We start from the raw sequence: 119827 nt of genomic DNA on the forward strand, positions 1-119827 counted from the left end.
TTCTGGCTCTGTGCCCACGCCTTATCTCTGCAGAAGAAAATAATATGTTGTTTCATATTCAGGCTTTTACCATAGCTATCTTAGCTAGAATTTAATCATACTCATAAATTGTATTTGCTATTGAGTTACATGAAAAGTAATATTTTTCTTTTCTTTTTTTTTAAATATATATTTTATTGATTTTTTACAGAGAGGAAGGGAGAGAGATAGAGAGTTAGAAACATCGATCAGCTGCCTCCTGCACATCTCCTACTGGGGATATGCCCGCAACCCAGGTACATGCCCTTGACCGGAATCGAACCCGGGACCTTTCAGTCCGCAGGCCGACGCTCTATCCACTGAGCCAAACCGGTTTCGGCGTAATATTTTTCTTTTAGGTAAACAGATGACTTAAAGATGATTTCATCACAATTATGTGTGCATTTTTAAATGAATGGAAAAATTATCAAAATAAAATGCCCTCAGAACAATGTCCTGTATATTTTATTCTAAATACTGATTAGCTAGTATGTAGTGATGGTATGAATGTTAAAAACAATAATAATAATAGGAGGAAAACATGCCACTGTTACTTAGATCTTTACCATGTGTTCAGACCATTTTCCTTCATGGAAATTTTTATGGAATGCCTGACTTTGTGGACAATTCCTGGACACGGTGAATTGTCTGTAATTGACAGGGAGCCCATCAGCAGGACACCTAATTACTTCCTCAGGTAGGTCGCTCAGGCATGAAACAGGACCCTGGGGACAGGCTCACCTCCTTCACCTGAAATTCCCTTAAACATTTACAAATATCAGTCAAGTGTGAGCCAAGTCCTGGCCCTGCCAATGTCAAGGCACTTTGGTCCCTTGGGCAAAAATTGCCAACCTTAATGGGTTCCAGCTGTCTCATGGTTGAATGCCTGCTCCGCCAGCCTGCAGGCTGCCCTGGCATTTCAAAGGGCTCCTAGCAGGCTCTGTCACCCATGCAGAAGGCAAAGCTGGCCTTTGAACACGTGGCCCTGCCAGGTTGACATGCACTACCCCCAGGAGAAAGCAACCGCTTCCTTATGGCTGCCTGGCTGGGCAGAGGGCTGGAGCTCAGATTACCTGCATCACTCAGGAGGCCGGAAAGCAACCCAGGATCAGCTTGAGCAGGGTGCGGATTTCAGCCACCCAAGCAGCCAGGGGAGTACCCCAGGCAGCGTGGAGTTTTTCTTCTGCAAATCTCGGTAGTTTTGGGGACTTTTGCATTCTAACATATTATGAGGTGGGAATCCTGTGGACATTTGGACTTCACAGAGAAATGATCTGCATTTGATATTCCCTGCACATAAATAGATGTGTGTGTTTCTAAGGCAAGAATATGATTTTTTCATGCAAATTATGTCCAGTTAATCACCAGGATTTCTTTGTTGTGATAATAGGGAGACAGGTTCTCTGCACATAGTACATCAGGTGAACTAGCAGACTTCACTCCCTTCAGACTTAGAGAAATGGCTGAGTTTATTAGAAAGCTGAGATAGACATTCTTATGTCAGAAAAAAATATTTGTTCCAATTTACTAAATCATTGTAAGTTTCTAAATGAAAAACATGTATGTTTACAAGTTTCAATAAAATGATCCCAAGGTAAAAAATTCGAAGTTAAGCCGTCTGTTCTATAGGTCTCAAAATGTCAGTCACGGGCCATATACTGCCTGTAAAATGTTTGCTTTGGTCTGCATGATGCTTTCAGAAATAAACTCCGCTTTAAGAAAATGGAGTCAACATCTAGAAATCAGAAGCTAGTACTTTTTTTTTTAATGGGGACATCAGAGGTGTGTAGTGTTTAAGCCAGAAGCGCTGGCAAGACTGACCAGACCCTTCCCAGGAAGGAAGCGAATAACTGAATTGCTAGGTTCAGTCAATGAGGCATGTGAGCTAAACTGAAAATAGACAGATTAATGGAGAAAAGCCACACAAATTGCATTGACGTTGTTTTTTTTATGTGCACAGGATCTTTTACAGAAAAGAAGGGAGAACCCAAAGAAGCAGTTAGACTTGGGGGCTTATGTACCATTTCAACAAAGGACAAAAAAAATGTGATGTGATTAGACAAAGAAAAGGGGGTTTGGGGTACTAGGGCCAATGAATTATGGGAAAGTGAGTAGGAAATACAAGGGGGTCACTAGGGGAAGTGAAGGTTACCTCAGTAAGGTTTGCATATCACACTCATGTGCAGGCTCCGATTTTCAGTGACGAGGGCCGCGCGCCTCGAGGCGCTCTAGTACAGGAGAGGAGGGGATTTATGGCTGCTTTTAGTCAGAAAGGAGGACAGCAGAGAGTTCTTGCACCTACTATTTCTCCATTGCCTTCTGCTCAAAATAATCAACATGCCAAATTGCATAGTTTGGGGTGTCATATCCTGACCCCCCTTGCACAGCAAAGAAACTTTTATAACTTTGACCCGTGCTTTGCACAGATTACATTCTCTGACTACCATGCAATGAGGTGAAAAGTCAGTAACAAAATAGCCCCAAATAGCTCATACTTTTAGAAATTAAATTATATATATATATATATAATAAGTCATGGATCACAGTGTTGTGGCAAATGGCCCAAGAGAACGCCAGCCGGCACCCAGAGGAATCAGGAAAGTTACCTTTACTACACAGCGCTGCTAGTCCAGGGGATTTTGATCCAAAGCCTGAGCTGACAATGTGGGGAGGTTTTGATATATATATCTTCTTGCGGAGGGCCCCTCGGGGTAGGCTTTGCAGCTCCGCCCAAGTCCATTAGGACGGGGAAGTAAGATTACTGTTTAACTAGACACTGAACTAGGCTATAAGCCCCTGAAGTTGTCCCCCTATTTTCCTTCTCAACAGAAGAAATCATAATGGAAATCAGAACACACTCAGAAATAACAGTAATAACAGACCTTATATCAACACTCAGGGCATACCCAGTCCGTCGTTCCAGTTTCATCAGTTATGCCAATTAAAAGATTGGGTTTCTTTTCTTTTGACACTTTGAGTCTTTTGCTTAAAACATAATAGCCACTTTGTATACTACTCTCTTTAGGGACAGTTCATAAAAAATTGATCACTTTTCAGTGACATACTTTGTATTCAGAGTCAATTATTGTTTCCTGAGGAAATGTTTATGAGGAAACTTTTGTTTATTTATTAAAGGACCTTTTTTTTTTTAAAAAAGTAGCAACCACCAGTTAGTTTAGAGGATAGATCACAAATATGGGAGTAAAAGGTATAATATCTTAGTTTTGTGGTTATTTTTGACATGGACAGACTCTCATCTGGATTCCCCACACTCTGTCTCACTTCTGATGGGAAGCTCCTAGAATTTGCTTCTAACTGTGTTGTCTCTTTGAACAAAGCCTGGCATCCCCAGCCTCCTCCTTAAACGTGGCTCTGCAGAATTATCTTCTGCCCCTGTCACCCCACGAGCGAGGAGTCTCTAGCAATAAATTATTTCTGTTAATAAATCACCATGAGTTGAATAAAAAACGCAACCAACTAAATGCATGAATGTTTTTTTTTTTAAAAAATGGAGAAAATCCCAATGTTTTCATCCTGGTTCTATCCTCTTTCTTCTCGAGTTCATGTTCCTGAAACAACTCATAATGCCTTTCACTGAGAGAAAATAAAAATATGGTTTCTATGTTGTGCGACCATCTGCAAAACCCTCTTGTACTGGCTGTGAAGTGATGCTCTTATATTTCGTGGTTCTCCCCACGGAGGATGGTTCCCAAATGCCTAGAACACATCCTACAGGTGCTTGATATTTTTATAGGCACATGTTTTAGATTCCTTTCTTCTAAATTTTCCCAGTTTTGCTTATTTGTCTCCCTGGTTGACCTGTCATGAACGGCCTGAGAAAAAGTAAATACTTAACACAGGAATTAGAAGAGCTATTTGGAAGATCGGCTGGTCTTGATTGGGCTTCTCACTGAATGCTCCCATGCATGGGCACTGAGAATTCCCATTCATAGCAAAGCCCATTAGCTCTTTTTATGCGGATGGAAAACTGCTGTAGATTAAGAAGGCAATCAACCATGAGAACCACAGTGCTGGAAAAGCTATTTTTTTAAAAAGCACTAGGTTTTGTTTTATAAAACCAGAAGAATGAGATCCTAGTTGTTTTTGCAAGCCTCGAACAACTTATTTCGCCTCACTTGGTCTTTGTTCCCTCATTTGTAAAACGGGGAGGAGACAGGAGGAAAGTATGTTAATCTACCTCTAAGCTCACAGGGAGAGTAAAAAACTCTAGGATTGTGAGAATCCTACCACTACACAAGCACTTTGGAACAATAATTACAATAACAGCAGCTGCCGTGGCATAACACTGTGTCCAGGGAATTCTGCTGAGTGGCCTTCATGCAGCCCCGGGCGATGGGCCCTTGACAGCTAGGTGACACTCCTTTAACTGCATCGCACCATCAGTTTTGTGGCAACAGGCTTTATTTTAATTTTTAGTTTTCTGTTAATAAATCTCCATGAATTGAATTAAAAACCAAACCAACCAACTAAAAGCATGAATGTTTTAGCTTTAAGTGGAGAAAATCCCAATGTTTCCACCCACATCCACCCCCTTGTACCTTCTTGTGATCTTGGAGCTTCTCCCTCAGGACTTCTGGGTCACATTTTTCACAGTGGACTTTCTCAAGATGCTTCTGTCGAAAGTGATACTTCGGAGCCCCGGGACTGAGAAATCACTCCTGCAGCTTCACAGTTGAAGGTTTTAAGAGCCCACATCCTTTCCCAACAAAGTATTGGATTTAGAGCCTATTGATGACTAAAACCAGAAGAGAAGCTAGTCCCTCAGTTAACTAGAATAAAGAAGATGCTACTTCTGGATGTGAACTTGTGTTCCGTCGCACGAATGTTGGCTATGAAACTTATCCCTCACTACCATCCAATAGGACATCGTGACAGTATCTGTTTACTAGTGGATCAGCTGCTTCTAACCTGAGTTTATAAACATCAGGGTTTTAAAACCAATAAAAACAAGTGCTAAATTGTGTGTGTAGGTATGTATGTACGCAAATTTTTCTAAAAAGGGTTTCACTAGACCACCAACTTGCACCATACACAAAAATAAACTCAAAATGGATAAAGGACTTAAACATAAGACAGGAAACCATAAAAATATTAGAGGAATCTACAGGCAGCAAAATCTCAGACATATGCTGAAGCAATATCTTTGCCGATACAACTCCTAGGGCAATGGAAACTAAAGAGAAAATAAACAAATGGGACTACATCAAAATGAAAAGCTTCTGCACAGCAAAGGAAACCATCAACAAAACAACAAGAAGACCCACTGCTTGGGAGAACATATTTGCCAATGTTATCACTGATAAGGGTTTAATCTCCAACATTTACAGGGAACTCATAGACCTGAACAAAAGGAGGAGAAACAATCCAATCAAAAAATAGGCAACGGACCTAAATAGACACTTTTCAAAAGAGGACATTCAGAAAGCCAAGAGGCATATGAAAACATGCTCAAAGTCACTAATTATATGAGAGATGCAAATCAAAACGACAATGCGGTATCACTTCACACCTGTCAGAATGGCTATCATCAACAAATCAACAAACAAGTGTTGGAAAGGATGTGGAGAAAAAGGAACCCTTCTGCACTGCTGGTGGGAATGCAGACTGGTGCAGCCACTGTGGAGAACAGTATGGAGCTTCCTCAAAAAACTAAAAATGGAACTCCCATTTGACCCAGTGATCCCACTTCTAGGAATATATCCCAAGAAACCAGAAACACCAATCAGAAAGGATATATGCACCCCTATGTTCATAGCAGCACAATTCACCATAGCTAAGATCTGCAAACAGCCTAAGTGCCCATCAGCAGATGAATGGATTAGAAAACTGTGGTACATCTACACAATGGAATACTACACTGCGGTAAAAAAGAAGGAACTCTTGCCTTTTACAACAGCTTGGATGGAACTGGAGAGCATTATGCTAAGTGAAATAAGCCAGTCAGAGAAAGATAAATACCACATGCTCTCACTCATTTGTGGAATATAATGAACAACATAAACTGATGAACAAAAGCAGATCCAGAGACAGAGAAGCATCGATCAGACCACCAAACCTCAAAGGGCAGGTAGGGGAGGGTGGGGGTAAGGTGAAGAGATCAACAAAAGTACTTGTATGCATGCATATAAGCCTAACCAATGGACACAGACACCAGGGGTTGAGGGCACGAGTTGGGGGGTAGGGGGCAATGGGGGGGGATAAGGACACATATGTAATACCTTAATTAATAAAGAAAAATAAAATAAAATAAATAAATAAAATAAAAAGAGTTTCAAATGGGTCTGTGACCTAAGAGATGTTCATCTCTGCTGATCTAGATATTACCTTTATTCAGGGACTCTCTTAGAGTCGTTGTTTCTTCCATTTTTATCACTCAATAAATTTTCCATTTTTGAGAGAATCATGAGTGATGATTTACACATAGCTTTTGAATTACTCTCTTGATATTTTTTAAAGTAAAGTGGTTAAGACACACAAAAAAGCATACGTTTGTACCAAGAAACTCAGCCTGAAAGATGGTGACTCTAATCTCCAGCTGGCTGCTTCTGAAACTGTTTTATTTTTCTTGCTGCCAGGCAACTCTATTTGCATTTGTAATAACTTGTCTGAAGCTAAGAGCTCCTTCCTCAGAGGTAAAAATTGTGGGATTTGTAGCCGCTAGTTTCTTAGCAAGTGATCAGATCCAATTTTCTAACGGCAGTCACTCGCCCATTATTTTGCAGTTACTGTAGCAAATGACCACAAACTTCAGTGGTTTAAACACATACAATTTATCTTACAGTTCTATGGTCCAGAAGTCTGAGATGGGTTTCGCCAGTTATTCACAGCCTGGGCAAGGCTTCACCCCTCTCTGTAGGCTCCATAAAGTTCACTTCCTTCATTTTTGCAGCCTTTAGGGGGACCCACATTCATTGGCTGGTGGCCCCCCTCCTTTATTTCCAAAACCAGCAAAAACAAGTGGAGTCCTGCTCACCTGGCATCACTTTGATCTCCTCTTCTGTCTCCTTCCTCTTTTAAGGACCCTTTCGATGCTATTGGGCCCAGCTATAAAACCCAAAATAATCTCCTAATTTTAAGATCAACTAATCAACAACCTTAATGCTATCTGCAAACTTCCAGCACAGTGTTGCATACAAATAGTGAGCATAGACATATTTGTCTTGTTCCTGGTCTTAGGAGGAAATCTTCCAATATTCACCACTAGGGGTGATGATATTAGCTATGGGTTTCTCATGCATGTCCTTTAGCAGATTGAGGACGTTCTCTTCCATTCCTTCTTTGTTGTGTGTTTTATCATAAAAGTGTATTGTTTTTTTATCAGATACTTTCCTGCATCTGCTATGATCATGTTGCTTTTATTTTGTATTCCACGATGTATCCTTGATATGATGTGTTACATTAACTGATTTTTTAAATATTAAACCAACCTTGCATTCCTGGTATAAATTCCACTTGGTCATGATGGATAAGCATTTATATATGTTGTTGGATTGAGTTTGCTAGTCTCTAGTTGAAGATTTTTGCACCAACATTTATAAGATATTGGTTTGTAGTTTCCATTTCTTGTGATGTCTTCTGCCTCTACTATTTTCTAGGTACAGAAATTATTTCCTATCAGTAGTAGGCAAGGGGATAAAAGTGATATACATGTAGCTGAGGAACTGGGCAGCTCCATACATTTGAGATGTTAGAAGCTTTGATCCACCTGCTTCTCTCCACTTCATCTTCAGCCACTGGCTGGCCTGCATGAGGCAAGGGAGAGGCTCCACTGCTCCAGATGTTTCTCACTCTCCCACGAGGGTCTTCCCAAGCAGACCATTAGTGTGCATGGAGCATCAATAAGCTGAGTATTCTAAATCATGAAGCACCTGTCTCAAAATAGCATCACCTTGAACCAACACTTGTGAAGACTGGAGCTGCAAATATCACAGAGAGGTTTGCCAGACTGCCTTTTCCCACAGAAGTCCAGTGCCCAATACTATCAAATACTCACCCCTCTTACTAAATTTGTCTGGTCTGAATGCCCCTTTGATCTTTTTCTGACAACCATCTGCAGAGCTTGCCTGGTAAGGAGTGAAAGGACATTTTCCTGGAGCAGCTGCCGGCTGAGAAGGCTGAGCTGCAGTTCTCTTCTGTGCACTTGGGGTAATGTCTCTTGAGACCACATTTCCTGGTGAACCAACAGTCATGACGTCAGCCTCAGTCTGGGGTGAACAGGCTTGTGGGCTCATTCAGGAAGGTAAACATGCAACACGCATGAGGACTAGCATTCATCCTGCCTACCCCACACGGACCCTGCTCACTGATCCTACAGGAGATTCTTGCCTGCAGGGACTTGGCACTACTTTTCCTCTCCTGGGATGAGAGGGCCTCCAACCAAGCCCATGTACTGCCTCCTTCTGGCTGCCCTGGGAAAGTACCACCTTCCAGAGTTCCTGCTCCAGCAAGTCTTCCTCAGGGACAACTAAACTTCCTTGGTGGTCATTGAAGATTTCGAGGCTGCCTAAATCGACAACTTTACAGGAAGTAAATTAACATCTTGCTTCTTATCATTCGCTTAGAAAGTAATACCTGTGTGGTTACTCGGTGAGGATCAAAGCCTTCTATTCCCAATCAGTGACACAAGCATTAAATGTGGGCACTTAAGCAGCATCTGTTGCAAGGCCCCCATTCCTCACATTGCACTGCACATCCAAATGAGCCAACAAAGAACTGTGGCTGGGGAATGAATGCCCAACCCCAGCCCACTCAAGGCAGTTGCTATCATGAAGTGGCTGCAGCACTACCAGCCTCGTAGCTTACAACCTCCCACTGTGACACCCTTTACTTCTGTTCCTCATAAACCAAATGCCCCCAATGATCTACCACCCACCACGCAGGCAGTGTTTATAAAACCCAGGTGGCATTCTCCCAGCTGCAGCCAGCTGCTCACATTACAGTCAAACTTCATGGACCCACCTAGCACAGGGCCTGGGGAATAATAGAGGATTGCAAATATTTATTGAATGAATGACCCATGAAAAACATCTTAAAAGTATGGCCTAGCTTCCTTCTCCTACTGGTTCAATTTATGGCTGTTTTTCTCTCACCCAAAGCCAGGATGTGCTCAGATGCTATAAGCCAATTTTCATATTAGGTTAGAAAAACATAGTCAGGAGGAAATTGGTTATCAACCTAAAGAGGCACATAGTTTCCTTTTATGAAAACAATGTGTTTCTTTGAAATGAACAGTTGATAAGCTGCCTGGAGTGAGGGGTGAGACTCCAAGGAAGATGTCCACATAGCAAAAGGCCACAGATTGGTCCTAAACCATGGGGCCAGCTGCTAACTACAGGCCATTGGTCTCACTGAGTTCCTGGTGCACCTGGCCATGTGCATCTGGATGTAGGAGACATTTCAAGTTCAGGGGAATATCTAGGAGCAAGAATGAGCAGTCAGCAAGGCGTGTGCGTGCACACTTTGGATAAAATAGGTAGGTGAACAGATCCCCCAGAAATGGTGAGATAAAAGAAAAGGCTCTGGAGAAGGGGAATATTAAGTGAAGATGAAGCTTGTTGTAGCATGTGAGAGTAACTTCCCTCTCGCACTCCCCTCTCTGAGTTTCAATGACTTTTCTGTTGAAAAGCAGGAAAGGACAGCAGTCTGCACCCATGGTCTAGGACAGCGATTTTCAATCAGTGTGCCTCAGCTCACCGCTGTGCCACAAGAATTTTAAAAACATGCCATCCATACCTGCCTATTTAATCAGGGGCACTGACCTCTTTTCCCTCAGATTGTCAAATAAAAAAATAAAACAATAGCCAACACAACAATAGCCCATCTGGTGTTAATAGTTTCTCCCTATTTTTTGTCAGATCGGCAAAAAGTATGCTTTTTGGTGTGCCGCAGAATTTTAGTAATCAGTTTATGTGTGCCATGAAATGAGAAGGTTGAAATCTCTGGTCTAGATTCTATGGCCTACCTGAGGACAGAGGGCCCATCTCAGGCTGACTTCAACCACTTTAGAAAAATGGTTCATTTCACCTTCTACCTGTAGTTGTTGGATATTTATGTTCCTTCCATCCAGTTCTTCACCCATTACAGCACATTACTCACCAATAACCCACCTCCCTCTTTCCTGAAGTCCCCTTTGGGGTGAGAGAAGTCTGTCTAAATCTCCCTGACATGAGTTATCTTCCATCTGAGACAGGCACTTCAACACAACCTACTCAGTCTACTAGTGAGCATACAGGAAAGACCACTCTTTTGGGATTACAATATCTAGATGATTCACACCATCAAGTTTAAAAGTTAAATGTTGGGACAGTTTAATTTAGCTTTACAGTCCACATTAAAATAATGAAACACTTTCAATAGTGCATTCTAATCCTCGTGTCTCCAAGGAAACGTCTCCTGCAGGTAACTGCACATCATTAGGCTCAAAGGTAATACACACAAATTGTTTCTACTACAAACACATACACAAACTTAACATGTGACATTATGGAGGTCTGAGGTAAGGCACAACCTCTGGTGCCCTTGCTTTCTCTGTAAAATGAGGGAGTTGGACTAGGTCATTTGCAGGGTTCCTTCTAGCACTCACAGAGAGCCTACATTTGGCCAATTTCTCAGTGTCATAGGTCTAGGCAAGGTCATAAGTCTAGCTAGAAGTGAGACTTGGACATGTGTGATTCTTTTGCATATTTCAGGCAAATAATTGGAAAGGAAAGGAGTATTTACCAAGCACCTGTGAAGTACCAGGTCTTTCTCATAGACCTAATTCCTCATGTTTTTACTGCAAGGTGTATAGTATTACCCCCTGCTGCAGATTAGTCAGGTCCAGGGCTTTTCCCTGATGACAACCAATATCCTTTTACGTTCAACTTAAGATAGTGAGTGTTCCCTGGTTTCACTGGCTTAAGAAGTTATGTCTTAGATTTATTTAGGAACTTACAATAATTATTACTGCATCAATTGGCTACTCAAGTGACATGAGTATTTCCAAGAATCACATCAGCTACAGAGTAAATAATTGCCCTAGATGGAGTTCATCTGTTACTGAGCCCCTGCTCCATGCATCCACTGAATGTTTTAATCCCCACTCCCCACCCCAGGGGACATCTGGCTATGTCTGGAGACATTTTTAGTTGTCACACTGGGGGCTGCGGGTTGCTATTTGCATTAGAGGCCAGGGATGCTGCTAATCATCACACAAGGCACAGGAGCCCAAAATGTCACAGTGTGAGAAACCTTGAGTCAACGTGCGGTAAGGATACTGGGGTACTGGAAAGGTAGAAAACAAGTTATGAAAGACAATAAAATATGGTCGTTGTCCTGGTAGAGCTCATAATCTGAGACAATACCTCCTTTATATACAGGGGTGGGCAAAAGTAGGTTAAATTATCAGGCATCATTACCTAAAAGATAAATCATAATTGAGGATACGAAATAACAATAAGAAGACAAATAAGACAAATAAGTAATACAATAATAAATAATACAAGAATAAACTATTTTTCACATACTCACAATTGTGAACCTACGTTTGCCCACCCCTGTAAGTTTTTTTCATCCAAATAGTCCACACAATATTTATATTTAAATACTTTTATTTTCATTTCACACAAAAAGCAACAGTGTTTGCAGTACACATGCCTTTCAGTCAGTGCTGGTCATATGCAAAACAAGTTATCAGAAGTATAAAGAAAAATAAGCTTTTTCCCTTTACAAGTAATACAACACAATTTGCATATATAATGTTTTTTATATATATATATACACACACACACATAATATTTTCAAAAACTTCCACAAAAGACAGATTATGATATAAATTTAGAATTCCACCCACAAGCTCAGATTCTAGGAATTGGAGATCTCCATAGGTGGTTTAATACAAAAATGTAATACCTTTACAAGTTTCCAAGTAATTACTTTTCAAAGTGTTTGAAAGAGACTATTCTTTACAGCGACATGGAACACTTGGCTTGAGTCAAGACAGCTGTAAGACTAAGTTTTGTCTTAATGTGAGTTTTGTTGATTAATGCAAATGCTCCAATTATTTTGGAATTCTTATTTTACACACACGCACGCACACACTGGTGTATTATTGTACTAATGGTTTATATAGTTCAACTTCTGGAGCATTTCAGTCAGCTAAGCCATGACCTTTACTTTCTTTGAAGTTTTTTTAAATTAAAAGCTGTTCAGAAATATCACTAACTACCATGACTAACTCTAAAAAGGTGCCCCTTCTTCTTTATTTATGATCAAAGTTAAATGTGTAATGAATAAGCTCTTATTTTTTTTCTACAACAGCAGGTATAAGTAACAGCAAAGTGTAGGCTAATTTTCAACACTAGAGCCTGAGAGTTTGATGTGATAAATAAAATCTCTGAAATTTTCTAGGAGTCCTAATACTCAATGTTTCTAAAAATGTAATAGCAATATGGCAACTCTTCAGCATTATATTCATTATAAATTGCACAATAAACCAATGATGCTGAGAAGCGTGAAGGGAGGAAGCAAGGGAGGAAGAAAGGGAGGAAGAGAGGGACAGAGGGTGGATTTTACACATGTGTTTTCTTTGATACAGACAAATGTGGAGTCATATTTACTTTGTGGTGGATGAAGAGTCGATGTGATATATGCTTGAGAATGGTGAAAGCAAACATACAGGTCTGAATGTATGAAATATATGCAAAAGCATACAGCTAATGAGGCAACACTGGCTTACATTTTTCAGTGCACTTGAAGAGAACATCTAATGGTATATAGGCACTGAAGAAAAAAGGAAGGAAGAACAGGAATGATCCAGCTAGTGGAGAACTGAGGAGGAAGGTGTCGCCACACAGAAGAGCTCTGGGTAGGAAAGGACCAACTTGCCCTTCCACATACATGTGGGTGCTGAAAGATAGAAGGGCTTGTCCCACAAATTATTTTTAGGTTAGTTTTTGGGCCGATTTTTTCATTCACCAGAACCATGGCAATAACTCAAAAGTTTCATTCCAAAAACCAAAATAATTTTTACTGGGTACACAAGAAAATGCTATTGATGGACTGCAACAGACTTCTGTAGATGAATAGGATTCCAGACTTAAAAGAAGCTACTCTCAAGGCACTTTTATTGGCTGACCAGTCACTGAAAGATTAACCAGCAATAAACTTTAAACATACTTTCACTTAGTACTGTCCTCTTGCCTTTCTGGGATTTGCAATGTTCAGGTCCCTTCCCACCATTTCATTCAGTTTGAATGAAAGTAGGAAAAGCGGAAACTGATTAGCCATGTCCAAGTGTCTTCTCCCGTCTTATTGGCTACATGCCCATTGCCATTAGTGACATCACCACAATGCAATGCCTTCAAGTCAGAGGCAGGGACTTGGTGAAACTTTATTTTTGTTAGGTATACTCAGAGCTCTTCAAGGGACTAAGTAGTAAAGGAAAATTATTAGGAAAAAAGCAAATTCTGTATATCTGTGTATATTTACATCTTTAAAGGCATACATGCTGGAAAATAAAACAAACTAACCACAAAACAAAATTATACTAGCTACAGCTAACTGAGGAAATCTGTGGGAAAGGAGGAAATAATGTGTCCATTTATGAAACTCAATTTTCATTAGGCCCCTACATAGCCATGCAAAGGACTAAATACAAATGAAATAACAAAGAAATAAAAACATATTTACATGTATTAAAAATATTCCCCTGCTGAAAATATAAATCTCTCCAAAAGAAACAAATCAGTAAACAACACACAACTATTCTAGTCACTATTGCCTACACAGGCAATAAGGGGTCGGGGAGGGGAGATCTGTCATACACTGATCCTCAGTTTTCATTTGTACCTATACGTTCATGCAAAGGACTAGGTACAAAATCAGTAATATGTACATATATATATTAATGTTCATACCCCACCCTTTCCCCCAACCCTACCCACCCAAATAATCCCTCCCCTTAAAAACCAAACCCAAATTATAAAACTATTGCCTGTGCCGGCAGTGAGGGAAGGGGAGTAGAGGAGATTTATCATAGGTTTGGACCTCCATGTTTCATTATGTACCTAAAGTCCCAGGAAAGGACTGAGTACTAAATGAAATAATACACAAATGTAGCAAATACTTATATACATTAAAAATGCACACACACACACACACACACACACACCACCCCCCTATCCCTCCAAAAAAGCATCCAAACATCTATTCTTCTACCATTGCCCACCAGGCAATGATGGAAGAGGTATAGGGAAAATATTTCATAGAATCAACCTAAACTTTCATTAAGTACCTTAACAGTCATGCAAAGAACTCGATTCAAAATGAAGTGAACAAAGAGGCAAAACATTTATATGCAATTAAAAATTTACATATCTTGCCCAAGAAGCCAGTTCCCTGTTAAAATCTCAAACAATAAGCAAAAAAACAAACAAAAACAAAACCCAAACCCTACAGTATTCTCATGAACACAGGCTGTAGGGTAAGGGAGAAAAGATTTACTACACCTCTGGATCTGGGCCTCTGCATTACATTTGATATCTACAAGCCCAAACAGAAAACTGGGTTTGGGGAGAAAGAACAAAAAACCCAGCAAACATTTACACACACACACACACACACACACACACACACACACACACACACACAGCCAACCCAGAAATCCCCTATAACCCTGCGGGGGGGAAAAAGCAAACCCCCAAACCTCTGAACTATACCACTAGTCATTGCCTCGACAGGCAATAAGGGAAGGGGAGAAGAGGAGATTTTTTTTCATAGAATGAACCTTAATTTTCACCATGTACCTAAGTTGTTCTTGGAAAAGTCTAGGTACAAAATGAAATAACAAAAAAGAGCAAAAACATTTATATACATTTTTAAAAGTACATATTACCACCATCCCAGGGGAAGGAGTGGTAGAGTAAAAAAATAATCTAGGCTACTCTAAAACTATTGCCCACAGAGGCAATAAGGAAAGGGGAAAAGAGGAGATTTTCATACATCCGGACCTCCATGTCTCATTCGGTACCTACACGTCCAAGTAAGGGACGGGGTACAGAATGCACTAACACAACACAGTAACAAACACTATATATACAGTTGTTAAAAGGATATATCCAGCCCTTAGTCCCTTCCCACCCCCCAAAACTTCAAAAAAACACAAACTACTTTAAAACTGTTGCCTACAGAGATAAAAAGGGAAAGGGAGAATAGGAGATTGCTATACATCCAGAACTCCATGGTTCATTAGGAACCTACATGTCCAAGTGAAGGATTGGTGCCCAATGAAAACGATAATAAGAAAGTACAAAGCATTTATCCCAATAACCACAAAAGAACCCTGAAACTAACCAAGTACTAATGGCCATTGCCCACTCGGGCAATATGAAAAGGGGAGAAGAGGGACTCATACATCTGGATCGCCATGGGTTATTAGGTACTTTCCAGTCTGGGCAACCAATGAAATAATACAACACAGTAGTAAAAACAGGTATATACAGTAAGTACACATTCCTGCCCATCTTTCCCTGCCCCCCCCCCCAACCCACTCCAACAACTACACTACTAGCCATTGCCCACATAGGCAATAAGGGAAGGGGACCAGAGGAGACTGTCATACATCCGACCTCCACATGTCATTGGGTACTTAAATGTCCTATGAGAAGGACATTGTACGAAATGAATTAATAGTACAAAGTGGTAGCAAATTTATTTATATACAGTAAGTACATACCCCATTCTCTCCTACACCACAATACAAAGCAAACTACTCTATCAGTTACTGTCCAAAGAGGCAATAAGGAAAAAAAATCTGTCATTCTCTGAACCTGTTTCATTAAGTATATAATGCATCCATGCAAAAGAACATTTATAAAATGAAAAATAAATAAGTAGCATAGCATTTATGTACACCTGAAAGAATGATATACATCTCCCCCTACACCCAAGCCTAGATCAAAACAACAGCAACCACTACTCTATTAGCTATTGTCCATGCAGGCAACAAGGAAAGGGGCAAACGGGACATCTGTCCGACTTCTGGATCTCCACGCTTCATTATCCATGAGAAGGATGAACGAAATACAAAATGAAACAACACCCACAAAATAGCAGCAAAAACATTTTGTACACGTTTTTAAAAGAACATACTCTGCTCACCTCTCAATATCACCACCTCCTTCCAAAAAAGGGAATAAAAATCTACTCTAGAGCTGTTGCCCACACAGACACTATGGGAAGGCAGAAGAGATTTTCATGGACAATATTTCACTTTTCATCAGGACAAAATATACAAAATGAAAGGATATAAAAACACATCAAAACCACCTATGTACATATTTAAAGTATATACCCCCAAAAAGCCACTGAAAGAAATCAGTCAACACTACTCTACTAGCGATTGCCCACACCGGCAATAAGGGAAAGGGAGAAGAGGAGATTTATCATACTTCTGGACCTCCACTTTTCATTTGGTACTTACTTGCCAATACAGAGAATGAAGCACACAATACAAGAATGCAAAAAGCAGCAAAATTATATACATTATTTTAAAAAATAAAAATGGGGCTGAAGGGAAGCTCTTTAAAAAGAGAGTTAATTCCAATAAAAACACTAAAAACAAAGGCAAAGGGGAGAAGAAGAGCTAACTCATACCTAGGAAATTCAGGTCTTATTCTGCAAACTTAGCCCAGGAACTGCTATGCTTGGTGATGATACATCTCCTGAGATGCATAGGCCTTCCCTGCAGCCCCATGAAATGCAAAGGCATTATGGGAATGGTCAGCAATCTGACTGCAGATTATGGTTCCAGGTGCTTTAGTCTGAGTAGAATGTTTTTAAAACCCAACTTGGCAACAGGCTATCAGTAATCCAACAAACTCAGGACTTAATTTTCATTTCTTACTGTACAATACTCAGAAAGCATTCTATTCTGTACCCAGTAAGACTGATGCAGCTCAACATCCTCTACGTACCCAGGGCTCTTCTGCCAGCTCTTTTGTTCCTACAATGGACAAGTACAATAAAATGAAAACATGAATGGCAAAGAATATTAGAGTCAAGTGGAACCTGTGATAGCAAGACAGTTTATGAACACTGAAACAATGGCAGAGAACACTTAAATTCACTTAAAGAGATTTATGTAAATCAGTAAGATGAAAGCAGGTGCAGGCTTATGGTAGAGGCTGACACTCCTTGCAGTTTAATACTTCCAATCACTTGATATTAACAGAACAAACTGGACTCCTTGGATTTTTACTTTCATAACCTAAGTTTTGTGTTCCCACAACTCCAGATTTTCCATTCTATGTTTCCTAAGGATCAAGATGTGTCTTTGACATTACATTCAAGCAGACTGTCTCTCTGCAATGAATATAATACTTGTCAAACAATTGTATCATGGACCTATGTGCTTATATAAAAAAGCATACTGTGGCTAACTGCTGTGCTTCAGTCTACTTGACTTCTCAGAAATTCAGTGGCCAAGATAAAGTTTTGGGGGAAAAACTTCAAAAGCTACAATTATACTTACTATACTACATGTTTTACCTATTACTTAACCTTATGTTCCTGATTTAGGTTAATTTTTAGATGTCTCATATAGATTGATTAGCATAACAATGAAAATTATGGAATTCTGTGGGAAAACTTGAGGTAAGACCTACTAAAACTGCAAATAGTCTGAGGTGAGGCTCACAAACACAACTATAAATAGTAGGGATCCAGTTTCATGGGAATGAACGGCTTTTGAGTACAAAGATAGCAATGGTGTATGAGTTACCTCTTTCTTAGCTGAAGTTTTGATAAGGTTTTACTTATAATAATAACACACACCCCCATACCACACACACACTCTCACAGGAAAAAATGATATAATTCAGGACAAGATCTGCCATATGCAGTTAACACATGATACAGGAGCCATGTGAAGATGGGCAGATAAAAGTGAAGCATCTTAACTGAATTTGAGAAGTAGCAAAATTTAAACTCTGTATCAAAGTGGAATTTAGTAATATAACATGGTAAAAAAACAACCCAGCAACAACAAAAAACCTCAAAAGTTTAATATTTTTCCCCACTCTAAAAATATAAAAACTCACTAACTTTCACTATCAACTAAATTATCATTCATTTACTGAAGCACAAGAGGGATAAAAACCTACAATTACCCCAGTTTCAATAAGACATCTTTAGATGATGCTGTGATTCTCAGGATATAATGTTTTCTATTCTAAAACAGACAGATAAATATTTAGAAAAGACTAAATTGGGTGAAAACATACTAGGAGTAAAGAAAGCTATATTTCAGCTTGCCAGCCTTTTAAATTTTGTTATATAAAAATATTTTCATAAAATAAAATATAGTTTTATACACAATCCCACGTTTTCACTTTACACTTGCTGAATAAAAAAAGGTGACCTTTCCCATTGTCTGGTTCTGTGGAGTGTTTTTAAGTGCTTGAAAATGGGCAATTATCATCTTTTTACAAATATGTTTTTAAACACAATATAAAGTACAAGAATTATTTGGAAGAAAGCTTTTCTCCTAAGAATCAAAGAAACACCATAATCTAAATATAAGTCTGCAGAACTCACAAAATTCAAGTACAGTATTTCTCCTTTAGAAGGAGTAAAAATGCCATACAGTTTTGGATTTCTCCTTCCTTCCTTCCTTTCTTTTCCTTCCTTCCTTCCTTCCTTCCTTCCTTCCTTCCTTCCTTCCTTCCTTCCTCCCTTCCTTCCTTTTCTCTCTCTCTCTCTCTCTCTCTCTCTCTCTCTCTCTCTCTCTCTCTCTCGACATTCCCTTTAATTTGCTAGTTTGGCCATGGTAAAATAAAACTATGATTTTTCAACTAAAGAAAAGTACTGTATTTGATAGTGGGAAAAAATTCAAAGCCCACCATATTCCATATGAATCAAGTTACTCCTTTCTCACATTCTCTCATTCCTTTAAGGTACTATGGTGAACTTCAAATAAAAATGTTCAATTTCTCCAAGGCCCTACTTTAAAATGTTTCTAATGTGCTACTCTATCATATAAAATGAAAAACCCACCCATGGGTATGATTCAGAGAGAAAGTGTCTAAAATCTATCATGCCAAAAGATCTATAAAAACAACCTATATTTTTAGTAACAGTGATAAAGTAATGATAAAAGATACCAGTATAACAAAATGTTTGCCATAACTGTGAAAATACTTATTTATATAAGGTATATCTAGGGCAGGGAATGGTAGAGGTGTACAGATATGGAGAATATTGAAACTTATGAATAAAATAATTATAATTAAAGCTATCTTAGTTTGAAACATTTTCCTAAAAGATGAAAAAGAAAATGTTAAACATTGGGAGAATATAATCTTTTGGCCTTGTTATTTAGCTTTTTAATATAACAAAAATTTAAAAATTCTGTAGCACCTAGCTATTCTGCAGAAAAAAAATATAATAGTTATAGTAGATCTTATTTAAAAATTTTCCAGGAAATAAAGGATTAATCAAAACCCCAAATCAAAGTAGATCTGCACACCTGAGATGAGCTCTCTACAGCTGCATGCTTCATCGACTTCACTGATTGCCATACTTTTTGAAGTGTTACCACATTCAACAACTCTATCAACAAGAAGCAACAAATGGCTCACAAACCAGCAGCCTGCAACGATGGCTGGCGGCTCCCATGGTAGGTCTTTCCTTGTTTCACTGGGCCAGTACTTTACCGATAATGAGAAATAGAACAGAATTCCAAGCCATTTTATTCCCCATTTGGGTATTTTCAAAGTATACACATTACTTGTTGTTTTTGTAGATGGTTGGCATATGAGTGAATGTAATTTTGTAATAAATAGCTACGTACTGCCCAAAGATGTTTCAGAAAGACCGATGGACCCTGAGCGAACTACAACTCCTAAGAGTGCAAACAACTCAGCAGCGATCCTTGGCTTCACCTTGGCTTTTGCAAAAGTTAACAAACAGAGCCCAAGTTAACAAGCTCTCTGACGGGTGACAAAATGAGGTGCAGTTGTGCATGCTACAGCCACCACGTCAGAGTTTTAAGGTTCTTCTCCATCCACTGGATATTCAACTGAATGACTTCCAAAGCCTCCTGGACACAACGAAGCTGAAAGGTTGCCTCTGATTGATTTTCAAAGAATGCCTGGACCTGTAAGTTGCACACAGAAATATTTCAAAAGAAGAAAATAACAGTTAATCTCAGGTAACTCTGAATATCCTTTTCAAATAAACTTTCACTTAGTTCTGGCTTAAAAGTGTTGATGTCTTAAAAGTAGAGATAAAAAGTATTTTAATATACAGGGTAGTTATATCAAGTTACTAATCAAGTATGGTTAAACTGAGGTAATTTTAAAAACACATTTTCCTTACTCCCATAAGGATGAGTTTTTCAAATATAAAATAAAATGGCCAAGTAATAGTAAGTGAGATAAAGTCTAAAGTTAGGCTTGGTGCCCAACTTTTACCCTTGAAGTTGCATTCTTCACAACAATCTCATTACCACTTAGAAACTTGGCATATACTCGTCTTAATTACAAAATTATTTGTGTCAAGGAGACAAGGGGATATTGTTGAGAATGGAATCAGAGTTTTTCCTCACCGGAATTGTTTCTCATTGCTGTATATCCACCCTTTAGACGCAATCCCAATGCAGAATCATTAGCATTGATGAAGGCAGAGGAGGGACAGGAATTGGCATGAAAAGCCACCATCTGACTTAAACTGAGCAGCCTGAGAGGAAAGGTATACCCCATCTCCATTAGCAGCATTTTATACAACTAACCTCCGACAAATGTGCCTTCGTTGAAAACAGGTGAGTTGATCCAGCAACAATACTTTGTATGGTATAGGAACCCAGATGGAACCTGCAGAAACACAAATACAAGAGCAAAAAGAGCAAAAAGTGAGGCAACTGTTGGTAAGCTAAGTTCCCGAGTGCAAAGGAAATGCTTTCCTGAGAGCTACATATGCCAAGGCAGAGTCTCGTCCCTCTGCTGGGAACTGCAGCTCCAGAAGTCGGGAGAAGTCCTACATGCACTTACTGCCTGTGGGAAGGAAAGGTGGGCACAAAAGGCAGGAGCTGGCAATACCCAGATAAATTATTAACCCATTTGAAATCATAGGAAACATCCTGAAATGTAATTATTGCTTTAAAAGAAAAAAAACCCTATCTGTGCTGTTTACCTGGGTGTGAGTTCTGAACTGATCCCTTGGCAATGAAGAGGCATTTTTCAACACACATAACTAAACTGCTCTTCTGATTTAGCCCGTGCCCATGCTAAGCTAAGTGACCTGGAGTTGGGCATGGCTAGGCTTGATTAGTACCCAAATGTGATTCACATTATGGAATTATGCTTACAAATGTGAAAATTTCTGAGTGTTTGGTTAAATTTCTGAGTGTTTTGGTTAAATGAAGCATTTTCCTCTCACAGCAAATCATAAGGCCTGTGAACCAATACAACATTGGGAATAGTTTTCAAGTGCAGAGACTGGAAACACTAGGATCTGGAATTCTGAGACACTTACTTCTGTACAAGCTTGTTCCAGTTCTCTTTGACGAAATCCCATGCCAGTAGGTGTCCAGGGAAATGTCGGCCCACTGTTCTTATGACAAATGACAACTTTTGTGTTCGGATGGTATCTCCACTGAGGCTAGTTTTCATTAACCTGAAAAGCGAACAGATTTAGCTTCCAAAATAACAACTCATGATGAAGTGATGACTGAACTTAGATTAGTGCTGGTCTCCTAATTAAAGCTCTGTAGCAATTCAAGGGATATCACTTTTGGGTTAGTCTAAGATTGATCAATAGATTGAAAACGTCATTTTTTTTTTAAAATGAAGAAGGAATTCACCAATGAGATAAGCACTTCAATATACTGTGACATAATAATACATACTTCTTGATATAGTAAAGACATTTGAGAAATAAACCCTGGTTGAATTTATAATTCTGAAGACTGATTTTTTTTTCCTATTAAAAACCTTAACAGAAAAAAAAATTAATTTTAATATAAGGTATATTATTACTCTTTAAAAACTGGGCTGTTTAAATAATATGAAAATGAAGACGCATTTCAGAATATACTCTTGATATTGATAGTTATTTATTAATATTTCATATGTACCAGGTAATGTTTTAAATTGCTGACACAACAACACTTGAAAAAAGGTAATTATTACCTATGCCCACTCTGTAAGAAACCGAGGTTATGTAATTGCCCCAGTTACACTGCTAGTAAATACTGCAGCCTGGCATCTGAACACAAGCACTTCTCATCTACTGCGCTATGAAATCTGTGTATATAGAGAAAACACATTTCCCCCCCCCCAAAATGCAGCAATACTTTTAATAGAAAGAAAACCCAAGTGCTCATCAAGCTGTGATGGGTTAAACAAATTGTGATGGAGCCCTACTATGGAATACTACGCATCCATGCAAACAAATGAAGTAGGCTTCATGAACTGACATGGCAAATCTCAGAGAAGATCATTGGCTGAAAGGACCATCACAAAACACTGGGGATAGTATAAACTATCCTAATATATATAAAAAGCCGGGTGCCGTCACCACCGGACGGATGACCAAACAGCAGGCTAGGGAGCTGAGGGAGTGGGAGCTGTGGGCCCAAATGACCAAAGGGCAGGTCCGGCTCTCATGCATGGCGGAGCGGGGCTGTGGAGGCTGAGGAGCCTCGCAGAGCAGGGGGCTGTGAGCATGGAGCTTCCCGGGGTGGCAGAGGTGGAGAAGCATTGCGGGGCAGGGGCGGTGGACTCAAGGTGGCGGAGCGGGGCGGGGGCTGAGTATGGAGCTTCGCAGGGCAGTGAGGCGAAGGGGTGCTGCGAGGGTGGCTGAGGCGGAGGAGCGTCACAGGGCGGTGGAGGCGGGGCAGGGGTTGTGATCATGGAGCTTGGGGGGGGGGGGGGCAGTGAAGGAGTGTCGCAGCGCAGGGGCAGCTGACGCCAAGGAGCCTCGCAGGGCGGGGGGCTGCGAGCGTGGAGGTTCAGGGGCCACGGAGATGGAGGAGCGATGCTGGGGGGCGGACATGGCCCCAATTACTGCTAAGCCTAGGGATTCTAACTGCGCACGATTTAATCGTGCACTGGGCCTCTAGTGTTGATATATACATATACAGACCAGGATTGACACTGTTAGCAGACAGAACAAGAATGGAAGTAAGGATCATATGAGAGAATCATATGAGAGATACTTTTATGTTTTATTCCATTTTCTTAGATATTGTTTAAATACTTTATAATAGGAATTTATTAGTGTGTTATTTGTTTAAAACAAAATTATTACCAATTTAGAACAAACTTTTCTCTGTTTGCTTGGATCAGAGGCTGGCTACTATGTTAAGGAAAATAATTATTTACAGCGCATCCTTTGGAAAGTAGGTGTGGGCTGGTGCTGATGACATCTCTGGGACACTCTTAGGGTTTATCTGAGTACATTTATACAAGAGAAGCAGTGACACATCAATGCCTCCCTCTGACCTTCCCAGCACTGACCCTCAAGCTCCTTTCATATTTCCCTTGGATCCCGGTGCTCCTCTGCCCCACCACTGCTGGCTCCTGGGTCAGGAGGCCCTGCTCACTGGCCTTCTTTCGCCTGTGAAACTCCCATTTCCAGGTTTTGTCCAGTCAATATTAGAAAGGAAATGTCTGACAAGTTCATATGAAAGTAGAGCCTATACGCTTTTACATAATACCTTTTTCTGTAGTGTTTGCATTTTCAAAATGACAGCTTGGACAGAGCAATGCCTTGACCAGGAGAATGAAGCACTAACTGTGGAATGAAGACAACACGCCAAGGGGGCGAAGCCATGTTTAAGCAGAAAGTAGGTGGGTGCTGGGATTCTGGGCAAAGCACCTCTGCCTATTGGTCCAGTTCCTGAGCTGAAAGCCAGCACCTGCGGGCTCCTTACCCCATTGACCAAGTCAGGTCTGGCCTGCGAGTAAAAGAAGGAAAAGGGAGATCCCAGAGGAAATGAGCTCTCCACCCATGCAGCACAATGCTTTCATACTTATGGTTTCTACATGTCCTATTCCTTGGTTGGTTTCATACCAGTAAAGTTTCCGTACATCCTCTGAGCTGGCAAGAGCTTCAAGTATTTTATTCTTCTCTGCTTCAGAGCCTATAGAGATGTACTTGCTTAAGAGGAACGACCAGCCGCTCTCAGTCCTTGCTCCGACTTTGAACACAGCAGTCATGACATCAGTAGGTAGGCTGTAAGAGAGGTACTCAAATGTGAGAACAAAAACATCCTAAATTCAAAGGTAAGGAAATGACTAGTGGTGATGTTTTAGGGGTCAGAGCAGAGCAGTACAAAAGAGTCTTCACTGTACAACTAACCAACAGTGAAAAAAATAGTTAATTTAGTGGCTGCTACTTTCCTAGTTGGTGGGACTAGAAGAAATATGACTTCAATTTAATACAATAACTATTTGCTGAGCATCCACAAAGAACCAAGCAGGTGACTGGCTGGATAATGGAGAGGTGAAGAAAGAGACACAGTCTCTGCCTCTAGGAACTCGCAGGCTATCACAAAGTACAGAACAAGAAATATATTCATTACAATACAGTGTGTTAAGTTCCATGATAGAAATATGGAGCAAGGGATGAGAAGAGGGGAGGGAACATAGTTTTCTGCCATTATTAAAATCTCTTTATCTGATGCTTGAATCTTTTTCCATAATGCCCAATAGGGAACTTAGAGAGAACCAATCATCATCAAACTGTTCTTACTAATTGCTAACTCCACCTGCTATGTTTTATTCCTAAATTAAAAGAGACTCTTTGATCAACTAAAGGACTTGTATGCATGCATATAAGCATAACCAATGGACATAAGACACGGGGTGATAGGGGAGGCTAGGGGACTGTCTAGGGCGGGGGGATAAAATGGATACATATGTAATACCCTTTGTAATACTTTAAGCAATTAAAAAAAAAAAAAGAGACTCTTTGACACCTCACGCCCATTGGGATGGTTGCTATAAAACACACACAGACACCCCCCCCCCCCCCCGCAGAAAATAACAAGTGTTGGTGAGGATGTGGAGAAATTGGAAGGAACCCTTGTGCATTGTTGGCGGAAATGTAAAATGGTGTAGCTGCTATGGGAAATAGTGTGTCAGTTTCTCAAAATATTAAAAATAGAACGACCATATGATCCAGCAATCCTACTTCTGGATATATATTTGAAATAACTGAAAGCAGGGCTTCAAAAACATATATGTACATCCATGTTCATAGCAGCATTATTGGTAAGAGCCAAAAGGTGGAACCCAAATGTCTATTAGTGAATGAATGGGTAAGCAAAATGTGGTATATACATACAATGGATTGATTATTCAGCCTTAAAAAGGAAGAAAATTCTGACACATACCACAACATGGATGAAGCCTGAGGACATGTTAAATGAAACAAGCCAGTCACAGAAAAACAAATACTGTATGATTTCACATAAATGAGGTATTTAGAGCAGTAAAAACTCATAAAATAGAAAGGAGAACGGCAGTTTCCAGGAGCTTGGGGAAAAGGGAAGGCGGGGACTTATTTGGGTAAGAAGTTTCGGTTTTGCAAGATAAAGTTCTGGAGATTTGTTGCACAACGAGGTGAATATGCTTATACTACCAACTTGTACATTTAAAATTTGTTAAGATAGGAAATTTTATGTTACATGTAATTTGCCACAAGAAAAAAAAGTCTTATTTGAGAACATAAGTGCCTAGAGTTCACACACATTAACACTCAGTTTTATAACATGTATGACCCAGGATGAAAAGATCCTGCTTTTAGTACATGATGTGAAGTAAAGATGAGGAAGAGAGTTCATCTGAGTAAAAGCACACCTCACCTTAGAGTTCCATTGGATGCAACCCACTCGTCAAACAGCTTCAAGGCAGTAGTGCTGCAGTTCTCCAGGTTGTGGACGCAGGCAAATTCTAGCAAGGCTGACCGCAACTCTCGAGCAGATGGAGAGCCATCATCAGTCCAATTTTGCTGCTGAATTTGGCTTTGAAGCAATTTAGATACCCTGGCCTAGAGAGACAAAATAGATTACAATGGAATAATAATAATTAGGACGACCAGGAAAATCAGGACAACTCGATCTCTTTTTCCCAACATTTACCCAAGAAGTAAAAGAGGGAGAGGGACAGAGATATTACTTATTAAATATCAACTGCCCACAAATAGCTGAGAGGAACCATTCAATGACACAGTATATACAAAAGGCTGCTATAGCCAACAGAGACTTTTAATGACATAACACAGAAAGAATTAATGGCTTCTCTGCAGTAAGGAACCTTTCTCCAGTGTATACTCAGCAAGAAGTTATTTTCCTGACCCAAAGTACCAACTGCTAGAAGGAAGTTGGAACTTCCTGACCTCGTGACTTTAGAATTCATAATTACAAAAAGCAGTGTGAGAGAAAAATATAGTTCTTTACTGTTTAAATGTTTCTAAATCTAATATTAAATAAATACTTCAAATATTGATGCTGTAACAAATTAATCTAATTAGTGAGAAAATGAGTACTGTAGGAAAGTATAGTTGTTTATTGTTATTTTCTCTCCCAATATTTATAAAAAAAATTCTGAACCTACAGAAAAGCTACAAGAATAGTACAATAAACACCCATATGCTAGATTCACTGTTTTCTAATACTCTTACATTTGCTTTGTTTCTATGTGCATGTAACACACATACATACATACATATATATTTTTATGGTTTTAGCTGAACCATGAGAGTAAGTTACAGATATCATGATATTTCATTTATAAATATTTTAGCATGCAACTCCCAGAAATAAGAACATTCTCTATTATCACTCTGAAAGAAATTCAGTAATACTATCCACTATTTCAGTCCACTGTTAATAGTTTCTTCTGAATAAAATGTCATTCTTAAATGTATACTTATGGTATTAAGAAATCAATATAGCTATTTCTTTTTCATCTCTCCCACAACAAAAGTGTAAAAGCTGTTCATAGTATATGGAAATATTTCAATGTTGCTAGCTGTGGTACATGGGGAGGGGTGAGGACACATGGGTTTTTAAAAAAATCATCATATAAAATATGCATGCATGAATGCTACTAAAAGGAACACAAATTTTAATATAAAATGCTTAGAGGTATTTTTTAGAAAACCTCACGGCTGTAAATAAGAAGAAACAAAATAAAAAAATTTACAGCCACATCCTGCCCGCAGGGTCTCGGGCAAGGGCAGTTCTTCTTTCCACTGGTTCTTCTTTAACAGCATCACCCTTATCACGTCTCATCTCAAGTAGTCAAGTACCACAGATGACCACATACAAAAACTCAACCCCAGAAAAGTAGTTCAAGTTCTTCATAGAGCATTATATTCTTACAGAGTACCACTGTCAATACTTAAAATGAATCTGAGGCAGAGACTTGTAAACTGCGAGGCTATTTTCTCAGAAGACCTCTGAATAAATCTCTTGTGGAACTATGAGAATGGAATCAAGAATCCGTGCAAGGAGGACTCATAGTTTGTGATGACGTGATAACTTGCTATTGTTTGCTTGCTTCAAAAGTAATAAAAAGGAGAACAGACACCTTGTGGAATGTCTGAGCAAGCTTGTGAGTCATTGGGAGGATGTGAAGTGGAAACAGAAAAGCGACGCAGACCCTTCTGGATACACATGACCACTTTGGTACATGCTGTCTTCACTGGCCTGACCTCAACAGCATCACAATAGAAAACCATCCCAAGTGACTGAAGCAAAAAAGAAACTTAAAAGCTACTCATAACTGTCAAATAAAAACAAAGAAGGGATGAGAAAGAAAAAAAGTCACATGCTTGAAATACTATTTTAAAGAGTTCAGTGGAGCCTGGCTGGTGTGGCAAGGTGGTTGAGCATTGACCCATGAACCAGGAGGTCACAGTTCAATTCCCTATCAGGTCACATGCTCGGGTCACAGGATCAATCCCCCGTAGGGCACGTGCAGGAGGCAGCCCTTCAATGATTCTCTCTCATCATTGATGTTTCTATCTCTCTCCCCCTCTCTCTTCCTCTCTCTGAAATAAAAAACATTACAAAAAAGTTCAGTAGAGAAAAATGCCAATGCTCCTTGAGAATTAACAAAAACATAAAGAAGCCAGTACAAAAAAATGTCGTTGGAAAGGACTCAAGGCAAGAGGAGCATGAACCTTGAAGAGGCTAATTCCTGCGCAGTTACTCCATCGGAATTACATGACGAAATTTTACTAGTTATTCTCTGTTCACCAAGAGGAATTACCAAATAGTTGATTTGAAATATATTTCAAATGATAACATAATAGAGTAAAATATTTCCTTTTAAAAAAGAATTAATTCTTTTTTAGAAAATTTCAGGTTATATTTTTAGTATTAACAAACCATAACAAGTGCTTTGAATTGCCTTTGCCTTCTACAAATAAAATTAAAACTATTTTTTCCATGGTTCTAAATTAATTTTTGAAATTTAAACTCATTAAACATTAGAATCCCATCCTCAGATTGCATAAAATGAAAATGGCAAATGGGGAGAGGGAATGTAGATGCTACGCACAATTTAAGGAGTTAAATCTTTTGAATATTTTTCTCCTCTGACACTTAAGTAGGATTATACAAATTACAAACATTGGATATGTAATAAAATACAACAACAACATAAAATGATTTAAAAAATAAAACAGGAATAGATGCTGGCACTTATGCTATGTATTACATTTTGATTTACTACTTTAATTTTACACTGATATGCCCAGGGAGTTCTTTCATGGGTCAACTGAGCTTCTTAAAAGTGAAGTGTCAGCCTCTATTGCAAAAGGTTATCCACCAATCCCTCATACATACAAAAATGACAGACTTATAAGTGATGAGACAGGAATACAGCTAGGATCAGATGTTAACATCATATGTGAACAATCTAACACAATTCAAGTGTGCCTCCAGCCCCTACCCACCACAACACCACAGCATACATCACAAAACGTGATATATGGGTATGTGCTACGTAGGTATGTGCAGCCTATACAACAAAATGACCAATAAATGTACATTCTGCTCTGGCGACAATGGCATAAAAATTAGACACCAGTCCTAATCATAAATACTACTGAAGATTGGATGCAAAGACTCAGAAATGTCTGCCATTCCAATCTCCGACTACAGTGGGCCAGACTTCATATTTTGAGAGTTTTGATGCTACAAGAATGTCCTAAAATTTGAATAAGAATTTTAAGGAGACAGTTTCTCCCTTTGGATGAATTGAAGCTAACCTTTTAACTAACCATCAATAGTATGCAATCTCCATCAGTAAAAGGGCCTGTGGTCTTCCCAACACATACTCAGCCTCCCGTCCTCGCCTTCTGGACCCCACTCTGAAGCATGTTCCTAATAAGCACATAGCTGCCCAGCACACTGGAAGTCATCACAGGAATGAAGAGGCGGAGTTACTTGATTAGGAAAATATTCAAAAGGCTTAACTCCTTGAATTGTGTTTCGCATCTACAGTCTCAGCACAGGGCTAGCTTGAGGTAAGTTATCAAGAGCTTCCTGACACTGGGCTTCTACAGAGCTAAGGAGAGAGGCAGAGGCAGAGTAGCTTCTGGGCAGCTTCAGAGTAGACAGATATTCCACCTTCTCTGAGAGTACATTCAGTACCAACACTGTTCTTCAATACTGAAAAGAAGTGAGTAACAAATACTAATACGGCTACCTATACTGGGTTGAACAGTATGCCCCCAAAAGTCATGTCTGACTGGAACCTGTGACTGTGGCCTTATTTGGGATCAGGATTTTTGCAGATGTAAATAAATTAAGAGGAGGTCGTACTGGATTATAGTGGGCCCAAACCCAACGATGGGTGCCCTTGCAAGAAGAAATTCAGACAAAGAAACACAGGAAGCATGCCATGTGAAGACAGAGGCAGAGATTGTAGTAATGCAATTACAACCTAAGGAATGCCAAGGATTGCTAGCAAGCCCCTGAAGCTGAGAGAGACACATGGAATAGATTCTCCGCCAGAAGAAACCAAACTTAGCCTAATAACACTCTGATTTAAGGCTTCCAGAACTGTGAGAAAATAAAGTTCTGTTGTTTTAAGACACCCAGTTTGTAATAATTTATTACGATGGCCCTAGGAAACTAATATATTACCCCAAATAGTGTTGATTTGATATGGCACTAATAACCCCAAAGTAGTTATAGAAATTCTATAATAAAAAATGTATACAATGAAGTACACTGGTGCTGGATCACTTAGATATCCATATTGAAAAGAAAGAATATTTATGTTTACCTCACACCATATACAAATGGATCATAAATCTAAATATAAAAGGTAAAAAAAAGTTTTCAGAGAAAAACTTAGGAGAATATATTGGACTAGGCAGATTTCATACCTTAAAATTAAGAATTTATGTTAATTAAAAAAATCATTAAGAAAGTGAAAAAGCAAGCCAGAGTAGGAGAAGCTATTTAGAAGATATTTGCAAATATACATGATAAACAAAGGACTCATAAATAGAATATATAAAGAAGACTTAAAAAAAAAAGAAATCTTACATATCAATAAGAAAAAGGCAGACAATCCAATAGAAAAACAAATGAAAGACTTGTGTACAAGAGAGAATATCCAGCCCTGGCCGGGTGGCTTAGTTGGTTGGAGCATCGTTCCGTACACCAGAAGGTGATGGGCTTGAATCCCAGTCAGGGCACATACCCGGGTTGCAGGTTCGACCCCTGGTCCGAGTGGGTGCGGGAGACAATTGATCAATGTTTCTCTCTCACATCTATGTTTCTCTCTCTTTCCCTTCCTCTCTCTAAAATTCAATTTTAAAAAAGAAAGAGAACACCCAATGGTCAATTAACATATCAAAAGGAATTCATCTTCATTTAGGGCAGTGGTTCTCAACCTTCCTAATGCCGGGACCCTTTAATACAATTCCTCATGTTGTGGTCACCCCCAATTTCATTGTTACCAATTGAACATAATTAAAGCATAGTGATTAATCACAAAAACAATATGTAATTATATATGTGTTTTCCAATGGTCTTAGGCGACCCCTGTGAAAGGGTCATTCGACCCACAGGTTGAGAACCGCTGACTTAGGGAAATATAAATTAAAGCCAAAATTACAATACTATAGTGCACCTATCCAAATGGCTAAAAGAAAAAGGTTACTATTAATATAAGTGTTGACAAATAATAGATCCAGAATAGACCTTGAATTCTCATACACTACTGATGGAGTGTTAAATTGGTGTAACTCTGAAAAATGATTTGGTAGTACAGCATTAACCATGCATATGTTTTGATTCAGCAATTCCATTTTCCAGACACATACCCCATAGAAACTCATCAAAGACATGTATAAGAATATTTGTAGCAACACTGTAATAGCTCCAAACTCCAAACAACCCAAATGTCCATCTACAGTAGTTGAACTGGCTAACAAATGGCCAATTTCTTTAATAAACTAATAGTAGAAAGTCTGTGTCAGATTATAACTTTGCCCCAAAGAGACCAATAAGTTAGCTGTATACTTCTTGGAAATGCACATCAGTACTATAAAAAATACTGTCACTAACATTTTAGGTATAAAAGAAATCTCATATAGTAAGTTGACAATTTCATTTTCAAGGAAGTAACTAGATGTGGGTCTATAATTTTAAACCTTAAGCACATGGTCTCCAAGCTTTTCAATCTGTTTTAATTTAAAATCTGAGTTTAAAAGAGAATGATAGCAAAAAAGAAAAAGCTTTGATATTTCCCAACAAAAAGGTATCATTGGAAAGATGACATTGTTAGAATACAAATTAGTTTAAAATATACCAACGTAAGGCAAAGAAGAGGTTTTGAAGTAAAACCAATGTGGGTTAGAATCTCAGCTTTATAATTGACTGGGTAAGTGACTTTGGCGAAGTTATTTAGTCTCCTCATTTATCTCATGAAGGTAGAAATATCCATTTGGCATTGTGTGAGGATCAAACAAGGTAATCAACACTAAGCACTATGCATGGTGTACAAAATATAATAAACACTGACATGTACTTGTTTCTGGAGTGTCTCGCTCATTTATTCATTCCACATTTACTGAATGCCACTATGGGCTGGGGCACATTCCAGGAGCTGGTTTTTATTAAGGCTGGCAGTTAAAGCCTTATGAAATAGGAGAATGATAAAAATCTATCAATTAGAAGAAACCTCAGAAATCATCTAACTTAAGAATCTCACTTATGGGTAGGGCTGGGGCTGGTTCCTTTGGAGTCAGATCAGAAACTTGTGAGGGATGGTATTTTTCAAGCTCCATATGGCCCACCTGCCCTATATTCCCTTCCCCCACTGAGGATCATGCCTGTGATAAGAACTCATCATAAGGGGTACACAGTAGATCAGTAAAAGTGACAGAAAGGAGATTGTTTAAAAAAAAAAGATTTAATCCAACCCCTTCCTTTTACCAGTGAAGACACCAAAACCCTAAAAGACTTAATCTAATTCCTGGTCCAATACTTTCTTCCTTTTCCTGAAAGCTGCCTTTTACTTGATCCCTGGAAAACCTGACTAGTTTACAAAGCAAACCCTGTGGTCAGAATGTGCTGATTTAGAGAAGTGGATAAAACAAAGGATGCATCACTCCCTTCCAAGCTTTTAAAGACTCAGCCAACATTTTTAGACTGGAAGTGTCTAAAATAACGACTGTTAAGATCAGGCAACTGTTTTTTTAAAAAAGGTAAAACAGATTCCAATACCAAGACTCCCTTACTGCTTTGCAGAGAAATACCAGCATCCTCATCCATAAGACAGGTATCAGAAGGGCTCCTAAACAATAATCCCAATACAAACATGACTGTCATTTAATATTGACTACTAGGATATTAATGGGAGCACTGCTTTTCAAAAGGGTCCATTTAAAGCATTTACTATATAAAAATTTGAAAAGAAAAAGTTTCTTTTCATGTGACAGCAGTATGAGAAATCTATGTTGATATTCAAACAAGACCACATCATGCTAAGCCTTTATCAACTCTTCACGGTAAGCAATGATATTTTGATTAAAAATAAAGATTTCTTGGAAAGTGAAGAAAATGGAATTTCATTCCTTTTTAAGCCTATTACTGAATAACCACATTAAAAGCAATTAACAAAGAGAAGCTGGCAAAAAAGGCAGACTCACCACCAGTCTTGAGGCCAGATCCATATATCCTAGTTTTTCAAGGAGGTTATAGATGAGGCCTGTCTGAAACAGGGTTTCAGTGATGGGTGCAGTATGGGTCTCATTTCCAAGATAACCAATCAAATCAAAGGCCTTCTGAAGAGGCACTTTGCCTAGGCTAAAGGGTAAAAGAACAGAAAAAGTAAACATGCTGAGAAAGGCAGATGAATTGTATGCATGCTGAGAAGTTTTATGGTCAGATGGTGTCTTGAAGACCTAAAATTTAAGCTTAAAGTATCATTCTGTAAAGTTAGACTAAATATGATTACCTTTGATTAAGTTCATGTGTGGTGTGTGACCCAAGGTTAAAGACACATTTCAGAAAAAAATGATAAACAATTGCTCCGTTTTTATTCCATGTCACCTGTAAATTGTTAACTCAGGAATTACGACATCTTAGATGAGAAATGATTCAAAGTACTAATTTTATTTGTTTTTTAAATTTCTTATATTTACCAGGTGAGAACAGGTGGCATAAGGAGAATTTAAAAAAGAAAGAAAATTATTTATATGGGAATTTATTTGTCAAACTTGTTAAAGTGAGGTCCACTATTAATTTATGCTGAGTACATCCTTAAAATCAACCATTTTATAGAAATCATAACAATAATGGCTGATATAATATAATGTCATTTCATTTAAAAAAAAAAAAAGAACCAAAATAGGAAGGTCAAGAGCAGTCAGAAGGAACATTTTTGAATATTCCTTGTGTTTCTAGATCCATTAAAAACCTAATTTGGTAATCTTCCTATTCTGAAGGTTCTCTATACACAAGGTCTCTGCCATTCTTGGCTTTGGGATTCTAGTAGCACACACGTGGTGATGGAGGAGGCAAGTGGTATATAAATAAGGAGGCTCCAGATATACTAGTGAGTAAGCACTAAGCATCACACAAACCAAGTGCTGCTTGAAAAGAATTCTATCAATAAGTAAAACAAAACCTGAAACTACATCAACTTATTCAGCAATATGGGTCGTGCTTGTTGGCATCTATATTCTTGAAATGTTATGTAAATCTTGTTACTTAACTGTTCAATATTTGTAGCTAATTTTTCACTATAGATTATAAAGTCCCTCAAGGCAAGGACTATGCCTGACATTTTCCAGTTCCTCCAAAATGACGTATACCTAACAGGCAATACATGATACATGCTAGTTCTTTTGAACTTTTTTTCTAAAATGTTCTTTTTCTCAATATCACTTGTTTAAAAAACAAACAAACAAAATAAAATAAAAAATACTCTACCCTGCGAGTTCAAAGATGTTGTTGATGAGGTTGGCTCGGTCTTTGTCACTCAGGACATAAGGATTTATTTTCAACTGTTTGATTAGTGCATCCCAATCATCATCTGCATAATGTACAATATAATAGCCAGTCATGTTTGTATTGACTTTAATCCACTGTACTTCTTCTGTAAGATTGATGACATCTAATACAGATAAAAAAATGAGAGAGAGAGAGAGAGAGAGAGAGAGAGAGAGAGAGAGAGAGAGAGAGAACGGTAATAGGGTAAGAAAAAAATTAAATGCTTTGTTTCAAAGTTAATATGGTATATTTTTATATTTAATTATCCTACTAAGAAACTAAAACTCTGCCTTTTAATGCTGTTATTTTCACATTAACAAAGATTACCACTCACTCATTTAATAATTACTGGTATTTATTTAATGGTGAACAAGGTACTTATGTCTCTTCTCGCATAGATCTTACAGTTTACTGTAACCAGGTAGGTAGAATTCATATAAATGTTATTGATGGAAAAAGAAAATATGATATTCTATGGAAGTACATAGAAGAAATGCTTCATTCCCTAGGGAAGTTAGGAGATTTCCTGGATGAAATGACTGTTAAGTTGAGACTTCAAGATATATAGATGTTAGTAAGGTAAAGAGTGTTCAAGACCCAGAGAGAAAGTATACATGGTGTCCATGCACTGAACTGGCTCCCAAGTTCATTGTGGCTAAAGGAGAGAAGCAGGGAGAAAGGGAAAATGTGTGTGGGGTGGGGCAGCAGGGGAAGATCATGAGAAAACTACATAAAATGTGTTCCATTGCAGCCTTTGTCTTTATGTTAGCAAAGGAAGAACAAATAAAGCCATTTTAAAAAGTCACGTAATTCAAATCTAGCAAAATAAACTTTAGGGAAGGATTAATGTCTCAACACGCACAAATAAAAAATAACTGAGTGAAAATAATAGAAAAGTGATTTGCATTTTTTTGGTCCAAACCATTACATATATAAATATTGACAGAATTGTTAGAAATTTATATGGAATGATTTCAATTAATTTATAATTAATAAGGAGGAACAAACTATATGACTACAAAAATGTATCACTACAAAAGCTAACTACAAAATATATGTAATAAATTTTAAAGTCCTTAAAAATACTAATCAAGAAATGTCCTTCAATATCACTTGTTTAAAAAAGGACATGATTTGCAACAAGGACATGATTTTAATATAACAGTTGAGGGTATACTTCTAAGTGCCTTAAGGTTTACTATTTATTAGAATACTAGAGGCCCAGTACACCAATTTGTGCACGGGTGGGGTCTGGCGGGGGAAAGGGTGTGTGCAGGAGGCAGCCAATCAATAATTCTCTCTCATCACTGATGTTTCTATCTCTCTCCCTCTCCCTACCTCTCTGAAATAAAAATATATTTTTAAAAAAATTATAAGAGAACTGGTGCAGCCACTGTGGAAGGCAGTATGGAGTTTCCTCAAAAAGGTAAAAATGGAACTCCCATTTGACCCAGTAATTCCACTTCTAGGAATATATCCCAAGAAACCAGAAACACCAACCAGAAAGGATATATGCACCCCTATGTTCACAGCAGCATAATTTACTAAGATTTGGAAACAGCCTAAGTGTCCGTCAGCAGATGAGTGGATTAAAACACTGTGGTACATCTACACAATGGAATACTATGCTGCTGTAAAAAAGGAACTTTTACCATTTGCAACAACATGGATGGAACTGAAGAGCATTATGCTAAGCGAAATAAGCCAGTTGGAGAAAGATAAATATCACATGATCTCACTCATATGTGGAATATAATGATCAACATAATTTGATGAACAAGAATAGATCGATCTAGAGACAAATGGTAGGGGAAGGGGGGTTAGAGAGCAACTAAAGGACTTATATGCATGCATATTAGCATAACCAATGGACACAGACACTGGGGCAGTGGGGGCTTGCTCAGGGTGGGAATGGCTGGGGGGGGGCGTCAATTGGGGGAAAAGGAGACATGTAAAACTTGAGAAAATAAAAAAACCCTCAACGAAATAAAAAAATTATAAGAGAAAGAGGAGTAGAGTGATAAGAAAAATAATCTAAACTCAGATAATAATAGCACTTTGGGGTATATTTCCTGCCACGATTTTTCCTATACACAATTTAATTAATGTAATATTCCCTACTATGGATCTATATATATGCATTCCTTTTTATACTTCATTTTCATCTATCAGATTCCACCCCCTGCCATTTTTCCATTGTCTTCCTATGCAGTATTCAAATATCTTCATAATAAGTCTATTTCAAGACCTACCGTATCTTAGAAGTTTCCTATTTGGAAACAGTTAGGTTGTTTTAAAATTTTCACTATCATAATAATGCTGTGTGAAGGTTTTTGCACATATATTTTAGAAACACACTTAAATCCTTTACTGTATGACATCTTAGGGTCTATCAACTTCAAAAGCATGAATTATTAAAATTTATCAGATCAGATTCTCTTAATATTTTATTTATTCTACTTGAAACTACAAAAGATGTTTAAGATGGAAAAGACTTACATTCTGATTTTGTCTTAACATGACATATCTCAGACAATGTATTTTTCATTTAAAAATTCCATACTAATTTGTTTTATTGCTAATATAGCAGAAAAATCAATTATATTAATATAGTCTATTCCTTTTTCTAGAGCAGAATGAAGTTCTAAGGAATAACTGTGATGGCAACAGTAGCTGCTCCAAGTTGAAGACATTTTTAACAAAACTATGACTAAAGAAATTAACTTTATCATTAGCTAATGCAAAAATATCAACACTCACCAGGTCACCAAACACAATTTTCTACAGATCTTTTATCAAGAAATGACCTTGGGGAGGAATGAAGAGCTCCAACTCTCCCTTTCTCTTAAAAGGAGGCAAGTAATGACAAGTATGGCATTTTTCCCACTGGATGGATGCGAGAAAATATTGAGACTCTGGCCGATAAGCAAGGAACTTGCGTGTTGTAAACCTAGCCAAGTCCAAATGGTAGAAAGGAGAAATGCAGCTGGGAGTGTACTTGAAATTATTACTGTCATCTCGATGACAGAATATAAAGCAGTACAGCCAACAGCACAGAGAGGAGAGCTATCATTTAAAGAGTCAACATGTTAGTCTTTTTCAGGTCTTCTGAATGATCCAGAATAGAGATCCTTAAAACCACGGGTATCAAAAAATAATAGCTTTGCTCACAAGGGAGGTAACTACGTCCTGTAGCTCAAATGTGGATGCGGCTACCCTCATATGTTTTTAATTTATTATAATCATTAACAGATTAACAGTTCAATTTTCACAATCCATTGAGTAGTAAAAAAGAATGAGCAATTCCAATGTTAAATGGCAGAAGCCCAGATGAAGTAATCTAATATTGATTTTAAAAAGCCATGTGTCCATGAGTTATGAAAATCAACTACTGTTTTATAAAGAAACATTACAGCACAAAAACAAAAATCATGTTTTTACTAGAAAGTCACAAAATTTCCTGTGTAGTTTGCTCCAGAGGACTAGCAGAGACATACGGCTGAACTGCATCCCCTCTTGTTCAAAAGCATTCCTTTCTGCAAAGCTCCTTTCTTCTCCTTTATTTTATTAGCGGGGGTTGGGGGGGTGGGGGTGGGGCGAGAGTAGAGAAAGGCACATGATAAATATCTTAATTCTATGATTTTCCTTCTTCTTTTTTCCAGTTGCCTCTCACTACAATGACATGTCTTTTAATTTTGGGGAAATATTTCTGGCACAGTGATATCCTTTTAGAAACATGAATGTTTCAAGTTAGATTTCGTATAAAAACTTCCTATAGTTAAAGAGCTTAGAGGTCTGAGTAAGAAGTGGATTGAGACTGAGACAGACATAGAAGGGGGAGGGGGGAGGACATGATTAGAGAGAGAGAGAGAGAAAAACACCAATGTGAGAGAGAAACATCGATCAGTTGCCTTCTATACAGGTTCTTGAACCTACAACCCAGATATGTGTCCTGACCAGGAATCAAACCAGCAGCTTTCGGTGCACAAGACGATGCTTAACCAACTGAGCCACTCCAGCCAGGCCTTTTCAGCCTTCTTCTGCACAACTATTAATTGTTCAAAATTCATGTATGCAGGAGAGTGACAAAAATATTAACCAAATACAGTATAACTCTTATATTTGACTGAACTAATGGACTACCCCTGGAACACATGGGACTATAATACAGATTTAACAGACTACCAAGATAACACCCTGTACTAAAGTCATATGACATAAAATAAGCCTTTGTAGCCACCACCTCAGCTACACTTCTTTTGAGAACAGAAAAAATTAAAAAAATTAAAATAAGAGTGATTCTCACTGAAGTATCAGGAACCAAGAAGAGCCAACTGTCCCTTAGGATCCAACATTTTTTTGTGAGGACAGAACATTTTCAATGTGGACCCTCAAAATCCAAAATGCCAGGGATGAAAGCAGCAGCAGCAGCAGCAGCAGTACGGAAAATCACACAGTTGAGAAGAGGAACCAACAGACACCACTTTCATCATGTATTGGCTCAGTTACAGCTCTAGATTAAACCAATTATATTGTGGTGCATTTTGTATATTTTCCTGTACCAACAGTATTTTGAAATGAAAGGAAACAGAAGTAATAATTTCATTAGGCTTTGAATGCTCTTTTCCTAGAACTTTTTACAGTGAGATTTGAAATTGAGTCACTTCACTATAGACAAGATTTATTCATTCAATAAATGTTTATGTGCCTACTGGGTGTTAAGGTTGCAAAACTGATTCATATAGTCATGATATCTACCTTCAATAGGGGACATATCTAATGTGGGGACAGATACTAGTATAAGTGAAACAGTACTTAAAGTATACAAAAGTAGAGAAGTAGAGAATGTTATTAAAGCACATACTAGTAAGTAGGGCCTCTAACCTGTCTCGGGGTGGGGGAAGGCTTTCCGGAGCAAGCAATGGGTGAACCGAGATCTGAAGAATGAATAGGAGTAAATCAAGGGAGTGGGGAGGCAAGAGTTTTCTTCCAGGCGACAAAACAGCATAAACAAAGACCACCAGAGACCAGAGGAAGAATGGCCTGTTTGAGTTGCTCCAACTATTTTTGTGCGGTGGAAACACAGAATGCCAGGTAAGGGCTGAGGAAGAAAAGGCTATAAAGAAAAATATGAGCGACTTTGGGATGTGAATCTCAAAGAGTTTAAAAGGCTCACATGTAAACTGAGCTAAAAAGTAAAGGGTTAATAAATCAGTTATCTTATTGTCCAATTACTTCTAATACCAACAAAAACTTACAGATTACCAGGACGTTTGCAAAATATCTTTATTGGTCTCTTTCAAACAGGGAAATGAGATTATTTCTTCTCTCTTAGGTTAGAGAATATCCTTGCAGGGCTCACTTAAAGTATGCAGATTTGTTTTCATTTCATTTGTTTTCTGGCCGGTATTTCTAAGTGGTTAGAGTGTCAGCCTGTTCACAGAAAGCTCCAGATTCGATTCCAGTCAAGGACATATACCTGGGTTGCAGGTTTGTTCCCTGGCCACAGTGAGGATGCATGTGGGAGACAACCAACTGATGTGTCTCTCTCACATGGATATTCTTCTTTCTCTTTCTCTCCATGCCCCGCCCTCCCACCCCACCCTTCCACTCTATCTAAAAGCAAAATAGTCTCAGGTGAGGATTAACAAACAAAAAAGTGGTGAATCAAGTGTCCAATAGTAAAGAAAGATTAAGTCAATTACTATATATATTAAGCTTAAAAAAAGATACAAAAATCACATGTACACAATGACATCAACTAAGTAAAATATACTTTAAATGACTAAAAAGAAATAACATGAGAGTAGTAATGACAGGGTGAGAAGATTTGTTCTCTTTTTCTAGATTTTCTGTAATGTGGATATATTATATTTAAAGTATTTTTTTTTTAGTAATAACATCAATAATAATAGCCAACCCTTATATAGCACAAAACATATGCCAACTGTTGTTCTGGGTGTTTCATATAATTGAACTCAATTAATCCTCATCATAACACTATAAAGTAAGTATAACTACTAGCTCCATTCCAGAGCTGAGGGAATGAGGTTCAGAGAGGTCATATAATTTACCTAAAATCATACAACTGAGCCAGGTAATCTGACTCCAAAGTATGTTCTCTTAATCACTAAGCTACACTGCACTCTAAAAAACACGGGATTGAACACCAGATCCAAATTCAAACAAGAAATTTTCCCTTTACATAAATCTAGAGTATCACTAATGATTCCTGAAGACCTCAGAAGCCATATATTCTTTCAGGGTGTAAATTAAGAGGATACATGATGTGGCAGGATACATAGAGGTAGTTAACAGATGGTCAGAAACTACATTTCAATTGCTTTTTATAGACTCGTTGTGGGTCAGCATATATAATCTTTACACTTTATTACCCCTTCCTTGCAATCATAATGTTTTGCCCCATTTTTTTTATTACCAAAAAATGTATACTATGTCTATAGGACATTCTGTAATAATTATTTACTATAAATCTAGGTCATCAATCAACCTTTAATATGCATAAGCATCATCTAGGGTGCTTGTCCCTAGATAGCAGACAGCAGAGCATCCTTTAAAAAAACTGCTCTACTTCTTACTTTCTGACATAAAGTATCTACCTAGGCCAGTGGTCGGCAAATTTCAGCTGGCGAGCCACATGCGGCTCTTTGGCCCCTTGAGTGTGGCTCTTCCACAAAATACCACGTGCGGGTGTGCACATACAGTGCGATTGAAATTTTGTGGCCCATGCGCAGAAGTCGGTATTTTGTGGAAGAGCCACACTCAAAAGGCCAAAGAGCCGCATGTGGCTCGCGAGCTGCAGTTTGCCCACCATTGACCTAGGCTATAAAGATATAGCATTTGTTATTTTCTACCAGGAATGCTAGCACTTTCTGTGCAACTTTTTATACCTTATGTTACATGAATAAGACAAACCAATTTTATACATGGTAGATACATAGACCCAATCTCATTTTAGTCACATCATGTATAGATGACTCATAAAACCAGCTTCGAGAGTATGTACACTGGAAAGTGCAAACTCCTTTCTGCTGCTTAGTCTGATATTTTTAAAATATGCTGCTTCCAATTTCTTATACAGAAAGTGTTAAGTCAAACCTGATTTCTTGTCCAGAAATGATACCAATTGATGTTTTGAATAATTTCTTCCCTCAGTGACAAAGGATAGTGGAATATGCCACAGATAGCTATAAAAAGAAAATATTGAAAGATTATTACACTTTCCAATATTTCAGTCAGTTACATATAATTTGTCCATTTTTGCTTTATTGTTTTTTGGGGGCAGGAAGATGACAATTTTTAAGATATTTCCAGAAAGGGGTAATCTTGTTAATGTTTTATAAGAACCTATGGCCCTGGCCAGTGTTGCTAAGTGGTTAGAGTGTCAGCCTGCACACCAAAGGGTCTTTGATTTGATTCCCAGTTAAGGGCACATACCTGGGTTGCAGGTTCAATCCCTGGACCTGATTGGGGCTCCCATGGGAGGCAACCAATCAATATGTCTCTCTCACATATCTCTCTCTGTCTCTCTCTCTCTCCCCCTCCCTCCCTCCCTCCACCTCCCTTCCACTCTCTCTAAAAAGTAATGGAAAATATATCCTCAGGTGAGTATTACAAAAATATATACGAACCTATGATTACAAAACATTTAAAAATACTTTAACCTGAGGGTCCAAAGAGATGGTAGGCAGAGAAAGTGGGCGTGTACCTTGCATCTGAAGGCTGGATTTCAGGCTTCATATTTAAAAAGAATCTTTCTTGTTGTACATGAAGCTCCTTTCCCTTTCTTTGCACAGTCACTAAAGGAAATCCTTTCTGTAGGGTCCAGGTTTTCATCATTTTCTTGACATCTACTGTTTTGTTTGTGACCTATAAATAAAAGAATAAATTATTTTTGCTTAAAAATAAAGTTTAAAAACTTAACAGTTTGTATCTTTTCCTCTTTCTGTACCACATTCTATGAAGACTGCATTTAGAGTTAATATAAAGCAGCACAAATGCTGAGCTGAATTTACATTTCTAATATAGGTAAATGAGCAATTGCTAAAAGGCAAGTGACCTGGGATGGGACAGAACTAAGTGATAACTAAAGAGCATGAGAGAGGCACAATGTTGAAAAAGCAGAAGATATTATCAACCAAGTCTTCATTAAAATCCCTAAGGCGGTATAAGCGCTCTTTCAGGCCACAAGACTAGCATTGAAGGAGATTGAAAAACTGCAAAAACATAATAAAAAAAAGATTTTTGAAAAAAATATAGTAATATATATTAATTTGGAAAAGACAATTTTCCTACAAAGTAGGAATGGAGATTAAGCTGTAGAACAAAAATGGCCGCACAAGGCCACACACAATTTTTCAGTAATTAAGACTAGTACTTCCAATTTCTTTGCAATTCTGTGTTCTATTAATGTTTATATCTTAAGCTCTATCTCCCTCTTTCTCAAATAACTATCTTTGTTACCACAACTTACTTATATACTTGATAAAAATATAAATAGAACTCCTCTCGTCTTACTTCAAGCGCCCAAGAAAACACCAGGTCAGTCACTTACCTCATTAAAACTATCCCACAGATCATCACTTTGAATGGATGCATAACTATGCTTTTGCAGGTAAAGAACAAGAGCACGTTGAAATACATCTTCACCAAGATATGTTTTCAGCATCAACAAGAGAGAAGCTCCCTATTCAAAAAGAAAGAAGAAAAAAAGTAGAAAGGGAGGAAAATAATAGAACACAATATGTAGAATTGAGAATCTAAAATTCAAAATATAGTCAATTTAAGCAAATACTTCCATATATATAAAGCCTAGTTATGACACACTGCTACTTGGTCTCATATAACCACATGTGGACTATGTTCAAATTGTCTTAAAATTATTTTAAAAGATTTGAAAAGAATTAATGGAGTAGATTCCCATGTGCATTAATTCTACTATGAGCCATTTTGTGTGGTCTGTCAGTTACTCACTGTTTCAGTGTTAATGTTAAAAAAACTAAGCAATTATAAATATATTTTTAACAGAAAAACATGCCAAATATTCTGTGGCATCCCCACTTTTATCCCCAATGTTTAAGGTACCAGTTCAATTCATGGGCACTCTACTGGGGACAATAAATTAAAGAGCTCTCAAAAGTCTCTCTGCTGGGACTACATTAATTTCCAATGTTAGTATATCATGTCGCTAAAGTAACCAAAATCTCTCTTCTTCCTGAAGAGTCACTTCCAATATGTTTGGAACTGATGAATGTATAGGGTAGTAAGTATACACTAATAATCCAAAATCAGGCATGCACCTATTAAGGTCACATGATAGTCACTGATGCACACATCATCACTTCCACTCTTAAAATAACAACCACCTCATTTGTGAAGCCTTCAATTTGAGATAAAAATCATATTTTTCTATTTTCAAAAGAAATTTATATCACTTCCTGCATCTGCTATAGATATAGTTATTTCTTCTTGTAGAATGTGTGCTTGTTGAGGGGAAAACTAAAAAATTCAACTCCAATGACTAAAACAAGCCTAGTACACAGTAAGCATTCAAATGGTTTTTGAATGAGTTTCACTTCTGATAAAAATGTAGCAATGTCAAGTCATTAAGATTACCATACACACATTAACTGAATTTAATATCTATTGCTCTCTCTGGTGTTACTTGTTCTATAAATTTAAGTACTCACTCTTTTCCAACATTTCCCCTTCTCTCCTATATCACCTACTTTTCCCTCTCTACTGTAACTTTCCCATTAAACCCACAGACTCTGTAACATCCCTCATTTTAAACAAATAAAAGATGTTCTTCCTTTCCTTAACCTCAGGTCTCCTCTAGTTACCTCTTGTTCTCGCTTTGTAGTAAACTCCTCAAAATAGATGTCTGCATTCGCCATCTCCATTTGCTCTCTTCCCATTTTCTCTTGAGCCATCTTCCAATCATCACTCCACTGGAAATATTTTATCAAGGTTTCTTCAAGGTGAACTTCATAGTGTCAAACCAACGTCAATTCCGTGGCTCAACTTATCAAGCACTAATAAGTGGCTTTTGCTATCAACCACTCCTCCGAAGGCCTTCTGTACTTGGCCTTGGGACACCACTCTAGATTTCCCCCCCTATTCACTGGCTAAACCTCAGTCTCTTTTGCTGGTTCCTCCTCACTTTCCCAAGGACTAAATTTGGATGTTCCCTGGCATTTAATCTTCAGACCTCTTTTCTTCTTCTCTCTCCAAATTTTCTTCCAGTTGATCTCAAATTTATAGTTGATCTCTAACCAGACTTTCCCTCTGAATTCCAGACTCACACCCAAATGCCTGCTTCATATCTCAAAAACTGAACTTTTAATTTTCTTCTTTTCCCAAATCTACTCCTCCAATAGTTTCCCCCAATGCAGCAAATAATAATTCCATTTCTCCAGTTGTTCAGGCAAAATCTTGAAGTCATCCTTGATGCCTCACTTATATTCCACATGTAACCCATTAGCAAATTCTATGGGATTGACCTTTACAATAAATTCCATTTTCCTCCAAAAAATGTATCTTCATAATCCCAGGCAAAAATACTCTACCATTCCTTTAGTACATATTATCTCTTATTGCTTCACAAGTACCCACCACCTAAACTTTGAGTTTCTGGATGACATGGACTTGGGAAGACAGATCAAATGAGTCTCCTGTCGGGGCTGGTGCCCACCACTCCTGCAGGACGTGGGCAAACACATCTCCTTCCTCCCACTCTGCAGGCACACGGCCCTGCGCCCCACAGAGTCCCAGAGAAGAGCTTTGGTGGGAGACAGGCTCCAAAGGTCCCAGCTCTGAGCAGCACTCCCTTCCCCATCTGTCTGTGGAACTGAGCTCAGTCAGGCAGGGCCACCAAGACCCAGGAGGACAGATCAAGAGTCTCCTGTTGAGGGTGGTGGCAGCTGAGGCTGCGGGAGGGGGGCAAGACTAACCCCTGTTCCAAAGCCACATGGCTCAATGACTGGCAACTGCTTCTCCAGAAAAAGAGCACATCAAAGTTCCCTGTTGCGTGCAGCCCACAGACCCCTCCTCAGGACTCAAGCTTGGTAGGAAGGTATCGCTGGTAGTTAGAAGTCTGGGTTAAGTGCACTCCACAGGCTGGTGCTGCAGGAATAGGAGTGCTGGACCCTGGGGCCAGAGTGCGGTGTGGGATAGGGACTCAGCACAGAGACCTCAGTGGTTGGACCTCCCAGATCTCTCCTCAGGGCCATGCCACCCAGATCTTCTCTTTATGGTTCCCACAGCCCTGAGTCACCTTCCCTCTACTGGAGCCCCAGGTGAGTGTCTGAAAGCAAGATCCTGTGTGTTGGCCCTTTAAAAGAACACCAGAGTTTCTAGAAGATGCCCTCCTCTTCCAGGAAGACAGTCCCCACTGATTTTCACTGCCAGATGCTATGCAGGCTTCTCTTCCCAGCTCTGATGCTCTGGGCTGGGGATCCCGGCATGGGACTGAGACCCCACACTCTTCAGGGGGATGTCTGCAGCCAAGATTTCGCTGCGGCTTCTCAGCTGCAGCATCTCCTCTTCTTACCAATCTTTATGTGGGCTTCTTCTGTAAATCCTTGGTTATAATACACCTATTCAGCTGTTCTTCAGTTGGTTATTCAGGTTGACAGCTCTACAATTTACCTGTAAATCTGGTCTGGTGCCGGAGGAGGTGCGAGTAGCTTCCACCTACTTGATAGACATCTTAGAATCTCCTGAACTTAAATTCTTTTAATATTTGTTTGCTTACTTGTTTTGGAAATTCTGACTTTGGAATATACCTCAATCCTGAATCACACATCCATAGGCTTGCTTAGAATCCTCCCTGGACATATTCTACCTACAGATCTAAAGAATGAACCAACTTTAAAAGATATATTGCTATAAGACCTAGTTAAATGCCCAGAATACTAGTCAGAGAACTTAAATGAGACAGAGAAAAAAAAAGGACAACCCAAAAAAAAGTTAAGTTCAAAATTTAAATAGAAGCAAGCATCTTAAATTTTAACAGGATGCCTGAAAATAATACTCATTTAATTTTTATAACAATCTAAACCATGTAGCTTGTTCACATATGAAATTAATTTGAAACCTACTCCAGGTACTAATGTGCATAGTAATACCTTAAAATAGGAAAGAGCATCAAACATTTCTTCAATCTGTTCTGAAGACTGAACAGATGATGAGATTGGATGAGATGAATTCAAGGAATCTTTCTTCATGGTTTTAAATCGAGCATCTAAGAAATCTTCATACTAGTAAAAAATGAGACAGGTTAGGAAATCACGAACAGCATCAAAGGCAGAGGCATGTATAGCAATTATTTATATAAATTAGACTACTGCTTAAGGACATTATTAAAAAATTAACCAGATTTACTCAACTTCAGAACATAAGCTTTTGCAAGATATAGGAAGTGTGATATTCATGCATATTCCTTAAATTTAAAAATAAAATTATAACCTTCTGGCCACATGGAAAACAGTGTTTCTTATGCAACAACAGTATAAGGATAAATTAAGATTCTTTTACTAAAGCAACAAAAAAATGCCAAATCCTGCTATTCAAGATGAACAGTATAAAAAGTTTAGTGTATATTTTAAAAATAAAATCTCAAATTAAAAAACAAAAATAAAAATCTGAAATTAAAAAATAAAAATTTAAAATAAAAAGTCATCCTTAAGCCGATTTATTATATACAGTCCAGCTTTTCTGTTAAGATAATATACATTTCCTTTAACTGGGGTTCATTTGAAATAAAATATAACTCTTAAACAGAAAGAATTCTTTGAAAGCTCAGGAGATGAGCTCCCTTAGAATATATATTAGAAGCTTTTAAACATTCTGGGCACCACCAAGTGGTGAAACTGTGAATCTCACTGCTTAATTAAGGAGCATACACAGATTTAAAGTATCTTGTTTAGTCTTCTAACTAAAGACGAGTTCATTCTGTGCCATTTGAAATTTTTGAATAGACCCTACACAAAAATTTCACATTGAAAGCTCTAAGAATATTCCTGTTTTAAAGAAGTCTTAGGTCATATAGCCAGGAAATTTAATAGAAAGTCACAGAATTTTAGGATTGAAAGGGATCTTTATACTTTCCCACCTATTGCTTGAATTATTTGGCGATAACTGTCACATCATAACCTAGTGTGTCCAAATAATTCTAAGGATGGCAAACATCTCCAAAGAGTCTAATAAAGTGGCAGCATTACTATGCTCTCTATCACAAAATAGTGTCCCAAGTGTTTGAAAAGGAACAGAATATGGTTTGTATCTAAAAAGGGAAAATTATTTTTCTGTATCATTGTTATAAGTATGATCAGAATGATAACAGACAGTATTGCTACAAAATATCTTAATCTTTTTCTTACTTTATGCACAGGATAAAATGTTTTGTTTTGCAAAAAAGGCCTTTCGATTATATCTAAATTCCTTCAAGCAGAAGAATCACAACTTTTGAAAATAAAATGTAGCAAATCAATTTAAAATATTTATCCTAATAACAAAATGTAAAATAATTTCACATACTTTCAGCTTTCAATGAAATATGTCAGTAAATAAAAGCATAACTTTCATTGTCAGATCTCAAGAGGTACAGATTTAAGTAACAGAGGCCAATTTTATTGTTTCTTTCTAGAAATAGTTTCATTTCTGCAAATGCATAGAAAACACATGGCAAATATGGTTTGAGTCTTTCCTCCCTTAGCACTCATAGTAGGCAAAAAAACAGAAAAAACACTGTACTTACACTAGAAAGCTTTTGGAATATTTTTTCCAAAGAGAAATACTCCATGAAAGTAGCCAAACCTTCATTTAGCCATAGATCGTTCCACCACTGCATTGTTACCAGATTACCAAACCACTGCGGGGAAAACAAACTATTAACCAACACAATCGTCACATTCTCAAGGATGTTCTAATAATTGAATTGTTAGGTTTATCACCTATAACTAGATTATAATTACATAAAAATACAGTCATTATAGTTAAAATAAACTATATTCAAATGAAAGGCTTATAAAAGCTGTGTAAATTTAAAAGTAAAATAAAAATTTTAACATTTTACCTTAATTGAATGAGAAAACAAGCAAGACATGCAATTAGCATATTTTTCAATTTAACACATGTTACATATTAGGTAAATAACAGTTTTTAGACCCCTCATTAAAAATAAGATTTCCTAGATAATGAAATTCTTCTACTTTCTAATATCAAGTTAGTAAGATTCTTTTCTGTTGTAGCTGCAACCACCCATGACAACTAAAAAGTAAATTTCTGTGTGACAATTTCCTAGAGTTAGAGAGTCCATACTTCAAATTTCTCCTCAGTTACCCAAGTTGGGAGAGTATTTACAAAACTCAAAACAGAATTTAAACAACATTCCTCAAGCAAGTTGGTATGCATGTAAATAAATGAAATCAGAAAGATCTTAAATGCGTTCTTCTATGAGGAGGAAGTAAGAAGGAAACAATGAAAGAAGACTCTTTTTAAAAATGTCTCAAAAAATGCCTGAAATAAAGCGTGGTGATAGGCATACAATAGTCAGTGTGGCCTAAGGCTTGACTCAAACCAGCAGTAAAACAATAAGGTTACTAGATACTGAAACAAAACACTTTTGAATGACCAGAATATGTATTTCAAAGATATCCTAAAGCCTGTTTCAGACAAAGATGATTTGTAAGTCCTAAAGACGAACTAACAGAGAAATACTCCCCACGTAATGGTGGGAGGCCCCAGAAATAACAGATCCATAGGAAAGCCCCTAAAGACCCCTTGTCTACAGGCCTGACGCCATAATAGTGAGTGAGTATACGTGTCATATGCCTGCTTGCACTGAAGTCTTCAGAAGCACTACACAGTCGTGCTCCGGTTGAGTTTGAACAGGGAGTAAACAGCCCAGAGCATGTTCTACTCTTCTTCCATATCCTCCCACATGACACCCCTAAAGCATACCCAACACTGATGAGCACCTCATCAAGGATACAAGAGAGACAGGTGCTGGGGAAGACAGAGGGAGGTTCATGTATCCGTATAATTTTCTTGCTTTTTCTCCATGGCATACAAAGAGTGCCCTTCCTCTTTCAAATTAATCAAAAAAAAGTCCAGTTCTAGCAAGAGAGAAAAAATAAATCTAGTGATGACAACTATAGTTCAAGTGTTGTGAGAGTGCAACTTAGGAAAAAGATGTTTCCCCACAAAGCTGTACTGAGCAGCTGGCATTTGTCAGTGGCAAACAGCTGTGTGTTGTGGGGGAAAGAGAGAGATCTTGATGAGATAGTGCTACTTTAGGACCCAGTGCTGCCACTCATTAGCTGTATGACTCTGAACAAGTCATTTACTTACGGTAAGTCCCGTTTCCACATCTGTAAGTGGGATTTTCACCTGCCCTACAGCAGTTATGAAAAGTGAGATCATACATGTGACCATGTTTTATAAACTGTAAAGTCCTATACAAATATTAGATGGCATTTTCATCTGAAATTGTTTGTGTTCAAAAGCATCATTTTCTTATGAAAGAAATACTACAATAAACAGCTAGATTATTATTAGCATCTAAACTTATTCTAAGACTCTAGAACAGTGATGGCGAACCTATGACACGTGTGTCAGAGGTGACACGCAAACTCATTTTTTTGGTTGATATTTCTTTGTTAAATGGAATTTAAATATATAAAATAAATATCAAAAATATAAGTCTTCGTTTTACTATGGTTGCAAATATCAAAAAATTTCTATATGTGACACGGCACCAGAGTTAAGTTAGGGTTTTTCAAAATGCTGACACGCCGAGCTCAAAAGGTTCGCCATCACTGCTCTAGAATATGGAATAGACCACAGGTATGAGATAAAATGGCCTTGGTTGCTAATACCTGATGGGCCAGCTCATGAGCGATGACTTTAGTAACCAGTTTTCTGTCTGCTGCTGAAGAAGTATTATTGTCATACAGAAGTGTCTCTTCTCGGAAGGTGAGCAGACCCCAATTTTCCATTGCTCCTGCTTCAAAGTCAGGAATAGCCACCAAATCTGGACATAACAGGAAAAAAGTAATCAACTTTCCCTCATTTAAGGTACTTCCTGGTTAAATCAAAATAGTTCACCCACTGTTTTATCACTGTGGATCAGGAGGCAGAGTTCATTTTATACTCCTAACAAATGGAACGTTCCTTACTCTAGCCCTGTATACTCCTCACCCTAGGTCAACTGATGAAAACCTGATAAAACCCCTGTAGAGTCACTGTTCCCCTGCTCCTTAGCAAAAGAAGAGATACCTAATTCCTTCACAATGGGCAGGGCCAACTCTCTTCTCCGCAGAACCAGCTCCATGCTGAAGAGCACTGAAATGCTCTTGCTTTCCAGAGCTTCCATTACTCAGTTTTTTAAAATATATTTTTATTGATTTCAGAGAGGAAGGGCGAGGGAGAGAGAGATATAAACATCAATGATGAGAGAGAATCATTGATCCGATGCCTCCTGCACACCCTCTATTGGGGATCGACCCCGCAACCTGGGCATGTGTCCTGCCCGGGAATTGAACTGTGACCTCCTGGTTCATAGGTCAAAGCTCAACCACTGAGCCACACAGCCCAGGCCCATTACTCAGTTTTTATTATCTGAATCAGGAACTTTTTAGGAAGTTAGAATCAGTTAAACTCCAGACTAAGCCCTAAGTGCATTCCCACTTACACAGCACCTTTGTAATAGCCTCATAAACTTGAAGCTCCACATTCAGATACACTCATGAAATCTAAATGATCTTAAATACAAACAATTTTTAAATCATTAACTGTGTTTCTTGGTTTTCTTTTATAATAACTTTGGCAAGAGCTCTTTCTAAAAAACATTTTCAAAATGATTCTAGGTTATAATGGTAACGAAAATCAGAGGCACTGTTTGATTCTTACCCAATTTCTTAAGTGAGTATTGAATTTCAAAGTAGTTTTGAAAAAACTCAAGAAGCTTCACAGTTGTTTCCAAGGCATGGTGAACTTGGCCAATCTTTTCTGGTATAGAATATATAGAAACCTAGAAGGAAACATTATGTATGATGTAAGGCCAGGTATAAATAATTACTCAGATGAACGCTGTCAAGATTGGCATACGTGAAACTGTAGAGAGTTACAAGATTTTTCAGGACAAAAATCCTTGCTTACAGTTCTTTTAGCACCCACAGAGTTTAGCAAATTACTTCCAGGCATACAAAGATGTTAAAAAAAAAAAAAAAACCTTAACAATTCCTTTTTTAAAAAGTTAACATAACATCCAAAATAAACTATTTTGGGTCAGATTACAGCAATTTATAAGCATTTGCCCATTTAATTTTACAATACTCTGTTCTTCCTCCCCATTACCTATAGTTACCCTCCCTTGCTTATGAGCTATCAAGATTGTGAATTATTTAAAGGACAAAACCAAATTTTAATTCTTTTGATACCTATCACAGTGCCTGGCATTGAGCAGGCAGGCACTTGATACAGAGGAATCGCATCTTAAGAGTGAGTTAGCCAACAGAAGGACTTGTATACATGTATATAAGCCAAACCAATGGACATGGACAACGGGGGGATGGGAGCATGAGTTTGTGTGTGTGGGGGGAGGTTGGGGGTTAATGGGGGGGATGAGGACACATTTGTAATACCTTAACTAATAAAAAAAAAAAAGAGTGAGTTAGTTCTAAAATAAACACGTAAGGCAGAAATTGCACATTTGTTGAACTTACCCTAGGAAAAAAAAACTATAAACCAACACATTCTCTTTCAGTAAGGCACAGCCAGTTTTCCTTCCAGCCTTGGGAGGGCTTGCTCTTTTCCAGTTGTATAAAAAAATAGACCACATTGTATAAAAAAATAATCACGCCCACAAGAGTGAAACACTCCATGAGTGGCACACAGTAACTAAAGCCAACTTAAGGGGATGATAAATTCATGCCCCCATTCCCCATTCACTCCAGGGCACATGCTCGCTCAGGGGGATGGCAGATGCAATCAACCACATTACTTAAATTGTTATTCTTTCTCTCTTTTTCTAAGTGCATAAGCTAAACACATACGATGTGGCTAACTGTAAACATATTATTCAATAAATATCAAAAGACAAAATGTAAACCATTATGTTAAAAGCAATGGGTTTTTAAAAGGCAATATTTACTGTTTTTTAATTGATTGGAAAAAACCAAAAACCTCTATACTCCCCTGGAAAAGGGAATGTGGACAAGACATGGCAGAAAATAAAAACCTCAAAATAAAGATTTCATCAGGTGGGAAATGGAGACATTAAGTAATTCAACATTTGGTGAACTCTCATTTTAAATTAATTTTAGTCTCCCATTAAAGGACTGAAAACCTGTAACTATTGCTAAGAGGTCAAATAGATTTAAGCCATAAGCCCTTTATGTGGGGCTTCAGTCTATAGAGCCCTATGCATTAATCACAGAAACATGGAGACACATGGCGTCAAATGTACAGGCTCTGTAGTTAGAGTGCCAGGTTCAAGTCTCTGCTAGTTGTATGACTCAATATCTTTATCTATGAAACTAGAGGCCCGGTGCACGAAATTTGTTCGGGGGGGGGGGGTCTCTTCAGCCCAGCCTGCACCCTCTCCAATCTGGGACCCCTTGGGGCAGTGATCGGCAAACTCATTAGTCAACAGAGCCAAATACCGACAGTACAACGATTGAAATTTCTTTTGAGAGCCAAATTTTTTAAACTTAAACTATATAGGTAGGTACATTGTTATTAACTTAATTAGGGTACTCCCAAGGCTTAGAAAGAGCCACACTCAAGGGGCCAAAGAGCCGCATGTGGCTCGCGAGCTGCAGTTTGCCGACCACTGCCTTGGGGGATGTCCGACTGCCGGTTTAGGCCCAATCGCAGGAATTGGGCCTAAACTGGCAGTCAGACATCCCTCTCACAATCTGGGACTGCTGGCTCCTAACTGCTCACCTGCCTACCTGCCTCATTGCCCCTAACTGCCTCCCACCCTGGCCTGGTTGCCCCCAACTGCCCTCCTGCCAGCCTGGTCACCCCCAACTGCCCCCCTGCCAGCCTGGTCACCCCACACAGCCTGCTATTCAGTTGTTTGGTTGTTCCTCACTAACCCCCTGCTGGCCTTGTCACCCCACTCAGGCTGCTGTTCGGTTGTTACTGTGATGGTGTCCTGAACAATTTGCATATTCCTCTATTATTAGTATAGATGGCGATACAAGTAGCTCCTACACTCACAGGGCAGCTGTGAGGATTAAATGAGCTAATACATTTATAGAACTTAGAATAGTACCTGACACCATATAAGGGTTCAATAAATGGTAGTTATTATCACTACTAATAGAGTTCCATCAGAAATGGGAAAAATATGTATGACTAGAAATTTGTGGCAAATTACTGGAAGAATGAAGTATCTAGAACTAGAGTTAGCCAATTAAAAATGTGTTGCTTTCTAAAGTAACTATGGAAGAAATGTAACCTCCCATAGCATGTGGCCGGCCAAGAGTACTTCACCAGGCCAGCACTCTACCATTCGCAGCCCTTGGTACAGGACTGTGACCACAGCTTATTGAATTCAGTCACTACCTGCCAAGGGAACGCAAGCTCATGCTGACAAGTGCCCTTCCTGCATCCTTTCCCCTCTGAAGAAATAAGTGTTATTGCTAAAAAAATTAAAAAGCTTGACATATTCTTTTAAAGTGTGTTATTATAAATGATTGTATCAAGATCACTTGGAATTTGAGATGTCTTTATTCTCTCTGCCTGTTCTTTCCAAAACATATTTTATGTTATAATTGATGCAATCATCTAGAAGATGCTATCCGAATATCACCCAGATTCCTCCTAAGCATCCTCTTGCCAGGCACACCATTTGGCCACTTCCATCACTGTACGTGAAAAGCATCTTTCTTCCGAGGAAAAGTAAAGAGGAAGGGGGAGTTTATAAAAAACTGAACTCTGACCAAAAGATCCACTTAGTCCCATTTCTGGTATACAATAATTAGGAAAAAAGGTACTTTGGTATATTTTTACTTCTTTTCTTTTTCCTTAAAAGAATATGTGCTATGAGTGCTCAATAGAGATAAATTGTCTGGTCCTTATAACTAAGATCAAGCTTGTTTTAGGAGCAACAGAAGCAGTGAGAAGTTAAACAAAAAGGGCAATTTAGTTTAACAAAGAAAGTGTTGACCAGCATTCTAGTCTTGCACTCTAAATACTGGTAAATGGAACTCAACTGGCACTCAGGCCTTAAGACTTAACAACTTAAAACCTTTCCTGCAAGATTTCTTGCGAAGACCTTTAGGAGATTTCTAAAAAAGACTCCACTAAAGACTCAGAGCAAAGGGTTCTTAGACTGAGGAGTAACAGATTTGTTAGGTTTAACTTAATCTGTCCCTTAATTTAATAAAAGCAAAAAATAGATAAAACAAAAACAAAACCAGAACTAAACCTCATTCCCCACCCAAAAGGATAATAATATAGCCGCTTCCTAAAAGAATATCAGCTTTCCTAAACAGATAGCTGAACACATAAAAAAAATATATATTCCTAAAAAAAACAACAACAAAAAAACCAGTATCAAGTCTATCCAGAATAACTAATTAGATGGGACTTCAGGAGAAAGATATAAATTATAAACTATGTCCCTGGCTGGTGGAGAGATACTTGAGGTGGAAATGCTTTAGCAGAAATTTGGAACTAAGCCATGTTCCTGACTGAATATGAATAAATTAAAATTATAACTTCATATGGATAATGCTGTTGAAGGTTCTGTTCAAATGTTAAATAGTCCACATCTGACTAACCACCACTGAATTCTGATTCTACTAATTAGACCTGCCTATGGTAAAAACAAAGTCAGGCAATGGGAAAAATAAAACAAAACAAAAACCTCAAGACAAACAGATAAAAGCAGTGTATTTTAGACCTGGCCTGGAACGTCCTACATAATTCTGGCATTCCTGAACACTGGAGAACGGACAGAAATAATAGAACAAATGTTCCTTTCCCTGGGCCTTTGACAACACAGTAGTCTCTCCCCCTGAACACGATATATTTAATAATCTACGGCCAATTCCGACATTTTTAGTTGTTTGGTAAACCTGATTAGTAAGCAAAGCCCTACTGCCTTATTCCTGTATCTTGTGAAATAGGCCTAATGTCAAATATTACAAAATAGAAACCATCCTAGACACTGTCACATTTTAAAACAACAAAACTCCTTTGGTAGACTCCAAGTCTGAGTTTCTGGTCACCATACCTACAGAAGTTATTTAAGTCATTTGGTGTAAGACGCAGCATACTGTAGTGGACAGTACAATTCTGATTATCACTTGCTGGCTATATAATTTTGAGTCAACTACTAAACTTCTCTGTGACACTGTTTCTTCATCAGCAACACAGGGCTAATGCCTCCCCCTCATTAGATTTAGAAAATAAAAAGTGTAACTCCACGCATGTTAGATTCTTCTCCATTTCTCACTAAAAAGATATCAAATTAATAAAAATTATTTATTCATATAATGTTAAATTTTTCAAAACACTTTTACTACTGGGTAGCATTAAAAATAATAAAGGTTATTCATATTTACAGACATACAAGGAATTCATAATGTTTGCATATGAAAAAAAAGACACTGTACTTTCCGCACACACACGTGTGTGAGTGTGTGTGTATTACTATCTGCGAGGTATTGAACATTTTACAGGAATTTAAAAAAATGTAATCCTTGAGAGAACAGGCTAGTCAGGCAATATAGTACTAGAGTTGTGAAAGGTAAGGTTTAGAGAGGATCACAGAGCAATCTTCCAAGGGCATACAGCTAGTAAACTGTAGAGGAAAGATTTGTAGACTCCACATTCTATGATGAACCATGTTGCTTCCTAACATGTAGATAAAAAGCAAAAAAAGTTTCTCAATTCTATCTGTCTGTCTGTCTGTCTGTCTATCTATCTACTACCTACCTACCTATCAGAATGAGGTATAAAATTTGAAGAATTCACACTGGAGCAATTAGAAATATAGTCTAATTTATAATGAATTTGAAGCAATTAGAAGCCAATATAGCAGTATAAAGAAAAAAAGAAAGAGGGATGTATTAGGAAACAGATGGAGGGAGGGAGGGAGGAGAAAAAGTGGGGAGGAGAGAGAGAGAACAGAGGGAAAAGAAGCCAAGCCTGCATATATTTCAGAATATAATAAAAAGTGTGTGTGTGTGTGTGTGGCGGGTTGGGGGGGGTAATAATAAACAGTGTGACAGGAACTGCAACAGAGACATAACTGAAGTGCCCTGAGAGATGAGAGGGAATGACTGAGCCCAGCTGTGGGAAAGCTTCAAGGAGAGAGGATGGTTTGGCACCCACTGGGCCATGAAGAAGCAAACCTGACTTTGTAGACTGAGCCTTTTAGGTTTTGTCAAGGCACAACATCTAAATTGGGGGCTAGCTTTGTGCTGCAACACTTGAAGAGGAATTTATTCTTTTTTTTTTCCAGATTGAAAACAATCTTAATATCCTTTTGAATGAATTCTGAAAAATTATTTGGTTTAGACTTGACAAAAACTCTTTCAACCCAAAGGTGAGTAAATCATATTGAACACTTATTCAATATGCAGTCTACACTTACCCTTAACACTCACTTTACTTCTTGAATAATTCTCCATTCTTTAACATTGAGCATAAAGGCATACCATGTTATTGCTAATAAACAGTCAGATAATCCTTATGTCTGTCTTTATATTCTAAGTTATCATGGGGTAGACATGATAGTCTATATATATAAAAGGCTAAGTGACTGGCCAGTAGGTATGATGCGCACTGGCCAACAGGGGGCAGATGCTCAACACAGGAGCTGCCAAGCAACAGCAACTTTGCAGAGTTCCCTCTCACACTCTGGGCCCCCCCAGGGGATGTCGGACTGCTAGTTTCGGCCGGATCCCCACAGGCCAGGCTGAGGGAATCCACCTGCTGGAGGGACCCTGCTCACTCTGCAGACACCCTTCGAGCCCCAGTGCCACCCCAGGTGCAGCTGGCTGGGGAGGGACCGCGGGAGGTTGGCTCCAGGGTGTGTCCAGCCCATCTCACCCAGTCCCGCCCCACTGGCCACCTTCTAATTAATTTCCTTTCAATGTGCACGAATCCATGCACTGGGCCCCTAGTCTTTTATAACAGAAGAAATATACCCTTTTAATTAACAAAATAATATGACCCAAGAATACTTGTGAATAAAATAAAGCTCTTTAGTTTAGACAGGAAACCCAATACAATTGAATGTGTTCAAAAGTAGACAATATTCCCTGGTGGGGATCAAAAACATTTCTATCATGAAGAATAATTATTATTGGCTTTAAAGGACCTTTTTCTTCTATTTTGTCAGCTTTATTAGGTCTCTACTGTAAAATTAATGCAGAAAATTCATTTACAGACAGTCACTAATGACAAATAGAAGCCTAATTAGAACAAATAATTTTGATGAATTACAGATATACGAGACCCTTAAACAATTTTACTCATTACTCCAATCATAACCTGGAGTATTCCTTCGAACTACATTTTTATGCTATCTTTTAAGTCTGAACAATGTTCTAGATTTAGCACTGGATGTCCAATAAAATTTGCTGCATTTATAGAAATATTCAGTATTGATGATATACCAATATGGTGGCCACTAGCCCCAACATTAAAAGTGGCTACTAATTGAGGAAGTAACTTTTAAATTTAATTCATTTTCAGTTGCAATGATATAATTAACAAACCATACTGTGTAATCTTAAGGTGTACAAAGTGTTGATGTGATACACTTACATATTGTAAATGATTACCACAGTAGAATTAGTTTACCACCTCCATTACCTCAACTCATTTTAATTTCTTTTTTTGTGTTGAGAACATTTAATACCTGCTCTTTTAGAAACTTTAATGTATATAATACAGTATTATAACTATAATAACCATGCTGCACATTAAATACTCAGAACTTATTCATCTTGTAATTGCAAGTATGAACCCTTTGACCAACATTTCCCTATTTCCCCCATCCCTTACCCCCTGGAAACCAGCATTCTACTCTCTGTTTCTGAATCTGGTTTTATTAGATTCCCCATATAAGTGACATACAGTATTGGTCTTTCTCTGATTTATGTCATTTAGCTTTCAAGGTCCATCCATGTTGTTACAAATGGAAGGATTTCCTCCTTTCTCATGGCTGAGTAATATTTCATAGTACATATATACCACATCTTCTTTATCCATTCTATGTTTTTCCCGGTATCTATTTCACTTAATTCTGCTCCAATCCTTCTTTCCTCCCTTCTGCTAACGTTGGGTTTAATTTATTCTTCTTTTTCTAGTTCCTTGTGGTGTAAAGTCAGATTGTTCATTTGAGATTTTTTATCTTAATGTAGGCATTTATCACTCCAAACTTCCCTCTTAGAACTCCTTTTTATGCATCCCATAGGATGCATATACCACCATATTACAGTACTAGAGTATTCTAAATTTGACTATATACTTAACTTTATTAATGAGTTGTACATTTTCATTGTTACTAATTAGCATCCTTACATTTCAGCTGGAAGCACTCCTTTTAGGATTTCTTGTAAGGTAGGTCTAATGGGCTCTCTCAACTTTTGCTTATCTTGGAAAGTCTTTATTTCCATTTCTGAGTGATAACTTTGCTGGAAAGAGTATTCTTGGTTGGCAGTTTTATTTTTTTAGCACTTTGAACAGATATTACAACTCGCTCCTGACCTCTGTTTCTGTTGAGAAACCCACTAATAAACTTACGGAGGTTTCCTTGTAAGGAAATTATAAGGATTTGTTTACATTTTTCTACTTTTAAGTTTTTCTTTGATTTTTGGTGGTTTTATTATAGTATGTCTTGTCTTTAAACTGAGTTTGTCTGGTAATCTATGAGTTTCATGAACTTGGATATCCAAATCCCTCCAGTTTGGGGAAGCTTTCAGCCATTATTCCTTTAAATAATCTTTTTGCCCCCTTCTCCCTCCATTCTCCTTCTAAAAATCCAATAATTTGCAAATCATTTCATTTGATGGTGCCATAAAGCACATAGGCTTTCTTCACCTTTTTTCCTGCTTTTTCCTTTGTTCTCCTCTGACTAGATATCAAATTTTCCTATCTTCTTTCTTCTGCTTTATCCATTCTACCGTTCATGCTCTCTATTTGCATTTCTCATTTCACTCATTATATTCTTCTGCTCTAGAATTTCTAATTGGTTCTTTTTTATTATTTTTAATTTAATTTATTTTTATAGCTTTTCATTTTGCTTGTGTGTTTCCTGATTTCAGTGAATTGTTTTTCTGTGTTTTCTTGTAGCTCATTAAGTTTTCTTACAACAGCTATTTTAGGGTCTTTATTGGGTAAATCATGGATATCCATGTCTTGGGGATCAGTTACTGGAAGATTATTGTGCTTTGGAGGTATCACATTTCTTTGATTTTTCATGTCCCTTGATGTTTTGTGTAACTGTCTTCACATTGAAGTAGCAGTCAACTCTTCCAGTCTTTACTAACTGTCCTCTCCAATGCATCCAAACTCATACTTTTTTCCCCTCCAATAATATGCTAGAACTTTTCTGCTGGAAATCTGGACTTCCACAAAGGCCCTCTTGTCCAAGAGCAACTGTCTAAGACAGCGACATTCAATTGGTGTTCCACAGGAATTTTTAAAACATGCAACATCTGACTATTTAGTCAGGGGCACTGACCTCTTTTCCCGTAGATTGACAAAAAAAAAATGACAACAGACAAAACAACAATAACTATCCAGTGTAAATAAAAAAATAATTATACCTATTCTTTGTCAGGTTGGCAAAAATCTATTTTTTGGTGTGCCACAGAATTTTGGTAATTATTTTATATGTGCCATGAGGTGAAAAGGTTTAAAATCACTGGTCTAAGACAGTTTTTGAAATGCTCCCAAACTATAGCCAGGAAGCTGAAACCATTTCACATGCCACTACAGGGCTCACAAGCAGGACCAAGGTCTGTATGCTTAATAGCTGATGCATAGGTGGGCAAGACTTCTCCAGCTCCCATGGCAGATGGTGCTGGATCCCACAGCTTCCACAAAGGCACTTTTCCCATGGTTGGATGTCAAATTGCTGTTAGGGCAAGGGGGTGGGCATAAATGAAGGACATCTTATTCAGCCACTACACGTTGTCTAATTTTAATTTAAATCTACATAGTCACATTAAGCTAGTAACCACCATAGTGCATAACACAGTTCTAGAAGCTTTATTATACATGCAGTTGTGAGAATGTGAAACATATAGTTTAGTCTTGTATAATTATTTATTAATTATTGTAATGTTTACCATATGAACAACTATAAACCTACTTTTGCCCACCCTGTATATTGTCTTACTGGGATTTACTTGTAAAAGTAAAATTAAAAGAAATTTGAAAATTATTGACTTTCAGGTATTCAATTGATAACAGTAAACAACTATGCAAAAAGTAATAATTCTGAATTGTAAGATGTCAGAGTTGTGATCCAAACCTTGTTATCCTCCATAAAGCAGTTACCAGAAATAACTAAAGAATTCCTCTCAACCTCTTTCAAGACTAATACCATAACAACATACCAGGGTTCCATTTACGTCCTGGCTCAGATTCTTCATCTCCCCCACAATGAAAGCAACCAGGTAAGTGCTCATCTTCACGCTTTCAAAAAATTCATCCTGAACAAGCCCATCTTTCATAGTGACTGATGATTTCTACAAGCAAAGGGGAAAAGACGACAGTTCTATAACTATGGGAATAAATGACAGTAACAAATAAACTGAAAAACTGAAAAATTCAAATAGGAAATAAATAGCAAAGATGCTGGCATATTTTAATCTGTCAGGACTGGTTTCTAAACTAATGGCCCTTAGTCTCTGTCTGTTCTACCATCCTTCATCATGAGGACATATTAATTACAGTGAAAATCCTTAAGCAGTTTTTAGTCTAAAAAGATGGCTTTAAATAAATGTAAGTTAAAGATAATAAGTAACATTGGCTCTGTTTCTCCCCTTTAAAACAACATCAAAACCAAAATCCTTCCTTATGATCTAGCATGCTCCTCTCTACTGCTACAAATAAACTCATTGAAGGAGCTAAAGCTGGGATATCACTACAAACTGATGCCATTGTAACAGCCTGGTTATTATTTAACAGGAAAGGCATGAAAGGGAAGACTAGATATAGGCATACCATTTATACAGCTTTGCCAAAAAGCTTCATTGAACACTCTAAGTCTGTTCCCTGCTGACTGTGGGGGAAGGGTCTAGACCAGCGGTTCTCAACCTGTGGGTCGCGACCCTTTTGGGGGTCGAAAGTCCCTTTCACAGGGGTTGCCTAAGACCATCGGAAAACACATATATAATTACATATTGTTTTTGTGATTAATCACTATGCTTTAATTATGTTCAATTTGTAACAATGAAAATACATCCTGCATATCAGATAATTATAATATGATTCATAATAGTACATTAATTACACTTATGAAGTAGCAACGAAAATAATTTTATGGTTGGGGGTCACCACAACATGAGGAACTGTATTAAAGGGTCGCAGCATTAGGAAGGTTGAGAACCACTGGTCTAGACAAAGGCAATTTAGACACATGCCCAGTAAGGTCTGAGAGATATGGGAAAATGCCTGCCCGTCAATCACACCTAGAAACAGATATTGGGCCAGGATGGGTGTGACCACTGCAATTGAGCAAAATCTAAATAATAAACTTCCAAACAAAGGAAGTTCACTCTCTAGGCTCCAGGGCACTGGGCCTTCTTGGTACTCCTGCTGCAGGGGGCTGTGCTCTCCTGTGCTTGCAGGGTGCATGGCCATGTTGGGCTTCACACATGGACTTTAATCTGGCCGTAATGCTGAACCTCACCTGGCTGCGACATGGAACAGAAACTCTGGACACTAGCCCTGTTTCTGGCTTTGCTGAACTCTCAGTTGCCCCCTTTTCAGGACTGGCTTGGGGGAAAGGGGACATTGGAACTAGAGAAATGTCATTCCATGCCAATAAAATCTTCCACATTCCATCCTCCCATGGAGGCTTCTGAAAATGCTTCTTTCAGTAGCATCCCAAGAGCCTCATTCCCACCTGTGTCTGGGAAGTCTTGCCCTAATCCTCTGGCATCAAAATGGCTTCAGAAAGTACCAAGATGACCCCAAGAAGGTTTAGTGGGATTAAAATCATTAGAGAAGTCTGTAGTAGCCACAAGATGAGGGAATAAAGGCAATCTTACAGGATTTTCTGATCATGAATTGCAATATGTTGTGGAATACTAGGCAAGCAGGCATTCCACCTCTTTCAGAGAAAGATGAAGGTGAAGAGTATGTCTGGGAGTGGAGCTGTTGAAGTAACGTCCCCGTTGAAGGACAGATCATGTCCTTTCTGGCCTAAAAGGCAGTCCATAGTCTGTTGAATGTGACTATTCCTCTCCACTAGCCACATAGGCTCTGGGAGGCTCCTATCAGGCTGAACACAGCCCCTCAGGTGTCAACAAAAGGACCCCTTCCATTCTGTTTGGCATAAAAACAATTCTGCTTGGTTTTATCCTCATTGCCTCCCATGTAGAGCTTATATACAAGAAAGTTGTTTGCGTTCTTGTTAAATCTTCAGTTACAATACTGACTTAAATAATTAATAAAAAATCCAGGTCAATCATGATTCAACACATTCAAGTATCATTGTTTAGAATAGCAAATATACCACATCTCAGAAAATACCACTCTGATCTTCAGTTCACAGTATTAATCATTTTGTACATTGTTAGTACATAGCACACACTTCACGTTTCCTGCCCATACATTCCATACCCAGCAGGTCTTTCTCTTTCCTCAAGTGCTCAGCGGGCTGACTTCTAAGTTGATTCCAACATATATTTTAACTTTTATGAATGTATTTTAAGAAAGAATAAGAATGTATGAGGTTTCAATCATTCTCAACAATACGATAAAGAGGATTCAAGTCTTCTCAAAAAAGAAAGAGACCCACTCAAAAGTTTATAATCAAGAACCAGAACAGTACCTTAGGCATATTTGATAAAGCAGTGTAGTTCTCCTCTCTTACGATCTTGACGGTATAAGTGGCTTTAAATGCTGGCTCATCAAAACAAGGAAAAGCAGATCTTGCCGCCAGAGGTTCAAATTGAGTTGCTGCAAAGTACCTAAAACAAATGCAAATTCATCCAATAGTTATTTAGCAACTACTTATTCGAGGTACCTTGCCAAGAACTAGGGATACTAAGATAAACACTGTACAGTCCTACTCATTAAAGGATCCACAATCAACTGGGAGGGGCAGAGGTTATATGATGAATAAAAACTTGTCAGGCTGTAAATCATGTCATAATAGTGAAAACAAAGCACTGGAGTAATTACTATTACTCATTTGTAAACAAAGGTTAGGGAACAGATTCTGACTAGCAGTTGAGACATTGTAAGGAAACTGGTGACAAAATCTGAAGAGGGCATTTAAAAAATGAGGAATATTTGAAAAGGTAGACAAGGGAAGAAAGTACAATCTGGAAAGAATGGGAAGCACAACGAAAGAGCAGTATATGTTCAGGGACTAAGGATGGCTGTCCTGTACGGCCAGTGTTGCTCAGTGGTTGAGCATTGACCTATGAACCTGGAGGTCACTGTTTGATTCCTGGTCAGGGCATATGCCTGGGTTGTGGGCGCGATCTTCAGTGTGGGGAATGCAGGTGGCAGCCTGTCAATGATTCTCTCTCACCATTGCTGTTTTTTTATTCTCTCTCTCTCTCCCTTACTCTCTGAAATAAATAAAAATATTAAATTTAAAAAAAGAATGGCTGTCCAATGGGCTAGAGATGGCCACTGAGATCATGAGAAGGCTTCTGATGGAAAATCAGTATGAAGGGTGATCATTAATTACTATTACTCATCTGTAAAGTCTCCGGCTTCACAATGCTAAACCTTAAACTTGCACTTTCAGGAAGACTGAAAAAAACCAGTTGTCCTATAGTATGTTTGTTTCCTTTACTCTCTTCAGAAATGACTTAACATTTTCCTCTCCCTCCTAGAACACAGCAACAGCACTTGAGAATTTGACTCATCTAAAGACTGGGAGTAAAGTATATAAAGAAAAAGAGAAATGCAAATTTTCAATTAAGCAGAGGAATAAAACATCTGCATTTGGGAAATCATGGAAACATGGCTGTAGAATAATCAGGGCAAGTGTGGCCCTGGTGTGCATATTTCAGGTACCAGTTATTATGGTACGTATACAACTGCCACTTTAGACATGATAGCCTCACTTGCTTAGGGCTAAATTACCACTTTTAAAAGATAGGTAGAAAAGAGAGTGGGATTTGTAATTAGAAGATATAAACTCTTCAATTTACCACCCATCTGACATCAGGCAAATCAATGACTTATGTCTCAATTTCCTTATTTATCAAATTTAGGACTGAGATAGGATCTCCAGACAAACACCTAGGGTTTCTGTTAGAATCAAATAAAACTATTCATAATAAAAACTATTGATATGCTACAAAGTCCTACATAGATGTTTATTATAAATGCTAGATAACTCCTCTTTCACGGTTAAAATTATTGTACTTTCTTTCTGGTAAGGATTTGCCCAAATAATTATTTCTATTCGGTAGACTGTAAAGAAGATAACCATCAACTTAAATGAAACAATTTAAATATATTACATTTCTAACACTACATTTCTTCACCTCACTCCTAAATTCTTACCCAGTTAATAAAAGATTTTGGAGGAAGGCCACTAGGGGGGTAAAGTTTGATGATAGCCGTAATATTTGTTTGATGATAGCCATACTATTCATATACGAGAGTTTACTTGGACCATCACTTTGGATAAAACTTGGATCATAATATGCTAAGACAAATAAAATATTAAATTATTGTTAAAAGAGATGTAATAATAACTATTTCATATAAAAGTCCCTTTGAGAAGGCTGCTGCTTGATGATACTTATAATTTATCTTACTTATGTTCAGTACCTTGAAGCTTATTTTTGTATTAGTGACTGCATTTGCTTTCAGAAATACTAGTTGCGGTTTGAGTACTACCTCTAGTAGTCCTGAAGACAATTATGAATTAGCTGGGGGTCAGGTAAGAGAATTCAAAGCACTGGGGATAACAATGGATAAAGGAAAAGAGTGTGAACTTGGGAGGCAGTACAACACAGTGGTTAAAAATGTGGCCTCAGCCCAGCCAGTGTTGCTCAGTGGTGGAGCACTGACCCATGAACCAGGAGGTCACATTTCGATTCCTGGTCAGGGTACATGCCTGGGTTGCAGGTGCAGTCCCCAGTAGGGAGCCTGTAGGAGGCAGCTAATTGATGTTTCTATCTCTCTCTTCCTCGCCCTTCCTCTCTCTGAGGTCAATTAAAATAATAATAATAATGATAATAATAATAATAATAACAATGTGGCCTCTGAGTTAAAATGGCCTTGGGTTTGAGTTTCCCCTCTGCTACTTGCTAGCCATAGTTACTCTATGTGCTTCTGCCTCCTCATCCATAAAATAAATAAAATATTGCTATCCTGCTGTTAGTGGGTTTAATAGGATAAACAACTAAACATATAAAATGCTTGGAACAGCTTCTAGCACTTCAGTTTTCAGTAAATATGGGCTACTGTTATCGTTGGAATTCAGGAATGAAGTTCACTATGACTGAAAAAACAAGGGCCAGATCTTGAACTAAATCATGTTAGAAATGAGGAACTGCTACAGGATCCTAACATGGTCAGATCTGTATTTCTAGAAATATGAGTCTGACAACACTGAAGAAGATGGGAAGAAAAGGAGGGAGGAAAGTGTGGTAAGATTAGAAGCCAGGAAATCAGTTAAGAGGATGTTTCAAGAATTCAAGAAAAAGACACTGACAGATTGAAAGACAAGGACATAAAACACATCCCCAACCTAAATTTGTTTACTGGTTCCTTTAGCATCAGTTTGTTATCTAGAACTTAAGTCTAACATCAACAACTTCTAGATTTACTGGCCATCTTCACCTCTCATATGACACTGCTAAGCTTCCTTTACCACAGCAGTGTCACACATGTTTGACATTTACATATACTCTGATTTTCCAGTCAATAAGAAATATATCCTTTAATTACTTTACCTACTTGTTTAAATATTTATTCTTCTTAAACCTAGGAGGGGATAAAAAGTACAAAAAAAACTTCTCTAATAGAACTATGCAAAATTAAAAGTGGGAAAAAGACCCAAAAATTGCTTTGAATTATAGTTTTCAGATATATTCAAAGGTATAAATAATCTGCTAAAATTTTATTTTGCATCAAGATATGCATTCTTGTGGGGGCACTCCTTTTATCTAACCAAGTAGGTTAATGAATTTATATATTTTTTGTAACAGCAGAGTTTCACAGACTACTGGTAATTTAAGATTTTAAAATACTATTTCTTAATTTTAAGGAACTGTGTTCCATTTTTCTAGCATTTTCCACACCTCAATCCAGCCCATAGCAAGAGTCAACAAGTGACCATACCACAAATCATTTATTCTGCCACATAACATTTTCCCTCTCATTACACAGTAGCAGGCACTATGGGACTCCTACTCCAAGGGCAATAATCTGCTTGGAAGAGATGATAAAGGATTTGCCTCATAGGTTTGTTTGCACACTAAGAGCACTTTTTTAATGTATATCCTACAATTCCTAGAATGACAGAGATTACGGAAGGAGAAGTAAAGCAAAGAAGCCCAAGCTACCATTGCAATTGTAAATTTGCTTTTAATGTCTGATCCCATGAAGAGCCAGCATGCCATTTATTTTAAAGGTATTACATAAAAAGAGAAGAATTAGTTATCTGAATAGAGCTACAGATCCTGCTTTTGTCTCTTTCCCCATTTAAGAAAGATCAAAAAACTTTCTCAAATAGATTTTAAATATTCTTTCTATTTTTCTCAATACACCGGCATGCATTAGCCAAATGGCATCAGTAATTCACATACTGGTTTACAAAAAATATGAGACAATGCTTCAGCTGCGTGAAGCAGATCTAACAAGGACTTTGAGCACACAAGAAAACTGACATTATTGCTACTTTAAGAATAACCTGTATGCAGTGTACACTGCATCTTTCTGGAAATTCAAACTACATGCTATGAATACTACAATTAAAGTGCAAAATACATGGTCTAAATAGGGAGCTGAATACTTGTATGTTTTGAGTCACTTTAAAAAATATATATAAATATTTGTATTAATTTCAGAGAGGAAGAGAGAGTGAGAGATAGAAACATCAATGATGAGAATCATTGATCAGCTGCCTCCTACATGCCCCCTACTGGGCATGTGCACTGACCGGGAATCAAACGTTACCTCCTAATTCATAGGTCGATGCTCAACTACTGAGCCACACCTGGCCAAGCTTGAGTCATTTTTTAAAAAAACCAAATTAAGTCTCTCCTAGATTTAAAAAAAAAATTTCTGTCAAATTCAAAATAGCCAGTGGCACTAAAAAAACCCAAAAAACAGTAAAGAAAAACAAACAAACAAAAAAACCAGCAAAGATTAAAGACACTAAAAATCACATATGTAACCACACACATCTTAACACCCTCTTTCTCATCTCACTAAGCACCTCCTAAAAGTTCCACACATAAGGAAAATAGGTCTTAAAGAATAATCCATACTCTTCTTTACTCTGCTTCCCACAGAGATCCTGCAAGGCGACAGAAAACTAGGTTCATCTTATAAGATATAAAAACTCAAAATAACATATGTTTTGTGTTAAAGACTGTAATCGGTATAATCTTTATCTATTTCCTTCAATCAGCATGTCCGCACCCCCACCATGATATATTATATGTTCAAGGTTTTGACTAAGAAAGAAAAAGCATTTTTCCAGATCACCATACTACTCTTCACACATAACATCCTAAATGTTAAAGAATTGTAGTTACTGTCTCTGGGGTGGGCAAAGGAACCCATATTGCAGAAGTCTCACAGAGCAAAGAAACAGAATTACTTAAGAGGGCTACGTACTTTTTCTCATTATTTTCATCTGTGTAGGAGATACCATAAAACCCATAGTAAGAACTAGATATATTTGCCGAGTACTCTATCTTCAAGGTATAATTGTGTCCCTTAAGAAGGGCTTCCGGGGCAACGATGGCGATTTGTTCATGGAATGGATATTCCAGAACTTCAACTTGTTTTTCTTGGCTTGAAACTGCTGACATAAAGGTCACTCTTGAAATGTTATGGCCTGTGCTGTGAAGAATGATATTCCATGTGGCCTGAAGAGCCTGAAGCGAAAGCGTCACAGACCCCTTGAATGTCATTGTGGTTAGGTTTGGGTGCAGGTTGAGTTCATAGTGCAGAGGCATAATGGCAGTGGGAAGCCTGACTTGCGCCCATGGAAACAACTTCCCATTGGTTGCAATCGGCTGAATGAGTCCCATTGACTGGTTTTTCTTATGGCAGCCTTCTTTGGTAAAGGTACATCTGGGCAGGAGATAAATCACCATTATTACAGAAATGGCAAGCAAAATGACAAAAGCACAGACCAGCATGGTCCTTGCAGAGGGTACTGAACAAGTCCCATCTGAGCTCTGCCTGTAGCCAGATGCACTGTTCCGAAGGCCTGAGCTTCTGTTCATAAAGGACATGCCCAGCAGCTTGGCAGACGACTCATAATCCTCTTCCTCCTCGTCCATCTCATGCTCACCCAGACCCCGCACCAGCAGTCGTGAACCCCGGGGCTCATATTCCACCTCGTCAGGCTCTAAAGGATGTAAACAAGGCTCTTTGGCTAAATCCACCACATCTGGTTCTTCCTCAAACATGCTGTTTTCAATCATATTCCTGGGGAGCGGAAGCCGATCTAAAAAACCAAAACATAAGGACAAGGCGCAGAGTTAGGAAGAAAAGCTCATAATAAATTGTCTATTAACAAGACTGCATTAAACCTAAGAATTTTTTTTTATCTCTAAGATTTATTTCCATCTCAGAGCTACTGAACTAAATAAGGTGCTAAATTTTCTTGTACCCATTAAAAACACAGGCATAAAGTATACTAGTCATGAAACAAGAAAGCTAAATACAAAGGTTAGTATCAAAAAAAGGTAACTGAGATTAAATACTAATTTCCTTCATACACTCCTGCCCAACAACCTGGGCCCTTGTCCTGAACTTCAGAGGGCCCTGCTTTGACCTGACTCTGGCTGTGCTTGCCCCCCAGGGTGAGGAGTCAATAAGATCAAAGAGATGTGCCCTGCCCACCCACAGTCCATGTCCCCCTTCTGGGGTACGGGCACCAGAACCCAGAATCCCTGCTTCTAGGGCCTCTGTGGGTCTCTTCTCTGACTCCCTACGGAGGATCACTGATGTGCCATTTACAGACTTAAATAATGGCTAAGCAAGAGGCTGGGTTACTTTTTCCTCCTGGAAGAAGAGTGTTCCTGTTCTGCAGCAAACTGAAAGTGGTAAATTATATAGAAAATTTCCATGATCAAGATATACTAAAAATAAAACAAAAGATTGGTAATCCTTTCTAATAAAAGAGAAAAATGGTAATTGGCGTACGATGATACCCTTTTCATTGGCTAATCAGGGCTATATGCAAATTAACTGCCAACTATGATTGGCAGTTAACTGCCAACAAGATGGCGGTTAATTTGCATATGTAGGCACAATGCAGGGAGGCGAAAGGGAAAGCAGGAAGAAGCCCCCTGCCACTGACAGTGATCGGAAACCCAGGGGGGAGCTAAGAGCTGGGGGGCAGGGCAAAGGCGGCCCTGGGGCCGCCTTTGCCCTGCCCCCCAGCCATGATCAGAGAATCAGGCGCCTTTGCCGCCCTGGCCAGTGATAGCAGGAAGTAGGGGTGGAGCCAGCGATGGGAGCTGGGCACAGTCGAAGCTGGCAGTCCCAGGAGCTAGGGGTCCCTTGCCTGGGCCTAAAGCGGAGCCCACGATCACGGGGCCGCTGCAGCTGCGGGTCCCCGCTGCCCGGGCCGGACGCCTAGGCCAGAGGTGTTAGGCCTGGGCAGGGGCGGAGCCTGCAACCGCGAGGAGCTGGGGGTCCCCTGCCCAGGCCTGACACCTCTGCCAGAGGCCTCAGGCCTGGTCAAGGGGCCGATCCGGTGATTGGTGATCGGAGGGTGATGAGGGTCAACTCCTCTGGCCGAGGCATCAGGCCTGGGTGGGGGGCGGAGCCGGGGATTGGGGGGATATGATGGTCCCCTTGCCCAGGCCTGAAGCCTGGGTCAGAGGCATCAGGCTTGGGCGGGGGGTGGAGCAAGCGATCAGAGGGAGATGGGGGTCCCCTGCCCAGGCATGATTCCTGGGCCAGAGGCCTCAGGCTTGGGCGGGGGCCAGAGCCAGTGATCAGGGGGAGATGGGGGTCCCCTGTCCAAGCCTGACACCTCTGGCGGAGGCGTCAGGCCTGGGCAAGGGGCCGATAAGGCAATCGGAGGGTGATGGGGGTCTATGCCTCTGGCGGAGGCGTCAGGCCTGGGCAAGGGGCCGATCCTGTGATTGGAGGGTGATGGGGGTCAACGCATGAGGGCTCCCAGTATGTGAGAGGGGGCAGGCTGGGCTGAGGGACACTCCCCTCCCCACACACACCCAGTGCACGAATTTCGTGCACCGGGCCCCTAGTAATCAGATAAAACTGTAATCCAACCTATTTGCTCATGCTTCCAGAACATTCAGAAGTACAACATATACCCCTCTGTAACAACCATTTTATATACGCCATGAGTATAAGTGGACCTTGGGGGTGGGTAGTGGTAAAAGCTTTTATAAACTACAAAGAACCACAGTCTCCAACTTGCTAAGAGTCACTGAGAAAAAAAACAGACTTAAAAAGTAGACGGGTAAATAATCACACATAGATCAATAATTCCTAGGATCAGATCATTCAATGTTCTATTTTTTGTTGTTGTAATCCTTACCTGGGGATATTCTTCCATTGATTTTTAGAAGAGAGTAAAAGAGAGAGGGAAAGGCAGAGAGAAATACTGATGTGAGAGAAACACATCGATTGGTTGCCTCCTGCTTAAGCCTCGACCAGGTCCCAGGCCAGGGAGGAGCCTGCAACCAAGGTACATGCCCTTGACCAGAATCGAACCCGGGACCCTTTGGGCAGGCCGATGCTCTATCCACTGAGCCAAACTGGCTAGGGCCATTCAATGTTCTTTATTTAAGAATCACACAATTTTAGTTTTTAAGGGATCTCAAAAGATTGATCATTGAAACCCCCATTAAACTTTCCTACAAGGTACTTTATACATATCATTTCCCTTACAATTCTATGAAATGGAAAGTATTATACCTATTTCAGACAAGAAGGGAAAAAAAATAGAAAGAGGGGTTGGGTTAATTTATCTTCCTACAGTTACAGTTATTTAGTCACAAAACTGAAACTGGAGCTTAGTTCTAAAAATCTGATACCAAATTTTAGATTCTTTCCATTATAATGTTGCATTCCCCTACTCAACTAATTCAATAAGTGATGAGAGCTTTATATAAATTATTTATTTTGTATTTGCCAATGAAGTTGCTAAGAGTATTATTTCTCCATCAGCACAGCAAACTTACATAAAATTACTTAATATCTAGCTTAACAGAAATGCCTTGTATTTTGTGCTATTCAACAAACACTAAATAACAGTGGCAACTCATAATCCATGAAACAAAGTATCAATAAATATTAAGACATAATTTATAGTCTTGCTGCTCAAAATTGTAGCTTTTTAGAAGAGCAGACTCTCAAGTCCCTTCCCTTAATCTGAATTTTAATAAATCCTCAGGTGATTTAAGAGCCCATAAGTTTGAGAAGTACTGGTGTAAGCCTTCTCCATGATCAGCTAGACCAGCAGTTCTCAACCTGTGGGTCGCCAACCTGTGGGTTGCGACCCCTTTGGGGGTTGAACGACCCTTTCACAGGGGTCGCCTAAGACCATCGGAAAACACATATATAATTACATATTGTTTTGTGATTAATCACTATGCTTTAATTATGTTCAATTTGTAACAATGAAAATACATCCTCCATATCAGATATTTACATTACGATTCATAACTGTAGCAAAATTACAGTTATGAAATAGCAACAAAAATAATTTTATGGTTGGGGGTCACCACAACATGAGGAACTGTATTAAAGGATCGTGGCATTAGGAAGGTTGAGAACCACTGAGGTAGACACTAGTCACTCCATGTCTGGGTGAGCTCCTGCCCTTCCAAACTGCTTTCTACTCTGGGAACAAGCCAGGCTGCTATTTCATGCTGTCCTCCACATGCCTTCTCACCTCTCTGTTCCCTTCGCCTACAAGATCATCATTTCTCCTTTCCATCCAGTTCACCTGGTGAACACCTCTATTCCATAACTCAGCGGCACTTGCTACAGTGTAAATTAACAAGTTATTTATTTTTTCTTTATTACCTTTTAAAATACATATTCTTTCACTTTATCTCACCCCTTTTTTTGCTTTGGGAGGTGGATAACTAATAGAAATACCAATTAGGTTGCCTTTTCCTCCCTCCTCTCCAACCTCAACTTTACAAAAGCTATGCTAGTTTAAAAGTTTTCTTTGAATAAAACTTTTAATCACTTTCTAGGTGTGGGTTTAGCAAGTTGCCTTCTAACCACCTCCTGTGAATGATCTGGAAATGGAAGAAGGATGATAGTTATAACATCCTGCTTTGGGAATTTAGTCTCCTAAACTTCCTATAGCACCCCAACTTCTGTGACAAAGTTTTGTTTTGTTTTGATAGTTTACAGTGTTTGGGAGTCTAGTTGACAGCAAATATTGCTGTAATTGAATTAAAAAAATTTTTTTTAACTCTTAATGAACACTTAATGGTTAGAAATCTTCTGTGGTAATTTTTTAGTACCTGGCCATGCTACAGATTAGTTGCTTAAATTTGCCTTTTCATTTTAAAATGTCTAAAAGACCTTCTTTTATGATTTAAAAAAAAATCTCACATAGGAAAACTATGTTCTCTTAGGCATCTGTCCATGTGTTTTGTTCTGTGTTGGACCTGATATAGACAATAATGGGGTCTGGGCAGTATGGTTTCATTTAATAAATTTCTAAACTAATTCTAGGTATGATCTCAGCTTAGTATTTAGAGCATTTCCATCTCTGAATTCATCTATCCCTCTAGAACTTCGTTTTTGGATTTTTGGATTCCTAAACCATGCCCTGTTTCAAGCCAAGGGATAATCAACAGTCTGACCATTTTAGCATCTCCTGTCCACAATTCATCAACTTCAAAACTTTGACAAGGACTTAGTCAGATGCCTGTCAAAATCCAGGTAACTTTATTATTTATCACCCAGTCAGATTAATACATATATAGAATTTTAATCTTTCATAAATGTAACACATCAACCCATCTGCTGTATTTTACTGCCCATTAGAAATAAACTTTTGTATATGTGTGCCATCATATCAAGTTAAATATATCAAATGAGGGGAAATCACTTTTATTACAGGTAGCCCATGAAGACTGTACTTTAAGCCTATTTAAGAAAATGTTGCTTTAGATTCTTAAGTTTGTAAACTTTGATCTTAGCATTAAGTTATAATGTAACATATGACTACCCCTTGCTCACATAGGATTTATTCACATTGAAAGAAGGGGTCTTAAACAAACAGGAAATTTTCTAAAACCTCTGAAATCCACATATACAAGCTCTCCATAAGCCAAGAGCAAAGAATGTCCTTAGTTGAAATATTTCAGTTTTAAATAACATAGGCCCATGTGGTTATAATCTGAGAAAGCTGAAGACATTTCTTTTCATCAGATACCATGAACTGGTGTTCCTCAATGTTGTCTATGGACCAGGGCCAATCCACAAACTGTTTGTTATCTGTCTGTGACAGGATACACACAGAAAATTAGTATTGAAAACTTCTACAGAAATTTCAGAGTAATTTTATATCTGTCAAATTCAAAATGGAACTTATATTCCATGTCTTTTTTCATTTTAAGTTTTCCAAGGATTCATTTCTTATATGCCTACAAAATTTCTGCAATAGATTAAAAACAAAAAAGAAACCTTAGTTCTTCATCTCAGATAATGTGAGAAGCAATGAGTTGGATTGTTGCAATAAAGGCAACCCAGGTCGATATAAAGTCCTCAAACTATCACAGTAGCAGTGGAAGTAAAAAGGAGAACATGACGAGTCGTGTTGAAGGAGAATTATACAGGAATTGTTTGACACCAGCTTGGGCTGGATGGGCCTGTAGGGTGAAGAGATAGAGGTAAGTATATGTCAATTCTCTATACAATTCTGGCTTGGATAACTAAAAGAAGGAATGCCATTCACTGAGATTGGAAAATACAGGTTTTCATACTCTCTCTCTTGTTTTATTGGGGGAGGAGGGCGGGGGTCGATAGTGAGAACAGAGTATGAGATGGTATTTGGTATGGGACATGACATATTTAATATCTGTCAGATAGCCAAGTGAAGGTATTTGATTAATAGCATATTACAGAGTTAAAGGCCTAACTTTATTTTATTTTATTTTATTTTATTTTATTTTATTTTAAAGGCCTAACTTAAGACAGATGTTAAAATCCTGGCTCTTTCACTAAATGCTTGATCTCAAACAGGTTACCAAATATGCTTTAGTTTCACTTTCCTCACCTATAAAGGACTGTTAAAAGTAAAGTAAAGCTATGGCAAACATGGTGAAGAATTTGAATTAAAAAGAGCAAACTTCCAACAGACTTTAATTCCTTCAAATTACTATCATATTTTCAGAGAAAATGAAATGGAGTGTATTTCCAAATCAATAAGCCAAAAACAATTTTACAAGAATAGGGCTAATAAAAATAAGGCTTCTTTGGCAGATACAAGATTTACTATATTTAATTAGGTAATACAGCAACCAAATTAGGCTCTAAAAATAAAAGATTAGTCTTCTGAGGCCCCAATGACACATTTAAATAGAGCTAAAAACTCCAAGCCTGAGACAGCATTTAAATCTTCTAGATCATCTCCAAATGGAAACTTCATTAAATTTCTGAAGTGATGGCTAATTACCAAAAAAAGTAACTATTTGTCTATGTCACTCTATGAGCATCTTCTTTCATCAAAAAGAGATTTTATTTTAAAGACATTTAAACTTAAAAAGAAAAGAAAAAGATTACAATTTAGAACAAAAGGAGGTAACTTTTTTGAACAGCTCTAATCTGACAAAAAATTCTCCTCCCACCCCCAATCCCAATGCTTATGGTTAAGTTACAAGTTTAGATATGTCATCATCTCATCAGAATCTGAAGGGCAGTCATTAAGTTTTGAAGATGTTCTAAGTAGTCCCTTCCCCCACATCCTGTTTCCTTAAATCTCAATGCATAAGCAGTAATCATAAAACACAAACACAGAAAGTCTCGTGTGCATTTCTACTATTACCCCTAAAATATAATTATTTTTCACAAACCACATTTATTTTCCAGTTGACAGGCCCAAGGTCATAAACCAGGATTCAAGATCCAAGTAAAGTCTTTCTCTCTTCTGTTCCCCTCTCCCCACTTCTGAAGAAAGAAGTGAATGGATGACTGCGGGTTAGAGGCAAGAAGATCAGAGAGAAAAGATTCAGTTCATGAGCACCGTAAGCTCACTTTACTCTTCAGTTACTAGTATAAGAGAGACTAAGATTTATTTTTCCCTTTTATGAAACCCCTACGGTTCACTTCAACACATATAAAAATACTGTTGGAGATTTGAACCTCCAATATGACAGAGTAACCTGTACCAGACACTTTCTCCTCTTGTAAACAACTATTAAAACGATACAACTATTTTGAGGTACTGGATAACAGACAGCGCAAGAATGTGACCTCTGAGAGAAGGAAAAGGTGAGCCCATATTTTCTGATTCTCTGCCTAAGGACAATTTCCCAAGTGTAGAACAGTGAGCTAAACTGCAAGCAGAGTAGGGCTGGTGGGCAGAGACAGGGCACCAGAGAGGAGGGAACTGAGCAGAGGGGGGACCATAAAAGGTTTGTACACGGGAATCCTGAGAGTCCTTAATCACTGCAGGACATAACTACATGAGGCTTACCAAATGGTGGCTGTAATAAGGGTAACACAGAATAGAAAAGCTAAAAGTCAAGCAGAATAGAAATACACTGGCAGTCTAACCCAAGACTGAACAAAGAGAACTCATTAGCACTCTGGGCATCAACTTGAAACACTAGAAGGGCTTCACTTTAGGAGCAAAAGCACACCCAAGAATAAGGTCTGCTCTAGCCCCACACTAACAAAGTTTAACACCACGCCCTAATAAAATTCATAGGGGATACAGACTTTGGAGGATGGGTCTTGCTACATTAGAGGGGCCTGAGAAAAAACCTTGAGCCTTCCACAGATCTGTCCTAATAAAACAAAGAACCAAGCTTACACAAAGTTGATCAGCCAGTAACTAAACTGCCTACTAAAACAAAACCCAATACTCTACAAAGAAAATTTTTTAAATATTCAGTATCTCAATAATGTATCATCAACACTGTCCAATACATAATGAAAAATTGCTGGACATTCAAAGAAACTAGAAAATGTGATCCATAGGAAAAAAACTAAGTCATTAGAAACAGGCTTTAAGTTGATCCAGACATTGTATTTAGTAGAAACTTCAGAGTGGCTATTAGAAATGTCTCAAAGAGTAAAGAAAAATGTGTTCAAATAACAATAACAACAAAAAAAGAGAATGTATGAACAGATGGGAATCTCAGAGAGAAACTAAAACTAACAAAACAAAAACAAACCCAAAATCAAATAACAACAACAAAAAAGGTAAGAAAAAAATTAAAATCATAGGACTGAAAGGTTCAATAACTAAAACGAAAAACTTACTGATTGGACTTAGTAGATTGGAGATAGCAGGAGAAAGAGTCAATGAACTTGACAGGTCACTAGTCACTAGCAATTACCAATTTTAGGAACAAAAAGAAAAAGGGATTAAAGGAAAATGAATATAGCATCAGGGATTATTGGGACAATATCAGATGGCTTAACAGATACATAAGAAGATGAAGAAATAAGAGTTAAAATTGTATTAAGTTTGATGAAAACACTATTTACCAGATCCAAAAAACTCATCAAATTTCAAAAACAATAAATACAAAGAAAATCATACCTAGTTACATCATGGTCAAACTGCTAACAAAGAGAAAGAGAAAAATCTTTAAAGGAGCCTGAAAACAGTGTGTATATAAAAAAGAAGAATGTAATGAAAAAAACACTAGACAGATTTAAGAGGCTGGAATAGAAAAAATTGTCAACTCAGAATTCTATACCAAATGAAAATATCCCTCAATAAAAAAAAGATAAGGACATTTTCAAATAAATGAAAGCTGACAGATTAATTTCAAGCATATGAGCACTATAAAAAAATTATAAAGGAGGTTCTTTAGGCAGAAGGGAAATGATTCCAGAAAGAAATTCAGATCTTCAGGAAGAAAAAAAAATGGCAGAAATTACAAATAAGTTGTTATGAATAAAATTTATATTCTTTTAAAAAAACTATTGATTGATTTGAGAGCAAAACATTATTGTTCCACTTATTTATGCATTTATTGATTATACCCTGACCAGAGATCAAACCACCAACCTTTGTGTGTTGAGACGACACTCTAATCAACTGAGCTACCCTGCCAGGGCAAAAGTTTATGTTCTTTTTTCTTCTTAAAATTTCCTTAAAAGACTATATTTTAAAACTACCTGCTTAAAGCAATTATAACATGTTAATTTTTAACATATATAAAAATAAAAGAAATGACAACAAGAACACAAAAAATGGAGAGGGTAAGGGGAATTATATTAAATTGTATTTGTGAACTGAGAAGGAAAAATGAGAAGTAGAAAGTGAGAAGGATCAAGTATAAAATTTTAAGTGGTACAATACTGATTATAATCAGACTTTAATAAGTTAAAACTGCATATCATGAGCCTTACAGTAACCAATGAAAAAGTAATTTAAAAGATGTATAGCTAAGAAGCCAATAGAGGAAATAAAATAAAATATTAAAAACACCCAATTAACCCAAGCATTAATAGAGAAACAGAGAATAAAAAACAAAAGGAATAAATGAAACCAATATCAAAATGATGAACTTAAACACAACCACATAATTACATTAACTAAGTGGATCAAAATTCCAACTAAAGGATGGAGACTGTCACACTGGATTAGAAAAAAAGCAAAACTCGCCGAAACCGGTTTGGCTCAGTGGATGGAGCGTCGGTCTGTGGACTGAAAGGTCCCAGGTTCGATTCCGGTCAAGGGCATGTACCTGGGTTGCGGGCACATCCCCAGTAGGAGATGTGCAGGAGGCAGCTGACCGATGTTTCTAACTCTCTATCTCTCTCCCTTCCTCTCTGTAAAAAATCAATAAAGTATATTAAAAAAAAAAAAGCAAAACTCAAGGATGTACTAGCTGTAAGATATACATTTTAAATTTAAATATACAAATAAGTTAAAATAGAATGAAATTTTATGATGATAAAAGAAGAAACTCATCAGGATAAGATACTAATCTTAAATAATAAGAATGTACCTAAGAATAGAGCTTCAAATTTTATAAAACAGAAAATGGTAAAACTCAAGAGAGAAACTGAAACATACACAACAATAATTAAAGATTTTTATCATCTCTATCGTCATAATTGCATGAACAAGTAGACAACAAATAAGTAAAGCCATAGGCTATCTGAACAATACTATCACCCAATTTGGTCTAACTGACATTTATAGAACATTATACCAAATAACTATAGAAGAGATATAAAACATTCACTAATATGGATTATAGGCTGGGCCATAATAAAATCTAATAAATTTCAAAAGACAAACCTAGCTTTTTTCAGAGACTATTTTCTCTAAACACAATGGAAACAAAAAAATCATAACAGTAAATTATCTATATACTTAGATATTTGAAAATAAAAAATAAATGTCTAAATAATCCATGAGTCAAAGAATAAACCACCAGAGATTTAGAAAAATATTTGAAATAAATCAAAATTTGAGAGAAATTTACTGCTTTAAGTGCATATATTAGAAAAAGGTTTAAGATAAATGATATGTTTCCACCCTAAAAACCTAAAAAAGAACAGCAAATTAAAGAGAAGTAAATGGAATAATAAAGAATAGAGCAGAAATTAATGAAACAGAAACAACAAAAAATTAATTGAGCAAAAAATGCTTCTGGAGGACAGTAAGGCAATGTTATTGGCTCTAAATCATATTCTCCTAGAAACTGGCCTAAAAGTCCACATAAAGCAAGTATAGCAGATCTCCAAGACGAATTTTTCATATCTCCTCAAAAATTTAGTTAGGTTCATTAAAGAGACAAATCAGAATTGATTCCTTGGCTACAGACAGAGACTCTCTTTTACAGGCCCAACAGTCTTTTTTTTTTTTTTTTTTAATATATTTTATTGATTTTTTACAGAGAGGAAGGGAGAGAGATAGAGAGTTAGAAACATCGATGAGAGAGAAACATCGATCAGCTGCCTCCTGCACATCTCCCACTGGGGATATGCCCGCAACCCAGGTACATGCCCTTGACCGGAATCGAACCCAGGACCCTTCAGTCCACAGGCCGACGCTCTATCCACTGAGCCAAACCGGTTTCGGCAAGCCCAACAGTCTTATCTGTCCCTCTTTCAAGGCTATCTGGCAAACACAAAATCATTTAGCTAGTGATAATGCTAGTTATACTCAAATTTAGAAATACATATTTTCTCCCCATACTCTTAAATAAAAATCTAGGGAATTTTTTGATTTGTAAATGCAAATATTTAAAATGAACCAGACAGGTTCCTTTGAAACCTCATTGTGATCTCCTTAAGAGTAAAAAAGTATTCCTAAGAAAAAAAACTGTACTTAACTCATCTATTTCTGTACTTAAATTTTTGCATATTTTTTAAAAAATGAAAAACCCTTTTTATTTTAAGTGTCCATATAAAATTTTAACTGAGTAATTCTCAACAGGAAAATCTAAAAGAAAAAAAAAAGGCCTCATTTTTAAACATTTGAATTAAAGTGCTTACTTCATAGGGTAATCACAACTCTGAGGCTCATTCTGCAGAAATACAACCATCTTGCAATAGATCAGATTACAATTATATGAAATCAATCTCCACAGCTAGCACCTCTGTTCTGAATCTCAGTGACCCAATGACCAAAACCTATATATAAACTAACTAAATCGGTCCTTGGCTCTCAGCCACATTTCTGCAAATCCCAAAGGACACACAATCATGCCCAGTGCCTGCTCTGCCTCTGACTAGTATGAGACCACACACGTTATAAACTTCTGTTTCTCTCAAGCATGCATGGCTGCTGTGACCACTTCATCATCATACCCTTATCCCACCATCTTCACTCTCCTCAGCCCACAGACTTGTCTTTTCTCCCTCTTTAATTATACTAATCCAATGTAATGGTTTGAAATCCCTAGTTTCTTTTACCTTTTAAAAATCAATTCAACTATTATTGGAAAAAAGGTCCCACTCTGACCCTTTCTACTACTCTCCCCTAAACATTAAGAAGCCTATCTATTGTCTTAGGATGAAAAAGTTAGAAGGACTGCAATAAATGCTTAGGTGGGCCCTGAAAAAAATAACCCAGTGAGACACCACAAATATTATTTCCTCCCTATGATAACTCTTTGGACAATCTAGGAAAAGCCTGATTTAGAGTAAACTTGACATTATCTAGTCATTATTCTAAAGTAATTCTGCCAAGTTAGAAAATTATCCCGTGCAGGCTTGCTTCTCGGTAGCCACTGTTCACAGAGCTGTGTTTATAATTAGACTGTGTAGTGTTCATTGTGCTGGCTGCCCAGCCAATATTCTACAGAAACTACCAGGAGAGATCAAAACAGTCATTCCCCAATTATGAGTCATCTCTCTCCACACTACACACCACTCACTGGCAGCCTCTGAAACCTGGAAAATGGAAGCTGTGCATACTACATGCTCATACAAGTCTTTCACATTTACGACGAAATACTAAGTTCCAAAACCTGCTTCAGATACTTTTCTAGACTAATGGGTACATTTTAATCTTAGTAACTTTTCACTTATTCAAGAATTACAATCTGAAGGACAGAGGTTTAGAAAAATTTCAAGGCCTGGTATACCATAGGGAAGGGCATTTCTGCATAAGTAAACTACAATTATAAAGTTTGCTTCACACTTAGACAATGCCTCCAGACAGGGCTCTTGTTTCATTCCTCTTTGTATCTCTGGTACCTATCGGGGAAGAAGCCTGCAATAAGTGTTGAAAAGTTGAAATGAAAGTAGCAATACCCAATACATTAAAAGGCAGTATTAATTAATGAAAATTATCTCCATGTCTGCTCATAAATTTTCCAGGGGCTGAACCCAGGTTCACTAAAATCTGTATAAGTTAAAATTAACATGCTAGCTATGAGGTTATCAAAGTCCTTCTAACACCTACTGTGATGCAGGGTGTAGTAGTTACTTCAGTGATTATGGGCTCTGAGTCGCCTCATTTCATCACCAGTGAACAATGATTCTTCAGACTTCTTACTACATTTCCTCTTCTTTTCTCAAAGTCAATATATAATTTAAATTCATTATGGTTTAGGAGGCATAAAGTGTAGTAAATAGAAACCTGGGGATTTTAATTCTGGCACCACCACGTAAGTGTGTGTTGGAACTTCAGTTTTCTCACTTTAAAATGAGGATAATAACTGGCTTGCCAGTTATTAGATGATCATTGACCAATAAGCGGGTCACACCACTTTGCAAACTAGTGCTACATTAATAAAGAATTTATTGCTAATATATTAAATAATTAGGGTAGGAGCTTTAAAATCATAAGCAAATAAACGCTTTTACTTTTCAGCCAAGCACACTAGTACTTCTCTTTAAGATCCATCAGAAAAATTTCCCCCAACAACTTTAACTGTAAAAGATGGTGCTTAAATGTTGCTCACAGCACTTATGCTATCTAATAAAAGAGAAAAATGGTAATTGGCGTACGACGATACCCTTTTCATTGGCTAATCAGGGCTATATGCAAATTAACTGCCAACTATGATTGGCAGTTAACTGCCAACTATGATTGGCAGTTAACTGCCAACTATGATTGACAGTTAACTGCCAACAAGATGGCGGTTAATTTGCATACGTAGGCACAATGCAGGGAGGCGAAAGGGAAAGCAGGAAGAAGCCCCCTGCCACTGACAGTGATCGGAAACCCAGGGGGGAGCTAAGAGCTGGGGGGCAGGGCAAAGGCGGCCCTGGGGCCGCCTTTGCCCTGCCCCCCAGCCATGATCGGAGAATCAGGTGCCTTTTCCACCCTGGCCAGCTATAGCAGGAAGTAGGGGTGGAGCCAGCGATGGGAGCTGGGCACGGTCGAAGCTGGCAGTCCCGGGAGCTAGGGGTCCCTTGCCTGGGCCTAAAGTGGAGCCCATGATCGCGGGGCTGCTGCAGCTGCGGGTCCCCGCTGCCCGGCCGGACGCCTCAGCCAGAGGCGTTAGGCCTGGGCAGGGGCAGAGCCTGCAACCGCGGGGAGCTGGGGGTCCCCTGCCCAGGCCTGACACCTCTGCCGGAGGCCTCAGGCCTGGTCAAGGGGCCGATCCGGTGATTGGTGATCGGAGGGTGATGAGGGTCAACTCCTCTGGCCGAGGCATCAGGCCTGGGTGGGGGGCTGAGCCGGGGATTGGGGGGATATGATGGTCCCCTTGCCCAGGCCTGAAGCCTGGGTCAGAGGCGTCAGGCTTGGGCGGGGGGTGGAGCAAGCGATCAGAGGGAGATGGGGGTCCCCTGCCCAGGCATGATTCCTGGGCCAGAGGCCTCAGGCTTGGGCGGGGGCCAGAGCCAGTGATCAGGGGGAGATGGGGGTCCCCTGTCCAAGCCTGACACCTCTGGCGGAGGTGTCAGGCCTGGGCAAGGGGCCGATCAGGCGATCGGAGGGTGATGGGGGTCAATGCCTGAGGGCTCCCAGTATGTGAGGGGGGGCAGGCTGGGCTGAGGGACACTCCCCCCCACACACACACCCAGTGCACGAATTTCGTGCACCGGGCCCCTAGTCAGTAGATAAAGCCATAAAATAAGAAGAGTCCAGAAACCTCATTTTGTCTTCTGCGCCATACATACCAAATGATAACACAGGCAACAAGTTTGGCCTCTTGAAGTCTCTTAGAATCAGCACCAGCGGTGTACATGGAGGACTTCAGGCAGTGTGGAACAGGATAACTTCAGATAATTCTGTTTCAGAGCTTTTCATATACATTAACATTTTACATTTTAAGTCATCTGACTTCTAACACATTTGTCCATAGCTGTCTTGACTATAAAGACACTATAACTATTTCGAAATATCCCTAGGGATTAGTGTATCTAAGGGCTATGCTCATTTGCTATAATTGCAATCACACAATAAAACAGATATTAAATGACAGATACAATTTGTTAAGATGGCAATTTAAATGTATAAAATGCTCAAGATTTTCTAGTTGAAATAACTTAAAGGGCAGCCTTACATAGACATTGATTTAACCTTACCAAACTAAAATACTCATTCAATAAATTTTCCACCATCCTCAAATTCTACGCTGCATTAGATGTACTCTGTCTAATCACAGCTGCTATTTTCTGTGCAGTTCTGTATTCCTATGAGCAAAAATCAACATTTTAGTGCTGGGAGGAAGACGCAAAGGAGATGAACTACTTGCTAGTTTGATGTTGTAGCTTTGAAGCTCATTATTTTTTTTATTGTTTAAAGTATTACATATAGTATTACATATGTCTCGTTTCTCCCCCATTGACGCCCCCTCCCCCCCCCCCCCCGCACATGCCCTCACCCCCCTAGTGCCTGTGTCCATTGGTTATGCTTATATGCATGCATACAAGTCCTTTGGTTGATCTCTTATCCCCACTCCCCTGCCTTCCCACTAAACTTTGACAGTCTGTCAATGTGAAGCATATTATTTTAAATATCTGTCAAGGAGAACATTTAAGAGGAAAAGGAGGCATTCTGCTAGAGAATGTCAATGACCAATGAGAGTATCAAACAAAAACAAGAGCTGTAGCTACATAAAGAATCTACATAAAATGTTTCAGATACAGAGTTTAATGTCAAAAATCAAGGAGTGAAACAAACACTTGCAGTTTCATCCAAACCTTAACTTCTAAAACAATAATAAAATAATAAAGGAGTCATTTCTTTTAATAAAGGAAATATTTCATTTCAACAAACAAGGTGGATGTTCTTTTAACAAACCTCCAAATTAACCAATGTTTTCCATTTCCTCTGTAAGACATTTTCTGATGCCAACTGCTCAGTGAATGCTACAACTAAAGAGTTACTCTAAGGTCCAAGCACTTATTACCCCAGCAGAGCAGCTGCATTCTTACCAAGAATAAGCCAGTTTATGCTAGTGCAAATTATAATTGTAGTTATGTAATAATTATTACATTAAATGAAAAAATACAAAAATGAATAGTTTCTATGAAAATTGGGTTCTGTATCAGAAAGACCCTACAAAAGTAAGATCCCAAAATAACACTGCTACCAAATTAAGTATTAGCAAGAAAAGCAAAAAGATTAGGGGACAAGGATCCTAAAAGGATTTTTGCACCCAGGCTTCAAAGTGTTTGAGTTCTCAAACCACTTGAAGAAAAAGGACCTAGAAATTACAGATGTATCATGGGGAGCACATATCATATACAAGAAAGATGTAGATCTCTAATCAGTGGGCCCATCTGGAAAATAAAAGCTTCAGTCCATAAGATGATATTATCAACTAAGTTTATACATTTTGACTTGAAATGCTACAGGAATGTATTTTTATGGTTTCCATTTTCACCTAGGTTTTAAAGAGTATTATGTTCCATTTTAAAGGGAAACTAATGTAAACCACACCTAAGCGTTCATCCTGACCGTCAAAAGAATACACCCCAGTTCCTCCCAACACAAAGCACAGTGAGCACATTTACAAGTGCATGTCTGAAGAATAATTTTACTAAAGTACTTAAGAACCTAGCTCTGCAACATTATACTCATGGATGAATTTAAACATCATGTCTCATCAATACATGCTAAAAGCCTAAGAAACTCCTTTGGCCAAGTAAATCCATGAGAGGAATTTATCCTGCGAATCTACAATTATATACAGACTGGGGGGCAAAAGCAGGTTTATAGTTGTGAATACATGAAATTGAGTTTACTTGTATTATTTTTCATACAAATAACTGTAAACCTACTTTTGCTCCTCCTATATGTAAGAAGGTTTATAGCAGTTTTGTTTACATAGCAAGAAAAATGAAACAACCTAAATGTATAATGAAAGGGGATAGGTACATTCATACCCAATAAAATATTATGCATACATAAAATTATTTTAAACATGGAAAGGTGTTCAAAATATAGTGTTGAGAGGCAGGCTATAAATTTTAAATAAATATTTGTCTAGATGTACACACTGTAAATAAAAGTGTTAAAAATGTTAACAATATTTCTTTGAGGTGAAGTTGTGGGTATGTTGGATGTTTTTATTATTTTTTTTAATGTTAAATAATAGGAAAACACATTCAAACATGTACAGATCATGTTTTAATCTGTTCAAGATGTAAAGTTAATAAATTAATGAAAAATTATCAAATGTTGGCATGTCTTAGAAATGGTCCTGATCAGTAAAATCAGAAAACCTGATACCAGGACAGAATTTGCTCATTAACCTCCCATGGGATCTCCTATTAAGAGGTGGCGTCTATTATCTCCACTCCTTGTATTGGCCTGGCAATTTACTTTAATCAGTAGAATGCAGCAGAAGTGACTAGGTAATATTTCCAATCCTAGGCTTAGGGGCCATGTAGCTTTCACCATTTCTCTTTTGCTGACCTGAGAGTCATATGAGAAGACATCTGAGCTAGTCTCCTTGAGGATGAGGAACCACAAGGAAAGACAAGCCCAGCCAGCAATCAGTGCCAACTGCCAGATAGGTGAGCAAAGCTATCTTAAATCTTCTAACGCCAAGTTAACCTGCCAGGTGATGGCTGTTACAAGTGACCTCAGACAAAATCAGTGGAAGAAACATCCAGCTGAGCCCAATTCAAAATATTGACCTACAAAAGTATGGGCAAATAAAATGACACTTGTTTTAAATCATGTTTTGTGATTTATTATGCAGCAATAGATGACTGATATATCCATCATCCATACAGTATACCTTTAATATTCTGGTGTGTCTACTATTCTTATAGGCAAATGTATCCCCTAAGACAAAATTGATATATGCTATAGATACCAGTTCTATGATTCTGTGGCATCTTTAAAACACATGCAGGGTCTCACGGTTATTTCGGACTTCAACTCAAACACATAAGGAGAGAATGGAACACATTTTGCATTCTTTATACAAACACTGTGTGCAGCTATAGGCTTTTCCTCCAAAGCTCAAGTGCCTTGATGCCCATGACTTCATAGTTTCTACCTCCCTCATCAATGGATGTGAGGATGCTCTCTGCTGAGTTCCTAGAAGAGGACCAGGTTAGACACTGGAAAAAGTAAAATCCAAGTTCATCATCACCATTACCATTTCAATACCACCACCAATGAAAGTGATGATAAAAACCAACACTCACTGAGGGCTTTAGCATGTGCTAAGAATGGGCTAAGCACAGCAGAGTAGTTAAGAATGTCTCTGGAACCAGAGATATTGCCTGCCATTTCCTGTGTAACCCTGAGCAAATTATTTCACCTTTCTAAGCTCAGTTTGCTCTTTTGTAAAATGGAGATAATAACAGTACCTCTCTCATTGAATTGAGACAATTCAATGAGATACGTATAAAAGTTTTAGAACAGAGCCTACCACATAGTTAAGTGCTCATAATTATTAGCTTTCTGTATTATCAATCAGCATTTTACATGTGTAAGCTTATTTAATTTAATCCCTATAACATTTTATGGATGAAGTGAGAGTGTAAGAGGTTAAAGAACTTGCTAGTAAGTAGCACAACCAAGTTCCAAACCCACATTTTTCTGACTATAGTAGCTAAACTTTCCAACAACATATGATATCACTTAAAATAGCCCAGGAGTGTCAAACCAGGCCCCCTCCTTCCTGCTAGGCAAATGTTTCATGTCTTCATAGCCTCTAGAGGAGTGGTGGTCACAAACCTACCTATAGGTCTGAACTGAAGAGGTGCAGGGAGGTTTAGAATGGCCTCAGAGATTAAAACAACTACCACATTGTGTCAGACACTGACACTGCGGTTTCCACAACTCTCTCAGCCAGGCACTTAGTAGGTATTCAAAAGGTGATGCTTGATATTGACCAATTACATTCACTGTATTACTACCCCATCATGGGCAGTAAGTTGGACTTTCCCCCTTTCTCATTAAGATTATGAAATTATCCAAATACAACACAGTGTGTGTCCATTTTACTGAAACTTTTAAATTTTTGCTATTTTAGAAAACTTTCAGCTTTTCTAGAGACCCTCTCCAGAGGTTCTCAACCTATGGGTCGCCAATAATGAAAATACATCCTGCATATCAGATATTTACATTACGATTCATAACAGTAGCAAAATTACAATTATGAAGTAGCAACAAAAATAATTTTATGGTTGGGGGTCACCACAACATGAGGAACTGTATTAAAGGGTCGCGGCATTAGGAAGGTTGAGAACCACTGCACCTTTATGTTTTACAGATAAAACAATTAACTTTGGTCTAAAGTTATCCAGCTGGTTAGTAAAAGTGACTGGAACCAAGGAGATTTTTTAAAATCTTAACTTTTCTACAGGAAGATGAAAATGAAATAATGAGTGGGTTTTACCCACAGAATCACTCAGCTAAGTTTAGTTCTGCCCGAATTCAGTTTGGTGATTTTGAAAACAACTACTTTCTCAGACTTACAGGAAATGGTTAAGTAACCTCAGAGAAGTCACTTATTCTTGCACCGTGGTAGGCAATTTTTTTTTTAATGAGTCTTCTTCAGATAGTAGAACATCCTAGTATTGTCCAAGCACTCAACTGAAATAGCAAATCTATGTTACAAGTTATTACTCTATTCTAGATATCTTTTATCCTTTAAAAGGGGCAAAGAGAGCTATAATATGTTTTTAAAAGACGAGTTTTTACATTTTATAGTAAAATGAATTCTCAAGACTGTAAGACCAAACTAGAAGAATAAAAATCATTGCAAACTGACAGTTCAGTGCTGAGCAACATGGTTCCATCCTGATCTCGGACAAAACAGAGACCATATAATTGAAAAATTATTATTTTTAAAGAAATTTCTCATGTCGTGCGATAGCTGATTTCTTGAGAAAAAAGTATCTGCCGACTTCTTTTTTACCCTATAGTAAGTACTAGCTGGATCCTGGTACAGTAAAATGTCACACTTAGGATGAGAGAATCTGTATAATTATTAATATTAGAGTTTTCTGGATGAATGATAAAGTTTATTTGCTAATTTTTAAAATGTTTTTGATGCAAATATTCTAAGAAATTTTATTACTTTCCCATCTTCTTACAAAGAATAGTCTCAACGTATGGTTATCATTGAAAAATAGTAACTACACTGCTACTTGCTGGGACACAGAACTCAGTGTCTTGGCTGATAAGAGTACTAATATAGGAAATGGCACCCTATACCCTAGGATTTGGCCAATTTGCTTAAATGCATTTAAACTAACAACTTAAAATTAACAGCAAATCGTAATGCATGAGATTTTTTTTTTCAGTTTTAGTTTAGATTTATGCATTGAACCAGTGTTTCATTGAAAACAAGTTTCACTGCAGCTATTCACTACAGCTATTTTTCAGGAGATTTCTAAGTTCAACTGATGTTCAATTTTAATTGTGATTCACATATCAGAGAGTAATCATTTCTTAAAGATAAATAGAAAGTATTCAAATTGAATAACAGGGAGAAAAGAAAGAATGAGAAAAAATGAACAGTGCCTCAGGGACCTATAGGACACTTATCAAAAAGACTAACGCACATATAAAATAATATTGGGGCAGAAAAATTATATGAAAAAACCACAATGGTCTAAAACTTTGTAAATATAGTAAAAGATACAAATTTACAGATTCAAGAAGTTCAACGAACCCAACAAAAGAATAAACCAGAGAAAACCAAACCAAGACACAAAAAATTAAATTGCTGAAAACAAAAAGTAAAAAAAACCCTCAAACCAGCTAGAAAAAACAACAACATATTAGAAGGTGGCCAGCAGGGCGGGACTGGGCAAGTCGGGCCAGACATGCCCTGGAGCCAACCTCCCTCGTCCCTTCCTGGCCAGCAGCAACAGCTCAAAGGTCGTCTGTGGAGTGAGCTGGGTCCCTCTGGCAGGTGGGATCCCTCAGACTGGCCTGCAGCGATGGGGCTGAAACCAGCTCTCCGACATCCCCTGGGGGTCCCGGATTGTGAGTGGGCTGTTCTCCGGTGATGCACCCTGGAATCTGATTCCCTCCTCTCTGGTTCCGGGTGTGTCACCCGACAACTGCTGCTGCCAAGTCACTGCAGCTCAGCAGCTCCTGTGTTGAGCATCTGCCCGCTGGTGGTCATTGCACATCACAGCTACCGGTCAGACGGTCGGATGGTCGCTTAGCCTTTAATATATATAGATGACATATATATAACTATATGTGTTTGTGTAATACACATGTTTTACATTACACAAATATATTTATATCTTTGGGTAAACTTGAACCCAGAATGCATAAGGAACTCTTACAACTCAGTGTATGGGCAAAAAGTTTGAATAGCTATTTCACAAAAGAAGATTAACTAATGGCAAAAAACAAACAAACAAAACATGAAAAGATACTCAACATTAGTAGTTCTTAGGGAAATGCAAATTAAAACTGGATGAGCTACTATTACAAACCCACTAGGTTGGCTAAAATTAAAAAGATTAATCATACCAAGTCTTGGTAAGGATGTGCAGAAGTACTGCCTTATGGTGCTGATGGGAATGTGAAATGGTAAAACCAATTTGAAAAACTTGGCAGTTTCTGAAAGTTAAAACATACAGCTACCAGATGACCCAACTAATCAACTCCTAGACTTTAACCAAGAGAAACAAAAACTAATGTCTACACAAAGACTTGTATATTAATGTTCAGAACAGCTTTACTTATAATAACCCCCAAACAAATTTCCATTAAGAGGTGAATGGGTAAATAAATTATGGTATATACACATAATGGAATGCTATTCAGCAATTTAAAAAAAGCAAAAAGAAAAGTAGTAAATATTGATATTACCTGGACAAATCTCAAAATTATTATGCTGATCAAAAAATACCAGGCCAAAAAGATAGCATAGTATTCTATTTACATAAAATCTATATAATTCCACTTATAAAATTTTAGAAAACATAAACTAATCTATAGTGACAGAAAGCAGGTCAATGGTTGCCTAGGGACAGAGGCAGGGATAAATTGTAGTTTTTTTGTTTTGCTTTGACTTTAAGTTTAAAAAATGTAACACAAAATCAGGAATATGCAACACTGATTTTAATTAGACAAAGGCCAATTTGAGAGGCTTAATCATTTGAACAATTACTGTACATTCACATGCCAGACTCAAGGCCTTTGTTCCATAATTACTTTTTGTTCACTCACACAAAGGAACCATAAATGGTCTTGTTTAAAAATATTCCTGGCACTTACTATGAACACCAACCAAGTAAAGAACTAATTCTTTATAATGTTAGTATTTCAAAGTACTTTAAATGTATGAATTAGGACGTTTGGGTATGTGACCTAATTTTATAGAACATGAGTTCAGTTGGCTGAACTTATAACTGACCTACATCACTATATAAGTTTAAGGTATACAGCATGATGGTTTGATAAAGTGATTACCACAATAGGTTTAGTTAACATCCATCATCTCACACAGATACAGTAAAAAGAAAAAAAAATGTTCCTTGTGATGAGAACTCTTATGTTCTACTCTAAAACAACTTTCCTACATATCATACAGCAGTATTAACTACAGTCATCATGTCATACATTTCATCCCTAGTACTTATTTATCTTGCAACTGGAAGTTTATACCCTTTGACCACATTCCTCCAATTGCCCCTCTCCGCACACCTTGCCTCTGATAACCACAAATCTGTTCTCTTTATCTATGTGTTTGGCATGTTTTGGGGGTTTCAGTGTTATTTTTCTTTTTAGATTTCAAGTGCAAGACAAATACAGTATTTGCCTTTCTCTGACTTATTTCACTTAGCATAATGACTCCAAGGTCCATTTATGTTATTGCAACATGGACACTTAGGTTGTTTCCATGTCTTGGCTATCTACATATATAAAAGGTTAATATGCAAAGTGTCCCCTCATGAGTTTGACTGGGAGACCGGAAATTTGACCACTCGTTATGACACACGCTGACCACCAGGGGATGGCGCGGAACGAAGGAAGGCCCCAGCTGGCAGCCGGAAAGTCCTGATTGGCTCTGATTGCCGGCCAGGCTTAGGGGCCCTATCCATGCACAAATTTCATGCACTGGGCCTCTAGTTACAAATAATGCTGCTATGAACAAGGGGCTACAGACATTTTTCAAGGGGAAGACAGTTTTAAGTAGATCAATACTAGTTATTCATGGAACTAGAAAAAAAAGGGGGGTTGATTCTAGTTCTCTTAAATGTTTAGATCCCTCTATGGCAGGTAGTACAGATATGGGACAGAGGGTTTTATATCATTCTGGACTCCATAGATCAGAATAAGTTGTAAAAAAAAAATAATTGAATTTAACCATGTAGGCCTTGAATTCATTAAAATAAGTCTAAGAAATCACTAAAGGGCTGAGAAGTTAAATGATGTATCCATATTATGTGAATGTTGGAGGAAGGGGGTTTGAGAAAGAGGGGCAGCAGATTGAAAACTCTTCAGGTTTAAACATAAAATAGATAAAACTCAATTCTTTTTTCAAGGTAATTAAATCACTTTTTAAAATTTTGTGTCCTCTCTAGTTTAAAACTACCCAGGGCTGAAATAAATAACTGTAAAATCCTCATACAACCAAGGCACCTGATACGTGGTTTGTCAGATCTGCCTGACTAGAACATTTCCTTCTCCTGTGACCTAGATCTATCTTAAGAAACCTGCTGCCCAATTCCAACAGCTCCACTTTCTACCTGCTGAGGATTCCTAAGGTATTCCTCTCCAGTCCCTGTAAAAGGAGGATTAAATGTTTAAATGAACAGTTCTCAAAATGTGGTATGGGTATGGTATACTCTTTCATCGGGTCTTCAAGGTCAAAACTATTTTCATAATTAGAGGTTATTTGACATCTTCATTTTCATTCTCTCATGAGGATATAGTGCAGTTTTCCATAGATACATGACATGTGATATAACAGACTGAATGAATGCAGAGGCAAATCTGAAAATCTAGTTGTCTTTTATTAGGCCATACATTGAAGAGATTTGCAACAATATAAAACAATGCTTTCATTAAGTGTTTTGGAAAAGTTACTTTTCATTAAAATATTATTTATGTTAACATGTAAAAGTTTTTTACTGTTATGTAATAAACTAATATTCTAAAAGTTATTTCAGTGTTAACTTCTAACACAACCAAGATCTAGAAATAGAACTCATATAAACAAAAACTTTTAAGGGTCCACAATAATTTTAAGAGTATAAAAGGCATTCTGAGACCAAAAAGTTTGAGAAGCATAATTTTGCCTTCAAATATAAAGAAAAAATTCCCAAACTCTCCAGACATCTTGATTTAAGGATGGAAGTTTCAGTATATTGTTTGAAACAGTATAAATACATAAAGGAAAATAAATATAGGAGGTTTAAATCACTCTCTAGTAGGGCAGGAAGGGACAAGGGGTTTGGGATCATCCTGGATTTCTGGGTCCAAAAATAAATCATTGAAGTTAAATTAACAATATATGCTCCTTTGAGCATCCTCAGGCAGGAATGTAGACTCCAAAATTTTGTTCCTATGGAAAAACATAATCTTTACCTAAAGGTAAGCAAATTATCCATAAAGAAAGCTGCCTGTTATGGATTGCACTGAGCCCCCTTGCCCCACCCCCTCCAAAAATTCTTATGTTGCAGCACTAGCCCCCAATGTGACTCTATTTGGAGATAAGGGCCTTTAAGGACATAATTACAGTTAAATGAGGTTATAAGGATGAGGTTGATAGGAATGATGTTCTTACAAGAGGCATCTGAGACACCAAAGCCCTCTCTGCAAGCGCAGAGGAAAGGCATGTGAGGACAGAGCAAGAAGGTGGACATCTGCAAGCTAGGAAGAGAGTCATCAGAAACCAACCATGCCCAGCACCTTGATCTTGAACACCTAACCTCCAAACCACAACTGTAAAGAAATAAAATTACTGTCGTTTAAGCTACCCAACTCAGTCTGTTGGTATTATGTTATGACAGCCTGAGTTGATTAATACACTGCCTATATTCTGTTTCCATATAAGTACTTCATATATATACTGAGTGAGAGGAAGGGAAAATGGAGGGTTTGTTTGTTTGCTTAAGGGGGAAAATATTGAATTAATATCTTCACAGTTCACACACCATAATTTACGTTACATGGCCACTAAAGAGTTGTATAGGTTTTGTTCTTCTCCAAATGCCATTTAATTTTTATTCTTTCATTAACATTAGAACAGAAACATCTACATTTTCCCACTTGGTTAGTTTCATGCTTTCATATTCCAGCTCATATTGTAACTAATTCATACCATTAGTTATTCTGTTATATCAACTAATAGAGAATCTTGCCTCTCAATGGTTTTGCCTAATTGACAGCAATGATGTAACTTCACCTCCTTTACTCTTTCCATAAGGTCACACAAATGCTTATGTATGACCAATGTATGCCTTAGCAATTCTGGGATATTAGGAAATTCCCTTTTAAAAGTTGAATCTAATTGGCTTGGGAATTCTATTTGGCTAAAGAAGGGCAAAAGTTCCCCAATAGCAGGTCAGCAGAAGGCCCTACACACTGCCAGAGAGAACGTGATTTGACAGCACCATATTAGACTCAACTGCACAGCAGCTCTCTAGCTACGAATAAAGGAGGGAAATGTGAAGCCATTCTTTAATTTTGATTTTGAAAATGCTTCAGAGTAAGAGATTCCCTCCTACTAACCATCATCTTCTTCCCCTCAAACACTAAGGCCACTTCTTACACTATCTTTCCAGTGCTAAGCACTTGCTGTGTCTGAAACACAGCACTCAAAATGCATTTCAGTAAAAAGGGAAGCTGAATGAACACTGATAAGAATATTGCCCCCAAAAAGTGATTTGAATTTACCCTGTTGCTATTGAGAAATTTATAGAAAAAGGAAAAGAGCACTGAAATTCAACTTTATTTGGGGGGGGGGGGAGAAAAACCTCTAACTTAAAACAAATAAAATTCTTATTTAAATATTTGTTTCGGAGTTATCTGAAGTAATACTAGCCTCAGATAACATTTATTGAACATTTAATATGTGTGGGACACTATGTTAGGTGGCAACTCTAGTAGCAACCAAATATGAATCGTGTTTTTATTTTATGTAATTGATGGGTTTTAGCTAATAAGTATATACATTCTTTATACACAACTCAAATGTGGTTTTAACCATTTAGAAAATGGAGTCCTAAACAACTGGTACGTTTGCTTTCATAACATACCATTTATGTTTCTTTGGGCATCTTTGGGCAGAAATATGGGCTCCAGTAATTTATTCTTGTGCAAAAACACTATCTTCTTAACCCTGAAGTTTCCCAGGAACAAATGAGGCCCAAGATGAGAAATGCCTTTACTCTGTTCCCATGCAATCCTTCCATAGAGCCACTGGAATGATTTTTTCCTTACATTCTTCAGCTTGCTATTTGGTCAAAATCACTGCCTGATATGTTTTAGAAGTTGAAAGTATTATCTTTGTGAGGGAAAAAAAGAAACAGTTCTGGAGACTCCTGGCAGGGTGGAGGTAAGCAGGCAAATTGCCATGATTCATAACAGATTCTCAGAGCCAAAAGCTGCTGCCAAGTTACAATCCTTCTGCAAAAATAATAATAATAAAATAAGGTTGTCACAGTCACTAGCAGAAATACAAATTCACTAGTAAAACTAGCCACTTATTAAGCTTACTGTGAGAAAACATAGCAAAATAGGTATGAATTTAAACACAGACGTGTTTGTTTGCATCGCTGGTACCTATGAAATACAGGCCTTGTACCAGTTAATGAAGTAACCTTATTCTATATCTTCATGTTAACACTACCTCTTTTTGAATTAAATTCCTAACTACTTCAACCCCACCTAACAGACAAAATGTATTTAATACCTAATCTAAGACTGAAACAAGTTCTACTTGTATGAATAATGAGGTGTTGCATATTACATTTGCTTAAAGAACCAGAAAAATACATCCAAGCCAGAATCAGATTGAATATAGAAATGAATAGTTCCTCTACTCTTACACAACACCTACCTGAAAGTGTTACAAATGCATGATAATTGTTAATAAATATGAAATGGAAAGAATCCTTCTATATTAGCTTCAAGGCTTTAGTAAACAAGATGCAAGAAATACCATTTGTTCTCCAATTTTGAAAATCTCTATGGCTGGAATGTCAAACCACCATGTATCTTTGACCTCAGCTAATAACATGAAGAGTTTGAGTTTCTATGCACATTTTAGTTTTTAAACTAAATATAGTAAAACATCTTGCTAATATCCTTAATTAACTCTCACAGAGCTAGTTCGTGAGGAGCCAGGATTTGAATGCTGCCATCTGAACTGCTCTTCTCTATTATGCTACACTATGCAGTAGTCTTACAAAATGAGATAGACAGATAGATAGATCATCATGACAGATCTACAAAATGAAAAAATAAAAGTACAAAACCAAGTGTTAAGGAAAGTGGTAGAAGATGGGACCTGTGCTTCTGGAAGCCAGGCCATTTTCTAATAGAATGCACTATTTTGTATGTCCGTATATCTTTTAAAAAAATGAATTCTGCTGGACTATAAGCTCCTCAAAAACAGAGACCATGCTGCATTTACATTTTTACTCCAGCTTTAAGAACAAAGTTTGGCACAAGTTAGAATACAGTTAGTGTGTATTTTAATGTACTTATTTGAAGGTGGGATCTTTTTAAAAACTATTCTCTTTTTAAAAAGAGGTAAGTGGGGACATGTCAAAAACAAATTAAAAAAATACTTGTTAATTGAGGCAGTTTAATATGTTATGCAAGAAGAATTCGTACTAAACTATTCACTCTATGCTTTTTCTCTGACCCCCTACTCCTGATTCACCAACTGAAAAATAGAGCAAGGAGACATGAAAACTAATTTTGGTTTGTTCTATGTTTACTTGTGGTGATAAAAAAATAAGAGCTAAAGAAAAACTATTAGCATGATTTAAAAAGGAAGAAACTAAAAACAAAAATGAGGAAAAGAAGAAAAAAACAGAATTAAGTAGACTTAAACCCCATTATTATCTGATTTCAATAAAACAGAACTGAGCCCAAGGCATTCCTTTTCAAAAAAATTTTTGTACAATATATCCCAATAAATACATACTTCTGTATTTCTTTTCTCTGGTTGTTATCCACAATCGAATTAATATAGAATCAAAAGAAGACTAAAATTTACAACAATGGACAAAGTTCTAATAACAACCATTTATTTCTACAGTCAGCATTCAAAACCATTATAGATTTCACAGAAAAAAAATATACTAGTTAAATTTCTGGCTAGAGGATACTTTAAAAGCATCAAGTTAACAAGTGGAACATAATATTCCATGGACTAAAGAATACAGCCAAACAGTAAAGAATACTAAGAGCATTTGCTTCCTTTATCCTTATATTTATCATTATGAAAATGATCAGATATGCCATTTTTTTTCCACTTAAAAGATAGCCAATAGCCTCATGGGCAAAATAAAATTTGAGCTTAATTTTCCATTTTCTTTGCTTTTCCTAGGCTAAATTACAAAACCCTAATATTTATATCAAACTTGTTTATAATATTTTTAAAAATCTTCATAACATAGGTCCCATAGTCCTTGACAATCCTGATGGTACCGCTTAGAAAAATTTAGCTATAAAAAGCAATTGAGCCCTGACCGGTTTGGCTCAGCGGATAGAGTGTCGGCCTGTGGACTCAAGGGTCCTGGGTTCGATTCCGGTCAAGGGCATGTACCTTGGTTGCAGGCACATCCCCAGTGGGGAGTGTGCAGGGGGCAGCTGATCGATGTTTCTCTCTCATCAATGTTTCTAACTCTCTATCCCGCTCTGTAAAAAATCAATAAAAAATGTTTTTAAAAAAAGCAATTGAAATTGTCAATGATGCCTAAATATTTATGCTCACTAATCTCTCAGGCAAATACCTTTTAAAGAACTAGTTAAAAAGTTTATTTTTAATTCCATCCACTATCTGGATATAGTTTCAAAATAATCTCAATCTACTGTAATACCTTATTTAAAATGAAAATGGCATTAGGTTTAATGAATACCTATAAGTGATTTAGTAGAGAATGTATATCATTGAAAGACATTTATAAGAACCCTTCAATGTATACAGAATACTATGAGTTAGAAAGTACTTCAATTGGTGAATATATTTGTTAGACTTGATCTCATTAAACTGATAAAACACAAGTAAATGATAGTATTAAATCTCTATAGCAAAAACTTTGCCATCAATTTACAACTTACTAAGGGTCAGTTTATCATAAACCCAATTAAAAAAAATAGTGATGATTATCCAAAAGTCTAGGACTATAACCACATTTTTTTCTACCAATCACCACTGTCATTCGACTATCTGTCAACAAAAGTTTCTATGCATGATTTCTTCCAATCTTTCTCTCTTCGGCAGTGGTTCTCAACCTTGGCTGCACATTAGAATCATCTGGGAATCTTGTTAAAATCCAGAGGCCCAGAAATCAGGATTTTAAAAAGATTCCCAGGTAATCATAATGTGCAGCCAAAGTTGAAAACCACTGCTCTACGGCATTTCCCAAATTGGCAATTAATTAAAACAGAACTATGTACCCAACTGCAACAAATAACTACACTCAAACAAAGGTAGCTACACTTTAGTGAATGTGTGCTTATTTCTATCTAACTCAACACGCTATATTTATTATCTAAACCCCACTTCAGACTAGACCCTCTTTTCTACATTCAATCATTTCTCTGTGTGCTTCCTCCAACTGGAGCTTGTATTGATGCAGATGGCAGTGAGGTTGCTGTTTTAAAGAGCAATGCATTGCTTATTCCCCTTAAACCCAATACCCAATGCTCTGAGTTGTTTTCTTAATCTAGCCACCCAATCTAGATACTGCCAAGGACAATGCCAGTGGCCCAAAGAGTTAGGAATTAGAATTTAGTTTTGAAAGCAGAAAAACTACTGCTAATACATATAAGGGGGAACCATCCCTAACTCATGGACATAATCTTGATAAACCTAAGACACACTAATTTCTCCCATCAAGCCCCAAGGTCCACAGCAGCCTCTCTTACTAAAACCATTGAGGCCCCTTCAACAATTATAGGAGAAGAAGAAACTAGACAAGTACTACATTACTTTCTATTTTCAAATCACATGACCAAAACCAACTTAAAGATCTCTTAAAACATTTACTCTACTCAATCACTCCCACTAATCTCCATGCATTTTTCCTCTAAAGAGAATCTTGAGATGATACAATGCTGTTGAGTTAATGAATATTCTAACAACTGTTTTAAATCTTATAAAAATAACAGTTGCCCCAGCCGGTTTGGCTCAGTGGATAGAGCATCGGCCTATGAACTGAAAGGCCAAGGGCACATACCTGTGTTGCCAGCTCGATCCCCAGTAGGGGGCGTGCAGGAGGCAGCCAATCAATGATTCTCTCTCATCATTGATGTTTCTATCTATCTCTCCCTTTCCCTTCCTCTCTGAAATCAATAAAAATATATTTTTAAAAAAATAACAAGTTTCAGGGGGGTGGGTAAGAGATCAACCGAAGGACTTGTATGCATGCATATAAGCATAACCAATGGACACAATACACTGGGGGGATATGGGAGGCTAGGGGAAGGTCAAGGGGAGGAAAAAAAAGGAGACATATATAATACTCTTTGTAATACTTTAAGCAATAAAACAATTTAAAAAATAATAAATAAAGAAATACGAATATAGGGGGGAAAAATAAATAACAGTTTCAGCTGTGAGAAATACTATGGCCCAAGGCCTCCTTGCCCACCAGAACTTCCTCTATGACACCTAAAATAGCTGTCTGGGAAACATTGCCACATAGTCCTGGTCATCATCGCTGTGAGATCCAGGAAGAAAAGGAGCACACCCAACCACAGAGAACAATTCTGTCACTGCACTTCCCATTTTCCTGTTCTCACAGCTTATGAAGTTCTCCTCACAGAAACATCAGGAAGTCTTTCACTCTCTTCATTCCAGATCACTGGCTTGGCCTCCCTCAAAAGCACAGGGGGACTGGAGAAGACTTTGGACCATCCAGCCCCCCAACCTACAGAAATCCTGACAAGTGGCTTGAGTTATGTTTTGGTGACTGCATTCTTTTTTTTTTTTTTTAATTGTTTTACTGCTTAACGTATTACAAAGGGTATTACATGTCTCCTTTTTTCCGCCGCCCTTGACAATCCCCTGGCCTCCCCTACCCCCCAGTGTCTTATGTCCATTGATTATGCTTATATACATGCATATAAGTCCTTCAGTTGATCTCTTACTCATGCCCCCTTCTGCCCCACTACTCTCCCCGGCCTTCCCGCTGCAGTTTGACAATCTGTTTGAGACAGCTCTGCCTCTGTATCTATTTTTGTTCATAAGTTTATAATGGTCTTTATTATCCATGAGTGAGTGAGATCATGTGGTATTTTTCCTTCATTGACTGGCTTATTTCACTTAGCATAATGCTCTCCAGTTCCATCCATGCCGTTGCAAATGGTAAGAGTTCCTTTTTTTTTACAGCAGCATAGTAGTCCATCATGTAGATGTACCAGTTTTCTAATCCATTCATCTACTGATGGGCAGGCACTTAGGCTATTTCCAGATCTTAGGTATTGTGAATTGTGCTGCTATGAACATATGGGTGCATATATCCTTTCTGATTGGTGTTTCTGGTTTCTTGGGATATATTCCTAGAAGTGGGATCACAGGGTCAAATGGGAGTTCCATTTTTAACTTTTTGAGGAAACTCCATACTGTCTTCCATAGTGGCTGCACCAGTCTGCATTCCCACCAGCAGTGCACAAGTGTTCCTTTTTCTCCACATCCTCTCCAGCACTTGTCGTTTGTTGATTTATTGATGATAGCCAGTTGGTGACTGCATTCTTAAATACATGGAAGGAATGACCAGGAAGACCTTCATTAAGAAAAATACTCTAAAAGGAAAAGAACTTCAAAGGATCTTCTACAGTTGAACTTGATTCTCCACTGTTTCCAAACTCCCTGGGGAGCCTGAGTTTTCTTTACTTGGCAAATGGACTGCTTTAGATGCTGAGGTTGGAATTTTAAAAAGTTAATTGGCTCATTGTTCAACCATAAACATCAGTATAGAAAAGTGAGGTAAAACCAGGCAATAAAGAACTATGACTGCTATCAGGAAGGTTCCACAAGGCCAGTGGCTCTACAGTCCTCTAAATTTTTTTGCTTGAAATCTAAAACTTTCATGAAAATGAACAGTCCTACCATACAAGTGACTATAACTTTTCTGACTATGAAAAAGAGAAGTACGTCATACGTTTAAACTCATGGCAAATATTTTCTATTTCCTTCTACGGCCTCCAAATGCCAATCCTAACTCATTTATCTCCCTCACCCCTCAATTTCTTTTGTCTGACCAGATCCACCTACTGCCCCCTTCCAACTCTAATTCTGTCTTTCAACCTCACACAATAGTATCATGCTCCCCAAACCAGGTTCATTTCTGAAAAAAAGATTTGCAAGGTTCAAAGTATGACCATTTTGAAAATCTCTGCCCATCAGTTTCCTCCTTTACCTTAAATCTCAACATTGCTTTCATCTTCGTCATTAATTCTTTTAAGTCCCAATTTTCCCAAAAGATCTTTACAGCTGAAGTCCTGAGGAACTCCCAGGACAATCACAAATGGATTCCAATAATGAATCAGGTTACAGGGGAATCCTAACCACTCTTCCACTGACACAGGAACTCTTATTGTCACATTCACTGTACAGAAACACTAGGACAATGAGCAGCCTTCTCTACAAAGGCCATTAGATAGATATACAAGGAACTGTACCATCAAAAGGGCTCCTAAATTTCCCTCCATTCCCACTCCTGTTTTTTGTGAACACTCAAATTATCATTTATCTGTATTATGTATCAAGCTATATGCATATCCATGGATTCAAATGTAAAAAAAAAAGACTTTCTCTCGGTGTCCCCCTAGTATTATGGAAAGGCTTAGTAGTATTATTGTCACCTCCAACCTCCTGCAGTTTTCAAGACATTGGGTAACAAATTTACAGAATACGGTTGCACTGCCGTCCGTCCACATGTCAACTACCACGAACCAGGGGTCAAACCTAGCTCCATCCCAACTTCTGGGATTTCCTAACACTTTCATGGAAAGGGTCAAAATGCTACTGTTTTCTAACAGGAGTATTCACAGTAGAAATGTGAAATTACTGGTGATAGATGTTATATGAACAGGTTATAAAGACAACCCTGTACATTTATTTCATAGTTAGAAAACTTTCTTGAAGTTTTATTGCTTCTTTACTTCTGTATTTTTATATTAGCATGAAAACAAAATTAGATTCTTCCATTTCGTTTCTCTCATTTAGGTTTGCATTATCTATTGACAGGTTTGTGGGGTTTTTAAAACTGTGCCTAACAGAAAATCTACTTGTAATGGGCTTTCGAAAAATGGCATCTTGACTGAATTACTGAGAAGGAAATCACCCCTTGCTTATTTTCTATATGATGATTTCTTCATAACCAATCTTACTGGTTATATAGCTTTCAGGCGGAGTTCTCAAGGATCATCTACAGATAAATGATAATCATTGGTTTTAATTACATCTAAAATATGTTATCTTGTCACAAGACACTCTTGTTTTGGAGGTTGTTACAACCTCAACCCCAGACTATTAAATGATGTTAATACACAATTCCTAAACAGCTCCTATTTCCCTTTACTAAAATAAAAACTTAAGACAGGTAGATTAAAAACAGAATTCAACTTATATTCCACCACAGACTAAAAACACTCAGATTTTCCATTTCTTAAGGGTTTTTTCTCAATGTGGTAATTTATCATAGAAAAAAAGGAAAAAATATATAAACAAAATGTGGTAAGTTCACATTTTTGATAGATGATGCTAAAAATGTTTTAAAATGTATACCGTAGGACAATTATTATTTATAACATGAAAAGATGAAATCACAATTTTATACTGCCTTACAAATGAATATCTAACTTGTACAGACTTCTCATTTTGGAAGTTGGGAAATACTTCCAACTGGGCTGCAATTTAAAAAAAGCACAAAAAAAATAATTTTGTAAGACAGGAAAGTCTCCCTGTTTAACATCATTTAATTGTCTGGGGTTGAGGTTGTAACAACCTCCAAAACAAGAGTGTCTTGTGACAAGATAACATATTTTAGATGTAATTAAAACCAATGATTACCATTTATCTGTAGATGATCCTTGAGAACTCCGCCTGAAAGTCTCCCTGTTTGATTATGTACCAGGTTATACTGTTAGTACTACAGTGATTTCTGGGGGCTTCGTTCATATGAAAAAAATGACAAACTGTTATGTTTTCAGTTCTGGGGCTTCAAAATACCAATGCTTTTTTATCCTCTAGATTTCCCTCAGGCTTAGAAAGCACAGGGGGGAAAACACACACACACACACACACACACACACACACACACACACAGCACATGCAGGCCAAGAAGTCCTTCTCTGTCAATATGCCTCCAAATTCTGAATTTGCTTCCTTCTGGTGAATACTTCTAACATCCTCAAAATGAAGTCAGATTCCTAGGGCCAACACCTCAGACCTCCTCAATCAGATTCTGGGGTTTAATCCCGGCATTTACATTACTTTAACAAGAATTTAAGTTACCCTGAAATACCCCAACCCTACAAGCACATGAGGACAAATAAAGTTGGATAGTCATCAAGTAACTACTTGCCCTATCACTTCACTTTTGTTTGTTTGTTATGGTAAAATATAAATCGCTACTTCCTAGTAGTTTCACCTCTACCTGCCTAACAGGACATAATAATTACTGTTAAAACAATCTTGAGTGTTGGTCAAGCACATCTCTCTCCCCACAAAAAAAGTCACCAAAGATCCAAAGCCAGAATGGATATCCAGTCTTTGGCATAAGAGTCAGTAGTTCCTCCCAAGGGCAAGACCTGAGCCAAATGGGAATGCCTGGCACTAAGGTCCCTCTGTATAAGTCTTTTCTGGAGATGTGCATATTAAATGGGTTCCGGCAGTCTTACCTGGACAGGTTAACATAGGATGTTCACATGATCAGCAGCAGGCAGAGAGGAGGGATCAAGAAAAATGAACCATACCAGCAGCAAGTTTTAACAGGGAAAATACAGAAACCCCTACTGGAATAGATGAGTACTGAAAGCCAGAATGACAAAACAGAAACTAAACTTGCCTCCTTTACAGATTTATAGGTCAGAGGGTGGTGAAACCATTGACAAGATTTTAACTGAAGGATATGTTGTCCTGAATTACTAAAACTGTCTTTGTTAAGCTCTCACGATTCTTTCCATATACCGGGATCTAAGTGGTGATGGTTTTGTTAAAAGAGCATGAATTTGCAATAAGAGTTAATACCAAGCTTAATAATTCCTGCAATCATAAATTCTATGGATACTGAAATACTCTGTATCAGAATGCCCAGGTCTATGGCAGAATTAAATGAACGTATGCTTTGTACTCAAAAGGATTAAGTATAAAGATGTCCTGTTTGAAGACACTAGAAAATTCTACAGCTATCCTTCAAAAGTCCTGAAATAAAAAAACAGTCCACCTTAAACCTAAAAAGCTAATTTCATGTTGACTTTAGACATCGTAGTTTCTATTCTCCTTGTTAAAGAATGCTAGATAAGGCTCCAAGGAGTGATTAAAACATTAAGTAAAATGATGCATTGCCAAACTATCTCCAACACAGACTTTCAAAATCTGAAAGGATCAGAAATCCAATTTTTCACATGAAAGTTGAAGGATTGTTTCTTTTTTGTTTTTCTAAGACTTTTCCACTTCCTTCCCAAATGTGGCAATTCGTAAATATTCGTATGTAGGGGAGCCTGTTCTAAGAGGGGAGAAATGGCCCCAATTTTTAAGACTTGAAAATGTACTTTATTTCTGTAGACACAGATTCACCCAATCAGCTAGCAATGATCTTGATCAGATGATGACTTAGCCTTGTGGGGATTTTTTTTTCGTTAAATGAAATTTCACATTCAAAATCCTACAAAGATGGAAGCTCCAAGCATTCAACTAGAACAAAGGCCTTGAAATACTCATTTGAAAGGATTTAATGATTTATATTAAACATATTTAGCCCAAAGTACTTAGATGATCTTTAAGGCCCCTTTCTGTTCAAATCTTAATTGCTTTAGTAACTTTCTTAGACTCTTCTTAGAGCCTTCATGATTACAAATGGAACCTGAATGAGAAGATTCAGAATTAAAGTGGTCATCATTAAGCCTGATTCAACAGTACAGACAGAAAGATGGCAGCAGAATAAAGCATCCTGAACTAGGGACAGGGAGAAGACCATGAAGTAGTTCGCAGGCCCGCCCGTGAATGAATCCCAACATACAACTAAGTCAGGGTGAGGGTTGGGAGATTTAGTGAACCATGTCCGTCTTTTGGGTGACAAACGACCCACCCCAACAGGGGTAGACTCGGGCTTCTAATAATATGACAAGCCATCTACCTGAAGTCATCCACCACGGCAGGAAGACACAGGTCAACTAGCGAATGAATTTTCTCTAACTTAAGAGTAAATTATCCCTTACTGGCAGTTTTCCTACTTTCTATCCCCAAATAGAATCCATATACTCAACGTCGCAAAAAGGCTAGCCATCTCACCCTTCCATTGTGACTCTGGCACTTGTGTTCCACACAAAAGCCATCCTCTACATTGGGGTGGGGTTTATTCTCTCCCTCCCGTCAGGGGAGGGCCGTGGCAGCCCGTAAGGCATCCTGCAGGCCCCCCTCTGACTCCCCCCTCGGAAGTCACAGCGACCCTTCATCGGGAAATCTGCGATCCGGAGCCTGGAAAGGGAGCCTGAGCGCCCTGCGCGGCGCCCGGCCGCCGGCGGGAGGGTAACCACGCGGGCAGGCACCTCCGGGGCACCGAGCGGGGCCAGCGATCAGCACGCCTCCTCCGAGTTTCCCTTCCTTCCACGCAGTTAACCGGCAGCTCCCCGCCCCCACCCGTCCGATTGGGAAAAGTCACGCCGGCCACTCGCTGAAGGGCAGGGAGACAGCTCCCGGTGCGCGCACAAGTTGGGCTCCGCAGGGGCCGCGGCGGACACCGCCTTCTCCGGGGCGCACCCGAGCTGCCAACTTTCCCGCGGCCCCCTCCTCCGCGAACAGCAGCCCAAACTTTGCCTCTTGCCCACCTGGCCGCGCAGCGGAGCATCGGGGCGGGCCGCCCGCTCACTCCCCGCGCCTCGGGCTGGGGCAGGCGGCGGCGGCGACCTTCACGCCAGCCCCCAACCCCGTGCCGGCCGCTGCCCGATCCCCGCCCCCCAGCCTCCAGCCGCCTCCCCCAGACCCATCTCCCCGCCCCCAAACCCTCGCAGAAAACCCGCGGCCGAGCGACCGCACGCCGACCCCTCGGGCTCCGACGGCCCCCGATCCTCCGGGTCCCCGAGAGCTCGGGCCCCCGCCCCTCTTCCGCCCACTCACCACCGGTGAAGGGCTCCATCTTCCCCCCCGGCCCGGCTCCTCGCAGCCCGAGCGCCCCAGCTTCCTACTCCGAGAGCTGAGGCGGCCCTGCCGACTGAGCATGCCCAGCGCGGCCCGGGGCCAGTGCGGAGAGGCGGCGAGGGGCGGCGCCCGTCCGTTCGGGGCTCCGCCGCTCCGGGTTTTTGCGAGAGCTGCGGAGCAGGCGGGGGAGGGGCGGGGTGGGGGTGGGGTGGGAGGGAAAGGCTGGGGCAGCCCGCAGCCAAATCCGGGGGGCGGGGGGGGGGTGCGGAGGGCTAGGGCCCGGGCGGTTGCAGGGGCCAGGGTGCAGCCACGCCCGCCAGGAGGCAGCCCCCCCTCCCCCCCTCCCTGGGCTGGAACTGCAGTCAATCGCTCAGCAAACGTGCTGGCCTCCTGCGTCCGCGCTGCGCGGTCCTAGGCGCCGGGAACCCGCCCTGCGGCGGGAAAACGCGGGCATCGCTCGTAGGGCGGACATTCCCGCAGCAGACTCCAAACAAAGGCGGGAGACCCCGAGACCGGAATTACTGCCCCGCTGAGCATAAGATCGGGGGGATGGGGGGAGAGTGAGGGGTCGCTAGCTGATTCGATGGTGGTGGAGAGGCCTCGCTCGAGGCGCCCAGGTCTGAAAGGCAGAGCGGCCCCAGGAGGGGAGGGCTCCGAGGAGCAGGCGCTCGGGCCGTCCCAGCCCGGCTGCCCGCCCCCCGCGGAGAAGTCCCCGGAGCCGGGGGGCGGGGGGGCGGGGACCCCTGGGATCCAGCCCTCGGGCTGAGGTTCGGGAGCGGCCCCTACAGGCCGGCGAGTCACAAAACCCGGCGCTGGCGGCTCCAGGCCTGCGGTCGCCGCAGGATGTGGGCAGGAGGCCTGTGGGAGCCGAGTCCCAGATCAACACCTGCGGCTCCGGGGGTGCCGCCGCCGGGCCGGGCGGAGCTAGACCGAGCAGCGGAAGCTCCCTTCGTCACCCCTGCCCCCCGGCACTTGCGCTTTTGCCTCCAGCCCCTCGATACCATTGTTTCCGATGTCAAATCCGGGCAGACCTGGCAAGTCTTGGGGATGGAGCAACTGGGGGCCCCGGGAGCCCCGGCGAGGCTCGTCGGGGCGGCTCCCTCATCCCTGGGTCGGGATGCGCATCGCCGCCACTCTCGCGGTGGAGGCCTCGGCCTTTCCAGACGCTGTCACCACCTCCTCTCCCTCCTCTTCCGCATCCCCAGCCCCTGCAGCAGCTTGGCTTGGCGGAGCCTGCCAACTGTCACCGGCTGCGCCCAGGCTGTCAGCCGCGGGGCGCAGGACGGGGCTGCACACACGCCGGCGGGAGCGCAGCCAGCCTGGTGCACGGGCGGCCGGCTGTCCCTGGCCCCGCACGGGAATTAGAAATTAGATGTCAAAGAAGTAAAAAATATCGAAGTGCAATATTGCCTATGACATGTCAGTTGTATCCACTCACGCACTTTCCACTCCACTTTAAAACCTCCAATGGCTAACCATTGCGCTTAGAATAAAAGCGAAACTCTTTAGCCCTGGGACCTCATCCCTCCTACACGTGCTCGCTGCTCTGGCCACAAAGGGTTGCTTGCAGTTCCTGGAAGTAGCCAACTTCCATCAGCATGTTCCTCGTGCAAGAACTGTTCTTGCCTGGTACTCTGCTGGCTGGTTCCTTCTGGTCATTTAGGTCTCACCTCAAATGTCACCTCTGCAGAGATCTTTTCCCTGACCACACACAATCCAAATTAAGCAGAAACATGGTCTACTGCCTAGTTTTCTTAGAGCACTCATTACTCCGTAAAACAGTGTTTGTTTGTTGCGTTATTATTATCAACCTCCCTCTCAAGAACTGAAGCAGCATGAAACAGGTAGGGTCATTATCTGTATAAGGGTTGTATTCCCAGATAAGTGCAATAAATAATTTTCGAATTGATATGGGAGTGGATGCAACGGTATTTAGAGTTCTAGTTCACTTGCAATGTGGAACGCCCTCCCAGAGAACATCTCTATATTGAACGATGTGTTTGTGATCAGGACAGGGAAGGTGTCTTCATCAAATGACACCTCAAAGCTGCTCTCTCCCCGCTGGTAAAGATCATCTCAGACCTTAGGCTTCCCCCCACGCCCACCCCAAGGAACTTAACTGAAAATAGGAAGTGAACCAGGTGGTGCATCAGTGTTCAGATATTACATAGTATATGCAGGGCTGGATTTTGTTAAAAGTACCCCACACATTGTAATTGCTTAGATACGAGGCTTTTCCCTGTATTTAAAGTCATGTTATAGCCCTTTGGAGTTATTTTTGCAACCAAAGTACTTAGAATCAGAGATTTTTAAAACTCCACCGCTTGTTAAATCCCCTCACCTTGCCTATAAGTGAGAGTCTATCGTGCTTTTAAGTGTGGAACACCTTATCCTGAGTTTTGTCAAATATTTCATTTCCACAGAGACTTGCAATAAAAATGCTTCACCGTGGCAATAGTAAATATAGGTGGATAATCATGTCTTTCAGTGATTTCTTTGGCAAAGAGACAATAATTTCTTTATCCTCTCTTTGCCAAGAGGGAGAGGGAGAGGGAGAAGGAGGGAAGGAAGGAAGGAGAAAGAGGGGGAGGGAGGCGAGAGAGAAAGAAAGAGAGAGAGAGAGAGAGAGAGAGAGAGAGAGAGAGAGAGAGAGAGAGAGATATTAAGGAGCATTTAAAGACCTGTGGTTTGGGTTTGGGATTGGAGATAAAAGTATACAAACTTAAAATGTTTCAGGATTCTACCTCCCCTCAAATAATAATGAATTTTGTTTTGTTTTATTATGGTTTTTGCTTTTCTTTTTTAGATAACATTTTACATTTGATTTCATAAAGCCAATTTCACTACTGAAACCCATCATGGTTCAGTCCTCCCACCCAGAACTTCCTCTTTAGTTTAAGGGCATAATACTTTAAATTATTAAGAAGTTACTATTGATTATCAGAGGCAATAGAGAGACATTATCTACTATACCCATTTACTATTTCAGAATCCTTGCTTTTTACCATTTAACATTTGAAAACCAAAAAAAATTGGAAGGCTAAGTATAACATAATAAATAGCATAAAAAGAAAACTATGAGCTCCCTGAATAACAAACAGCATTTATTTAAAAAAAAAAAAGCAACAAACTTGCTAATCAATAAATATAGGAACTTTTTTCCCCATCAAAATAAAGCAATTGGTATGCCATGAATGAGTTAATCCAAGCCTCAATTTGCCTGGTGAGGAACTGAAGTCTAGATAGGTTGGAGGATTTACTCACAGTCCAGTGGCAGACATTGACTGGAACCAGGGGGTCTGTGTTCTAAACCAGAGCTCTGAAGTTTGTTGTTGCTTCCCTATTTCCACAGGGACATTAGGATCAATGACAATAACCTGTGAGACAGATATGGAGTAAAGAGAAATACAACTAACTTCAGGCTAGTACTAGACAGCTATTCCATTAGTTAATTGATATTCCAACTTAATTTCTTGATATTCCCTGTCAACTTCAGGTTTAGCATTATTAAATAATCTTTCTAATTATTTTGAAATAAGCAATAAAAAATACATTCATTCAGTGTACACATTTGAAAATATTTGTTCAGGACTCTTAAAGAAATGGAGGATGCTGTTTGCTGCCAGGACACGACGCGCACTAAGAGGTTTCCAGCTATGCCAGACTCTACTCAGCCATCCCAAGAACCAAAGGAGTCAGCACCTCATTACCCTGTAACCCATTTGCAGCATACATGCTCAGCATCTATTAGTGATTTTTGAAGTTATACCAAATTAAGCAATGTTTAGAGCTCTAAAAAAACAGACAGAATAATTATCCAACGGAGTTCTTGTATAGCTTAGACATTAGCAAAAAGATTCAGCCAAATAAAGTGAAAGGTTATCAGGAAAGAATAGTTCTATAGGAGTTCAGATGCTTTGGAACACAAAAGCAAAATGCTGATAAACTGGTTTAAACAATAAGGAAATTTATCAGCTCACGTGACAAGTCCAGAGATAAGGCAGACTCCACTCACAGCTCCCCAACCTCATCAAGATCTCAGCTTCTCGCTCTGTCTCTTCTGTGAGCAATTTTCTGAAAGACTGAATGCCCTGCGGCCAAAAAAGCTGCATCGAGGGAGGAAGGAGGAACCTTTTCTCTGGTGTCTCTTTCTTAAGAGTGAGGAAACTTTTCTCAGAAACGCCCCATTAGAATTCTCTTTAGGTTTTATTTGCCAAAACTGTATTTTATACACTTCTAAGCAAATCACTGGAAATGAAAACAGGGCTACCATGATCTGTTTCTTAGACAAAGCAGTTTAGGAGTGCTGAGTTTAGAATCAGTTTTCTTATATCATATTAGAGGCCCGATGCATGAAAATTCATGCAAGAGTAGGCCTTCCTTACCCCGGCTGCCAGCACCGGCTTCCCTCCAGCACCTAAGACCTGGGATGCTTCCCTCCTCCGTCTGCCAGCAGGCACTCGGAACCCAGGCCAGCTGCCCCAGCCCCCCAACCCTGGCCGCCCGCAGGCACCTGGGACCCCGGCCTTAACAACTTTGAGATTTTAAAGCCAATTATTATTATCCAAGGCATTTTCTTTGGCCAATTCTATAACAGAGATAACTTACTGACTTTCAGTCACTTTATTATTTTATTTTATTTTTCTTTATAAAAACAGGAGTGCCCGGGACCTGTGAGGCAACCTTGGAATGTGGACCATTATTCTTCAAGAGCTACCCATTATTATGGAAACACTAATCTTTTTTGCCTAAGTCCAGCCTGTATATTTTCCTTGTGTCATTTTTGCCATCCTTTAAAGAAAAACTGTCTTGGGTTTATTCTATAGCAGCGGTTCTCAACCTGTGGGTCACGACCCCTTTAGTGGTCGAATAACCCTTTCACAGGGGTTGCCTAAGACCATCGGAAAACACATATATATTACATATTGTTTTTGTGATGAATCACTATGCTTTAATTATGTTCAATTTGTAACAATGAAATTGGGGGTCACCACAACATGAGGAACCGTATTAAAGGGTCGTGGCATTAGGAAGGTCGAGAAACACTGTTCTATAGCATCCGTGAAGAGATATGGGGCTCAGTTCAAGAGCCAACCAAAATCGGGTGGGGTGCGCCATTTCTCTTAATCTAGTCTTTATCTTTTCATGAGTACAGAAATCCCAGACATACCCCTAAATTGTGAGAAATGTCTCATTTATCCAAATTTCAAATGATGGACTGAGAAATAAAAACATGGGAAAATGAGACTTTTAATAACACTCCTGGGAGTGGGCATCCATTTTACAGAACCACCAAAAGACTAGTTAATGGGCTAGGGCCTTTTTTAGTTACTCCCTTCTGTCTAGGTCAGTGGTTGGCAAACAGCGGCTGGGGAGCCACATGCGGCTCTTTGGCCTCTTGAGTGTGGCTCTTCCACAAAATACCAGGTGTGGGCGCACACGTACAGTGCGATTGAAACTTTGGGGCCCATGTGCAGAAGTCGGTATTTTGTGGAAGAGCCACACTCAAGGGGCCAAAGAGCCGCATGTGGCTCGTGAGCCACAGTTTGCCTAGCCGCAGTTTGCCGACCACTGGTAAGGTAATTTTCTTAGAACCAATGTTATCAGCCATGTGTACCGCTCATCCATTTACATGCCTCGCATCTCCGGGGCTAGCCTGTGCGAGTTTATGCATCACAGGCATGCTTGGAATTAACTGGCCTTTGTTTAAACTTCCCTGGATTGCAATTTTTACAGATTTTACACTTTCAAATTAATCTTAGAATCTTAAAATTTTAACACAGCACAATAAAATCATAAATCAGAGAAAAGCAAATTAAAGTTACAATACAGACACATAGAAAGAAATTTAACTAGCTAAGAGTTTCTGGTGGCCTGGGAGGGAAAGAAAAAGATTTTTTAAGATAAAGAATTATTGGCAGTTGCTGAGAAATTCCTTTAATCCTTCCTTTTTACTTGGTTCAGCCCAGTACAGGTAGTTTGAGCCTCCAGCAAATGAAATATGACGTCGTTTTCACTTTTGGCTGAGCACCTGCATCCAGCTGTAAAAGCTGGGCAGCTGTGAGCAAAACCTTTCTTATCACCGGAGACTGAGTCATCCAGCTCACAGTGATGCTTGTCCCACTCTGCCTCAAACTCTAGCTCCTGCTCATACGTACAAGGTAAATCTTTACCAGGTGGGCTCTTGACTGTGGTCACAGGAGCGACAGGTGGAGGCAGAGGAGGCACAGAGGGGGGAAGTGGTATTTTTAGAGATTCTCACCCCTCCACTATAGGCTGTTAAGCCGTGGCTACACCCTGCTTAGACGTTCTTAAACTCTCCTGTGCTGGATCAAGGCCATCACGAATTAAGGACCAAAGGGTGAATGTAGGAATAGGAATCTTCTCTGGGCCTTCTGCTGTGTATCGGTCACGCATCTGCTTTCCGACCTGTTCCCATGTTTGGAAGTTGACGGTTCCCTCTTCAGGAAACCAAGGGCAAATTTCACTAACAAAACCTAAGAAATCAAGAATCTGACTACACCTAACAGAGCATCCTGGAGCTTTGAACATAGTTTTAAGCATTTGAGAATAGAGGGCTCTTTCCTGAGACCCTGAATTACCCATGTTTTACACCCAGCTAATACAACTCGTAACAATCCGCTCCTTACCTTACTTCTTTAACCTGCTGCACGGTGCACTTCTCAAAGCGACCCCCTTGCCTGACTTTTGAGAGTTCCCCTGCACTCAAGTCCCTGGATCCTGGTGCCAAATGTAAATGTTTCTCTCTTTTCTGTGTCCAGTGTGGCTAGAGAGCAGTCGGTTCCTGAGTAGGGCTGCTGGGGATTGAGAAAATCAAAGAAAGAGACAGACACAAAGAGAGAAGGAAAAAGCTGGGGCTGGGTGGGACAGCTGTCCTCTGATGGAGAGACAGTGACCCAGAGCCGATATAGCACATTTGTTTTATACAGCAAAATACCAGGCAGTTTTACTAAAGCCCAAGACAAAGGAGATTATGTGCATTCTTGTACCTTTTTGTAATCGTCACTTCTGTGTGGGCCCGGATAATCGTGTTTGTTCCTGGTGCATGGCTGGATTTAGATAATGAAACCCACCCCCTGGTGCCTGAGCTGAAGGTCAGGCTGACAACACACCTGCCTCTGGCAAGGTGTGTTTCCAGGATGTGGCTCTGCCGACGCCACTGGATTCAGCTGACAATAATTAAAGAAATGTTCATGTGCCTTCCCAGGTGCTCTCTACAATGGATAACATCAAGAAGTGAAAAAAAAAAAATCCACAGAATGGCAGATGACATTTGCACATCATTTATCTCACAAGAAATTTGTATCTAGAACAGGTGTGGGCAAACTTTTTGACTCGAGGGCCACAATGGGTTCTTAAACTGGACCGGAGGGCCGGAACAAAAGCATGGATGGAGTATTTGTCTGAACTAATATAAATCCAAAGTAAACATCATTACATAAAAGGGTACGGTCTTTTTTTTTTTTTTTTTTTTTTTTTTAGTTTTATTCATTTCAAAAGGGCCGGATCCGGCCCGCGGGCCGTAGTTTGCCCACGGCTGATCTAGAATATATAAAGAACTCTTACAACTCAATAATAAAAGACAAATAATAAAAAAAAATGGGCAAAGGATCAGAATAGACATTTCTCTAAGCAATATACTAGTATATAAATGGCCAATAAACACATGAAAAAAATGTTCAATATCATTAGCCATGAGGGAAATATAAATCAAAACCACAATGAGGTACCACTTCAGGGTATGGCTACACACAGGTATAGGATGGCTAGAATAAAAAAGCCAGAGACTAATAAATGTGGGCAAAGATGTAAGCAAATTGGAACCTTTATACACTGCTGATGGGAGTATAAAATGGCACACCTGTGCTGGAAAATAGTCTGACAATTCCTCCAAAGGCTAAGCCTAGAGTTGCTGTAGGGTCCAGCAATTCCACTCCCATGTATATGCCGAAATTTCTGTCCACATAAAAACTTATGCATGAATGTTAATGCAACACTATTCCTAATGACCCCAAAGTATAAACAACATAAATGTTCATCAAAGAAGCCAGTTATAGAAGACCATATACTGTATTATTCCATTTATATGAAATATCCAGATGAGGCAAATCTATAGAGACGGAAAGATTAGTGGTTGCCTAGGACTGAAGGGAGGGAGGAATCGGAAGTGACTGCTCATGGGTACAGGTTTCTTGTTAAGGTGATGAAAATGTTCTAAAATTGACCATGGTGATAGGTATATAACTCTGTGAATATGCTAAAAATCATCATCTCTGTGACTAGGTAAATTGCTTAACCTGCCAGGGTTTTATTTTTTCTTTTATAAACTAAGGACAAGTGCCCCATCTTCGGGTTATTGTGAGGATAAGATGAATAAACACACTGAAAGTACTTTGAACAGAGACTGGAACAAAATAAGGTGTAAAAATGGATTTGCTAGTACTTTTAAATGTGAATTGTGAAACTTTCAGTGTCATGTAGATTACATGCAAAAAAGTTTAGACTCACAAAGTATAACGCAAGAGCAAATGAATTTATATAATGCCGACATGTTACAACCTGAGAGTTTAAAATAATGAAGTCCTGAGAAAACCAAGTTCTTGGTGCCAAGCGGATGCCTAAGCCCTGTGTCAGGTGGGGCCTCGCTGGGCCAGGAAGCGGCAGGGAAGGTGGGCTCTGCTCCAGCCAGGAAAACCAATCACAGGCCCTCTCGCATAAAAGTCAGGAGGAATAAAAGGTATTTTTAGAAATGATATCTAGCTGGAATTCTTGACATTTCCACTCCTGAAGATACTGATTCAGTTTTCATTTCCCTTTATTTCTTACATCTATCCTGAAATAAAGCCTGTCTAAGGTTCATTGCCATAAAATGTGTCCTTCAGGTTTTCGTCTGTTTTTGAGCATGAGAAAGTCCTATAATATTTATGCAGAAAATTACACTTGCCTGTGATTCTTGGCTGCTTCTGGGCTGACTCAGATGCTTTCCCCTCGCCCTGGCTGAGACCTGCCAGCACAGGCTGTCAGTCAATCAGCAACATTTGCGACATGCCTTTGGTGTACAGAGCACCAAAGGAACAAAAAACAAAACGAGAGCTGAAGTTTTGCTTTTAAGGCACTTACAAGGCATTGGGCCAGTCAGGACAAGCACACGCGATATACACATAATGCATAAGACATGCCACAGGAGCCTACAATCACGTTCTAGCAGGACCAGCCTGAGGCAAAATTGCCAAGTAGGCTTATCTCTGAGTTATTCTGGTCCCAGTTTTTATTTTCCTCCCTCATTTCTAAATGCTGCTGCACACAGTCAACAAGTACCTGTCAAATGCCATCTGTATGCACACCCTAGAATAAGTGACAGATACTACCCTCCAGAACTTTCTACCCAGGTATTGCCCTCATTCCAGAATCTATCCCCCACCTGAGTCCTCTCCCCCAGCTCAGGCTCTTTTCTCTCTTCTTTAAGGCCCTTTTCTCAAATAGAGAAAACAAATTTTTTTTTTTAACTCACACTAAAGCATGATTAATAAATTGTAATTTAATATGTTAATGTTCTCAGCCCAAAGGAATGAATCTGTAATGATAAAATGGTAGAAGAAAAGGCAATCGGATAAGGAGAAATGTACTGTGAAACAAAACCTATGAGATCTGTTTTTCAGACAGCACTTTTTAAATTTGGATTTGCAAGGTCAACAGAGCAGGTGTTGTTTCTCTCTAGGTCCTCAAGTGAGACATAGGAGCCAACAGTATACCCCCCTTGGCCTTAAAATACAAACAGCTAGGCTTCCCAGAGAAACAGTTATCTGAAACAAGAATATGTTTTTCCTATTTGGCAATGGCTTTTCTAGAATATAGAACTCACACACACACACTCACACACACACACACACAATTTATTATTTTTAAAGATTTTAAAATTGCTTTCTAGAGACAGAGGGAGGAGGGGAGAGAGAGAGGAAGAGAGAAACATCTATGTGAGAACAAAACATTGGCTGCCTCCTGCATGCAATGGGCAACCCCCAACTAACCGAGCCGCACTGGCTGTCAAATGGTGCTTCGGTCAGCAGCAACGTGACCACTGTCTACACAGAGATAAGGCACAGCGTAGAACAAGTACAAACCTTTAACTGCTTTCCATCCTCTTTCACTAACCAACAACTTACTCATTGTTGCTTAAACGACCCGAATTCAGCCCCTGAGTCTGAGTTGACTCCTGTGAACTGTGTCAGGTTGACACAGATAGTGCATAGTTCTTTCAGACCAGACCTTATCATTGCCTGTTTACCCCTATAGGCTAATGAGTTCTGTTTGTCCTTTTAAGATTCCTGCTTTTAATCTTTGGGTCTACATGCCAACAGCCTTATGCCATGGAGACAATTATTTCATTTTAGAAAAAGTTCCCCCATCCCCATCCCACTTATTCCCATATTTGAATTTTTAAAATGTCCTATCCATCATTTTCTCAACTCCAACTCAACATATTAGAAAGGAGTGAGAATTTTCAAACTCAGTTTACTAGAAAATAATTTTAAAGGGGAATAAGGTTTCAAAACACACTGTCCTTAATGTATTTTTTGTTTAAGACAATTTACTCTGTTTACTTTAAAATGAGATTTGTAATTATGACTGAGGTATTGTTTCGATGATTAAAGGGATATGCCAGATTGTTTACATGGGTAGTCCTTACAGGAGCATGAACCTGAAATGTATTAAAAGAATGAAGTATGGCATAATTCCACAGAGGGAGGCAAGAACTTTGAAGTGTGGAAATTCATATGTCTAAATACCTAAAAATGAGAATTAATGAGTCATGTACTGAGAACAGAAAACTTTTTTTTTTTCTTTATCTGGGAATATGATAGAAGATGTGGACTTTTAGGGAAAGAACAAATTAGCAAAAGATCTTGAAGTTACAGTTGCAAAGTAAAGTTTGCAGAAGTGATTGAGACAGAAATGTTTTTCTATCTTGTTAGTAGATCTATATTTCTCAGACTTTCTAAACCATTTCTCTCTATGAATATTGGAAAATTTTCCTGACTTAAGTTCTAAGTGACTGTTTACACTGCTAGCTTCCTAATTATGGTACAGTGCTAGGCATCCCACAATCTCATCTATCAGAAATCGATACTATGCAGTCAATATGGCAAACAAATTTTCATACTAAGGAGCCTCATATGTAAAAGTGTTAGGTATTTGCATATTGGAAAATAAATTATTATGGCTTTTGAGAATATGCTAGACTAGGTACCCTGGCTGACCTTCTTGTTAAAAATGATTTAAAGTGTAGAATAAAGTATATTTTGAAATTGTTTTAATGCACTGATGTCCTGAAAAGTTAGTAAGGAATACTCATGGATGAGAAATGAAGTAAAGGCAGGAACTCGGAGGGGTAAACAGAAGGCTGAAATCAACATTCACCTTGAGGATATCTGAAGCTTCAGTTTTTATGTCTTTGAGAGTGGAGGGGACAGATAACAAAGCTCGGGCCTGCCCAAGTGGGGGAACATAATAGGAAGCAAAATTCAGGTATATTCTGTTTATAAAAGACTCAAAAGAAACTAAAAGATATAGAAAAATTCAAAGTAATAAAATACAAAAAGTTTTATCAAGCAGATACCAATCAAAAGAAACTAAAGGCATAACTATGTAAACATCTAGTATTACTAGATATAAGAGGTTAACGTTTGGTACTGACAAGTATAGAATACTATTATAGCAGTAAGAAGAAAGTGAATTAACATCCCCTTTCAAAAAAAATAGCCTGGCACTATCTTATAAAATATTAGGTTATCAGCCACACAAACCCAAGTCTTTCGTAATCTTTTTCATTTTCGTTCCTTATGATTCGAAGACATGATGTTGATGTGATTAAGGTTTCAGGAAGCAAACAATATAATACATGATTGATTTAAAGTTTATGATAATTTTTTATTTTATTTTTGTTAATCCTCACCCGAGGATATTTTCCCATTGATTTTTAGAGAGAGTGGAAGGGAGGGGAAGAGACAGAGAGAAACATTGATGTGAGAGAGACACATTGATTGGTTGCCTCCCACACGGCCTGTAATCAAGGTACATGCCCTTGACTGAAATCAAACTCGGGACCCTTCAGTCCGAGGGCTGACACTCTATCCACTGAGCCAAACTGGCTAGGGCTAACGTTTATAAATGTCAATGTGACACATAGTAAAATGGAAGAAAGAAGGTCAATAATAAATATAAGTAAAGGAGGACTGCAGAGTTAAAACGTGGCCATTTAAACAACCTGTGTTTGGTAGGTATTAATGTTCAAGTGGAAAACTAGCTCCTATGACTATTTGGAGGGCCACCTTGTGGTTTGGGATAACCCCCTCCCTAACTCCAAAAACAAAACAAAGCAACAAACACCCATTCCCCCCACCCCCACTCCAGGAATTTCCCTCAGAAAAATCAAGATATCTTGTAGTCGTAGTTCCTGGCCAGACTTGCTTCTCTGGAACCTCAAATAGACCCAATGACACAGCAAGGAATGAAATGCAGAAGTGTGCACATGAGACGGGCAAATTCCTGCCATGGTGGTGAGTTGGACTCTTGAGGACTGAAGTGCCTACTTCCCCCACATAAAACCTGAAAGGGAACAAGCTATTGGTTCTGGGACCCCTGATTTGGAAGGTTTCTCATTCTGAGAAGGTTGCAGAGATCACAGAATTCTCCCAGGGGGCTCTGTGGGGAATCAGGGAGGCACAGAGAAGCTGTGTTTGCTCACTCCACCAACTATTCATCATGTTATAACTCTTCCACAACTTGTTTGTTCATTTGGGGTAAAACTAACTTTGGCCAAGTCTTATTTGGTATTGGGGGTCTGGTATGCACCATAAAGCTTTTGAAATACCACACTAGTAAGAACAATACATTAAAAAAACCTATTTGTTAAAACATTATTGATACATTAATTCTCATGTTTATTCTCATTAAATAATAAAATTGCTTCTTTCTGTACTTAATTCTTAAGAATCTGAAAAATTATAAATGTACTTAAATAAAAAACTAAAAGAGAGTTAAAAAAAACAACATGGAAAATTATAATAAACTAGGGGCCCGGTGCACGAAATTCGTGCACTGGGTGTGTGTGTGGGGGAGTGTCCCTCAGCCTAGCCCGCCCCCTCTCACATACTGGGAAGCCCTCAGGCGTTGACCCCCATCACCCTCCAATCACAGGATCGGCCCCTTGCCCAGGCCTGACGCCTCTGGCTGAGGCGTCCGGCCGGGGCAGCGGGGACCCGCAGCTGCAGTGGCCCCACGATCGTGG

At 38.8% G+C, this 119827-nt stretch overlaps 1 protein-coding gene across 6 annotated transcripts; it reads right to left on the reverse strand.

Annotated features, from left to right (window-relative positions):
* Positions 1-11609: 11609 nt before the first annotated feature.
* Positions 11610-107658, reverse strand: LNPEP (leucyl and cystinyl aminopeptidase). Of its 6 annotated transcripts, none has more exons than XR_009452617.1 (19): positions 106498-106640; positions 68597-69437; positions 63609-63747; positions 61165-61296; positions 51482-51602; positions 50449-50603; positions 48327-48440; positions 46696-46827; positions 43122-43253; positions 42276-42436; positions 41666-41754; positions 34487-34670; positions 33202-33358; positions 25886-26070; positions 24091-24252; positions 21550-21690; positions 20807-20888; positions 14639-20173; positions 11610-14579 (listed from the first exon to the last, which is right to left on the reverse strand). XR_009452617.1 is itself a non-coding variant. In XM_059694035.1 (18 exons), exons 2-18 carry the CDS (start codon positions 69412-69414, stop codon positions 20042-20044), a joined length of 3036 nt encoding a protein of 1011 aa, XP_059550018.1. In that variant the 5' UTR covers positions 69415-69437; positions 107520-107658; the 3' UTR covers positions 11610-20041. The 6 variants fall into 6 exon arrangements, 2 of the variants coding, with proteins under 2 accessions (XP_059550018.1, XP_059550017.1); XR_009452616.1 differs by having other exon boundaries at positions 14631-20173; XR_009452614.1 differs by having other exon boundaries at positions 14627-20173.
* Between the last annotated feature and the right edge of the window lie 12169 nt (positions 107659-119827).

The sequence above is a fragment of the Myotis daubentonii genome, chromosome 4 (assembly GCF_963259705.1).
Source record: "Myotis daubentonii chromosome 4, mMyoDau2.1, whole genome shotgun sequence".
Taxonomy (NCBI): Eukaryota; Metazoa; Chordata; class Mammalia; order Chiroptera; family Vespertilionidae; genus Myotis; species Myotis daubentonii.

What these genes read in the sequence shown, in the direction of transcription:
- LNPEP (XM_059694034.1), bottom strand. An exon ending in AACATCTTTGAACTCGCAGG is followed by an intron (nt 33,359 to 34,486) that starts GTAGAGTATTTT and finishes TTTACCCTTTAG; the next exon opens with CCTAGGCAAAGTGCCTCTTC. An exon ending in ATCTGGCCTCAAGACTGGTG is followed by an intron (nt 26,071 to 33,201) that starts GTGAGTCTGCCT and finishes TTGTCTCTCTAG; the next exon opens with GCCAGGGTATCTAAATTGCT.